This window comes from Equus asinus, chromosome 16, assembly GCF_041296235.1.
Source record: "Equus asinus isolate D_3611 breed Donkey chromosome 16, EquAss-T2T_v2, whole genome shotgun sequence".
Taxonomy (NCBI): domain Eukaryota; kingdom Metazoa; phylum Chordata; class Mammalia; order Perissodactyla; family Equidae; genus Equus; species Equus asinus.
Genome location: NC_091805.1, coordinates 30,158,849 through 30,303,027, shown reverse-complemented (window position 1 = coordinate 30,303,027; position 144,179 = coordinate 30,158,849). Strand labels below are relative to the sequence as shown.

The 144,179-nt window shown below is 43.3% G+C and overlaps 2 protein-coding genes across 14 annotated transcripts; one reads left to right on the top strand and one right to left on the bottom strand.

Annotated features, from left to right (window-relative positions):
* Positions 1-23,800: 23,800 nt before the first annotated feature.
* On the top strand, positions 23,801-50,288 carry CNN3 (calponin 3). The gene is made up of 7 exons (XM_014836354.3): positions 23,801-24,211; positions 43,930-44,051; positions 44,262-44,328; positions 45,125-45,262; positions 45,623-45,739; positions 47,492-47,638; positions 49,181-50,288. Exons 1-7 carry the CDS (start codon positions 24,155-24,157, stop codon positions 49,520-49,522), a joined length of 990 nt encoding a protein of 329 aa, XP_014691840.1. The 5' UTR covers positions 23,801-24,154; the 3' UTR covers positions 49,523-50,288.
* Positions 49,543-130,274, bottom strand: SLC44A3 (solute carrier family 44 member 3). 13 transcript variants are annotated; one of them, XM_070486872.1, is made up of 16 exons: positions 130,076-130,230; positions 129,497-129,604; positions 125,975-126,117; positions 124,230-124,366; positions 123,200-123,293; positions 105,136-105,296; positions 103,358-103,447; positions 102,014-102,138; positions 97,178-97,364; positions 88,009-88,174; positions 78,617-78,773; positions 76,045-76,131; positions 55,776-55,913; positions 53,165-53,401; positions 51,937-52,060; positions 49,543-51,183 (listed from the first exon to the last, which is right to left on the bottom strand). In XM_070486872.1, exons 1-15 carry the CDS (start codon positions 130,100-130,102, stop codon positions 51,944-51,946), a joined length of 1,974 nt encoding a protein of 657 aa, XP_070342973.1. In that variant the 5' UTR covers positions 130,103-130,230; the 3' UTR covers positions 49,543-51,183; positions 51,937-51,943. The 13 variants fall into 13 exon arrangements, with proteins under 13 accessions (XP_070342973.1, XP_070342974.1, XP_070342976.1 ...); XM_070486873.1 differs by having other exon boundaries at positions 49,543-51,157; XM_070486875.1 differs by having other exon boundaries at positions 76,045-76,128.
* Positions 130,275-144,179: the final 13,905 nt, after the last annotated feature.

The window sequence follows — 144,179 nt, the reverse complement described above, 5'->3', positions numbered from 1 at the left end:
CAGTCTAGCCTAATGGAGGATGAGAAGCCATGTGGAGAAGAACTGAGGCTCTCTAGCCGACAGCCAACACTCAGAGCCAACTGCCAGACTTATAAGGGAGGCCATCTTGGATCTCCCAGCCCAGCTAATTCTCTACCTGTACGCAGGCACATTAATGAGCCCGGGAGAAGCAATAGAGGAATTCCCAGCCAAAACATCGAATTACGAGAAATAATAAATCATTGTTTTAAACCACTAAGTTTTGTGACAGTTTGTTACAGAGCGATGAATAACTGAAACAGGGAAAATCAATAGGATTTGTTTGAAGGTGAGGAGATGACTACAATGACTCCCGTTAATTGAAGTTTAAGGAAATAGATAATGAGTTCAGATGAGGATGTAATGAGCGCTGGGAGTCTTTGGGATGTCCCAGTGGGGATGTCCAGTAGGTAGTGAATACATGGATCTGGGGCTGCCTGGACTGAATCATCAGTTTCAGTAGTTGGGAGTGGATTAAATCACTCAGGACCACCCAGTGAGCGAGGGGAGGCAGAAGCCAAAGGTCAGAAGAGAAAACCGTGGGGAACACTAACCTTTAAGGCTAGGCAGAGGAAGGAAAGCTGGAAGAGGAGCTGGAGTTTTGTAACAGTTAAAAATGGGTAGAATATGTTTACGTACTTTACTCTCATTCTTCACCTCTTTCTGGCTGGTCAAAAAGGAAAAAAAGAAAAACAACAGAAGCCAAGAAGCAACGTGGGATGGTAATGTAAGGATGTCCCAGGGACCCAATCAGTCATTCTCAGGATGCAAATCCCCCCTGGAAACAGAGCCGGTCAGTGGTGGGAGTTCCCCACTGCACTCCAGGACACAGGAACACGCTTAGCTCAATGGCAAACTGTGCGGAAAGGCAACCAACCAACCTGGCTGCCCACACTGCTCTTTTCCCCATACAGAGATCTGAGGTAAACCCAAACAAATTCAGAGAAATATAGACAAACTAGCTGCTCTAGTCAATGCCAGAAGAGGCAGAGATGTGTGCAGAGGCAATCACGGAAGGACACAAATCAGAATCCACAGAACACAGACAACACAATGAGGAGAGAGACAAAGATACGTGAATGCAGCAAAGAGGGGTGTGTCTTGTATGCTCCTATCTCATCCTCAATGTCCTATCTCTTTCAGATACAATACGGTTGCAGCTTTATGGATACTGTCCTGTGGGAAACTCGATTGTTACATTTATATTTCCGGATATGTCAGTATACTATTGCGTATTTATGCCAGAGTCAAAAATTCCCCATCCAAAAACCACCATAATTGTTTAAATTAACAGAGCTGCCGATACTCTTTACAATATTTGGGGTATGTGCGTGTGTCTAGTAATCACATCATACCCCCAAAACCAACTCAGCTATCTTGAATTTGGTCCCTTCATTTTACAATTTTTTTTGACATTTTCAACAATAAGACTGTAGCACTGTTTGCCACTCTCTGCCTCTCAACCAAAGGCTTAATTTAACAAACACATACTGGACACCCGTATCGTGTGAAGTTCTGCAGGACACACACAGTTGTAGGCAGTGGTGTCCCGGTAAACCAGCACTCCAGAAAGAAAAGACCTGCTTTATAGCATTTGCTAATTTTTTTAGTGTAAACACTGCCACTATGGCTGATTTCAAGCTATCAATGGTTTCACAGCTGGCTTGCAAAAATCCTGAATATTTAGCTGCCTTGGGACAAACATTTAAGAATGAGTTGCCACACGGGGGAAATCTGAAGTGCCCTAGACAACAGCAGCACCGACTGTCAGCTGTGTGTATGAAACCATGTTGGTCTTTCCAGCCCAGCTGGCCTGCTAGTACAAAGTGTGCCCCAGCGAGACCAGCACAAGAACCTCCCAGGCAAACCAAAGAATCATGAGAAATTATAAGTTGTTGTTTTAAGCCACTAAGTTTTGGGGTGTTTTGTTATACAGCAATAGCTAACTAATACACACAGAGTACAGATTCTGTGGGGGAGGGTCAGTCTATAGAGAAGCAAGAGCCCTTTTTAGCTTTGCCTCTCCTTTTTTGCATGCCCAGTCCTCTCCGCAAGCTCTCTGGGAAGTTTCAGTCTTTCTCTTTGCTACACCAAGATTTTCTGGACATGTGGTGCTGAACATAAGCCTTGGCAGCTCTGATGCTCTTGGTTCTTTGAATATGCCACCAGTCCAATTTTTAATCAGACTGGAGGCTGAACAAAGCAAAGATCTATATGTACAAGCAGTGGTTTTAGGAAAACCTGTTTTATTGAAAATCAGGACTGATGATTCCATGAAGTGAGGGGATTTGGAACTGCCATGAGCAAGACCACCGAAAGCAGAAAGAATGTTTGATAACAGCCTCCTCCTCTGTTTTATTGTCTCCTCTGGAAACTGATATTTCTTATCTGTCCCGCCATCAGTAACAGCCTTTGCCCAAGTGTAACTGATTTGTTAAATATTGACTTGATACAGTAGCAAGGACCCAGGATCCATTTATTCCAGGACATTCCATTCCTGAAGTTAGTATTTTATGTGGGGGTTAAGCTCTGTTTCTCCACGCATGTGCAGAGCAGGCCCCAGGTGGACTCCCCTAAGGGTCCTCCTGCTAAAGATTTCCAAAGACAAGATCTGTCCCTTTGGCCTCTGTACCACCATCATGAGTGAAACAGTATCAGTATCTAATGTGTCAGGAACGAGGGCTATGATAAGGCATCACCTCAAAAATTCAGCTTCCTAAAGAAAAGCAAGAAAACGGTGATCATGAAAGTCAAGATAGCATTTCCTCCCAGGAGGAAGGAGAGGGTTATTGATCAGGGAGGGACACAGATGACACAGAGAGAAGGCTTCAGGTAATGTTCTATTTCTCACTTGGGGAGCAGGGTCACATGGGATTTGCTTCATAACAATTTTTTTAAGTATTCATGTAATTTTTGTACTCTTTTGTGAATGTAGGTTTTATTTCACAATAAGAAAAATAATCAATTTAAAAGTAGTACATTCTGATTTCTTATTGTATCACCTAGGAGCTTGTTAGAAACAAAGAATCTGGACCCCACCTCAGACCTGCTGAGTCCACTAATTCCCAGGTGGTCCGTCTGCCCATTGAGACTGAGAAGCGTCGTCCAAGATTAAAAGACCATAAATCACTCATCCTGAGGTATTGGGAAAGTCACCTTATCCTTGCGCCTTCGTTTCTCATCTGCAAGATGGGCATAATGGTATAGATCTGGCCGCCCTTCCAGGCTGCTGGGAGGAGGGTGCGAGATGATGGACGTGAAAGCACTCTGAAAAAACAGTAAAGCGCCTTCTGAATGCTAGTTGTTACCCTGGGATAGAGCCCTGAAAGAATCGATTACAGGGAAGCAAACAATTCCCCTTCCCTTAAATTTCATACTTTCTGGAATCTTTTCGACTCCAATGTTCTGGCAGCCTCCTGCTTCTTGATTCTGCTTTGTCAAAACTTGCTTTCCTCCTTGCCCTGAGGGTAATACTAGCTTCTGACCAGACGCAGGGTCCTCCATGCCTTTTGCAACATCTCTAGGGCAGATGGCCCCTTTCTAAAGGCACTGGGGTTGCCAACGTGACTTTCTGACAAATCGAATCCTGCTGGATGACGGCAGGGTTCTGGCCTCACCTGGGCGGAAGCTGAGCTCCAGAGGGATCTGTGAACAGTACGTAGGTGGGCTTCAGACACACTTTTGATTGCTCATCGCTCTTGATTTTTTAAAAAACAGTAATCCTGTGCTCTGCACATTGTAAGGACTCAAAAAATGATGATGCACATGTGTATTATTTCATAAGATACTATGTCTTCTAAACTTCGAAAAATACTAAAACAGTTCACAAAAGTTCCAAATGGGCAGGTAATTAAAAGACTTATTGATGTGGCTGGCCCAGGTTTCTTGCATGAGGCTTCTGCTGAGTTTCATGAATTAACATGATGTTGACATTTAAGGAAATGGTACATAAACACTAGACATTCTGTTGTTATGCTTAATTATTCATTCATTTCAACACTTATTCGAAGGCCAGGCTGTACCAGGTTCTGTATGTGATTGCGCTTGTGTCCCCCGATACAACGTGGAGAGACAGACATGGGGTGTGTGTTTCGATGACCATATTAAAACAAAGATAAAAGAGAGAGAAAGGGGAGGTGTGTGGTGAAATTTTTCAGAACTCTCCCCAGCGCCCCTGTTCTGGAGTCAGCCCCTCCTGATCCAATCCTAGCATCACCAGTTAATAGCTGTGAGACTGGGCAAGTTACTGAACTCCACTGGATCTAAACGTTCTCGCCTGTACAGCTGGACAAAAACATGACCTGCTTTTTAGGTTTATTGTAAAAATGAAATGACTTATACCAAGTGCCTGGTATGTGATAAGGGCTCTATAAAAGTTAGTTACATAATGATTAAAGAAAGGGACTAGACATTAACTTGGGGGAAAAAACACATCAAACTTATTAATCTCTTTGTCATGATTTTTGCTATTCTGCTGATGGTGTTTGTGCAGAAAAGAGTCAGGATAATAAGCCTAACCCGCTATCCGTGAAGAGGCCTGCTTGCAAGCTTGGCCCTTGGCTGGTGTCTGGGAACTTAGATTTTGAGAAGGGTCCCACCCTCAACTGATAAGAATGTCTCACTGTCTAAACTGTTTATGCAAACAACCTGATTTATGCTGAACGCCTCTTTCCTTCTGAGAGTCTGGCATTTGGGTGCGTGCCAGGCAGAGGCTGCCTGCATGACCAGCACCCAGTCAGGACCGTGCGCCCTGAGTCTCTGATGAGCTTGTCTGGTTGGCAGCATCCCACACGTGCTCTCACATATAGAACTTGTTGCTGGGGGATCAAGCAGGTCCTTTGTGACTCCATGGGGGGAGGAGCCTAGGAAGCTCGCACCTGGTTTTCCCCAGACTTGGCCCACGTGCCTCTTCCCTTTGCCGACTGTGCTTGCCATGCTTTTGCTGCAACAAATCAGAGCCGTGCATATGATCAGTTACTGAGAGCTGCGAGTGCTCCTCGTGCATCACTGAACCTGGGGGTGGTCTGGGGGACCTCCTGACACAGAGCTAAACTAGTTGCCTCTAAAGGGAAAACATTTTGGGGGAAAATACTGGCACCACAGCATTATCTAATGTAATGTCAATAAATAAACATCATATTCATAAAAAGACTCAGAAACATAGGATATGAAAAAACGTTCTTAGAGTAAAGGATAAAAATGCTGCCAAGGGGCGTTCTGTCCTCGATGACCCTTTTCTAAAATTATGAAGATGCTGTGGATCTTCCAGCACTGTAAAAGCTGACTGTGATGGATAAAGCAGAGACTGGCAGCACGGTAACTGACGAGTTTTAGATCATCTCACTTTAACAGTCCTCCTGCTCCGCTCACACCCTTTCCGCCCCGATGGACTTGATTCCATTCCCAGTATAAAGGAGGTTAATTTTGATTTTCACTCACAAATCCTGTGTGTTTTTAGAGTTAAATGTAAATATGTCATTATAGATTTTTCTAGACTAATTGCTTCAGCATCAGTTTTGAAACATACTCATTCAACAAGAATTAATTGAATACCTTCTATATGCAGACGTACAATTCTTTGGTTTAACTTGAATCCTGCTGTTTTCATTATGATACTGCAGAATGCAGCTTATAGGCCCTTGTTAGGCAAACATCTCCAACCCCTTGCCTTATTTTCTCTTGAAGATAATCAACAAGAGCACGTATTTGGGTATGTTGTTCTGCTGGGCTTTGAATCAAATGAACCAGTCAAGAGTATTGCTCTCCATCCCTCTGAGGAAATTCAGAGTTCCCATTAAAAAAGCAAATCCTTCATTTAAAAAATGTTTAATAGGGTCCCGCCTGGTGGCGCAGTGGTTAAGTTTGCACGTTCTGCTTCGGCAGCCTGGGGTTCATCGGTTCCAATTCCCATTGCAGACCTACGCACCACTTGTCAGACCATGCTGTGGTAGGCATCCCACATATAAAAAGTAGAGGAAGATGGACACGGATGTTAGCTCAGGGCTAATCTTCCTCAAAACAAAGCAAAACAAAAAAACGTCTCACAGGGGCTGGCCTGGTGGCATAGTGGTTAAGTTCTCACACTCTTCTTTGGTGGCCCGGGGTTCATGTGTTTGGATGCTGGGCATGGACCCACATGCTGCTCATCAGACCATGCTGTGGTGGTGTCCCACATACAAAATAGAGGAAGACTGGCACAGATGTTAGCTCAGAGACAATCTTCCTGAAGCAAAAAGAGGAAGATTGGCAACAGATGTTCATTCCGGGCCAATCTTCCTCACCAAAAAAAAAAAAAAAATTAATAGAATGGCACTTCTTTCCAGCTGGTTAAATTGAGAACATTGAAAAAAATGGTTTCATGTAAGACTTCTCCACCTCTGAGCTAGAGTGTTTTCATCTGAAGGTGAGCTGGATATGTTGGTATTTAACTCACATATCCACAAGCATTTGTCCACACACATGATATAGTTCTCCTGGCTTGCGTAAGAGTGGGTGAAGACCACTGTGGCATTATTGCTGCTGCTGACAGCCCCTCCCTCCAATTGCTGACAGATTTCAGGGAAGGGCCAATGCCAAAACTGTTAGTATTCTCCTCTTCAAGTTTCAAATTGAGGCATCTCCTGACCCCCTTGCAGGCCCACCCTTTCTGTTCTTTGAAGTAATTTGGAAGCCTACAGTCTATAACTGGCAAAAATTATGGAGATAGATAGTAAATGCATCTAGCAAAGGAAGCAACACTTTAAGTCAAATCAATATTTATCTACTGAGCCTTGGCACTACTGAAACCCTGAGTCAGGAACAAAAAAGTAAAATGTAGCCCTTTGCCTTCAAGGAGCACGTAATCAGGTTGACTGTCTTAGATAAGGCTCTTTGCTGTCAAAGAATGGAAGGCCCCTTGGACAGGCTTATGCAAAGCCAAGGATTTGTTAAAGCCAAGAGAAAGAATGCTGCTGGGTCTCAGTAAGAGACTGACACCAAGAACTGGGTGCCAATATGAACCACTGTGGCTCTGCCAGTCTCTTGGAGGGCCCATCTCTCACTGCTGCTTTCTCTCAGAATCTCTATTTCTTGCTGACTCCTTGCTGACCAGCTGTGTGAGCTTGAGACCAGCTGAGACTGCTAGTTGTAACTATGATATCATTCCTCCCCTTATTCCGGGAGAAGAGAGTTTTAGCTGGACACAAGACCACTCTCTGAAGGCTACACTTCCAAGCCTCCCTTGCTGCTAAGCATAGCCATTTACTTGACTCTGGTCACTATGATATGGACAGAAGTGATATGTACAACTTCCAGGTTATGCTCTTAAAAAGAAACGTGTGAGCTCCTCTCTTCTTCCTTTTCCCTCCTTGCTGCCTAGATTCCAGATAAAGACGGCAGGAACTGAAGCTGTTGTCTTTGACCTAGAGATGGAAGCATTGGGTAGAGGATGCAGAGCCACAAGGTAGAAGGAGTCTGGGTCTCCAGCTCTGTGGAGCCATCATATTAGCCCTGGACTGCTTAGGTTCAGACTTTTATAGGAAAGGGAAATTTGCTTCCATCTTGTTTATGCTGGTGTTATATTGGGTCTCTATTTAAGAAGCTGGAAACTGTAACTTAACTGATATATCTGCTTTCTCTGCTTTTCTGCATACAAGATGGAAAACGACTGCTTATAGCTTCCAAATTTAGAAGACCTCAGTTGAAGTGACCATGAATCAAATATCCAGGCAAGAGACTCAGTTGCCCCGTCTTGGTCTTCTAGTCGGCTAAACTGAGAGGGGAGGGTCAAAGAATACAAGCCCAGCTGCTGGGCTCACCCTGTGGGTGGAGGAAACAGGGAGGGTCCTCAGAGGAGGGCCATTGGCTATATTGACCTGGGCTTCTATACTAAGACCAACCACTCCTGGAGGCATGTATGTATTCTTTTAGATGTAAATAATCTATAACATGTAAAAGTAAAGCATATGCAGTAAGTGGATTAGTGAGTGAGGACGAAATCTCCAAAAGTGGAAAGGAAACCAACATCTCTGTCCCAATTAATATGGTCTCCTGTGGATGTGAGGGTGGACTGGCTCACTAGGGGGTGACCTCATAGGCTTCCAAAGATGCTTGTTCTGCCGAGGAGGATGACAGTCCCAAGTAGAGAAGAAAGACACTTCAGTCAAGCGTATTCAAAGAGCCGTGTTCTCCTGCTAGACCCCCAAACCAGACATGAGGAATATCAGAGGTTTTTGGTGGGGAGGGGAGAGCTTTAGATGAAAGGAAGGAATGTCGGACTGAAGGTCACCTTGGGGATTTTGGGGGGTCATCCCCAGGAAACGAAGTCATAGGAAAGAGGACCGTGTTTCTTGATGAGGGCACGGGATTCTGTGTTCATCATCTTCTCTCTGCACCTGTTCTTCCTCGCAGCCAGCCACCAGCAGTAGAGTGCAATAGTTAAAAGAATGGACTTGGGAGCCCCTCTGAGCGACCTGGCAGGTCGCTGTCTCTGGGCCACAGTTTCTTCATTTTCATCTGTAGAAGGAATCTAATCATACCAGTCTCACAGGATCATGTGAGGATTAATAGAGGTGATGTGAGGAAAGTGCTCAACACAGCGCCTGGCACGGAGTAAGTGCTTTGTGTGTTAGCTATCATTATTAAGCCTCTAATAATCATTACTCTTCTTTCATTAAGCAAATGCTTATTAAGCCCCTGCTTAGCACCAGGAGTAAGAGACCCCGCTGAGTGAAGCCATTTGCCCAAAGTCTCACAATTAAGAATCATTGGTGCTGGGTTTGGACCAAGTGGGTCTGACTTCAAAACAATGGGCTCTGAGGGGAATTCTTATCAATTTCCCTACACAGCCCCCTTTCTTCTAACCTTTTTTTCTCCTTCTTTTAATAAGGTCATCATAGATGTAAAAGAATTAGTTTCTAAATTTAAGGAGCACAGAGTCTAGCAAAAAGAAAAGCTAAATAATTATATGTAGGACAATACCTTCTATGACAGGGGTTAAAAACTAAAAGTTATGAAACCCAGAGGGGTTACTTTACCAGACTGAGGGGAGCCGGGAAGGCTTCCTGGAGGAGGTGACTAACGAGCCTAGTGTGAGAGAGTCAGGTAAAGCTGAAGAGGACGCATGAAAGAAGGCTTTCCAGACACAGCTGTTTTATTAAATTACTAAAAGTGAGTCATTGCCTAGAACATAGAAAGTGCAAGTGGAATATACAGGCTTGGAGAGCTTCCCCTCCCCCCGCCCCACCCCCTACTAGTTATCAGTGAGACCTTCTACGTGAAGAGGGCTTTGTAAACTCCAAGATGTTTGGAGTTCGTCCTGGAAGCACAGGTGAATCGCACAGTCTTAGGACCAGACTGGCTGCGCGTCTATACTTGGGCACATGTGTTTTTGGTTAAATCAAGGCTATAAGAACAAACATCCTGACTTTTCCTGAATCAGTTCAGATAGTAAAACCCAAGCAGGAGAGCCGTGACTTTGAAGGCATGGACTTCGTCTTGCTCACCGCGGTCTCTCTGGAGTCTAGGACAGTAAAACTTGGCACACAGTAAACACTCAACAGATATTTGTTGAAAGAAAACATGACTTGGATGAAAAGATGTGTGTATTTTAAGAGCAACGTTTGCCAACCTTCATTTGTGGGTTGACGCTGACTAGAACGGTCTTTTTGGCTTCCATCTGAAGGAGCTGGCAAGTTATTAAGTCATATATTAACCAAGCTTTTGGATCGTTGTATAAATGACTCAGCAGTCCTCAGGAGGTAACACTGCAATTTTTTTAAATTGAAGTATAATTGACTACACTGCGATTTGAACTCATGAATAATAAGTAGGCACCTGCTTTGTACTGAGAACTCAGCTAGGAACCAGTAAGGAGCAGATATAAACATGACCCCATCCCATGGATTTAAAATGTAATAGAAAGATGGGGAAAACATGTGAAGAGGATCAGAATATGCCACCCCAGAATATATCACTTTGGCGTAACGATTATTTTGAGATGAAGGCAATTAAGAAACAGCAGACACAGGAAGAACTCTCTGCCTTCCCCTTTTCTGCCTCAAATCAGGGCACAAATTTCCCTTTGTGAAGGGGTTCCCCCTGCCCTAGAGGAGAATGACTGTTAATCACTCAAGACTCTTATAACTGGAGTTTGCATGAGAAACCTTACTAAAATAACCTTTATCTCCATTCATTTCCTCCGTACGTTTACCTTCCCACAACTTAACACCACTAGAAGCCAAAACCCCTTTACTTTTGCTTGTAACTTCTCCCCAATTTATCGCTCTATGTTAAAATAGTAGATAAGCTCTCAAGCCTAACCACTTCTTTGGATTTTCACGTCTTTTCTGTGAAGCTCCCATGCTCAGGCATGATAAATTTTCCTCCTGTTAATCTGTCTTTTGTCAGTGTAATTTGCAGTCATCCATTACAGAACCTAAGAGGGTAGAGTAAAATTTTTTTCTTCCCCTATACATGCGCAAAAGAAGGGTGGTTATTACCAAGGTTAATTGTGTGATAATGACTAATGGTGGTTTAACTCAGAAAAGATAAGAATGTGTGAATAAATGGAGTATAAAATAAATAATCGAGGGTTAGTTTTCAATGAAGTAAGTACCATTTCACCTTAGGAACATATGCTTAAAAATAATAATATATTATCATTTAAATTTCATGCAACCATATCAGGAAATATCCTTTTTGTTTGTTTTCCTGTATAACTTCTGGCAAGACAGAAGTAAAACCAAGCAATTCAAAGGCAATTTTAATGGCTGCAATGGATTTTTTTTTTTTTGCATTTAGAATAATGCCTGTAAATGATACTCATATTCTCTTCAAGCTGAAAGTAAAAAGCGCTTGCATCACTTTACAAAGTGTTTTCCTTGAAAATTTTTGAGAAAAGACTAGATGAGGCCGAAATATTTTTTAAATCTGTGATCATGATTCAAGCATTTTAAAATGCAAAATTTGGAGAAAGAAATGGAAACTAGTAGAGTGGCTAATTCTAAACACACAAAAAAGAGCGGAAAAATTTTTTCCTATTATGATGACCACATTCCTCCCCTAAGTAATAAGAATTTTACTTGAACAAGCATTGTAATATAATAGGTGCTTATTTATCTAGAATGGTTGGAAAATGGGCCGACACACTTAACTTCATTTTTTGGGTGAGTTATCGGAGGCACCACTCAAGAATTTCTATTTTTAAGTCACCTCAATACTTAAGTCATCTGGGCTTATTTCAATCTTTCCTTAATTCAGAAAACAAGCACAGAAGGATTTTTCAGGACCTCAGACCATCACTGTTCCTCCTTTAAGGCCAAACTCCTCACAGCCTTCAACACTTTGCTTGATCTGGCCTCTGCCTTCCTTTCCTACTTCAGCCTTCTTCCTCTTGCTCGATGCCTCCAGCCACTTCTTTTCCTTGACTCCTCCGAGCTTGTTCTCAATACATTTGCCCTGGCAACCTCCTTCGCCAGGAGCACCTTTCCCCCTTATCTTCTCAGTGTTCAGTTCTCCGCTTGAATATCACCCCCTCCTGGGACCGCCCTCTCTGAAGCAGCACACACACGCTCCAGCACAATATGGATTCACTGTCTTCACGGTGCTCACAACTCCAGGAAACTACCTTCCTTGTTTCTTTGCTTGACTGTGGTCTGTGCCCCACCCCGCACTAGACTGACCGCTCCTGAAGAAGGATATTAACTGTCTTCTTTACCATTATATTTCCAGGGCCTGGAAGCGCCCCCAGTACAGCGTTGCCACTCGAGAGACTGCTAATGAATGAAGGAAACATTGAGCAAATGACATGCCTTCGAAAATGCTTTCTGTAGAGTACCTTCTGTTAGCTTGTTATTTTTCATTTACTTATTAGATAAATATTTATCAAACGGCTACTGTGTATAAAGTGTGGGAGACACGATGTTGACCAGAACAGGTTCCTGCACTCCTGGAGTTTATAATCTAATGAGAAGTAAAAGAAAAGTTCAGTTAGCTTAGTTTTCTGTTTACTATATTAATTTTTTTAGTGCTATTGAATGAAATGCCTATTTTCCAAATGTCTTCATTGCCGAAAGGTAAACACGTTTCCTTCCTTCTAAGCAACTTTCAGCACAATCTGGAAATGCTCTCCTTGGTCAGAACAGTGCTATGTGCTGAAACTTAGACCTCTGAGGAAAGATTCCCGCTGTCTCAGAGAGTGAAAAGGAGTTGCATTTCAATAGGGAACACTGGCCTTTACATTTCAGAGTAAACAAGTTTACAAAGGCTTTAAACTGCATTAGTATTTTGATACCATTGTAAGTTATCTAAGGTTTTTGATAAGCAACAAAGAAGATTGGAATGTGACGCTAGAATGGGAATCATTTTGTACTTCGAAATGGTTGCTTAGCTGAGATTCTGATGCTAACCCGACTCCTTACAAACAGAAGCTTTGAACCATATCCTTATCAAAACCAAGAACACAAATTACTATAAAGAAGCTAAAATTAGGGCCGGCCCAGTGGTGTAGTGGTTAAGTTTGCACACTTTGCTTCAGCAGCCCAGGGCTCGAGGGTTCAGATCCCAGGCACAGACCTACACACCACTCATCAAACCATGCTGTGGTGGCATCCTTCATACAAAATAGAGGAAGATTGGCATGGATGTTGGCTCTGGGCCAATCTTCCTCAAGCAAAAAGAGGAAGATTGGCAACAGCTCTTAGCTCAGGGCCAGTCTTCTTCACCAAAAAATTAAAAAAAAAAACTAACAAAAAAGAAGCTAAAATTAAGCAAACTGTATTTGATAGAAATGAAAGGCAGAGACACTCAACCTTTTGGATCCTCTTTCTGTTTGAGAATCAATGAAAGCAGTAAGATCCTCTCCCAGAAAAATGTACATGAGCACATACACAGAAGATCATAGCATAAAAGTCTTGCGAAGGTTATAAACCCTGATAGGGCCTCTCCCCTCTTCCTAAAGCCTTCTCCACACTATCCATTTCTATAGAGCTGGTGAAGCATTGGTTTTATTTTGAACACCAAACCTCAACAGTCAGCAATTCCTTTGATCTTGAATGACAATAGATAAAACTACTGGGATATTACCAATTGCCTCAAGAAGGAAGAAGACAAGATTAAAAAAGCAAAGGAGAGAGAAGAGAAGAGAAGACAGAGAGAGAGAATGAATGAGGAATCAATGAATGAATATGGGAAAGAAGAGAGGAAGGAAAGAGATAGAGAAAGGGAAGTAGAAGCAGGAGGTGGGTGATGGGGAGGTGGCCAGCCCTCCCTTCCAAAAGTCCAGAAGAAGCACTTTCCCTCAGCTCCTGCTAACCCTTGGACTCCATGACCTTTCATCTCTCCAGTTATCCTGGCCCTTTCTATTAGTATTGCTATGAATCCTCTCGGCTTATCTCAGCTCAGCTGCCTACTTTTTAAGGACTGCCCCACTTCTCTGCTTCCGTCCACTATAGATGAGTTTTCTCCACCTGCAGCCTCCATTTCTTCACCAACTCTTCCCTTTCTTACTCGATATAGCAGTCTCCCCTCATCCACGGTTTTGCTTTCCACAGTTTCAGTTACCTGAGGTCAACCGCAGTCCGAAAATATGAAATGGAAAATTCCAGAAATAAACAATTCATAGGTTTTAAGTTGCGCCCTGTTCTGAGTAGCGTGATGAAATCTCGCACTTTCCCGCTCCGTCCTGCCCAGGACATGAATCATCCTTTTGTCCGGGTATCCACGCTGTGTACAGTACCGGGCCTGTTAGTCACTTAGTAGCTGTCTGGGTTATCAGATCAACTGTCATGGTAGCACAGTGCTTGTGTTCAAGGAACCCTTCTTTTACTTAATAATGGCCCCAAAGTGCAAGAGCAGTGATGCTGGCAATTCCGATGTGCAAAAGAGAAGCCATCAAGTGCTTCCTCTAAGTGAAAAGGCGAAAGTTCTCAACATAAGGAAAGAAAAAAAGATCGTATGCTGAGGTTGCTAAGATCTATGGTAACTTTTATTACAGTATATTGTTACAATTGTTCTATTTTATTATTAGTTAGTGTTGTTAATCTCTTACTGTGCTTATTTATAAATTAAACTTTATCATAGGTATGTATGTACAGGAAAAAACATAGTATATATAGGGTTCAGTACTATCTGTGATTTCAGGCATCCACTGGGGTCTTGGAACGTATCCCCCGCAGACAAGGGGGGACCACTGAAATTCGACTCCTTCTGGACCTGTGGTCTAGAGGCTTCTCATCGAGAAGAACCATAGTGAAAAACGAGCTTTCTCGTCTTCATTTATTTTATGTAGCCACTCACCTTTTCCCTTAAAACTCTCTTCTATCTTGTTTTCTGGGTTCATTTTAGTGGTCTTCTTTGCACTTTGTTGTTTCAGCTGCTCCATCTCTTTTTTTTCCTCTAAATCTGAGCGACCCCAGAGTTTAGCTCTCACTTCTCTGTTTTCTGTACACTCCCTCTCTGAGGAAACTATCCATTATAAAGATGTGGTGTAGTGTGGTAAGAAAAACATGGATTTCAGAAGCAGAAAAAAACCTAAATTCTGGTTCTTATATCACTGCTGTGTGATCTTGAACAAGTTACTAACCTCTCTGAGCCTCTGTTTCTTCCTTCTGAAAAAAACTGGGGACAATGATACGTCCCTAGAACTCGTTGTGAGGATTAAGTGGGAGAAGATCTGTAAGAAAGTAATTGTCAGCCTCACTGAGCAAACATCGTGACCATCGGCCGTCGGCCGACTCACTATAAGATGCTGAGGAATGAAACGATCAACAATGCACAGTTTTCTGCCCTAAATCTACTCACAATCTAGGAAGGAGACCGGTAAACAAATAAATGAAATAAACTATGTCAGGATCAACAAAAGAACCATTCACAAAATAGAAAGGATGCACAGAAAAGAGGATAAATAAATCTATTGAAGGTTTGTGAGACAAGGAAGGCTTCTGGGGCAAGGTGACATTTGAGTGGGATTTTGAAGGATAAATATTAACAAATAGAAGCAGAGGAAACAGCTCTGTAAAAGCGGCTAAGTGTGAAACAGCACAGACTATTCAGGCTGGAGAGGTAGGGAGAGGCCAGACAATACTATGGTGATAATAATGGTAATAACACCCAATTATTGAGCAATTACTCTGTACCAGGCCCCATAATTAATCACTTTGCATATGTGATTTCTTGAAATCCTCATTATAGCAACGCTGTGAGCGGAAGAGACTGGGCTTGGCCCAGTGGCCAAATGAAGAGCCAAGACTTTTAAGTAGTGTGGACACCATGATCATAGGTGTATTTGGAAAAGTTACTAAGGCATCAATTTTTCTTTTTTTTAATTGTGGTGAAATACATGTATCATACTCATTTTTAAGTGTACAGTGCAATGGCGTTAACTACATTCCCATTGTAGTGCTGTCATCACCACCATTCACCCACAGAACTCTTCATCTTGTAAAACTGAAGCTCTGTACCCAGTAAACAAGAACTTCTCATTTCCCCTCTCCCCAGCCCCAGGCAACCACCATGCTACTTCTGTCTCTGTGAATTCGATTACTCTAGCTACCTCATGCAAGCGGAATCATATAGTACTTATCCTTTAGTGACTGACTTATTTCACTTAGCATGACGTCATCCAGGTTCGTCTATGTCATAGCATTTGTCAGAATTTCCTTCTGTTTTAAGGCTGAATAATGTTCCGTTTTATGTATATACCATATTTTTTAAAATTGAGCTTCATAATAGTCTACATCATTGTGAAATTTCAGTTGTACATTTTTCTTGTCTGTCACCACACAAGTGCTCCCCTTCACCCCCTGTGCCCACCCCTCACCCTCTTTCCCCTGGTAACCACTGAACTGTTTTTTTTGTCCACGTGTTTCCTTATATTCCACACATGAGTGAAATCATATGGTGTTTGTCTTTCTTAGTCTGGCTTATTTCGCTTAGCATAATTCCCTCCAGCTCCATCCATGTTGTTGCAAATGGGATGATTTTGTTTTTTTATGGCTATGTAGTATTCCATTATATACATATATATGTATATATATATATGTATATATATATATATATATATATATATATACACACCCCACATCTTCTTTATCCAATCATCTGTCAATGAGTACTTGGATTGTTTCCATGTCTTGGCTACTGTGAATAGTTCTACAATGAACATAGGGCTGCATATGTTACTTTGGATTGTTGATTTCAAGTTGTTTGGGTAGATACCCAGTAGTGGGATAGCTGGATCGTATGGTAGCTCTATTTTTAGTTTTTTGAGGAATCTCCATAATATTTTCCATAGTGACTGCACCACTTTGCATTCCCACCAGCAGTGTATGAGGGTTCCCTTTTCTCCACATCCTCTCCAACATTTGTTGTTTTTTGTCTTGGTAATTATAGCCATTCTGACAGGTGTAAGGTGACACCTCATTGTAGTTTTGATTTGCATTTCCCTAATGATTAGTGATGTCGAGCATCTTTTCATGTGCCTGTTGGCCATCTGTATATCTTCCTTGGAAAAATGTCTGTTCATATCCTCTGCCCATTTCTTGATTGGGTTGTTTGTTTTTGTTTTTGTTGAGTTGTGAGTTCTTTATATACTTTAGAGATCAACCCCTTGTCTGATAAATGATTTGCAAATATTCTCTCCCAGTTGCTGGGTTGTCTTTCCATTTTGCTGATGGTTTCCTTTGCTTTGCAGAAGCTTTTTAGTATGTTGTAGTCCCACTTGTTAACTTTTCTTTTGTTTCCCTTACCCGAGTAGACGTGGTATTTGAAAAGATGTGGCTAAGACCAATGTCAAAGAGTGTACTGCCTATATTTTCTTCTAGGATTTTTATGGTTTCAGTTCTTACATTCAACTCATTAATCTATTTAGAGTTAATTTTTGTGTATAGTGCAAAATAATGGTCCACTTTCATTCTTTTGCATGTTGCTGTCCAGTCTGCCCAACACCATTTATTGAAGAGACTTTCCTTTCTCCATTGTGTGTTCTTGGCTCCTTTGTCAAAAATTAACTGTCCATAGATGTGTGCTTTTATTTCTGGGCTTTCAATTCTGATCCATTGATCTAGTTGTCTGTTTTTGTGCCAGTACCTTGCTGTTTTTATTACTATAGCTTTGTAGTATATTTAGAAGTCAGGGATTGTGATGCCTCAGCTTTGTTCATTTTTCTCAGAATTGCTTTGACTATCTGGGGTCTTTTGTTGTTCCATATACATTTTTGGATTCTTTGTTCTGTTTCTGTGAAGAATGTCCTTGGGATTTTGATTGGGATTGCATTGAATCTGTAGATTGCTTTAGGTAGTATGGACAGTTTGACTATGTTCATTCCTGCAACCCATGAACATGGAATATCTTTCCATTTCTTTACGTCTTCTTCAATTTCTTTCAATAATGTCTTATAGTTTTCAGTGCACAGGTCTTTCACCTCCTTGGTTATGTTTATTCCTAAGTATTTTATTCTTTTTGTTGCAACTGTAAATGGGGTTGTATTCTTGACTTCTCTTTCTGCTAGTTCATTGTTAGTGTATAGGAATGCAACTGATTTTTTTAAATTGATTTTGTACCCTGCAATTTTGCTTCAGTTGTGGATTATTTATAACAGTTTTATGATGGATTCTTCAGGTTTTTCTATATATAGAATCATATCATCTGCAAATAGCAAAAGTTTCCCTTCTTCCTTTCCTGTTTGGATGCCTTTTATTTCTTTTTCTTGCCTAATTGCTCTGGCCAAAACCTCCAGTACTATGTTGAATTGGAGTGGTGCGAGTGGGCTCCCTTGCCTTGTTTCTGTTCTCAGAGGAATGGCTTTCAGTTTTTCACCATTAAGTATGATGTTGGATGTGGGTTTGTGATATATGGCCTTTATTGTGTTGAGGTACTTTCCTTCAATACCCATTTTATTGAGAGTTTTTATCATAAATGAATGTTGGATCTTGTCAAATGTTTTCTCTGAATCTATTGAGATGATCATGTGAATTTTATTCCTCATTTTGTTAATGTGGTGTATCACATTGAGTGATTTGTGGATGTTGAACCATCCCTGCATCCCAGGAATGAATCTGACTTGATCCTGGTGTATGGTTCATTTAATGTATTGCTGTATTCAGTTTGCCAATATTTGTTGAGGATTTTTCATCTAAGTTCATCAGTGATCTTGGCCTATAGTTTTCCTTCTTCGTGTTGTCCTTGTCTGGTTTTGGTATCAGGGTAATGTTGGCCTTGTAGAATGAGTTAGGAAGCATTCCATTTTCTTCAAATTTTTGGAATAGTTTGAGAAGGATAGGTACTAAATCTTCTTTGAATGTTGGTAGAATTCTCCAGAGAAGCCATCTGGTCCTGGACTTTTGTTTTTTGGGAGGTTTTTGATTACTGTTTCAATCTCTGTACTTGTGATTGGTCTATTCAGATTCTCTGTTTCTTTTTGATTTAGTTTTGGGAGGTTGTACGAGTCTAGGAATTCATCCATTTCTTTTAGGTTATTGAATTTGTGGGCATATAGTTTTTCATAGTATTCTCTTATAATCCTTTGTATTTCTGCAGTATCTGTTGTAATTTATCCTCTTTCATTTCTTTCTTTTTATTTTTTTTGAGGAAGATTAGCCCTGAACTAACATCTGCTGCCAATCCTCCTCTTTTTGCTGAGGAAAACTGGCCCTAAGCTAACATCTGTACCCATCTTTCTCCTCTTTATATGTGGCATGCCTACCACAGCCTGGCTTACCAAGCAGTGCCATGTCCGCACCCAGGATCCAAACCAGCGAACCCTGGGCCGCCGAAGTGGAACGTGCACACTTAACTGCTGCACCACTGGGATGGCCCCTCCTCTTTCATTTCTAATTTTATTTGTTTGAGGCTTCTCTCTTTTTTCTTGGTGAATCTGGCTAGGGGTTTGTCAATTTTGTTTATCTTTTCAAAGAACCAGCTCTTAGTTTCATTAATCGTTTCTACGGTTTTTTTAGTCACTATTTCATTTATTTCTGCTCTCATTTTTATTATTTCCCTCCTTCTGCTGACTTTGGGCTTTGTTCTTCATTTGCTAGCTCTGTTAGGTGCATTTTAAGATTATTTATTTGAGATTTTGCTTAGATTACTTATTTGAGATTTTGCTTGCTTGTTGAGGTGGGCCTGTATTGCTATGAATTTCTCTCTTATGACCACTTTTGCTGCATCCTGTAAGAGTTGGTATGTTGTATTTTCATTTTCATTTGTCTCCAGGTAGTTTTTAATTTCTCCTTTGATTTCTACAATGATCCAATGTTTGTTTAATAACATGTTGTTTAGTCTCCACATATTTCTGACTTTCCCAGTTTTGTTCTTGTGGTTGATTTCCAGCTTCATAGCATTGTGGTCAGAAAACTTTTTTTTTTTTTTTTGGTGAGGAAAATTGGCCCTCAGCTAACATCTGTTGCCAATCTTCCTCTATTTTGTATGTGGGATGCTGTCACAGCATGGCTTGATGAATGGTGTGTGGGTTCATGCCTGGGATCACTACCTGCAAATCCTGGGCTGCCAAAGAGGAGTGATCGAACTTAACCACTACACCACAAGCCAGGCGTCTGTATATACCAAATTTTGTTTATCCATTCACTCATCGATGGCCCCTCGGGTTGTTTCCAGCTTTTGGCTACTGTGAATAATGCTGCTGTGAACATGGGTGTGCAAATATCTCTTCAAGATCCTGCTTTTGAGTGTTTTGGGTATAGACCCAGAAGTGGAATTTCTGGATTGTATGGTAATACTAGTTTTAATTTTTCTTTTGAGGGAATTCCATGCTGTAAGGCATCAGTTTTGAAGATGAATCTGAGAGAGGAAAGCTGGGGGCAGGATGCCATTCCCTGGCCAGAGACAATAAGAACCTCAATTTCAGGCTGTTGGGAATGTAGGTAAGCAACTGACAAGAACTTGGTGCTAACTGGCTGTAAGAGAATAGGGAGGTGGGCATTCCTGACGACTCCCTTATAGGGTATCTCCAGACTTTGGTGGGGGGGGGGGGGGGGGCGGGCCTGAAGCTTATATAAGTTTAGGAGCCTCCTTGAAAAAGAATTTTAAAAATGAATAAAAAATTAAGTGCAGGGCTCTGAAAGGGGTCCATGGAAGTGAAGGAGCCCTTCTACTATAGCTCTGAGGAGAAAGGAGGAGACGCAATGCAGCCAAAAAAAAAAAAAAAAAAAAAGGCGGGGGAGGGGCACAGACGTGCCTTTCAAGAGTGAGTTCGGATCTTGAGGGATCCAGGAACTTGGTTTTCAAGAAATCATCCTCAGGCAGGCCTGGTTTCAAATCCCAATTCTGCTCTCTATTAACCATCTGATTTTAACCAAGTTGTGTATCCTTTCTCACTGAATTTTAGATTCTGCTTGTAAAATGAGAATAGACAGTATTTACCATTACAGGGTTGTTGTGAGTGATGCCTGTAAGTAAGGGGACCACGTAATTTATCATCTAATAAATATTAGGGACACGTGTGAGAGTGGAAAGGAACACCATTATGGAGCCTTGTTGGGACTGCCTGAGACAAAAAGTATTAGTAGTACCAGCTTTCACTCTCAAAAGTATCCCTGTTGGGGTGATTAGTTATATGATCTTGCTCCCCATAATGTGCTTCTAATAGTGCTTAGCACATAGTAAGTGATTTAAGTCTCTTAGCCTCCTCCAGCCTTCTGGGGCCCCCTCTGCTGTTAATATAACTGACTGATTCCTTCATAGTTCTTTGTAATTCTCTAGCATTGTGGATTTACAAAGCGTATTCTCCAAATCATTTATTACTATTGTCCTGGTGGCAAGGTACAAGATAATATGATTCACAGATTTGTATCTGTGAAAGGATACTTTCTTACAACTCCTCGCCAACTGCTTTTAATTAATGGGAATTTGGAAAGGTAGCATTGACCTCTTTAAGAGCATTTATTTCAATTCAAAGTGTTTTGCCTATTAAAGGCGTTTCCAGTTAAAATACTCAAGATTATTGGGCCACACCCTGGTAATTATTTTGTAACGTGAAATTTTACTTAAACTTGAGCATTTGCTGACACATTCTATTGTTACAACTTAGTCAGGATTTTCTAAATCTATCCTGGTAGTGGTAAGTTAAAGATGTATACTGTAATAAGAAAACAAAAAATGGGCAAAAGATTGAAAAACACTTCATGAGAAAGATATACAGATGACAAATAAGCACACGAAAAGATGCCCAACATCATCACTTATTCAGGAAATTAAAATTAAAACCACAGTGAGTGGGGCTGGCCCTGTGGCCAAGTGGTTAGGTTTGCGTGCTCCAATCCGGCAGCCCAGGGTTTCACCGGTTCGGATCCTGGGCGCGGACGTGGCATTGCTCATCAAGCCATGCTGAGGCAGCGTCCAACATGCCACAACTAGAAGGACCCACAACTAAAACAAATATCCAACTATGTACCTGAGGGATTTGGGGAGAAAAAGGAAAAATAAAATCTTTAAAAAAAAAAAACCACCACCACAGTGAGATCCTACTTCACACCTATTGGAATGGCTAAATTTAAAGATTGACTATACCAACTATTAGTGAGGTTGTAGAGGAACTGGAAGTCTTACCCACTGATGGTGGAGTATAAAATGGTACAACCACTTTGGAAAATGTTGGCAATTTCTTAAAAAGTTAAACATAGACCTTTCATACCATCCAGCCATTCTACTCATAGGTATTTATCCAAGAGAAATGAAAGCATATGTCCGTAAAAAGGCTTGCACATGAATGTTCATATAGCTTCATTTGCAATAGTCCAAAACTGGAAACAACCCAGTTGTTCGTCACCAAAGGAATAGATATATACATTGTCATAGATCCCTACAATGGAATAATAGTTAGCAATAAAAAGGAATGAATTATTGATATATGCTACAACATTGATGAATCTCAAAATAAGTTTTCTGAGTGAAAGAAGCCAGTTAAAATGGAATACACAATGTATGCTAACATTTATATAAAATTCTACAAAGCACAAACTGATATGTAGAGACAGAAAGCATATCAGTGGTTGCCCGGTCAGTTAGGGTAGCAAGGAGGGGACAGAGGGAGGTGTTACAAAAGACTCATTTTTAAGCATACAGTGGCAATAAGTACATTTACATTGTTTTGTGACTGTCGCTACTCTCCATTGCTGGACCTTTTTCATCATTCCAAACTAAAACCCTGTACCCATAAACAATAACTCCCATTAAACAAAACTCGCATTTGTCTATAAGGTTTTCATGATGAAATTGAACACTCTACAAGGAACGACCCTTAAGTAGATGAAAATGATTTTGACTCTGTCCTTTCCATCTCCACTGCGGTGGAAATCCAGCTTAGGTGCCAGCAGGAAGTCTTTAGAGGCTGGGCATATGACAGAACTGTGACTTGTACCTCAGATCTGCCCTCCTTTTCCCACTGCTCGGTCCACAGTAAAGTGGGTGAAGTCTTGCCGACACATAGCCGCTGTCACACTACTGGAAAAACAGCCCAAACTGCTTGCCTCACTAATCTTGGGTCAATTGTGTCATCTTTGTGTGGGAAGAATGACCTCATTATCATTACCTCCTGGCTAAATTAGCAAATCACATATAAATCATTCACTTTCCTTCCTATTAGCCTCCTCCACCTTTGCACCTCCCGGTCATTCGAAAGTCCTTAAAACGTCGATAGCAGTTTCGTGCATGTCCTTTTCTGGTTGCTATTCACTTCTGTCCCAGGATGGCCCAACTGTGGGGAGGGTTTGCCTCCTCTTCTCAAGTAGGTTGCCACACCTGGTTCCATGTCTCTTCTAGCCCAGCAGCTGGTGTTTGGTAAACAAAACTCTCATCCTCGGATCGGGGATTGAAACACGTCCTAGGTGTGCCCCAGAAAGGGATGCGAAGGGGCGAAGCTGTGGGGGCGGGCAGACCTCAGCCAGGATACTTGGGTCTCTGAGTTGGAGCCCTCTCACCTTTACAACGGATAAGATGTCTGCCCATTAGTTGTTTGGGGGGAGTCAATGAGATGACGTTTGGAAGACGGCTAGTACAGGCGAGTGACGAAAGTTCTGTTCCCTTCCTCCTCTCTATCAAATTACTCGAGATCAGAGGAAAGAAAAGAGTGAGGAGGGAGCGGGACCTTGAAAGCCGGCGGCCGCTTCTGGCCTAAAGGACACTTATCTCTAGAGAAAGGTCTCCTGATTCAAAGAGGCCTCCAGATTCCAAAAAAAAGTAGCAGAGCAACAGCCACCTGAGTTTTTGGACTAGCTGAATTCCGGATAAAGATGCCTGTAAAAAGGAGCTGGCGCGAATCCAGAAAAGGACTTGAAACGCCCCAGGCTTTGCCGTGGCACATTCCTGTTTTTTCCGCACTGTATTTAGAGGTTTAGACACAGAGTGAGCTCGAATTTGGCCCAAAGCCTTGACTTCCCGTGGCGGCCGCGGGGCGGGGGTCAGACCCACAGGTGTGGGAGGCTGCGAGGTAAGGCAGGGAGGAGCAGGTGTCAGAGGAGCCCCCTTTCTCTGGCGCGGAGGCTCCAAGGCTGCTCCCGGGGTTGCAGCAGCTGGCGGAGGGGCCCTGCCCTCCAGCCGGGCGCGCGGGGCCTCCAGCCTGGGACGCGGCGGGTCAGCGGCGGGCCAGTCCTGCTGGCTTCGCCCCCCTCCGCCGGCTCCGGGCGCGGGGGCGGATGCCTGGAAGTGGACGTGAACTCCGGGCCGCTGGGAAGCCCCCAGGCGCCGGGCGCGGGGCTGGGCTTCATCCCGCCGCCCGCCCCGGCCCAGCCCCGGGTGGGAGTCGCCTCGCCGCGGGCCGGGGTGGCGCGAGGGCGGGGGCGGGGCCGGGCTCCGCTGGGAAGGAGCGTCCCCCCGGCTGGCCGCCCCGCCCCTCGCCGGCGAGGCGGGAGGAGGCGCCCCTCCATTGGCCGGGCCCGTCGCCCAATCCCCGAAAGCCCGGGGAGGAGGTGGGGGCAGTCGTGCGGGACTCCGCTGCGGACCGGGAGGCTCTGCGGGCCCCAGTCGGACCGAGTCGCCGAGGCACCGCCCGCGCCCCGCCGCTGCGCCCGGGCATCTCCTGCGCTGCCCAGGGGAGCGAGCTCCGAGCATCTCGAGTTGCGGCCTCTCCTCGGGGCGAGGAGCGGGGAAGGCGAGTGCGAGGAACCCCCCGACCCGAGCTCAGCCGCTTCCCGCCGCCCGAACCACCATGACCCACTTCAACAAGGGCCCTTCCTACGGCCTCTCGGCCGAGGTCAAGAACAAGGTACGCCGGGGCCCGGCTGGGGCGGCCCTCCCCGCTGGGCGGGGGGTGGGATGCAAGACGCCGCCCGGGGGGCCCTGGGACTGGGGCGACGCTGGGCTGCGCTTGGCCGCCGCGCCTTGGTTCTGTGGCTTCGCGAAGCTGAGACGTCGGGGCGGCCCGAGAGTTGCCGCGCGTCCGCATCCTGTTCCCGGGCACGAGGCGCCGGCTCCCGGGCGCTCCCCTGGCTTTGTTCCCGCGCCGCGGGCCGGTGCTAGCGGCGGGCGGTGCGTTCTCGGGCTCCTGGAGTCCCGCAGCGCCGGCCTTCGACTACAGGAGCCGGTCCGTTGCTGCAGGACGCGCCCCTCCGGGAAGGGGGCGCTCCTGTCTGGTCATTCGCCCTTAGGTGGGGCCCGTCCGCGCGGCTGGGGACCCAGCTAGCAGCCCCCGCCATCCGCCCCGACCAGGGCTGCTGGCCGACCCTGCACCTTTCCCACCCCATCCCCCCGGCCGAATTCAGCCGCTAGCAAAGTTGGGCGGTTACTTGGCCAAGCTGGGCCCCCCATTGTTCCTTGCCTCTTGCTGGGGAGGGAGCCTGCTGAGCGTCCCACCGCCTTCGGGGACCCTGGAGGCACGGGAGCCGTCCCGGACCCTTCGCAGTTTCCGAATCTCGGTGCCTTGTGGCAAATTGCTGCTGCGTCTGCGGGAAACAGACAAAGCCTGAGCGCGCTGCCCTGGGAGTGCTGTCTGCTGTAGACTTGAGATTTTTTTTTATAAAACTCTGAGAAGCCTGTACTACATTAGACTTTAACGATATCAAGGATATCTTCGTGGGTCGCTTTTGTTGAGGGTTTATTTGCTGAGGGTTGTAGTTTGGAGCGGTTGGGCTGTGGTTACGGCTGCGTTTTGCCACTTTGCTTAGCATAAGAATGCGTTGGTTTTATCTTTGGGACTTTTGGTCTGGGAAAGAGATGAGAGGCGTCCCCCTCCCCAAATCCTCTCCTTCCTTCCTCCCTCCCTGCATTCCAAGCCCATGACATCAGGGGTTTCTGGGGGGAGAGACCAGCCAATCGGCGCGGAACTGCGCACAGAACGCTCATTGTCTCCTTTCTGCTGTTCTGGCCAAAGCGCCACAAAGGAGGGCTGCTGTGGTTTAATTCCCATTAACCTCCCGGGAGGCGAAGCATGTCAGGATTGCCACCGCACCGTCCCACCGCTGGTGGAATACAGTGGCATTGTCCGAGCTGTAACATCCCGGCGTTGGGGGTGCCTGCGGCGTGGAGTGCATTGTATAGAGGCGATGAAGCGCACCGTTGTCAATCCTCAAGGAGAGTTATGGCTCTTCTCACCCCCTGTTAGAGTCTACGCATCATATTATAATTCAGTCGTTAATAAATTCTGAACAGTCTTTGAAGCAGGGAGTGGATTTTAGTCTACGTATCTAAAATTGGAATGTTTAGGTGCTTTACCTTGTCAAGTGTGTTTCCTTTATTAGAAGACAGTTTCCTGAGCTTTTTTTAAAGAACAGAAAAGTGAGTAGTTTGTGTATGATTGTTCCAGTACTTTGCAAGGCTTACAGTCGGATCTTCAGGAATCCTTTCAGAGGAATCGACGCTCCAAACTGTCGGATGTGATACCCCTGCCTGGCTTGTGCACATTAATTTTAATTCGCCCTTGTGAGTCTTAGCTGGCAGAGGTTGAGTCTCCACCTTTTGCATTGTAAATGAGGTTCTGATAACTTTGGCAATCCTTCAAGTGACTTAATTTTCTTGGATGTTAATATCCATGTTAATTTCTTTTTGCTGATTAGTGAAGCAGCTTCTGCCTCTTTCCTAATTATTATTGAGCAGACTGAAGGAAATGCATAGACTGAAGCTAGATCACTATAATTATTATAAATTTTTACAAACAGTAAAACCTCAGTTTTCAGAACCTTTGGAAAGTTAGTTTTAACTTGGGGTTTATGTAACTGTGGGTTTATCCCTTTAAGCACCAAACCCATCTTTTAATAACCCCTTTCATTTATATGAGCCTTTCATACAGTGTCCTTTCATAGGAAGTCTTTTGATCTTAACAGCAGAGCAGCCTGTGAGGTGGGGAGCATTGCTGGGATTATCCATCATCGTTTCCAGATCTGGATGGTGAAGCTCAGAAAGGGTGTGATTTGCCCAAGGTCACAGAAGCAAGTTGGAATATTCTAAGAATTTTAACTGAACTACTTAGGGATGTTCTACTACAAGTCACTATTGTCTGCCTCCCCCGACCCCCTATGTTTTGCCATCCACCTTTCATTTCTTGACATGATTATTCATGTAATGCTGTTTTAATCTGTTCTGCGCTTGGAAATCAAATACTCATGTCTGCTAGGCCTTCGTATGAGCTGTTGCATTTCGACTAAAAGCTCAGCATGCTGGATGAATGGGTCTGTGGCATATGAACTTTGACATTGCTTGGTTTGAACACCTTTTGATTCCTTCCTGCCTTTTTTAAAAAAAATGTATTGCATAACTGATGTGTAGTTTAAATGCAATTTTTTTTTAAACGTCATTTAACAAAGAGGAAAAAGTGTAAACATCCTGGGGAGGCAGTGTGGAATGGACCTTGGATGAAGCAGACGTGGGTTCTGGTCCCTCCTCTGCCACTTCCTGCCTTGCATGATGTTGGGCAAGTTATTTGAGATGTCTGTTCTGGTTTTCTAATCAGTAAAATGGGGGGGAATAATAGTTACCACCGCTAAACAGCGCATCTTTGAGATGTGTCTGGTTTGTAGCAAGTACTCGATGACTAATTTGTAGCTATTAGTTCTTAGTAATAGAAAATTAGTATCAATATTATATTGCTTATACTTGTATATCTCTGCCTCTTTAAGAATGACATTTGTGTTAAGTAAGACTTTGGTCTTTTTATATTCCGGCTGTAAAAGCAGCTCATCATGAATTGAGGAAGTCTTTGATCTTAGATATTTTCAATTAGTAAGATTTCAGGGAAAAGTTTGTAAACACAAGATACTGTTTGAAAAGATGAGAATACATGGCAGAACATACAAACTTAACTCTTTTTAATTGGCAAGAAGATATTTGAAAACAGCTTTAAAAAGTAGAATCCTTCAGCCTGGACTGTGAACTACGTCTCTTTAATCAACAGAAGGATCAATAACTTGCAATCTACAAAGATCATAAGAGAGTGGAAGAGTCCAGGAAAATACAGAAGCTGGTGTATGTAGTTCAGTGCCCGGGGAGAGGGGGTGGTGGAAGCACTCATAAGCAATAAGGTCCTACACGGATTATGCAAGTTGAGCCAGGCCCTTGACTGCATCTTGGGGACCAAAATGAAAAGGAAACACACCTCTATGGCTTACAAGCCATGAGAAAACATGACAGGTCCTCAGGGGAATCACATTGTTTCCTGACACTTGGCTCTGAACAAGATGTTGGAGTCAGGGTAGTTTCTTGTAAAGTGGAGGAGGCTGCAGTGGAGCGTGCCCTCGCCAATCCTAGAGCAAATGCTGCAGGAAGCTTTCTTACAGGTCTCAGGGAGAGGGGAGGAAATCAGTTGTCTGGGGAGAGGGTGGAGCTGAAATGATCTCACCTTGGTATGTTTTTTGGGGGAATCCTAACTGAAACATTAAGAAGAATGGGATTGGAATGCACACTGACAGTTTTCTGCTCCCATGGAATGTCTGATTGGAGCAGAGCAGTTTCTCACAGAATCTTCTTGATTACAAAATGGCAGCCCTCATCCGCTGAAAACCATTTTGGAAGACGTATTACTAAAATTATAAGTCATTGAAGAGTGAGTTAAACAATCATGTTGTAATAGTTAAATAGGACCAAAATGTCCCACAAACGCTGCTAGCCTGCCTGCCCAGTGCCATTTGGACAAGCACTTGCTTCAAAAGTGCCCCTGATCAGTAACCCCAGGGTGACTGTGGACTCCAGCTATAGAAATCCTACCCTAAGGGGCCTGCCTTGTTTTGCTGCTGGAGCACCAGAAGCATGGAAAACTGTAGATGGGTTTAGTTTTTTTTGTTTGTTTTTTTTGGTGAGAAAGATTGGCCCTGAGCTAACATCTGTGCCCATTTTCCTCTATTTTGTATGTGAGATGCCACCACAGCGTGGCTTGATGAGCGGTCTGTAAGTCTGCACCTGGGATCAGAACCTGTGAATCCTGGACCACCAAAGCTGAGCAAGCAAACTTAACCACTATGCCACTGGGCCAGCCCCGGAGATACGTTTTTAATTCAAAACTTTTTCTTTGTTTATTGTCTGTCTCTTTCCACCAACGATAAGGATGCCTGTCTTCTTCACTGATGGATTAAATCAGGATCTCTAGAATATAACTTGACACGTAGTAGATGCTCAGTAAATTTTTGTTGATTTAATCAACTTATCCATCAGGAACAGATTTTACTATCTCTAGAAATTGGAAATTAACCCTGTTAGAGTAGTCTTCGTGAGGGAATTCTCTAGTGTTTTTGTGGAATTGAGTGATGTTTTTGAAGAATGGTGATTTTTATAGCTAGTTTTTCTTCAGCAGTTTATTGGTTAACATTACATTGAAAACTTACCACTAAGATAATCCTTCTTTGTTGCTGAGGTTCTTTCTTAGACTCCCAAATTAGGGAGAGACAGTAGAGGACCCCTCTGCCAGGCTCTGCGGGATGCCTGCGGAGGACCACCTGCATGGTGGCTATTCAGCCAGCCTGCTCTCCTGGTAGGAACATGCTGTTGTGGGTTATCTGCTTTTTTTTTTTTTTTTTTTCCCTGTCTTGGCCAAAACAGATAAAGAGAATACATTTTGGTGAATTGAGAAGCAATACTGTTTTTCGTCTTTAAAATGATCAGATTTATTTACTGTGGAATTTTAATGAGGATCATTATCGCCTTCACTGCCCTGTGGTCCACAGCTCTTTACACTCTTTCCTTTGTGGAAATTGTACGTCTGCCTTTCTCTACTCTTAGACTGCAAAAAGAACCTCAACAGCGAAGACATAGCTACTACTGCCATCAACGAGAGGTATATCCCTTGTCCCCTTTGCCTTTTTCCCTTCCAGGTTGGGATCATGAGGGTTAGTGAGTGTTTTCTTTTCACTTAAAAGTGTATTGGGACCATGATTAATATTATCTGTGACATAAAAAAGCACGGTTGGAAGGTTTTGGTTTTTCCGCCAGTCGTTGCCATTATTTCCAGGGGAGTGTGGAAATGCATTACTTCCCTTCTCAGTACAACTGGTGGTGGGAGGGAGCTTGTGCTTAGAATTCTTTGGTAACTTTCATTTTATTCTAGGCATTAGCCTCCCACAGCATATACCACGGGCTGGTGGTTCCCCTTGCCTCTGAATCTTAGCCATGGGGGGCTCTTAACTGTTACTCATTCTACTTGTGCTCAGGTTTTTGTTCAGGATTTCTTGAGCCTGGGGTAGATTCAGGTTATTTGTGGGGCCTGAAGTTATACAATTTGGGGGGGAGGTCATCACTACAAAAAGTACAAAAATATCCTGCAAATTTTATAAAAACATGTGACCATGGGAATCCTTGTGACCTTGGAGATGTCTGGTAGGCTCCAGGTTCCTGCCAGTGAGAAAGTAGAACCTAGTGGCCAAGAATGCACACCGTGGAGACTGGGTTGGAATCTTGGTTCTGCCCCTTACTCTGTAACTTTGGGCAAGTAACTCGTCTATGTCTCATCGATAAAATAAGGACATGGTAGTACCCGCCTTTATAGGGGTGTCGGGAGAAATAAGTAAGATGGACAGTCCGCTGAAAGTGTTTAGAATAATGCCTGGAACCAAAAATACAGATCCTGTAAATGTTAGCCCTTGTTCCATTTTGCTGGTGTGTGCCCTGCTGGTTAGATGCAGTCCTGTGTTCTGAACTTCTGTCTTCTGGCTGTTGAGATTATTTCCAGGACTTAGACCTTCGTTCCCCCATCTGCTTGTATCTGACATGAGGCTTCTGGCAGATAAGGGACCATGATGACGAGCGGTGCTCTACTTCACTTCTGTGTCAGCGATAGGATCTGGCCCGGAGTCCTTAGCCAAGAATCCTCCCCTTGGCATCCTGCAACGCATTCCCTCCATGAAATCCTGGGGTCTCTGACCCTGTTCTCATCCCGTCCTCATTGCCCTCAGGGCCGTGGACTTCTGTACCGAGCTCGAGGCCTTGCTTTCTGGCGATGGTATGACTTGGCTTTACTTGGTTATATGTGGCTTTTTCTTCCTAAGAGATCGATTCCTACTAAACAGGATACATCTTTCCTTTCTTGGGTTCAGATAGGGCTCATATTCTCCACAGTGGACTGATAAACATATTTACCGTCTAGGGTTAAAATCTTGGTTGTCACTTCAGTTTTAAATTGTCTTCTGAAGCCTCAGCTGAGACCTGTGTGAAGTCCATGAGTAGAGAAGACTAATTCTTAGTTTTTCCCCATGAGGTAGGGAGGGAACTTCAGCATCTTCCTTCCACCCCCAGGACCAGGAAGCCTCAGGGTGTGTGGCTCCCTCTGCAGTGGGGAGGGCAGGCAATCCGGGATGTGAGTGGCGAGAAAAGAGGAGGCCCTTTGGGCTTGGATGGAGTCCTGCGGAAGATGTAACCTAAGCATTTATAGCTAGTTTCCTCTCTTCCCCCACACATTTTCCAGGGGATCCTAGCTGTGGAGTGGCTAGACAGGGCTGGCTATGATTTCATCGTTGGTTCTTCTCTCCCTCTTCCTGAATGTTTGGACATGATCTTTCTTCATTGTCCCAGGCCTCTCGGCCTGCTTACTGCTACCCGAGCCTCCACAAACAGAGAGAGAGCGTGTGCGCTTTATTATTGCAGTTTCCCTCCCTCCCTTTGTTTCACGTGGGGGGAAAAGGAGAGAAAATAATCAATACCATGTGTAGTAAGTCTCTCCTCATTCAAACATGTGATTCTACTTTGAATGCAAAAATAGCAGCAGCAATCCTAGTTCTAATCAAGTATAGAAATTGGTCTTATATTAAACATGAGATTGTGAGCTTGTCGGGGTCTGCGGCCCTTCCAGCCGAGCTGGAACTCCAGGGCTGCTCTTCAGAGGCCACACATGGCCAGTTTCCTTCCCCTGAATGGGCCCATTCTCTGAAGACTGGAGAGCATTCGTTTCTGTTTTCTCCTTACCTTTCTTCAGAGACCTGGGTGTTGTATGAAAAACCTCTCACCCCCACCTCACCTCAGCCACACACACGCAGGCGTGGGCTTTCGTTTCTAATTTTCTTCCTCTCTGGGCTGCTTTTTAAATTTTCTTCTTTTTCTCCTTTCAGTGACAGATCTGCTGTTGACACCCTTTCCTGCAGTCCGTGTGCATGCATGTGGTAGAAGGCTGCCTTTCACAGGGGCCGGTGGAAGAGTTAAACACTGAAGTGTTTTTAGTCTGAGACGTCTCTGCCAAATGTCTCATTATGAACTTTTGAACCGTGCTGGCAACGCCCTTTGAGACGACAGCCTCCCGTGGGCTGCTTGGAATCCGTGCTCTCCAGCTCCGCAGCATGTTCGCGGGGCCTCGGCCTGATACCGCGAGGGTGGGGGCTGCTTTGGGATGCACTCTCGCTTCTCCAGGAGTTGGAAGGACTTTCTGTGAAGCCAGAGGCTCTAAGCTGCCACCTTGCTCTCTGTTGTTAATCGTCTTCCAGCAGGCAGCGCGCACTCTGTGTGTAGTGTAGTGTAGAGAGTTCCCGTCTCTTGGTTGGTTAGGAGGGTGAGGGGAGAACATCCAGGGGAGGAAAAGACTTAGACTTTGGAGCCCGTCCTGGGTCCGAATCCCTGCTGAGCCCACGACCTTTGGACAAGTCCTCTCTGCCTGAAGACAGTGCATCTACCTTGGGTGCCATCTTCCTTGCCTGTGAGAACCTTGTCTCTTTTTTATCCTCAGAACGAAATTAAACATTTGTTGTGAAGAATGCAAATAGTACGAAAATATACAAGTAAAAAAGTGAAAGTATTTTGTATTTCTTATCCCCACCCAGCCACTTGTACAGCTTTGAATAGCGTATGACTGTTTTAGAAACTGAATTATAATCTACTGTATGGCTTTCCATTATTTATTCATGGCTTCCCTGCTGGTGGATATTTCCTTTAAAAGTACTTGTGTAGAAAAGTGCGTAACTTTTGACCTAACATTTAAACCTCTTACAGGTAGTACCAAATTGCTCTCTAAAAAATTCAGTTGATACTTCCGACCAGTGGTATGAAAGAGAAGGTGGATCTCCTCTTGGTGTTAGAGAAACAAAACTATTTCAAAGCAGCCTGGTCGAAATTCATGTCGCTTGCTGTAGTTCTTTATTGTCAAGTCATGAATCATTGACATTCATGATCCCTACTCCATCTGTCACCCCCACCGGACTCAGGTGAGAGCTGGCAGCAGGATGAGGCTTGGGAATGAGGTGAGGGCATCTCTCTTACAAATTATTTGATAATAGTTTTTCAAATAGAAAGCTTAGGCAGCATCCAAATTATTTTTTATCAAAATGGCTATCAAATAGTGTCATGTAATTGGTCTTAGGATATATTGAAAGGAGGAAATCTTTCTGGTGTCTGGACAGGAGTGGCTGGCAAAGCAGAAATAGAAGGATGAGGATTGACATTTATTGAGTTCTTAGGATTTTCATGAATTAAGTCATCGATTCTTCTTAACCACTGTCTCATGTAATTGCCATTAAGGATCGCTGATTTACAGGTGAGGAAACTGAGGTGTGTTGGAGATGGGAGTCTAACCCGAATGTTCAGACTCCAGAGCCCATGCTCCTAACCATTTTAACCTGAAGTCACAACTTGAGGAGAATTGGCATCTTTCAAGGCAAAGGGGAGAAGGCAGCCCAGAGAGGGAAGCTGTGGGATGGTGTCCGTTAACAAGAAGCTGGGGGAAGAGATTGGAGGGGCCTCCAGGAGTGCCGCAGAGGCCAGGAGGACTAGAAACAGGCCACAGGATTTGGCTACTGAGAGGTCACTGTGACCTTTTGAGAGATTCTCTTCAGTAGAGCAAATTTCCGGGGGGTTAGGAAGAAGTACTAAGTGAGGAAATGGAGAGGTTTGTCATGAAATAAGAGAGTAACAGGACAGTGTTTGAGGCTGGCAGTTGGTTCGGTCACAGATGCACTTGTCTCAGACAAGATAGTGAACAGTCTGTGCCCATTGATGGGCCAAACAAAGGGGAAGAGCTCAGTATACATGGTGGGTGAGAGCAAAGCAGCAGAGGGAGGAAGGTTCGCTGTGAAAGGCTGGGAATGATGAAGGAAGCGGACTGAGAAAACATAGAACCGAGGTGGATAAGAGTCTCCTTTTCCGTTTCGGTTGTTTTGTTGCTCTTTGCGTGGAGCTGCTGATGTCTGATGGCATCGGAGGCAGGAATAGGAGGAGATGGTCCAGGCTGGCTCCTGCATGTGGGATACACTGGATTCAGCTGCCTCTCCCTGAGTCCTACTGAGGCCCCTTTGCAGCCTGGGTTCTGCTCTCTCCTCATTCCCTTGGCCCTTGATCTGGAAGCGATGCGAAGTTGGGTTTATGTTGTTCTTTGTGCCTGGGTGTCTCAAGGCTTCACAGCGTAATCGCTGAGGGCCCTTTGTGTAGGGTGCAGCGCTCCCATGGGGATGCAGTGCTTCCAGGGGAACTTCCGTTCTTCCTCCTTTTCTGTGCTCTCAGACTGCATTACAGTCAGGAAGCGTGTGGAGGTAGCTTTACTGTCAAGATGTGGGCGCCCTGTGACGACCTCACAAAGGCACTGCCGAAGGGAACCATTTCAGACTGCCTTTTTTTTTTTTTTTGGAACTCTATCAGTCTTGTAACTGATTATTTCTTAGTTGTCTTGGTGGATAAGAAGCTTGGATACTAGTTTGCATCTGTCCTATCTTTGGTGGCATTTGTGTAGCACGTGATGACATGCAGGTGTTTGAATCTTACTTCTGATTTCATCTTTTTTCATATTCCCCGTTAAAGCAAACTGAACCAAAAACCTTTTTATTTAGGGTCTCAAAAAGTTGAGTGTCCAGCTATCAAAAAGGATGAAATCTTGCCATTTGCGACAATATGGATGGACCTTGAGGGTATTATGCTAAGTGAAATAAATCAGAGAGAGAAAATTAAATACCGGATGATCTCAACAACAACAAACACATGGAGACAGAGATTGGATTGGTGGTTACCAGAGGGGATGGGGGGAGGGAGGAGGGTCAAAGGAGTGATTAGGCACACGTGTGTGGCGATGGATTGTAATTAGTCTTTGGGTAGTGAACATGATATAATCTACACAGCAATCAAAATGTAATGATGTCCTCCTGAAATTTATATAATGTTATAAACCACTGTTACTGCAATAAAAAAAAAGTTGAGTGTCATATATCTTGTATGCTATTTCATGAGGTAAATTATAATTTTTTTAAAAAAGAGGAAATGGGAAATTCCATCCTGCTTTTTAATGGAAATTTCATATCCTCTAATGAGAGAAAAAGACTATGGTATCTTGCACACTTAATATATCTGTAAGACTCTGAAATCTCACTAGCCAGCGTCTACCTACCTTTCAAAGGAGGTCTTTCAACTCTGTTCTTCACTGGTTGTGCAAAGCCATCTCTCTTAACTGGACAGACTCCACTGTGGTAAGCAGAAATGGCATTCAGATCTGAGAGCTGGATCTGGATCCCTGAGGGGAGCTTCCAGGTATACTGAAGGCTGACTGAAAGGCTGGGATCTGTTTCTCCTTGGGCTCCTTTCTGCCCGTCCCATCAGTAGCTCAGAGCAAGGCGGTGGTGTGTGTTTGACTCAGTTTCGGGGTAGGCAGCTGGGAGCCCTTGGGTGAATGTGGTCAGTGATCTCAGAGTGGAGAGGGTTTCCCACACCGGCAGAGATAAGTTCTTTGTAGATACAGTTTACACTTGGGGCCGTGGAGGTGGATTTTGTGCCTCCTAAGGCCATAACGGACTTGGAGACTTCCTATGAAGCGAACTTGCTAAATAGTTGATGAGCAGTGAGTACACAGTCCAAAGCTACAGAAAAGTTACTGCCACAATGTTACTTGTAATTATGGAAAGAGAAAAGACAACTTTTTAGTGCTATCCACATGCCTGACTCAAAGGTTATTTAGGGGGCGTCTAGAGGCCTGCTGAGGAGAAAAGTGAAATCAGGTAAAATGTGGAGATGGCTGTCTGTCGAGGTGTGGAAGGTGCCCTGTGACCTCATGAGAGGGTCTTCTCGGGCTCCAGGACTGGAAAAGGGAACCACATTCAGACTGACTTTTGACTGTGATTGAAAATCTGGATAGCAGCAAAAAATCTGAATGCCTGCAAATACTGTGATGAGTGAGGTGGACCCTTAAATCTTGTAGAGGTGAGAAAGAAAACAAATCACGGAAGAGCATCTCTCTTTTCATCTATTTTCCTGTGGGGCTTCTGTTAAGGTCCCCTTTCAGCAAGCTCTCTACAGTGACATAAAATTCATGACAGGTTGTCTTCCTTCCAAAGTGAGAGGATGTTCTCAAGCAGGCTTTCTCGTGGGTCCCCTTCACCTGCGCGTCATTGGCACCCTGTGCTCTCTTTCCCTTCCTGCCTGTCTCCAGTCCATCTCTCTAGAATTTCTGCACATTTATGCTGGGTCTGACCTCTGTGTGGCATTCAGAATAAACCAACTCCCTCTTCTGTGACTTCATCTAAATATTTAGATGGTACTAGCCTGTATCTCCTGCCCGCAAGGTCCCTTCTAGGTCATATATAGCCACTCTTGGTGGTTAACCTGTCTCTCATAATAGGCTGTGTAGGATTTTTCTTGTCTCTTCCCCATCCAGTTTGCCTCTTCTAGAAACTGATGTCGGTTTCTCAGCGTCCCCTTTTAGAGCGCAGCACACTCAGAATTGGTCTCAGTAATACCACAGATATGGTTTAACCTACCAGGGTCCAGTGGGATTATTAACTTACTCCATTGTTTGACTACAAAGGACTAACTCATTCTATTTTGATCAGCGTAATCACCTGGTGAGGTAGACAGGCACCTCCCTGTCCAGGAGGATTCTAATTCTTGCTTTGGCAAGTTGATTTTCCCTCTGTCCAAAGTAGGGGCAGTGATACTGCCTAAGGTTTTATAGTTCATGTACTCTTCTCACACCTGTCGATTTAACTAGTCCTTTCCTTGGTTACCTCATGAGTCTGTTGTGATCAAACGAATAAGGCAAGCAGTAGTATTTTATAAAGAATTGTAGATCTGTGCAGACCAAGGTAGCATTAGCTATTTTAGGCTCACTAAGTAAGCATTACTAGTTAATTCTAGAACTTTGGGGCAGGATTTTACATATATCTTGAATAATTTGTTATTAAGCTAAGATCTTTCTGAATCTGAGTTTTGTTTCTTTTTAGCTAGTCTCAATTTAATTTTCTAAAGTTTACTAAGTGTTCTCAATAGTTTCCAAATTGTTGATTACCAAAACAGAAGCGAAGAGATGTAAATCTCAGCCTCGAGGTTCACGTCCCTGGGAGCTCCTCCTGCCTTGACATCGGTCAGCACAGCACAGCGGGCACGGTTGTTGCTTCTGACCAGGCCCGACTTCTAGGGTTACCAAACTGGACTTAAGGAGTGCCATAGACATAAGAGACTTTTATCAGAAAGTAAAACAAATATGTCCCTAGTGATGCATCTAAGATTACTAGATGTGTAGATCAAAGAGATGTGATGCCCCTAAAAACCAGCAGCATTCAAATGCAGATGCCTCTCTGTAACAAGATAGATCTTGAAATCTGCGGCCTTTCCCTAGCCCAGTAATACTACCAGTGGATGAAAAATCATTTATTGAGTACCCACTGTGCGCCAGACATGGGACCTAAGGGTACAAAGATGAATAAAGGTGTTCTTGGATATGCCTTGCATACCTATGCTGGCTCATGGTGATGACTGTCTGCTCCCCGCCTCCGCCCCACCAGTGCCCGCACACCCTCTCAGGAGTCCACTGTAGCATGACAGCCAGGCTCTTCAGCCTGTGGTGGAGGCCCTTGCCTTTTGGGTGGGGGTGGGGAAGGACTGGGCCCATCTCTGGGTTCCTGTTATTGCTGTTTGCCGAGCTTTCTCACACGCCGCGTGAGCTATTCAGTACGTGCGTCTTTGTTAATCGATACTTCTGAGCCTAGATCCTTCTGGGATCCAGACTCTGTGCTCGCTCCCTCCTTCTTTAGATTTGAACTTTCAAAATCTGCTTTTAACTATGTGTGTTCTAAACTTTGTAGTCTGAAGTCTGCATTTTCTAGATCGAGAAGACAAAATTGGCGTTCTGTCTGTTCTGCATTTTTCCTAGCATTTATTTGCTTTAGGCATTGGATCACCTCCTCTTAAGTTAACGTAAAAGCTTTACTTTCTTTCAGTTTCACAGTATTCGTACACTGAATCATAATGTGTTTGTATTTTTTTGCCCATACATATTTGGAGGGAAAAAATTGTGCTGGTGCCATATGCTGAAACCTGGATGTGAAGATCTGGCTGTACCTCACAGAGAAGGATCCAACTTTAAAATGCCCTTAGGCATCACTCCTGTTTACCCCAGGCAAATGTGACTTTCTATAGCTTTGGAATATGTAATCATTCCCCATCAAATCTTTAGCAAATTCACACCGTAGAATGAGTCTAGATTCTATAATGACCTGGAGGAAGGCATGCCACGTGCAATCTACCTTGACATCATTGCCCCAAATGTAAAGTGATTTTCTCTCAAATTCCCATCCCTGCCCCCATTAGATACAAACCTGCTTTTAAAAAAAGTTACTTCATCCTTTTCATCAGCAATAATCTGAAAAAGAATGAGAATTTGGGATGCAAGGCCATTCTAAGTAGAGAGGAGTGAAGAGAGAGGGGTAGGAAGGAGGATCTGGATGAGTGGTGATGGGAATGGACATCAATGGTGATGGGCAGTATCCGAGATAGGCTTGTCTGCAGTCGAACTTTCTTTTTGAATGGTAGATAGTAAAGTGAATAGGTTGCTGTGGGATTTGGTTAATAGAAAGCTTTGTACCTCTGTACTCAAGCTGATATCAAGGGAGAGTGTTAATTCTGCCATGTGTCAGGCATTGAGATGGCCTCCCCTTTACCAATGGAATAGGCTTCGTCTTCACAATGGCTCTGGAAGGAAGGAGACTATGAGTGAGAAATCGGGTCACCAGGATTAAGTTACTTGCTTAGGTCACACTGGAATTGGGAACACACTTTTTGGAAGTTTTTGGTGTTTGACTTGAAGACATGTGCTCTTTAGGCTGTTCTATTCCCAGTGTGAATACCTGAAACATTTGCAAAGGTGTTTACATGTTTGTAGGATCCATAGGGTGGGAGGTTAAGGTAGGTGAAAAAGTGTTAAAGCCTGTTCATTGTCTTGCGTGAGGTATCAAGAATGGCAGTGATGGAGAAGGGAAGAGGCACCCTGTTGCAGATGGAGATCTGTTTTGGTTCCTGTTTTGAGACTGTGGTGGACTCTGTATTTGTGTTCTGCCTTATTTTAAATACCCTACTTCATTTTTGTTTCGCAGGTGTCTTAACACACCTTATTTAGCAGGCATTTGTCTCTTTCCACTAGAATGTAAGCTTTTAGGGCAGAGACTTTGCCTTTGAAGCGGGCCTGGTACGCAGTAGCCATTGGAAGGAGGACAGAAGGAAGGAGTAACAGAGAAAGAAGTTGAAGGAAGAATCCACCACACACAAGGAACCCTGGAGAGAGAAGGAAGCTACACTGAATACGATTTTACTTGGAGAGTTTGAGGTGTTGCTGGATTGTCCTGGTGGCTCGAAACAGGGAGCCCAGTGAGAGTTCAGGCCTTATGGAAATTTGGGGGACACTGCTGTAACCACGAGAGACAGGAACCTGGAACTGTCTGCTTTGTGATAATACAAGCGCTGTGATAGTACATCGTGAGAAGGAATACTTGAGAAAGACACATCTTCATTCTCTAGTAGATTCTAGAATGTCCCTATGTGTAAGTGGGGGCTGTTACACAGTTCTTGGACATAAATATTATCACTCTGCCTCATACCGGGTGCACCACCATCTTTTTACTAAGTTAGACTTTGTCTAAATGTGTCCTGCTTACACTGAGAAGCACCATAAAATGACGCAGGACTCGCACTTTCGAGTTGGTTGTTGAGATGTTTTTGAAGCTCGGTTTCCCTTCTCAGTGTATCTCCTGTTAGGGATTCTGAGAGGGAGACTTCTCAGACCTCCAGGCAGGAAGGGCGTGGCCCCTTCTTAGCACCAGCAGGCTTTTTATCTGATTGAGAGTCTCCCTTCTCTGTTAGCAAGTTTAGGCCCTCAGGGCTGGTGTTTGTGAGGGCATCTCATTCTTCTGCCATTTTGTCCAGTGATTCTGTGTAATACGGTGGTGCCCGTGGTCTGGAAGAGGAATTGGCAGATAGGAGCTTACGTGTGGGGAGGGAGTAGGATTTGGGGGAGAGGGGTGAAGAGAGACACTTGCTTTTTCTGTCTCAGTGTTTCTCAACCTTGTTTTCATCATCTGTTTCCCAAAGACCCTTTTTAGATGTTTGTCCTAACTGCCTCCTCACTCCCACCAATTTTTTTTTTAATTTGGTGAGGAAGATTGTGCCTGAACTAATATCTGTGCCAGTCTTCCTCTATTTTATATGTGGGACACTGCCTCAGCATGGCTTGAGCAGTGCGTAGGTCCATGCCAGGGAACCTTGGAACCCCAGGCCAGTGAAGTGGTGTGCAGGAACTTAACCACTATGCCACCAGGCCAGACCCCCACCAAATTTTATGCAAAGGAATAGTTTGTTAGGGAGGTCAAAATTATTTTAGTAACTAAGGTTGTTTTCACCTCTTTGGGGGGCCGTCTCACCCCCACTGAGAATGAAGGCTGTACAAACTTCTGTACCATTTGGGTTTTTTTGTGACAATTGAGTAATTTTGTGTTATTGTAGAAATCAAAAGGATAGGTCACGCAGCTTGAAAGATCTGAGCTGCCTCTGAACCTGAGTGTGACCCCGGACGGGTGCTCTTAGCTGTGCTGAGCAGAGAGCAAGGGAAGAGCAGAGGGCTGCAGCCGCCCGGGGCCGGAGCCCGCGCACAGGCGCAGGAAGGAAAAGAGGCACACTGGCAGGTGCCCGCAGCCGGGGGCGCAGTGGCTGATCGCAGGATTAAATGCCCCAAAGGCTTTCTTTCAGTCTCTATTTTCGGTGCCTTTTGATTGTATTTGGCCAGGGAAGTGTTGTTGAGCGGCAGTGAGGACCTCGGCAGGTGTTCTTCCCAGAGAGTGCACACGAGTGGGTCGCACGTGTGCCTTGACCAAAGCAGGGCTGGGAGGCTGCTGGAGAGAATGCCGGGTGTTGGGGAAAGGGGACAGGGCGGGTGAAGAAGGGGCAGCTGTGGACTCGGGAGGACCAGGTGGAAAGAGTGGAAGTCTCTTGGGAAGGCCCGATAAATCTTGAAGATGATTTTCTAATAATGTTTATATGTGTTGATAAATGATGTTTATAAACAACTTGGAAGAGTGATTTTAAACAAATTACAGTGAAATTTCCATGAGGTATTAATGAGATAAGATTAAGTAATTTTTAAATTTTCTTGTTGCAAGGAAGAAATATGTCAGCATTTTCTGCCTGGTGTTTAGAAATTAAAGCATTTTTAAATGAAAATGCTGAATAAATTTTATTGGCTAAAGCTTACTTTTTATTTTTAATTGCTCTCAATTTTAAAATGTGTGTATATCAAACAGTTCAAAAATAACCTCTGTAGTTAAAGAATCTAATGATACTTGCTTGGGTTGTGTTCTCATATACTTTTAAGGGAAACACTTAAGATTTCTGTGTCCTGTGGAACAGTGCTGCAGGCCAGGAGCTAAAAGACAATTTGCAATAGGTTTTTTTCCTAGATGATTTCATAAGAATTTGGGTTTTTTCATTTCAAACTTAAAAAAAAAACCAAGTACACATTCCTACAGAAAGCTCACTTTAAAAAAAATATATTAACAGTACTTGGGTAGAAAAATCCTTGCTGCTCCTTCACTTAAAGGAAAACCGCGAGTGAAACCCAGCAGTCCCATGATGTGGATGCATACCTAGTTTTCATTTTTAGTTTACCATTTGGGGTCTTGAGCTTTGCATGTGTGTGCTTGCCAATTTTTTCTGTGTGTGTGTATTACATTAAGTCTCAGACAGAGTCAGCCATCCAGAGCTCCCCCTATCTCCATCTAGTCAGGGGGAGTCAGAGTTTGAACCCGGGTCCGTCTGACTCCAGTCCTTGATTTTTCTCTCTTGACTCGCTTGATGAGAACAGTCAACAGAGGAGATGGAAATTTCTTTCTGGCGTTCCTACTGGGATATTTCAAGTTAGATCTGTAATCCCTTTGTGGTTTGGGGCATGGCACTGAATCTGTCAGACACATTTTGAACAAAGGAAACATAAATATGCTTTTATGTTTTTTTGGTTGAAGAATAATTGGTCTCATTTGGTTAAGAATTACCATCACCCTACAAAAACCCAAAAGCTCTCCACCATAACTTCCATCTCTACATTTGAGAAAATGAAGAGAAAGAATTTCTTTCCAATTTTTGCTGATTGACCAAATGGTTTAGGCAACTTGGAATGGGAAGAGACCTGGTGCTCTCATTGAATTCATCCTTCCTGTTGTACAGACAGGAAATGGGTCCGAAGTTAGATGAATTGACTTATGGCCCATAGTAAGATGGGTGGAGCCAGAGCAGGACCCCTCCTACCCTAACGCATCAGGTTTGTTTTTAGATTTATTGAAATGTATCTCCCCGTTGAGAGTGCTTCGCTGTGGGCAAAAATTCAACTCCCTCTGAGGGGTTGCTTCCCGTAGCTAGTGCCTGAGGAGTCCTAGTTTCTCCTTTTCTTCTTTGCCTGTTCCTTTCCATCCATACCTCGACCCCCAAATTTATATACAGAGTTTCTTTTTCTAGCCAACTGGAACAAGACTCCTGTGTGAAAATATAGCCAAGTCTTAATTTTTTTGCACCAATTTATATTTGTCTTCTAAGAGTACCATACGTAAATAGACATGTTTGATGAGATAGATTATCCGAGAATATTTGTCTGAGGTGTAATGGCTCCTTCCTGCTGACCAGACGCTGGTGTGTCCCTGTGGTAAACCCTTCCAGCATCGCAACCTCCTCCTCCCCTGTTCCCACATCCAGGTGCCCATGTAACCCAGACCGGCAGGAAATCAGAATAGATATGTGGTTTTTAGGGGACAGGAGTTAACAGGGGGCAGGAAATTACCACACGTTAGGAAATAGCTTTACATTGTGCCTAAACCGTCTTTTATAAACTAACCTCCAAGCCAAAATTTGATCCAGGAAACATTGCACAGTGTTAGTTATCTTAATATGAAGATATCAACTCATTGAATTTTCATTTGTAATCCTGGTAAAGTAAATCTACAGCTTAAATAAATCATCCGTTATTCTGTCAAAGGTGTAGAGCCATTTCTCCAACTCCGGAGGAGAATGCAAATGATCGAGGACTGCCGTCTCCCTAAATGACACAGTAATTAGTGAAGTCATCTGCCTCCAGGGCTGAAGCAGAAGCCTCACCCTTTGGTGGTCGGGGAGGGGAGAGGGCTCCTCTGTGACTGCTGGAGACTAGAACTCAGAGGACCTTTCAAAGACTGAAATGTCATGCCATTTCATTTCTTTCAGTAATTAAACCTAATCATGTTTTACAGAAGCAAACCATTTCCATTTTCACCAATGCCGGAACTGACTCCCAAGCTCGTCGCGATCTCCATCCTCTGGGCACTGTCTACATGTTGCTGGCATTTTCACCTGTGCTAACGAGAAAAATGACACATAATCTTTCCTTCTTCCCAGCCATGTTCTTCTAATAACTCTGATTGACCAGCCTCTTTAAGGACCCAAGGACAAGGAATAGCTTTAAGAACTTGAGCATGTGATCTTTAACAGTATTTTGTTTACCTTTTATTATTTTTTTTAAAAATTGAGGTTTATCATCTTATCCTGAAGAGATCTTTCAAAACCTGTGTTTAGTAGGTAGTTTTAGCATATACAATAGTATAGCATCAGTGTTGGTAATGTTGCCTTTATCGTAGAATTCTGTAAGTAAAGAGATACATTATCTTTTAGTTTTATTAAATGTTTGGGTGTTAGGTACAGTGCTAGGTACTGAGGGTTGAAAAATGAATTAAATACTTTTCCTTCCTGTGAGGAGTCTCCTATGGTATAGACTACGTAAACAATTTCAGTATTGTACTGTAAGTGCAGTAATTAGTACTGAGGGAAGAGTGTGTGTGTAGGATGTAGTGTGTATTTGGCTGAATAGAAGGCATAGAAACATCATAACTTTCCAGACAACAAGACTATTAGACTGATATGTCCTGGCCAGTTGCCATACTGTGTAAAATAGTTGCATGTGTCAGAATCCTACCACTCTTTTTTAAGTTTAATATGGCTGGTGCCATATTGTTCTCCGCTGTTAACCCTTGTCACTTCCTATGTGTCATGAATGGGAGTCTGTCTTATCTTGATCCATATTTTCTCCTCAGTCCCAGCCTCTCTCCATGTGCTGTTCAAGATTTTGTATGCTGCACCTTCACCAGAAGTTTTTTATTAGTTACTGAAGCTGTAATAATTGGTTGTGTCAGCCAGTGAACTCCAGTGTATATAATTTACTGCACATTGCAGCTTTGGTCTCAATGGATAATTAAAGCAGAGCAAGTCATACGTCAGCAGTTTCGCTGCTTTAGTGAAACTTCTTCTAAAGTTAGATAACTTGTATTTCAGATTGCTTCCAAGTATGATCACCAGGCAGAAGAAGATCTTCGCAATTGGATAGAAGAGGTGACAGGCATGAGCATTGGCACCAACTTTCAGCTGGGCTTAAAAGATGGCATAATCCTCTGCGAGTGAGTTTTGGCCCTGATGTGGCCATTTTGTTCTTCCAGTCCTTTCCACAGGCCTCTGTCTTGCCCTCCTTCCTAGTCCAGGGTGTCAAACCTTGATATTCTGCAAATGTTTTTAATGCTTTCCTTTGCTGATGTTAAAGGAACCAACTTTACATTCCAGTCCTTGTTTTTGTGTGACCAATAAATAAGGTGTCACACTTTTCTTTTCAGACTCATTAACAAGCTACAGCCAGGCTCAGTGAAGAAGGTCAACGAGTCCTCCTTAAACTGGCCTCAGGTAACAGGCAAACCAGCAACCTCTGGTTCTAGTTGGTTACACTTTATGCAGCGAAAACTTGATTACAGGTTTAAAATAGACATTTTAGCAGAAATGTGTGCACATGACTATATTTTGTTTTTCACAATGTTATTTTTAATGTTTCCATAATTAGAATGAGTTCTGTGATTAGTAGATGGTTAGCTTAGAAGTTTTCTAATAGTCTGTCTACTCTCAGGGGATTTGACATAGCTTACACAGAGAAATACAAATTAGACCATAAGGATAAACCGGGGAAAAAGCAAGGAATTTAACATAATAACTAATGGTTGACTGTGGAACACTGTATTAAGCATAGTCTTATTCATGAATGCGTATGGTTAAGTAACATTGGATATTTACTCTTGACTATATGTTTTGAGATATAAGAGCATTTAGTAACCACAAATTTATTTTTAAAATTAAACCATAATAAATTATTTATTAATGTGAGTAATTGTGTACCTTAGACAAAGAAAATTCCAGCCCTGGATAGCTTTGACACAGATTTCTTGAAAACATGTAGGGAAGAACTTGCCTTTAAAGAATTGAAAAAACTTGACTGCTTAAAAATATTAAAAAGAACATTATGTGACCTACTATGAAACACTCTTTCTTTTTCCAAAGAGAACTGTGCTTCATATGTATCTGGTCAGGAATCCTTGCCAAGTCACTTTCTACCTGATGTCCTGTAACTAGTCAGGGAGACGTAGAATTCTCAGATAATATGAATGTCAATATTTAGCTCCAAAAGTTATGTGGCTGTTTTTCTTTATAGTTGGAGAATATTGGCAACTTTATTAAAGCTATTCAGGCTTATGGTATGAAGCCACATGACATATTTGAAGCAAATGATCTTTTTGAGAATGGAAACATGACCCAGGTTCAGACTACGCTGGTGGCTCTAGCAGGTCTGGTACGTAAATGTCTTTAATGTCTGGTTAAAAAATCTCCACTCTGTTGGTGCTGAGTTGTGTTTGTTTTCCTCTCGGAGTTCAGACTAGGCAGGGAGGAGCCGGTCTCTTCCATAATTATTAGGTTTGTGGAAAGGCTGCTGCCATCAACTGCCTTGTATTGGAAGCTTAAATAGAATATTCACACTTCCGAGGTACACTGTGACCTTAAGTATATTTTTCACCCCTCATTTGGGTCTTACCAAGTGAAACCCTTCATCTATTGACAGCATCATTTCTTTGTTATTCCTTCTGTAAAACTCTGTTGGCAAAAATCTCCATTTAAGTGTTCCTTTTCACTGAGTGTACATATTTCTGTCTAGGCTAAAACAAAAGGATTCCATACAACCATTGACGTTGGAGTTAAGTATGCAGAAAAACAAACAAGACGTTTTGATGAAGGAAAATTAAAGGCTGGCCAGAGTGTAATTGGTTTGCAGGTAACTAACGTGGTATTGCTTAATCAGTTACTTATTCACTGTCATTAATTCTCACCATACAAAGTGTCTCTCCTAAGTGAGGACTAGGCAGATAGACCATAATGTAGGTTTGGGGATGGAGATGTGGTTTATACAGTTGATGTCCATTTAAAGCCCATGAGACGATGTTGGTTTTAGAAGAAACCTCAGACATGCCATCTGACTTGACAGTTGTTTCTCCAGGAAATGCTTTTTTCCCCTAATTACATTGTCTTATTTTTTAAGAAAACACTATAAATTCCTAAATGTTAATGACCAAATGAAGCAATTTTACAAAACCTCAGTGTTAGAGTCATTTATTTACATTAGTAAATCATGATACAGCAGCCAGGCACTGTTAGAATCTGTCAGTCCAGGGGAATACTTAGTTCAGGTATTTTTTTCCCTTCATATCATTCCCCTGGAGAGTGTCACAGAAACACCACTGCTAAATGCCCAGTGTGCTGTGGGCTTCACTGTCCCACAGCTACGTGGTAACAGTGCCCCTGTCACAACCGGGTCTGCGTGAGTGGATTTATTTATTTCAGCTTTACTGAGGTATAATTGACATATACATGTATTTTTATACAGTACAAAATTGTGTCAATGGCAAGAAGCTGGAAACCTGAATTCCTGAACAGTAATCGGTCGTTTATATTATGGTAACTCCATAAAAGGAACTAATCATGTAAAATTGATAGACGAGTTCAAAGATTAAGGAAAACAAATCAGGTTATAGAATACTATGGTCAGCGTGATGCCAATTTTTATTTTAAAATTGCACATGCATGTTTTTGTATGTATATGTATATTTATATGCATGTGTCTCTATAGATATATACACAGACACGTAAGGTAAAAAAGCTAGAAGGATATACGCGTGTTTACAGTGAATGTCTGAAAGGATTATAATGATTTCCCCCCTTTTTGCTTATATCTGTTTTTTCTGTCTTCTCCATTGAACAGGTTTTACTTTTAGTAATAAAGTTTTCCTTTAATAAATCTTGTTTTTAAGGAAAAAAGACCAACAGTAGAAATGTGTCCCCAACCAGTAGAGCAGGGTGTACTGGTTGGTCCTGAAGCCATATTATTCTCAGTGGGGAAGAGAAGTTATTGTTTGTCTGAACTTGGTTGAGTTCAGATTCTTCATTCTGCCTCTCCGACTCTGTCCTGTGACATGAGAGTTGGAGGAATAAAACATGTTTCTTTTCCCATGAAAATGGTGATTTTGATGAAATTTGAAGAGGCCCTTGCTAAGCTGCCAGAGAAGACACCTGCACTTGCTCTCACATTTTATACAGAACATGTGTGGAGTAGAAAAGCATGTTGTCTAGCTAGAGATTGCTCTGTCCCTTTAAATGGCTGAAGCAGGTACCCCTTAATTTGCTTATCTGTGCTACAGAGAGTAGCAGAGGAAATTAATTATTCATAATTTTGCCACTGCAATAACTTTTTGTGTGTCTATTCATCTCTTCCTGTGTGCATGTTTCTATATGGTTGATTATGTTGTGAGGTTTTGGGAATTTTTTGGAAATTTTTCTTTTTAGAGTGAGCAGCTTGAAAGTCCTTTGTAGAAGCAGAGAGATTTTGTGCCTAGTTGACTGCAGCCTCAGCGCAGGAAGGGACTAGTCAGTTGTGCCCCTCCCATCTTTTTAGTAGAAGAGAAGTTTTGTTTGCTTCATGTATGTTGTTGACTTCTGATAATTAGCACTAATTTTATTTTTAACTTAAAAGATGGGAACCAACAAATGCGCCAGCCAAGCAGGTATGACAGCCTATGGGACTAGGAGGCATCTTTATGATCCCAAAATGCAAACTGACAAACCTTTTGACCAGACCACGATTAGTCTGCAGATGGGCACCAACAAAGGAGCCAGCCAGGTAAGCAATACCTTTTTCTACTTGTAGCAAAGAGTATGAAAAGGGCTATTTAAATTAGCACTTACCTTAGTCTTATTAATTCAAGTAGGTATTTTTTGTATGGTATGTTTAGAGTATATTCCTTCAGGAAAGTAGCTTTTGGTGAGAAAGCAAAAGAATCAAAGGACCTTTTCTGTAGCAATACAAGCATGATGTGGCTCATAGCTTTTGTTGGCAGTTAGAACAGCTGGCCTTTCTACCTAACCAGAAGAAAAAAGATACGTTTATTACAGTGTTCTTGCTCCAAATCCAAGTAAATTGCTCATTCTAATGCTTCTGACTTTTATTTTTAAAGGTGCCTGTAGTTAACTTGATGGTAAAATTATCTGGTGTTCCGCTAAGAACTGTTTAGCTAGCATTCCTGTTAAATGTGTGACTGAGTAGATGGAAATTGAGCACGGTGAGAACGCCGGCATTCTAATACCACACAGATGGAAGTATCTCCCGTTGAAAATAGATCACCAGCACCTCAGGAGCTTCCTAGAACCATTTGAGAGTAGACAGGTCTCACATCCAACAAGAATGGGGATAAGGTTTGAAAAAGCTTTTTCTTCATGACCCAAGATGAGATTTGCTGTCGTTTGCCCTTTATGGAACACATCTTGCCACAGGGGGCATTGTCTTTCTCATTGCTGCCGCTCAAGTTTGCTTTTTTTTTTTTTACTGATTAAATCTGGGAGTGTGTGCTCGGCACAAATGGAGAAATGAGGCTTGAGTCACTGTACTCTGAACAGGAGGGGCGCGGTTGCTCTGAAATGGCTGGCTCTTCAGTGTCTTAGAGCCTTTTGAAAGACTCGAGCCCTTAAGGACTGCTCAGCAGAATTTTTTTAAAGATTTTACTTTTCCTTTTTCTCCCCAAAGCCCCCGGTACATAGTTGTGTATTTTTAGTTGTGGGTCCTTCTCGTTGCGGCATGTGGGATGCCGCCTCAGCATGGCCTGGTGAGCGGTGCCATATCTGCGCCCAGGATCCGAACCAGCAAAACCCTGGGCCACCGAAGTGGAGCGCTTGAACTTAACCACTGGGCCACGGGGCCGGCCCCGCAGCAGAATTTTTGTTGAATGTATTCTAAGCTTTTGAAATTGGTAACCTGGATAGTGTACATAGTCATAGTAGGCATTGAAATGGAACTTTCAGGTGTGCCAGCATTCTGCTTTGTTTGTTCATTCTTTATGTCTAATCCTCTCCTAAATCCAAAGCAGGTGGCATTGTCTCCATTTTGCATATGAGAAACCTAAAACTGAAAGCAAGTTAACTTGTTTGAGGCCATATAGCAGTTTCATAGCAGAGCTATAAGGAGGGGCTGACCTAGCTTGAAAGCCAATGAATATTGCTTCATAAGAGAGATTCGGCATTGCGGTATTTTGGTAGGCTAGCTTTACCTAACCCAATTAAAGTTATTATATTAGTGTTCACATTCAATGTGAACTTCATAATTCATCGAATAGGCAGAAGAATGGATTTTAGTTGCTGTTTTAACGTTTCTACTCTGTTTTCATACTAGGCGGGGATGTTAGCACCGGGTACCAGGAGAGACATCTACGATCAGAAGCTAACATTACAGCCAGTGGACAACTCGACAATTTCTCTACAGATGGGTACCAACAAAGTCGCTTCCCAGAAAGGAATGAGTGTGTATGGGCTGGGGCGGCAAGTATATGATCCCAAATACTGTGCTGCTCCAACAGAACCTGTCATTCACAATGGAAGCCAAGGAACAGGAACAAATGGGTCGGAAATCAGTGATAGTGATTATCAGGCAGAATACCCAGATGAATATCATGGCGAGTACCAAGATGACTACCCCAGAGATTACCAATATGGCGACCAAGGCATTGATTATTAGATTCACACAGAGCAGCTCAGTATTTAGCCATTGTTTTTATTCAGTGAGAACCAAGCTAGCCTTGAGTAATTTTTATCTTGTCTTCCTAAAACACTATTATGCTTATTGTACCTAAAAGAAATATTGCCTTACATACATTCCTTTTTCCTTTTCTGCCTCTTCCCTAAATAGTTGCCTTTTAGTGCTGTAACAGTTAAATCCTACAGCATAACCGATAACTTTCATATGAAGTAAAAAGGAATACTGTGAAAGGGGAGTACTCTTGTACAGTCAATTCTTTTATGAAAGATCTATGCATTTTTACAATCTTCTACTTAAACTGGTATTTTCAAACAATAGGAACCTATTTTTTTTTGTTACAGTTTAGTATCTCGTTTCTACATGGAAGACTAAACTCATGCTTATAGCTAAATGTGGTCTTTGCCAATTAAATTTAAGATGCAGCATTTTAGAAATTTACATATCAATGTTTCTACAGTATTGTTTGCTAATTTTTAAATAAAGTCATGATCAGTGTGCATTTGTGATTATATGTGTACTCATTCTCTTACCCAAGCTGACAGATCTTTTCTGAGTGGTGTTTCTGAAGGAGCATGTACAGTCGGCCTGCAGACATTTAGGTCTGGGGGTGCCTCTGCTCTTCCTGTTTGTGCCAATGTATCAATGTAGAGTTGCTCTGTTTTCTTCAACTGTATTTATTGCTGCATTTCTCAGCATAAACTTATCCCATTGTATTTTTTATAAATAAATATTTTTTTTGAACATTTATATGAGCCACAGGCTGATTATTTTCTGGCTAACTTCCAGCTAGGTAGAGTCAGATTTTTTTTTAAGTACTCTTTCCCAGGTACTGCTCTAAGGTATTTTAACATTACTGAACTCACGTAACTGCACTCTGTGCTTGAGACTGAGGCTTAGGAAAACGAAGGGACCTGCCCGTTGCACGTCGTAAATGACAGCAGGGTTCAAATCAGTATTTTATCCTTGCTTATTCCATTGTGACTGAGCTGCCCCAGAGTCATCCTAAACCTGACGTGGAATAATCCTAAAGTCTTCAGGAACCTTGGTGGGACAGGTTGGAGTGATTTTCTATTCATCTTCTAGGGTGAATAAATACTACTGAGAAACATACTGGATCAGGAGGAGACTATGCTGTTTGACAGTAAACTAGGATTTATAGTATGAAGTGTTAGCAAAACCTAACCTTCAGTCATAACATAGAGAAGGTCAAACGACAAAAAATTCCAATCACTGAAAGAAAATTGGTGACACACTTTCTGACATTTTCTCAGCCAAGTGATTTCCGCTGATAGTATTGGCTCTGTGAGGCTTTGGTGGAATGTGGCTGCTTGGTTTTTGCTAAGGCTGATAATGAGGACAGACGTGGGGTTTGATGCACCCACAAGAGCGCAGGCTACTTGCTCCTCATGCCACAATGACTACATTTAATGCTCCCCAGAAACTGCTCTGTAAATCCCTTTCCTCAAGGAGACTGTCAGGAGCTCCACTGATTCAATGGTGCTGTTTAAGGAAAAGGTCGCAATTTGCATTTGCTGAAGTCCATCTGAGCAGACATGCTGTTTCTTGCCATCTGTGGAGAGGGGCTCAGGGAAGCCTTCTCTTTCACTGCTTGTCCTGCCAAATAAGCCAGATTGGCACTCCTGTTAGGAGAGGGGGTAATTCTGTTTACTCGCTCATCCAATTGAAATGAGCCTGCCAATCAATGCTACATGTTCCCCTTTGTTTAAAGCTTTAAAAACAAAAAGTGCCCAGCACAGCCCCTACCCACCATCGAATCTGAATCTCTGGGGATGGGGTCCAGGCATAACTATTGTCAATCTTCCTCCAGGATTCTCAGGTGGGGCTGTGGTTGAAAACCACTTCTCCAGAATGTTTGCTGATTTGTGAGAGGTAGCCTTGTACTTTTACCAAACTTAAGTCGTATGTGGTTAAACTTCTGCCTCTTATACCATGCCTATCAGGTGGTAGTTCCAGCTAAACTTTTGGTTTTATTGTCACTAGATCTAAGAACTGTACTTGAAAAGTTATAATAGCATATTGAGCACATTTCCAGGAGTGGATATGTAGGGAAAAGTTCTGCTCTGCAAGCTGGGCAATATTCTAGAGATTTCTGCTAAGGTCTACTTAGTGGTTGTGAGTGAGGAGTGTCCTTTTCACTGGTGCCCTGAAAGGAGTTTGTACCTGGTGTGCTCTTTAATTGATGCATATAAACACTGTCTTAAAAGGTTTTCTCTCCCAGCTAGTACAAAAAAGGTTGTAAACTTTTATGGTTCTCGTATTGTAACATGGTTGAACAATAGGTCAAAAACAATGAAGACTAGGGCCCATCGGGCCTTCTCATTTATTTTGTGAGTGGCTCTTAGAAGAAAGAGACTTTTTCCAGGTACCAATACCTAATGTTTATCTCACAGTGGGCCGGACAATGGGCCGGAGTTCGGTTCCCTCCTCCTTCCTTAAGGAGTTCTTGTCTTTCTGTGCCCTTGGGTCGTTTAATTTGTTGATCCTTGTTACAAAACTCTGGAAAACAGAAGAATGAGTTAGACCGGTGTTATGTGTCTGCACTACTGGCAGTCATTTAACTTGGCCGTATCATTTCGGGGAATTTAATCCTTAAAAAAGTTTTCCCTGTTGAATTAAAATATTTTGGGGGGTAGATTTCAGAGTGGATTTTTAATAGAAAAAGTGTAAATCAGGGAAAGGAGACCTGCTTGGCTTCCTACCACCATCAGAAATACTGTCTTTAGAGGACATACGGATGCGTTACAGTGCTGTTGTATGTTTCATATGGAGAAGGATGAGGATACCTTTATGATAAAACTACAGAAGTGCTTGTGAAACTGCAGTGCCTGGCTGAACTGAGCAGTGCTTTGAATGCTCTGTTTAAAAGCAAAAGGACTTTAACACCTAAGTTTTATGGCAACAGAATGAAAGAAAATTGTTAAAATGTCACTTGACCCAGACAACGGAAAAAGATGAGACTTCATTCAGCTGTTAAAATATCCCTGTCTACACAGGATAAGGCAAACAGGCAACAAATGTGTTGCAAAAGCTGTTGGAAACAGCTGCCTGCTATTTCCAGATAGAAGCAGGATGGGGCTGCACTGAGGGTGTGGCTTTCCTCACGTTGGTGTGCCTCGGTTAATAAAGGGCCTGAGAACTGCACATCCGAGAGTACTGGCACAGAAGGTGACCAGTCTACACTGGAGTGTGTGCTCCCTAAAATACAACTGGTAGAACATGGCACTTGGGGATGCAAAAGTGCTTTAGAGAAACATCAACTGTTAAACCTGCAGACCGTCCAAAAGGCCAGACCAAGCCATTAGCACAAAAGGGACTTGATGGCCGCTGTGTCCAGAACACCCTCTACCCAGGATCATTTGGTTAGTGTTAACTGAGCTTCATTCCTCTCCAGGGAGAAGGTTTCAATAAGGGAGGTGAGTCCAGCCTTGGAAAACAGAGTCCAAATCTTACCCTCAGAACCTTCAGGCCATGTGTGGAAGCTCACGGAGCACCCCCAGGAAGAGAAAATGAGGCTGAGGATGAGCCTCCTTTATGTGTGTCTTCCACACCTTTGAGATTGTGAGGATGGAGATTGCAACAGGAAATGAAATGTTTGCTTACCAAAAACTCCTGGTCCATAAAGTAGGGCTTTTCTGATGATCCATCATTTGTTTCCAGATCAACAGTAAAACACAGGAAAAGTGCATCCAGCACAGTTTCAAATACAGATAAAAAACTATGGGCTACTAAGTAGGCCAAAAAAGCAACCAATAGCAGAGGGATTGCCCACACCTGGAGTGCACGGTTGTAGTTAAACGCCATCAGTCCTCCAAAAACAGTGAAACACACCACTAACACCTGTCAAAACAAGAGTTTGTTGAAAATCTTTATAAAGTGGTCGGTTGGAATATTTTGGGGAAGATTTTTGTCAGTTACAAGTAATAGCTTCAAATACATGCATGTGTGTGTGTGTTCATACTCTATGATAAATGCTTGTCAGAAAATTTGGTACAATGAAATAGGAAGAAACACAAATGAGAAGCTATGATACCAAAAGAAAACCCAGTTAATATGGAGAGTGGGAAGAGGATATGTACTTCCATTTTATCTGTGTCTAGTTTTCGTATTTATGTAGATGTGATGATACCTCACAAAATTTTTGTTTTCTTCACTTAACACCACAAATAAGCATCTTCATTCAAAAACTTTTTTTATAAACACCGTTTGTTTTTGCCTGAGGAAGTTTAGCCCTGTGCTAACATCTGTTGCCAATCTTCCTCTTTTTTTTTCTCTTGAGGAAGATTAGCCCTGAGCTGACATCTGTGCCAATCTTCCTCCACTTTTATACGTGGGTTGCCACCACAGCGTGGCTGCCAGTGGTGTAGGTCTGTGCCCAGGATCCAAACCCACAAACCTGGGCTACTGAAGTGGAGTGTGCCAAACTTATCCATTATGCCACATAATCGCCAATTTTAATAACAGTACTACAATCCATTGAGTGGATATATTGTAGTTTAATATGTGATTATTGTTACCCTGGGGATTAAAGCAGAAGGGCTTTCCAAGGCTAGTGTGGGGAGATGATAACATTACTTCAGGCTTTGGCTATATATAATTACTATATTTCCAGGAACATGATTACAGGCCATGATGTACCTAATTCTTTAACAGACAAAAGGGAGCCTATCTGGAGTCCCCATTGCCCTTGGATATCCACAAAGATGGATATGAATGTCCGAATGCTACTTCATTCAAAAAACCAAAGAATCACTGATTATCTCATGCTCATTAGAAGCTCGTTAGCAATTATATATTCCTTATGAGAAATACAGGAAAATGGATTATTGTATAAAATGAAATAAAAGATAAATCTGTTATAAGGATGAAAGCTCGTTCCAGAAATTTTTGGAAGTAGTTATTGGAAAATACATCATCTACAATTCTACCAAGCTAACGTAGACAATATTATCCATTTAAATACAACTACAACTTAGATTATTTAGGCTGTTTTGAAAGGCATAATCAGTTTGTGTTTCTAAAGCAACTGTCACATGAAAAGTCTCCAGGGCCTGGCTGAGCCTTAAAATATATCTGCAATTAACACACACCTGTGACATCCAAGCATGTTATAACTTGTTACTGAGAGTTAACTATGATAGTAATGCACCGGAGACATACCAAGTGCCAGAGAAGCAGAAAATGCTAAATGAGGAGCCAAGGGTCTCCCTGTTTGGAATTGGTCATGTCACAGCTGGAAACTGAGATCTTGTTCCCTTTGGGGCACCCCTGAAGGCCCCGGCATTCATGGGTATGTGGAGGAATAGTTGGAAGAAGTGAGGATGTCTAGCTTGGAATAGTGAAGATGTGGCGGGAAGGTCAGGATGTCTGTGGTCAGCAATGTGAAGGCAGTCAAGTGGACGTGGGATCAGACAAACTGAGGTGTGCAGAATTAGGCCGAGTGGGTGACAATCACATGGAAAGAAAGACACTGTGGCAAAGTATAAAGAACTTTCAACTGGAAGCATGGTCAAGTAGGGGCTGGAACACCACTTTCATCAGTATCAGCCTGGAAAGGGCATGTGTCGCCTTTAGTTTATAGGTGTGAAGACTGACGTTTGGAGTTGTTAAAGATCTCAAATTCAGGAGTTGTCATTTATACCATGAGATGTTGGAGCTCCAAGATGCTCTCTCGTTCCACACGATTATACACGATTCCTTGAAAAAAATGATTCTGAGCAGAAATGTAACTTTGGTTCCATTTGGGACATTAACAATTCTGTCTTTATATCTATGGACTTAATGTCCTTAAAGAATGTAGACATTTTATCAGATTTCAATACTATTTCCATGTATTTTATGACAACCACCCCCAAACAGAGCCATTTTCTGAAGCTAGTAGCATTTTCATTTTAGATATGAAAAAGTGGGACTCGGAATGGTAGAGAAAATTGATCATAGCTAAGAGAGGAGGACTAGGATTCAAATCCTGGTTCCACCTATTGTGGGATCCTGGACAAGTTATGGAACCTCATCTGGTTCCTCATCTTCTGGTTTCCTCACCTGCAAAAAACAGACACCTCACCGGATTGAGGATCAAGTGAGATAATGAAGCGCAGCATCTACCATAGAGGAAGCACTCAGGAAACATTAGCTCCCTTTCAAAGCCTTGTTGTATGGCTTAATTTTTGGATCTGACGTTCCTTTACTTATTATTTTAATGAAGACATCTCACCTTTCCTAGAAAGATTATGAAGTCTCCAAAGCGGTTAACAGATGTAAAATGACTTGAATTCTTGGACAAGAGTTTGAGTGCATCTTTTGCTGATGCGCAAAAATCTGTGGCATTAATGGCAGTTGTAGTGTATGCATTCTGAAACAAAAGACAATAGTTAAAAAGATGATGATTCTTATAGTTATTGTTTTAAAGACAATATGCCAAGACAGAATATTTACAAAATAAAAATAGTTACTATACACTCCTAACAAATCATTTCAAAGTCCCTTCCGTCTCTGATTATATGCACATATATTTTCATATAGTTGCAGTAAATGGAAAAGATAAATAAGTACTTCCGTCAATACGGTGGATTACACTTGCCACCACAAACATATGGCAATGAGGAGTAGAACATAAATTATTTTTTAATGCACAGCGGAGTTTGAGGGCAGGAAAAGACATGTAGTGCTAGAAAAAAAGCAGGCCCTAGAGGTTGGTGAGAGCTGAACCCAAAGTCTCAGTGAGCATGGAATCAGAAAGGCTTCAGGGGTTGGTGGCTGGTGACTTAACCCCTCATGCGTAAGAGACAATGCTCAGGCCCTCGCTAGGGAATCGAGCTCCCTGCACACATTCGGGATTTATGCTCAGTTCAAACTCAACCAACCATCCCAGGCAAGTGGTAAAGAAATGCACCATCTGCCTGGGACTCTTATGGTCTGAGGAGGCATATCCAAACCACATACCCCCAGGTCAGGGAAAGGGGGAGCCCCACAGACAACAAGCCTTGAAGAAGAAGAAACGTTCACAGGGAAAATCTACACATGACCCAAGGAAATGAACAGCACAACAAGCAAGAGAATCTACCCTGAGAACCACTTGAAATAAAGTATTCAAGGGACTATGCTTAAGATGCTAAGAAGATAATGGAAGGAACAGTGACCATAAGGAACGAACAGCTTGGTGTGAAAAATGAAGAGGCAGAGTAGAAAACAAACCAAGTAGAAATTCTAGAAATGAGAAAATATGTAATTTAAATGGGACAGTGTCATTATTGTACATCTCATATTTTTCCTTTAATATATATTTCTTTTTCTTCTTCTCCCCAAAGAACCCCAGCACATAGCTGCACATTCCAGCTGCAGGTCCCTCAGCTGTGCTACGCAGGATGCCGCCCCAGCACGGCCAGATGAGTGGCGCTAGGTGGCTCCCAGGATCCGAACTCGTGAAACCCAGGGCTGCTGAAGCAGAGCATGCGAACCCAAGCACTCAGCCATGGGGCCGGCCCCTAATAACATTTTCATGTTGCTCCATGGCTTTTATAAATTTTAATTTTTAATAAATACATATTCTGAGGCCAGCCCTGTAACCAAGTGATTAAGTTTGTGTGCTCCACTTTGGCAGCCTGGGGTTTGCCAGTTCCGATCCTGGGTGTGGACCTACACATTGCTCATCAAGCCATGTTGTGGCAGCATCCCACATAGAAGAACTAGAATGACTTACAGCTAGGAGATACAACTATGTATTGGGGTTTGGGGAGGGGGGAAAAAAGGAGGAAGATTGGCAACAGATGTTAGCTCAGGGCCAATCTTCTTCACCAAAAAAATAAATTAAAAAAAAATACATATTCTATCAGATGTGTAACTCTGTGTGTGTATCTAGGGCATATTAGACTATCAAATATTTTGCTATTATAAATAACTGCAACAAATATCTTAATTTCCTGATTTTGGACAATTTCTTAAGGATAAATTTCCAAAAATGAGATTACTAAGTAAATGAGCACAAGTGTGTGTGTGTGTTTATGTTCAAATGAGAAGACAATAATGGGTCATTATTCCAAAATCCCTTCCCCTTATGATTATATGATAATTTCAAACCATCTATTTCTCATATTTCCTTTGAAATCTTTAAAAATACTACTTGCACTGCAGTTTACAACAAAGAATTTATAATGTTCTTGGGAAATAGACTGAATTCTACCTGCTTGGGTTTTTGTCATTCATTTTGGCTTGGATAAAGAATGAAAGCTTTTTATCTCATGATATACAAATTAATCCTCTCAGACACCCATTCAAAAACATTGTAAGGAAACCAATTTGGAGTTTACTGTAGTAATCTAGCCCCCAGCAATGCGGGTCTTAATCAGAGTAAGTGACACAGGAGTAACAAGTCCAGGAGTAAGGAGGTAGAATGAACTGACTCACTCACCAAAGTGCCTCCTCACCCAGCCAACTGGAGAGGAACGTTTGGTTCTTAAAAAAAAAAAAAAGGTTGGGGTGCTTGCTTCTCTGCACAGAGCACCCTGCTTGCCCCAGAGGGGATATTCTCAGTCAGATGAAGTCCCTCAGAAATGCCTTCGTGGTATTCCACAAAGAACTCTTGGTTTCTGACTTAGATAGAATGCATGCTAAGTTTGCTTTAAAATCCAAAACCACCTATTGGTGGAAAGCTGTCCCCAGTTTGGATGTGGACGCTCATTTGTTCATTATTTAAATAAGCATCTTCAATCATCTAAGGTTCTCAAGAGCCCTGAAGACCAACTCATTAATCCTGAAAATACATTCGTAGGGTGGGTTGGTGAAGAATGGCATAATCATTCTTTTATAGACCGAAAACCAAAATCAAGGGCATTTCCCCAGTCCCCTAGTGAATCAGAGAGTTTTTTTTTCACTCTAACCTTCTGAACATTACACTATCAATTTTCATTAAACAAAATGCTATTTAAAAGCGTGGTGGTTAAGGCTCTGTAGGCAGACAGTCTCTGGGTTCAGATCCCAATTCTACCACAGACTGGCTGGCGGTCTTCGGCAAACGATTTAACCTCTCTCAGACCCCAATTTCCTCATCTATAAAGTGAGCTGTAGCACCTACTGCAAAGGGATGTTGGGAGGATTAAAGAATATACTCCCTATAAAGTGTTTAGCATAGCGCCGGCACATAGGAAACACGTAATAAAGGGTGGTTATTATCATCAGACCTCACCAAAGACAATCTCATTTACGGCTGGGAAACACAGAGGCAAGCCTGTAAGCACCGAGGAGGTGCGGAAAGGACCCAGGGTTTCTTTATCCATAGACCTTAATCCCTCACACTCACAGGGATCCAGGAAGGGCAGGTCTTGCTTTCCAGCCCACATGCCAGGCCCCGGCGTGGTCTTGCTCTGCAGCAGCAGCTCCACCACAGGCCACATGGCCTCTCCCTTTGCATTCAGGCTTCATCGCCAGCCCACCACCCCACGACTGTCCCCCCTCTAAACTGAGGTTCTTGTGTACTTCCTGACTCAAACTGGGGACTACAGTTTTTGTGGGGACTTCCTTTTCCTACAGACCATAGCCTTGTAAGCAATTTAGCACCCCTGCTCCTAAGTAATAAAAATAGATTTTGCTCCTTGGCTAAAATGATTAAAGGTTAAAACAGTACTTTCTCATGCATGTGTTGACTCCACAGATTTTTTTGGCCCACAACCATTTATCTTTTCTTTAGTGTATCATGCCCACTGAACGAGGACTTTAAAACCACTCTGACAGGGAAATTATATATGCCTTCCCGCAGTTAGTATACTGCCAGCATTTTACCACAAGGTTCAAGCCTGAGTGCGACAGAGAGACCTAGAATTAATGTCTGAAGGAATAGCAGGAGGAGGGAAGAATCACTCAAGACACAGGATACGCACTGAAAATTTCTGCAGTTTCAGCATTAGCTAATTTATATGCATTCTGAGTAGAAGCTGCTTCCTTGTCAGGCGGCCGGGAGATTAGTTTTCAGACACTCATGGACTGTCCACCAGGGTCTGTCACAAACTGCGGGAGGGTTGGGGGAAGGTCCTGTGTGCCTGGAAGGACTCGTGAATAATGAACTATAACTCAGGCACAAATGTGGGAGCAACCGGGAGGAGAAGCACAAGCCAGGGTGAAGGGGAGGAAGGGGCGTCGGGGAGGGCAGTGGTTAAGAAGATTTGACAAAAGTAGCGTTGAGCCTGAAGTTGGCTGTCCCCTGCAAGGAATGGGGGTGGGTGGGGGCTGAGGCAGTGAAGTGAGACTCAGGGACCAAGAAGAGAAGTGTGGTGGGAAATGGGTTGGAGGAGTCATGAGCCAGCCCTGGTGGGGCTGAAATGCCATGGTGTGGAGCAAGGGGAGTAACAGGAAGTTTTCAGGACTCGTGATTTTCAGCCTGGGCTTCGGGAAGCTCTCCCAGGCTGCCCTGTGAAGGTTCAGGGCAGATGTCCCCACATCACCACCTGCTGAGCCACAAAGCCCTGCATCTCCCCAGGCTCATTCTCACCCAAGCCTTTGGGGAGCCCCTAAGCACCTCCGTAATGCCTACTGGGCTCTGCTTGAGTTAAGCATAAGTGCCGCCTGACCATCCAGCCACTGAGCACACTGGCGCCATTCACAGTCATAAGCCAAGGGTCAGGCCCAAAGAAAATGAGCCCTTCTCTGGGAAGAAAATGAGTATTAGGAATTGTAACTCTTCCCAGGTACTCTGCTCCTTTCCACTCCACATCAAGAGACGCCTTGGCGGGGCTGGTCTGTGGCGCAGTGGTAAAGTTCACAGTGCTCCACTTCAGTGACCCAGGGTTTCGCCAGTTCAGGTCCTGGGTGCGGACGTGGCACCGCTCATCAAGCCATGCTGAGGTGGTGTACCACATAGCAGAACTAGAAGGATCTACAACTAGAATATACAACTATGTACTGGGGGGGTGGGGGGGGAGGGGAGGGGGAGGAGGAGGAGGAGAAGAAAAGAGATTCCTTGGTGATATGTCCCAAATGGCTTGAAATGGACCTGACAGTAGCTTCCTAATTTGTTTCTGTGGCTTTTTTTTCTTTTTTTTTTTGCTATTAGTAGACAGGTGTGCAGCTTCTGTGTACAAATAAATAACAATAATAAATAATAATGGCAAGCATTCATGAAGTGCATACTGGGTGCCAGGCCCTATGCTATATTCCCCAGAATGCATGAACTGATTTAATCCTCTTGACAACCCCAGTGATGAGGTCATTGAGGAAACTGAAGCACAGAGAGGTTGGTAGCATGCCTCCAGGCATGCACATGCATGATGTTGCATCACTCTTACAAGAAGTAAACCTCTGACTCATTCGGGCCCATCTGCGGGAAAACATTTACTTTGAGCTGTACTTTGTGCTTTTCCTCCCAAAACGTTCAAAATAAGAAAGTAGTGCTCTCCTGAGATGTATCATTAAAAAGAGCCAAGGATGTGGCAGAATGGTTTAGTGGAAAGAGGCTAGGTTCCTATCACACTGCCTCCAAAGACGGGCTGAGTGGCCTCCACTAAGTAATGTCACTTCTCCAGGGCCCCGTTCATTCTGTTCCTTGTAAAAGGCGTCTGCCAGCTCTGAAGTTCAAAGCTAAAGATGCTTTGTGTTGTGCAGTATTTGGTAGTGGACAGGCACCTCCTGTTATCATCTTATTTGATCATATCTGTTTCTCACTGCAATTCAGTGAAATAATGACCATGGGTATTATTATTTCTGTTTTACAGAAAATTCTAATTATTGAAGAAAAATGAAAGAGATTTAAGTGTACTTTTGGATAATGGAAAAGCTGGATTACCTTTTTACTTTGAGAGTTATCCAAGAATGTTAATCACAGCTTTTGCACAGAAAGAACATTTTTGCTCCTTTAGTCAAAACTGAAGGCTGCACGGTTCCGGCCTGTGTCCCTCTTCTCTAAGGGCAGCTGTCTGTCCTCCCGCTAAACTGAAGCAGTTCCTTCTTTTGGTGGCGGAACTGTGAACCTGAGGTTCTGTTGACTCTTCAAAAAGGTAAACAGAGTTTTTCCGTATAGGAGGGATGGATTTTTCAAAAGCCATGCCGTGAATAGCCAGCTTTATATCTGGAATGCCTTCCTAACAAGATTCCAATATTTCTTAACTCAAAATAAAACAAGAACTACTAAAACAAACTTGAGAAACTGGGCGATGAATAAATAACACTGGTATTCATACTTTCCTCAGAATTGAAAGAAATACAGTGAAATCTGAGCCTAGATCCATCCTCATATACACAAGCGTCCTTCCTTAGACCTACAGTAAAACTTGCAGGAACCATCCCAAGCCAGTTTCATCTGGAGCTCTGTTTTTATCACAAACACATGCCCAGTGAGCAGTGCATAAATAGCCACTGGGCCTTCCAGGGCCTGGCATCACCCTTCAGAGCCATTCAGGAGTCCACTGGTCAGCAGCTGCGTAAGTCCAGTGAAGTGGTGAGCAGGGGAAACCGGCCAGTCCCCTCTGGGATTGGGACCAGGTGGGGGCAGGGGGAAGGCGGATGGTGCCTCTGCCGAGATCTGCCACTGCCTGTGAGCCAGACGCAGAGCAGTGCTGTCTTGTTAGCTCTTTTTAAATTTATTTACTTTTTGCTTATTTTTTAGAATAATCGCTTTATTATTTTCATGCTCATCATAAAAAAAATAATTCAAGCAAGATAGGAAGAGACAAGGAAGAAAGCAAGAAAATCATTGTGATCCCACTCCTCAGAAATAACCATCACTAAGATCAGGGGACCTCAGCCCAACAGTTCTCTGAAAATACACAGACGGAAGAAGGAAGGGTGAGTGGACAAGCGTAAGTTATAAAAATGGATCCATCCTCTACATGGTATTTTAAATAAAAGTACTAATGTTAATTTGACTCCAACAAAAGAAAATGAAACTAAACTGAAACTGAAGGAATATTTTACTATAGCTGAATGTATCTTCACACACAAGACTTAGGTTTATAAGAAATCTTTCTAAAATCATTATAAAAATGTTCAAGGTTAGACCACTTTTTTTTTTTTTTGAGTAAGATTAGCCCTGAGCTAACTACTGCCAATCCTCCTCTTTTTGCTGAGGAAGACTGGCCCTGAGCTAACATCCATGCCCATCTTCCTCCACTTTACATGTGGAACGCCTACCACAGCATGGCTTTTGTCACGCGGTGCCATGTCCGCACCCGGGATCCGAACCAGCGAACCCTGGGCCGCCAAGAAGCAGAACGTGCGAACTTAACCGCTGCACCACCGGGCCGGCCCTCACTTATTTTTTTTTTAAACACTGTGTCTTAAGTTTAGGCAGCATGGATGGTGAAAGATGAGTCCTCTCACACTTTCTCCCTCCTCCTGATTTTAGTGAGTTTCATTATTATTCTGACTTTGCCAGGATTTTGGACATTTATAGCCTCTTTGAGGATGACAGTTTTAGCTCCTTAATGAGGTGTACCCAGCACAGCCATCATGCCTTCCACCTCCACACCCGCTCTGTGCCAGCTGCACTTCAAACCGTTCCGCAGGGCCCCTTGTGGTCCCTCTGCTGCTGATGCTGTTCCCTCTGCTGAGATGCCCTTCTGGACCCCTGCCCTCTCTGCCAGGCTAATGTTTGTTGAATGGATAAAGGAAGATGCTTTTGGCAAACTAAGAATGTCTTCCAAATAATATTTCTTCATAGAAAATGCAAATTTAATTGATTGGTACATTTGGTACATTGGTCCCTTCAGTCAAATGTTAGATTAAAAGTCACCCCTGATGTCACTCAGGAAAATCCTTTCATTTTACCGACGAGGAAACAGAAACCTCAACAGGCTGACCAGGCAGAGGTAATGAGGATGGGACATGAATCAGGCATTCACGGCCAGCGCCGCCTCCTCCCACAAATCCAGAAAAAGCTAGACTAGGCAACTGCATCTTGTTGAACTTCACCCGTCACTGATGTGCGAGCAAAGCTCTGTAGTCTGCAATGGAAACCCACCAGAACAGTAATATGATTTATAATGACAAGGCAGGTCCAGGAGACAGGGCTGTGCAGAAAGCGCTGCCTTCATCCAGTAAGCCCTTTACCATTACAGAGGGCTCTCACATCCCTTAATCTCATTTGACCTGTGCATAATCAGTGGAGGAAATGAGCAAGGCGGAAGGGAGCCTGGTCCTCCTTGAGGCAAAACTGAACTTGTGGACCCGTGAAATGGGAAGCACAGGGGATGGGAAGTGCTCATTCTGTGTTTTGGCTCCAGCTTTTATTAGAAAGAAGACTCAATAGATGGGCTGTCCCTAGTTAGAGAAGAACATTGGATTCCTCTCGTCTTTACTCTTCTCCTGGACAAGGAACTCCAGGCAGCACAATGAAGCCATAGATTCTGGAGTCATGCGGATCACCACCTGGCAGTGCCACCATCCCAGATGAGCTCTTCAGCCTCTGGGCCTCAGCTTCCTCATCTGTACAATGGGGGTAATACTCGCCTAATACGCAGCATCCTTGAGAGGATAAACTTAGATGTGTAAGTAAATACTTACCATGGTGCCTGGTAAACTGAAAGCTCAGTAAATGGCTATGTTATTTAAAGACTTCAGAAGATTGGCTCTTTAGTTAAAGAGGATGTCAAACATCTCTGATTTGAAGCTTAGGGCCAAGGAAATATCAAGAGGAAGATGGAAAGCAGACATGGGAATGTTTACATGTTTTCATATATTGCATGTTTGGGGAAAAGAACTTTAAGTCAGGTGTCTGTCCTCCATGAACACGCTGCTGGTGGGCGTGGCACTGGTGAAGCCAAAGCTGCTGGCCTGCGAAAGGCCTGCTGACAGAGACCCTGGCAGTCAAGGGGAAGTCGCTAGTGACTGGGAGTAACAATTGCTCTGGCCCACAGTGTGGCCCAGCTTGCAGTGAAAAACTCTCTTATAAGAAAAATGCATCTACTTAAAGACACTGACGATGATAACAGATCTCCTTTCCAAAGCTTCAAAAGGCTATGGGACCCCCCAGTTAGCCTCCTCTGTCCACGACACTTCTGCTCAGAGGGCAGTTTCCCTTGCAGTCAGCCCTGGGTGTTGTTAGGGCAGCTCCAGCAAGAAAGGGTAGCTCTTTCGAGCATGTATTTCCTTTTTCTTTATTGTCTCTCTGCTACTCTTAGCAGATGCTGAAAGCTGTGTGAAGGCAGCATGCACCCAGGGCTGTGGCTGAGAAAGTCGGAGCTCTCGTATTCAATCATCCTTCCATCCACAGACAAGCTCCAGGCTGGGGACAGGGCACTGAGCTACGTCAGTAGCCTTGTGTTCTTGGGACCTCACCCAATTTCTTTGTTGTGGCTTGGTGGAGGCAAGACATGGGCATGACAAACAGGCCCAGAGAGCCCTTCTCCACCAGCACTGAGGTGCATCCTGGTGAAGTCATTTGGCCTCAGCTGTCTCACTCCTTGGATGAATGCAAGTCTAGCAAATGTTCCTCTCTGCCCCACCCCTGTGCCCATGGAGGCATTCTATAAAAGGCAAAAGATGGGGGAAGACAAAACCGCTTCAAGAACTGTTGAAGCCTGGATCCACCTGCCAAACTTTTAGGAAATTTCTAGCCCCACCTAGATAAGAAAGGTATCTGAAGCAAAATTCTCTGAATTACTTCCTTTCCTACTTTTCACAGAACTTGTTCCTCACATGTTCCTCATTTAGAAATGAGACTCTAAATGGAAGGACTGTCCAGCTGGCCCAAATACATGCGTGATGCTCTCCTTTTCTCTCTTGACTTCTGTTTCTTTTCCCTCGTGGATCTTCTCATTTCCCTTCTCTCTGTATTCCCTATTCAAGTGGGACTCAGGCTCTGTGCTCATTCCCCCCAGGCGAGGCTAGGGAGTGGGGGTGGGGGTCAGCGCAAGAAGACATCCAGTCTGCAACTCTTACTGGCTCTTGCTTTCCAAAATGTTAAGCTCCTTAAGCCCTTACCTACCAGTGGAGAAGGTGAAGGAAGGGGATTCCCAGTATGAACTGAATATCTTGGAGCACGTAGGTCTTTCTCTACCCTGAGATTACAAAATGAGACTCCTCTGGGCTGCGAGAAGGAGAGAAAAGAGATCTGTGGGTCCTGACCAAGGGTCTGGGTCTGCTTTTTTTAGCAGAGCACAGAGAAGTGGCCACTCTGAGGGTTCTGATTTGCCAAGAGTGAGGGAGTTTCAGAAACATGTGGCTTTCAGTACTAAAACCAGATCAGTCTGAGACAAACTGGACAGTTTGTCACTCTACCACTAGCACATCCAGGTAGACAGGACCATAGGTGGCCTTGCAAAAGACTCCACCTTCCTAAGCAGGGCCTGAAGGAGCCAGGAAGATGGGAAGATGGATTTCTCAAGGGCAACCTTAGGACACCTGAAATCTCCTATGACCCCATGGGGGATAGGCCAAGAATAACACGTGAAATTTCCTGCCAGTCTAGTGGAATGGGAGCTCAAAGTCAGAAAGTAGGTTGAGAGACATGATACAGTATTTCCTGCACATGTGAGTTTGTGGCTGAGATTCACACCCATGTGGAAGTCAGTCAAAGTCGAGTCACAGGCGCTGGTAGCCCGGAGCATGGTCAGATTCCAGCTCATAGCAGGACGTGAATTAGCGACTGTTGCACCGAAGTAGCTTTTCTTCCCTCAACCACTATGACTCACATGTTTCGTTTTTTCTTTTTGTGAATGCATTCTCTAGTCACTGGCCCAAACCCACGTCCTTCTCCCAACAAGTCTCAACATCTAGGACAAAGTCAATTGGGGAATGACGGCAGAGGAACGTACTCACAGTCAGCGCCTTCCTTAGTAGGGTAGGAAGGGAGATGGGGGTAGGTGGGTTTCAGGGGTGAGCAGTCTGAGCCCTCTGACAACAACTCTGTTCCAGAAGCAGACCCAGATAAAGAGAAAGGACAAGAAGAAACCTGCTCTCTATCACGAGGAAGATTAGATTTGGAGTAGGAGCTACTTAATGGTTTAATTTCATTTCCCACGCTAAATGAATTTGGGAAATGTCAAAACTAATCTATAATCTTTACATTTCTTAAGCACTTAGGATAATGTTGAGAACTCGGACTGTGAAAGTTCCATCTTCCATTCTGAACCGCCTCTCCCAGCTGGGCCACACTCTGGCTGTGATCACAGATCACAGGGCCTGAGCGGCTGGGAGTGTGGGGCCCTGACAGACACTAGCCTGCGGATGGGAAGAGCATAGGAGGAGTCAACCTGCAGCTGCCACAGCCCCACAGTGAACACTGTTCATCAGAGCACAGTGTTTTTATATGTCATCTGCTTCCTTATTTATGAGGAAATTGGATTTTGCTGACTCCAAGGGTAGTTTTCATAGATCAAAGCTGAAAACACAGGCAATCTCCCTCAGCATATTTCCAGTGTACTTGGAGCACATCATGATGGGAAGGGACAAAGGTCATTAAGGGGCTGCTTCCTGTCGTCCTACACGTGGCTCAGACTCAGGGAAGGAGTCTTACAGTTAAGCAAATGGCGAGCCCTTGGATCAGACGACCTTTGAACCAGTGTTGTTGGAAGTGGTCCCAGTCGCCCTCACTAGGCAGTGACACAACTGCCCTTGACTGCTGAAAAACGGGAGTGAAGAGAAAGAAAATGAGGGCTAGATGCAGAAACGAGGGGGCCAGACGGATGTGCTATGCAGGGCAGGTTTCCTTAGCCTCAGCCACAGTCATTTGCTGTCTCCTGGGCACCAGTTTGGATTTGAGTCTCGGCTTTCCCTCACCATCACCCTTCTTGAGGGGAAACTTGGGCATTATTCTGGACTGGAAGTTGAATTATAGCAATTCAACTGCCCTGAACCAGTCATTAGTGCAGTGGTTCTGGCAGGGGTTGGAGGACGGGGTGGGGAAGAGAAAGGTGTATTTTGAGAAGTTCCCCATGGATGCTGATATACTCCCAACTGAGCAGGTTTCATGAATAACCCCTGGAACTCAGCACCATTCTTAGTGCACAGGATAGAATCAGAGCTCATACACTTAGCGGGTTGATAATGATGATAATGACTTCCATTTATTCAGTACGTACCTCTAAACACCAGGCACAAAACTAAGAGCTTTGCAAACATTATCTCTGTAATTATTTATAATAATCCCAGAAGATAAGCACTGTTATACCCAATTTGTCTGGCACATGGTAGACTTCCAATATTTGGTGAATCGATGAATAAACTAATTAAACCTTCTTCCTCTCACAAAGGAAACTAACATTTATGGAGCATGTACTAAGAGCCTGACACCATACTGTAATGTTTATATGTATTAGCTTAGTTAACCCTCTCAACTGCCTGTGAGGTAGGTGTTAAGACTTCTGCTTTACCTATGGGGAAACCAAGGCTCAGAGAGGCGAGGTAACCTATCTAATGTCACACAATAAGTGGTGGAGCTGATTCAAACTCAGACCTGTCTGCCTCAAAGTCTGCCTTCTTCCTACTCTATCATACTGCTGGGAAATGGATATATGGTCCAGGTCCAAGGAGGGGAAAAGGCGAGGCAGAAGGAGCTGTCATAAGATGTGGACAAATATCTTCCAGAAGAAGAGGAAGCCTAAGGTGTAAGGAGAGAGAGGAGGCTTGGAGAAAGAAGCTGGGGGCTTGGGACCATTAAGAAATGAGACCTTGTCCATCCCGGGATCCAAATGTTCCCTACCCTTCTGCCCTATATGAGCACGGGCCTGACTTCCATGTTGCCCAAGGGATGTTGAGATACATAGAGATATGCTTGAAAGGGAAGCCAGGGCAGCTCACACTGACATACTGTGTAATGTGACATACACGTCTGTCCTCAATGTCTCAGTGAAGCTCAGAAGGGCAGGGGGAGAGAAGATACAAGGTAGAGAAGAGGAGAATCAGAAAGAGCTCTGCCCACTGTGTGACCCTGGTTAAGGCACTCAAGTCCTCTGGACCCCAGACTCTGCTGTGATGAGGGGAGGGTGCTCCATGCTCTAAAGTTCTGGGGTCTGAGTTCCTACCCTACAGAAGGAGTGCCCTAGTGGACTGGTGAAGACCTGGGTTTGAATCCTGATGTGGGGCAACCTTGTATTTGCATTACTGTGGCTGGGGACCTCCTTTAGGGTAATACCTCTCATTTATTCCCAGAGGATGAGGCTGACTTAAGGGACTGGGTGAGTTTGGAGGGAGATGCAGAGCACAGACTGGCTCAGCCCTTCGCCATTCTCTTTGGGATCTAGCTGTCACTGAGAATCCACCCTCTCAGCTCCTCAGCTATAAGTTTACAGGGAGACCCCGGGGCAGGTCTACGTTGCTGGTTGGGCCTGGGAGAGGGAGAGTTGGTCTGTTTCAGGGCTGAAACATTAACAAGCTGCTCCTGCAACGCATTTTCCAACCTGCTGATTAGGTATTCAAGGTGATATTTTTAATCTTCATCCACTTGATTCCTGTGTCTCTCAACTGTCCAGAACATGGACAAGGAAGGGGGAATGACATTAGCTCCCCAAAACCGCAACATGCAGCTCTGCTATTTTCCTCCTGTCTGACCCAGAGCACACTGCTCCTTGACTTCTCTGAACCTAAGTATCATCATCTATGAAAAAAGGAAAAAGGATGATAATTGTACCTTCCTCACAGGATTATTTGTGAGGATGAAGGTAGTTAATACACGTGAAGTAGTTAGCACAGTGCTTGGCACATGTCAGTGCCCGATAAGTGGTAGGTATTCTCGTCTTCAGGAGCTGCACGCCTTGGAGGGAGTCAAAGTAAGTGATGCCTAACATTCAGTTGCCTCCCAGGATGGTTTTCTGATTAGCTGAGGACCCCTTGCATAACTTACTGTCCCTCCCCTAGAGTGAGACAATCATTCACTCAACAAACATGAATTGCCTCTCTGAGAAGGTAGAAGAATTTCAAGTCAGGAAGGACTTCAAAGTCCATTCTAAGATGGCAGTTGCTCCCTGGACCTTACCCCAAAAGGAGGAGAGGCTGCTAAGGCCCACTTGGGGAAAAGGGCTTTAGGGCCTCACCCTTGCAACACGCCCACAGCAGGTGGGAACTAGGCTCCAGAGAGGCTGCTCCCAAGGGAGCCACATAAAGCCAGGGCCCTAAGAACAGCAGGTTCTGAGCCACACACCAGGAAACATGAGGATACAGTTAGGTCTCTCCCAGACAGTCTGGGGCCTCTGACAAATAGGTATCTTAATTCCTTTCTATCTAAAGCCAGGGTAGAAGCATTTGCCATGAAACAGCTGGGCTGTGAGGATTACCACTGTCCATAAATGGGCCTAATGCAAACTATCATATTGACACACATGTGAGTTTCTTTCTAAAACATGTGCACAGGGAGGCCTCTCTCCAGGGCTCTCATCATCAGCTGCCTGCCCAGAATAGCTCTAACCCAGTCGGCGGGGGTGGCAGCATTCAGAACACTGTCACTGCAAGAACGGCTGTTTCGATGCTCTGTGATGAGGTTACCTATCACGGCAATGTCAGTGACCAAAACTGTGTCCTCTTAAGAACCTTTACATCATTTTCATTATCTAGTTAGAGAAATTGCACAATATTCATTACTTTTTTTTTTTTTTCTGAGATACACATGCTGTTCCGGGGAGAGAAGAGAAGAGGAATCACTGGAGATCTGCCAGTTGGCTTGGGATGAACCAAAACCTGATATGGAAAAGTCACCTAGTGTCTTTGCTATTGATGGACTGCAAGAAAGAGAGTCATTGAAGCTAACTGCAAGGAAAATTGTTGGGGAGAGAAAGCTTTGAGATATTACAAAGTCGAGTCTGCTGCAAAGGCTTAGGAGACAGAGACCAACATTATGTGCGCTGAAAAAAAGTACTGGCAGGCAGTATGGGTTGGGGAGTGGGCTATGAAGTAGGGAGCGGAGATGTGTGTATTTTCCAACTAGCAGCAAGTTTTTCTCTGCACTGGACTCAAGATTATCTGGGGTCTTTCTGAGCAGTATATTTGTCAGTCAGGAAGACAGGAAGCTGCAGGATTTCTGATCAAATGCCAAGAGGCAATAATCTGTGCATTTCTTAGCGTCTCGTATCTAGATGGATGCCAAAGTAAAGCAGGCTGCCAACTCTATGGACTGCATTACGGAAGATCCGAGTCATCTTGTCCTCTCCTCACATCGGAGACGCAGCAGAGATTCATCGGGTACCCATCAGCTATCCTGAAATGGGATGTGAAAGCTGTTGGACATTACAGTACTCTCCCCTACCGAGAATGACCGAGGTGACTGGCATTTTACCAGAATCTCATCACCAGTTATTTTATTTATTTGCGGTTACCGTTACGTAGCATCAGCATCAGGAGAATCACTGTAAGGGGATGCCGATAGGTGCCTCCTCCTTGTCCACTCACATTCTCAGTCCACTCGATAAGATTCTGGAGGCTCAAGATGGCGGCAACATAAAACATCACCGATCTTTGTGATCCCTCGCCATGGATAAGAAGTACAACACGAAAAACACGATCCTGTCATTTGGAACATGACGGGAAAACGTGTAGTTGACATTTTTTTCTGTTCTGCCCCACATCCCACACAAAGCATGTCATGGCTGTGACGCAGTAGTATGCCCCCGCATGCCCCAGCTCTCGGTTGGGCACTACAAGGGTCAGAAAGCGGCACAAGGACCTTGGGGTCATTGAAACTGACGGGCTCATTCTGCAGAAGCTCAGTAAGGTGGAGGGATTCACCCGAGTTCCACAAAGAGGGCAGAAGCCCACTGCTGCCACGCCTGACGGGGAGTAGCCTTTACCTGGGAGTTCCTCCCAGCCAAGCGGAAGGGAAAAAGTCATTCTCAGACTCGTTCCACCTCAGCCCGTAGCTCACTTCCTACACTCATTCCCACTTCCGCTGGAAGAACAAAGGATTGAAGATGAATGCAACGTTCAACATGATAAAAATATGACAATTAAATGCGCCAAATAATCAACAGAAGTAAAATGTTAATTAAGATAAGAATAACAGCAGTTGAATAACACAGCCAATTCAACTCTGGTGGGACACCCAAAGCAAAGTGTTCTTTGCCCAGTTTGCAAAATCCTGACTGTCTGCATGGGTGCAGTCACAAGCTTTGTAGGGTTGCCAGGCATCGCCTTGGCAGCCAGACATCTTAACAGAATAATGAATTTGAGTCCTCAGGAAACTAGGTAAAACATCAATTTTGGTTCATTAATAACACATTTTAGTAAGCTCTACTGACATACTATGTACTTTACTGATTGGTAAATAGCCCTTAATTGTATGTGAAAATGAAAATCCATGATATTCTGCCATTTGCCTATAAGAATTGAAGAAAAGACATCCTGGAGTGTTCAGATTAGTCTGGAACCATCAGGCAGAGTCCTGTGGCCCACCAGTGGCTTTCAGACGTAGAGGCACACTGATCTAAAACCAGCATCAGAGCTGGGACAGATGTGTGTCCGCAGTGGACATGAGATGTGCACTTAGGGAGACATTTCCAAGAGGAACATGTGGACACATAAGAAACAATAAGAGGTGTGCCACTCCTGCCGATGGTCAGCTCACAGAGGCCCGCAGGGGAACTTCTCAGCCAGGTTTCTGGAAAGTGCTGGGAGGGAGAGGGAGGCTCCAGGATCTCCTTGCCTGAAAATCTCTGAGAACAGCCAGGCTGGCCTCCCAGAAGCTTTAACAGTGACTTGGCCTGAGGGGAGGAGGCGGGCCCCACCCCCCCACAAGCCTTTTCTGGATCTGTAATTGCATGATTCATGCTTCATCCCCTTCGATGTCCCTACGCCTTTCCTGTTCTCCACAAAAACCTGCCTGTAACAGGCCTTGCCGAGCTGCTGGCAAACAGACGTGTCTGGGCCCCGGCTGGGACAGGCGCTGAAGGGATCCACCTGACAGTGGTTGTGACGTCCTCTCTGGCTGTTTAAAAATCAGAGTGGTTAAACTCTCGGTCCTGGAGGCAAAACAGATACGGATTCAAATTCTAGTCCTGCCACTAACTCTGTGCCCTCTCTAAGCCTCAGTTTCCTCATCTGTAAATTGGAGATACCACCTCAAAGGGCTGAGGCAAGAACTCACACTGATATAAGGCAGGAACTTAGCCTACAACTGGCAAGACAGGGAGTGCCAAGAGCCCATAGTGATTGTCATTGTCCTTAGCTGGTGACCTCCTGTGGGTGCTCAGTGCTCAGGTCTGACAAACCCAACCTCTTCCACGACACCTCTCCAATGACCAGGTCAAAGTACCTCTCCAATGACCAAAATTCTCCTTTTCTGAACTGCAGTGCTCATGCCAGCACTTAAACACGCACCTCTCTGTTCTGTTATATAAATGCCTCACACTGTTCCCCATTCCTCACACTAGCTTGTCAGCTCCTGGAAAGCCTGGCTTTGCTTTATATTGACTCTGTTTCACCACAGTGCCTTCCCCCACTATGTCCAGGTTCAAATGGTTCGAATACACCATAAATAAACAAATAGTTGTTGGATATATAAATGAGTGAGATGTACACATCTAATTTTTTCAGGTATACATACATTTGGAATTAATGATGTGGAGAGACAAGTAATGAGAAATGATGAGATGTGGGGTCTCACCCTGTTCTCTGCCTGTGAATCACTGTGCAGCCTTAGGCTGGGGGTCTATAAAAAACAGCAACTACCACCTGCTGCCTGCCCAGGACTAGTGAAGACAGATGAGGCTTTTCTGCAGCAATGGTGAGACCCCACCAGCTCCTTGATGTTAAGTATGGAAGAGCATCTGGGTTCTGATGGTAACAAATGGATCTCATTCTCTTTGAGCATTTCCCAGCTCCTATTGCACAAAACAAGGAAATAAAACAGGCCTCAGCTCTTTTAAATCCGATTTCCAGAGAAATCTTTCCTTAGTAACTCATTCATGGTGCCAGGAAATTTTTCAAAAGGCTAATCTAAATTCCTTCTCTCCCTTTAAGCTCCCTTTCCTTCGTCCACCACCAAATGAGATGGACCACGGACCACAGCTCTGCCCACCATGATACAATAATGATCTTTACTCTGAAAAATCTTTATTTTTCTCTGCTTCCCAGTAGTTGATTTAGACTAGAGGTGACCTTCCCCTCTCCATCAATAGTCACATCAGTTCTTTTTCTTTCTTTTCCATTCTTCCTCCTCTTCTTTCTCAGTCTCCTAAACCTTTGGCCTCCCAGCAGTGCCCACGTCTGGGAGGCAGTGCCTAGACCTGTAGAAGCCACCTCAAGTTAAAGATGCTTTGACAGCTGGTTTAGGCCAAGGCCTAGTGCACCAGCACCATGATCAGAATCGGAAGGACCTATCCCTGTTTGCAACACTGATTCACTATGAGCTTGATCAAGGTTAGGTGAGCTTTTTTGAGATGCAGGGACAATCACTCCCATGGCACATCTGTGATAAGGGTTCCTCACCTTTCTAATGGTAATTAAAGTGTGGTTAATACTAACACTACTTATGACCTTGGAAAAATGTTGAGCTCCCAAGGGAAAAGGTACCAAGTTAGTATAAGGTGGTGAAATTTCAGAATGCAGAAACTATGTCCCTCAGGAAAACAGAGCAGAGAAAACAAACACGAACATGGTCCAAGACAATGGTTTTCAAATGTGTTAGAAGCAGAGACCTGTCTTCAAACAAAACATCCAGTGGACTCCTACTCCCAAATCTGATGAAAGTGGAGCTGCTCTGGTTCGAAGGCAGGTAGGGTGGTGGTGGTATGGAGCCAGAGCCCACCCTTCCTCCTCTTCACCCATTTCTTTCCCCTCCTGAAGTGGGGGTCCCTGTAGCATCCACAAGAAGCCCCTAGGCTTCCATGGGGCAGTCTGAAAACTACCAGTGAAAGAGGGACACAGAAAGAACCTGAATTTACATAATACAGTGAGGGGATGGCAACTCAACTTCAGGGCCTTGTAGGACCATGTGGCCGACATACTTGGATATCCACGGTCCCATTGCTTCTGCCTTTCTAGTCTATCTACATGTTTCTTAGCCTTGATTTTCATGTACATACACTTTACCATAATTAGTAAATTTTTATAATGCATCTCAAAATCTTTCTGGAAGAAGTTGGTGTCTGGATATGTACACACAGTTCTAGGAAGACAGAGGCTAGCACGTTGTACCATGACAAGACATTCATAGGGTTTGGCTTGACTTGCTATATGACCCCCCATTCTGAAAGGTGCTTTGGTATTTTACTGTGTTTTATACACGCTGGCTTGAAGCAATCCAAATGAAAACTCGATACACTCTAAAATGTACTCCAAGATTCTTAAGAAGAGCCTTAGAAATAGAGCTTTACTCTAAGAAGAGTACACTCTCCTTTGAACAATGAAAGGTATTCTTAATACACTTATAAGACATCATTAAACACGGATGGTCTAATTAGTCCCTTTACTTCTCCTAGTACATTTATTAGGAAGAGTGGCAATGATAAGAAGTACTTTTCTAAGTGAGATTTTTGTGGACATGTAAATTATAAAACAGCCTGCTGACTTACAAAAATATTGCTTTGTATAAATTTGACTAAGGGCTATTAAAATTTCCTAAATTACCTACAGAAAAATAAAACATATATTTAAATTTCCATCAATGTGAAAGACTCATGAGAGAAAAAAATTTTAAATTCAAACAATTGTAGTACATAATTTTTTTGATTTTTAGAGGAATATTTATAGCTTGAAAGGGAAAGGATGGTGAAATATATAAAAATTAGGGAGGCAATTCTTTTCCTATTTCAGGAAAATTATAGTTCTTAGAGAACACATTGAAAATAACCTCACAGTTGAAATATATTCATTATGCTAGAGGTTCTAAAGCCTCCTTCCCTTTTTATTTCTGAAAAGAGAAACCCATTTCTTTCAGAATTTGAAGAATGGCTTTAATGCTGTAAGGCTCTAAGGTGAGGGTCTGCAAGCTACAGCCCACGAGCCAGCTCCATCAGAAAGCCTGCTTTCCTCTGGCCGAAGCCAAGAATAATTTCCACATTTTCTTTTTTTTTTTTGGAAGATTAGCCCTGAGCTAACATCTACTGCCAATCCTTCTCTTTTTCCTGAGGAAGAATGGCCCTGAGCTAACATCCGTGCCCATCTTCCTCTACTTTATATGTGGGACGCCTACCGCAGCATGGCTTGCCAAGTGGTGCCACATCTGCACCCGGGATCTGAACCGGCGAACCCTGGGCTGCCGAAGCACAACGTGTGAACTTAACCGCTGCGCCACTGGGCCAGCCCCAATTTCCACATTTTTAAAACGGTTGAAAAAAAGTGAAAAGAAGAATATTTATTGCAGTGTGAAATTATAGGAAATTCAAATTTCAGTGCCTGTAAATAAAGTTCTATGGGAACACAATGACGCCCCTTCATTTACATTTTGTCTATGGCTGCTTTCCCACTACTGTGAGTGAGCAGAGGTGAGCCGTTGCGACAGAGACTGAATGGCCCAAAGGCTAACATATTTACACTATCTGGCCTTTCACAGGCAAATCTGCCAATCCCTGACCTAAGGGATGGAGCCCACGCACTGGCCCCTTTGTGTGTCCCTGCTGCACGTGGAGGACACCTACCTGGTTGAGATGGCGCAGGCACCTGTCAAGACACCAGAAACAGCAGAAGCAGCATTTGAACACGTATCTCGACCACACACTACGCTGCTGGGATCAGGTTCAGAACAAAGGAAGAGAGTCAGAAACAACACAGGAAAGAAGTCAGCAGGCAGTTTCCGTGGACACACGGCTGCGTTTCTCCTTGGAGACTTACACAGCTGGGGACGCACTGTAGCTATCTGCCTTCAGTATGGGAGAAGTTCCTCTATTTTGCACAAGTTATTATTATGAATTATTGTTATTATTACCAGTGAGCAAAGTCTCTCTCTTGTTGGCTCACCAGTTTTGATTACTGTTGACCTCAGCAGAGAGGGAAATGGGTTAATGCATATTTACCAGCAAAGGCAAACTAGGCCTCTGGTTCTAGAAAAACAAATCTCTCTTCCCTCCTCACCATCCCCTAAGCAGCTTCAATGATAAACTTTGCTTTTGCAAACCAGCTTATATTCATGAAAAATTCACACCACAAAGACAAAATAAATAACGTAGTGGAGAGACTAGTTATGTGCCCACGTAAAAAAAGAATCCAGTTTAACTTTTTTGGAAATCCTACAGTGAGACTTACAGGGCTAACTTTCAAGGGATAAACAAGTCCTTTGAAATTTTAACTTGGATCTTGTGTATGACTCAAGAGTAAATAGTTTAATGAAACTCGTGGAGGAGGGGTGATCGAATTTGTCCTACCCACTGCCCAGAGTGAAAAAAAGAAAACAAAAAGCAATCCTGAAATAGTCCTCTATGAGGACCCCAGGAATAACTCAGCCTTATATGGACATTTTCTTGTCCCAGTGTTAATTCAATTGGATGAAACTTGATCTGGATACTTTTCAGCCTGGCTGTGGTTGTGAATGAGCCATTTAACGAAGGAAAGATCACGCAGTGGCTGTGTGAAACGTTGAAATTGTAGACACAGGACAGGCTGTAAGGCTGCTGAGGAAGACGATTTCCTTTTAACCTAAGAAAGGACATGTTTCTCCAACAGTAACATCACTAAAAGGGAGTTTGGCCCCTTGGTCCTTTTGGGATCTGGGGAGTGATAAATAAGCTTTTAGACCTCTGTTGGAGAGACCGACCCACCGATGTCTCTTTTAGATTTATGGAAGGCTGTCTCCCCACAGTTTAAGCTGCCTAGCTCTAGGAGCAACAGCAAGGTCCCCTACTGTTCATTAATTTATGATTATCTATTACTAATGCATATATATATATGAATATATTTAAAATAAAAAGCTGTTCTGTTTGTCAAGAAATCCTTCTCCAAGTCTCCTAAAATTGAAGGATCAATTTCAAAATGCAGGAGCTAGAGTAGCCACATTTGGCCTGGATGTGGAAATGCCTCTTGACGTCACTAAAATGTATATATTTTTTAATCCCTTGAAATTTAGGCCTGAAAGTCTCACTATAGAATTAATTTCCAAAAAAGTCAAACTTGGTTTTTTTTTTTATGTAGGCACATAACTGGTATCTACAATGCAATATTTCAGTAGCAATACAATAAAGTACTCTATGATCAGGGGCAAGTGCTTACCATGCATTTCAAGATAAGGAAGCTAGAAAATTTTATGTGAAATTCAATCTATTGTTCCTAACTGATACACTTATGGGCTTAAAAATAAACAACTCGGATTTCTGCTTAAAAGAAAAAAGAAAAGTAATTCTAAAATACAATAATGAATCCATGTGTAAAATTTCCCATTTACTAAGGACACATACCTATACCCATAAGGTGGGAATCAGGTAGGTGTGTGAAACTGACCAACCCACCAGTGCAGAGGTGGGAATGGGGGAGAGAGGAACATCGTATGAGAACAGGAAAGTTGGGACAAGTCCAACCTTCCCTTGTTGGGCAGGCCAGAAATACCATGAGAACAGCTGTTTTCCTGGTGTTCTGGTTTCCACTGGCATTCATAACCAAATGTGCATGGAAATAAAAACCAGGGAGAAGCAAAACCCCCAGGCACAAAAGCCCTTCAGTTTTCTGTCTTTGAGCTGAGATTTAGGTCAGCTTGCCATTTCTCACTGTTAAGTGTACGCCCACCTCCCCCCCCACCCCCCCCACCCCCCCCCCCCACCCCCCCCCGGCCCTTCACACCAGTAACTTCCAGTAACCCTCTAGGAAACACAAAAGGCAGGGAATATTTTAGCATTAAAACAGAAAAAAATATTACATTTATCTTGTAGTATATTTTCTTACTTTTTAAAAAAGCATAATAAATGTCCAGAAAAACTTGTTTAACTTTCATCTGAAGAACTCCTCCCGTTTGTTCAGCATTTAAAGAAGAAGGACCAGTCCCTGCCCACCCCACCTCCAGCACCGCATTGGTGAAAAACTCAACAAACTAAACTATAAACAAAACCGACTGGGGACAACAAGTTTGCTGGGGGTCGGGGAGGATGGGACCTGAAGAACACGGGAGCCTTCTGAATGGCCACTGTCACAGGTCACATTCCTGTCCCCGGGGCTGCTGTAGTTTTCCAGTGATGAACTTTTCTGCAACCCAGACAGACTGCGCTGTGTGTTAAGGTGCTGCCTTACCTTCTCTTTCAGAGCGTTACACATGTACACGAGAACGGTTCTTGGAATCCTCACCACAGTGATTACAAATGACCCTTTTACAACTGTTCCTAGATGGTAGCAGAAAAGTACGGAGAGAGATGAAAGGATTGGTCGATCAGGAGGGTCATTTTTATTTCTGGGAATAGGAAAAAAAGACAGCATTTAAAAAACACTATTTAAAAAGAAACAAAAAACTTCTCTCTGGTTCAAATCATCAACGGTACTACTGAGTTATAAAGCAGTGATGCAACAAGCATTTGGCAAAATTTTTATACTCCTTGGTAGCTAAGGTTAAATTATTTCTTGGACTGAGTTTAATTCCTTTTGGTGGCACTCAATGCTACACAGAAAAGAAAATTAAAAAAAAAAACAACTAATGAGTTAATAAACAAGTTTCCCTCTTTATAACACCTACCCTCGCCACCAATCCTTTAAGTTGCCTATTTTCATTTTCAGAAGTTTAATTATATAAGAATCTCCAAGGTTTAAATTACGCAGGAGCATATGTAAATATCGCCAGGTTAAAATCATCACCAAATCACCTGACCAGGACGGGCTGCCAGAGAGGTAACTGTGACCTCCAGCTTAATGGGAAGGAACAGAAAGTTTTGGCTTCTGCACAGCTCTAGGCTCCTGAAATCCAGCTGATTTCTGCTCTGCTCTTTAAAGGTCACTTCAGTGTGAATCATTTACGGGACTTGTCATGACACAGCTCCCAAGAATGCAAGTCAGTTTCACAGGCATGGATAAAAAGCGAAAAAGAACAGAATGGGCACAGCCTTCGCACTGCCTCAAACCTGAAAGATAAAGGAGGGAGGGCTGGTGCAACCCCTCCCCTGATCCTCTGAATTCCCGCTGAGGCCAGTTCTAGAAAAGTAGGCCATTTCCGAGAAGGCAATTCACTGATTCCAAGTGAAGGTTGGTTTCTTCGTAATGGATTATTCTACAACTTGCTCTGGTTGCTAATAAGTCACGATGAATTAAGGTTTTGACAAGAGCCTTGGTTTTGAGGGAGGAAAAGGAATGCAGCCAGAAATGTTTCAAGAGTTGGCAATGGCTGTATTTCGCTGTTACTTAAATCATCCAGGAAGGAAAAGAGAACATGAAAGTCGTTCCGGGAGCGGAATAACTGCAATCCAGTTGTCCCACAAAAGGGCCACGTGTGTTTCAACTCAATATTATTGAAAATAGGAAATACTGGCGAAGCCATTGCTGATACGAATTCATCGTTATCTGATCAACTAGAAGAGTAGGATGGGCCAGGAAAATCTGACACATTTTTTCCCTTTCCTCAGTTGTGTTTTTTTTTTTTTTTAAAGGCAGAATGCTTACTTTGCCATTTAGGAGATTTATGTGCCTTAGAACTTATTATGGTGCTCAAGAGGGGCCGCAGGGAGAAGAGGACGACACCTGCTTTCCATCTGGTAGGGAAACAAATGATTCATAGGCCCCCCTGCAGACGGGCCTGGGGGTCTGCTCCTCCAGGTACTGAAGTTTGGGGTTAGGCATCAGCTTTCTGAGAAGGTTTCGCCGTGATGGGATTAACCACTTCAGACAGAGGAATGTCTGCACTGGCTCCATGGCCCTCATCCATGACACATCCTGGCTATGACTCTAAGGTCTCCAGGGCTTGGTCAGAAGAAGACGCAGAGGTTCCAGAAGCTGAGTTACCACATGATGAGAGAGACAACGTGAAAAGAAGGGCCTTTAAACCCAGGCCAGCTCACGGAACCAGGAGTCACTCAATATCTGCCCTGAAAGCTAGACACCACTCTGCAGAAAAAGGTTAGATAAGTGGAGTGTGTTTGAGGCCTCCCCCTTTGCCACCCTGTCATCCCTCCTCTGCCATGTATGCAGCTGCGGCCTTCATCTCTGTTTCCTTCATAACCAGCAAAACCTGCCTTCAGCAAGAGAATCTGATTGTACCCGGTGAGACTTAAAGTAATAGTTATCTCTAAACTTCACCGTATTTTGAGAATTGGCCTAAGGATCGGGCATACTGGGGGACTCAGCGATGAGCTTATCAGGAGGCTAGGGCCTCCAGTCAGGCTTACTCATCTGTCCCTAGGGAGTACTGTGTGTTGAGCACATTCCACCCTGATTCTGTGGATGGTGGCAATAAGGAAAACTGAGGCAGTGTGAGAGAGTAGCGACTCGAGGATGCGCCCCACAAGCCCAGCTTTCCCTCTTCTTCTAAACTTGCGGCTGCCCTGAGTGCCTCAAGGTGCCTGGCCCCATGCCACAGAGCCAGGGCCTCAGAACACTGCATCAACTCAAGTTGCTGGGCAGAGGTTTTAATGGTCCCATCTATACAAGTCTTATAGCACCATTGGGTCATGGTGCATAAGTGCTGTTTTGCAATGACTAGTGCCTAGGACAACAGAGCATAAGGCCAAGCAAGCAACTTCAGAGTCCCAGAGGCAAGTTGGAGCTCTAGTTAGATCCAGCCCAGTGCTCACTAAGAACTCTTCAAACAGTATGGAAAACTCATTTTGTGCTGAGGCTCCTGGACAAGGACTGGGCTGCACGGAATGGATGGCCTCCAATGTAAATCTGGTCCCGAGCAAAGGAGCGCTCTGTGGTTCCTGCAGAGACCGCGTCCTTTCCTGATATTTCTTTCAGCAAATTCACTGCAAAATGGGGTTGGGAGGGCTGTTAAGAAGCTGTAAAGCTCATCTTTCCAATCCTACAGAAAATGGAAATTGTGTTTGTTATGAAGAACAGGATTCTTTAGCTGTCCTCGGCAACTCTTGCCAGGGTTAGGAAATTCATCTGTCTCCTACCTAAATTCCTTAGGCTCTGGTGTGAATCTGTTTCCTCACTTCTTCCTCTGTGAATCCAGAGCAGCTGGAAACCATCTTTTATATATTTGAAAATGATGATGAAGTCGTGCCTCAAGTGTCCCTTTGCCAAGCTGAACAGTTCTAGTTCCTTCCTGTCACACCTCAGTGGACCCCTCTTTAAGCAAATGGTTTTAAAAGGGAGATTTTATCCTGGTACTTGAGTCTTTGCATGAACTCTTCAATCCTCTCAGTGCTTAAGGAATGACAAAGATGAATGTACTCTGGCTATATTTAATCCTCACCCTGCATGCAGGCTAGAACACGAGATTAAAGAATTGTGAACTCTGAGATAAGGAAAAACTTTGAGGTTTCAAAATTAGGCACAAACTCAAAAAGAAGGCAGAACTTTTTAATAAATGAAATAGCTGTGCTAAAAATAAATCGTGTTTCATTTTAAAATAATTTAGTTTGATCAAAGTAATACGTCAAATATCTTAAAAAGTCAGATAGTACTGTGAGGCTTAACAGGAAAAACAGCAGTTTTCTTCCTCCACTCTTAATTTTCTCTCCCTAAAGATAATATTTCAGCTGTTTCTTCTGGAACTCACCTCCACACTTCTAAATTATATGTTCTCACTGCTATTTCTTGATTCTTCGGCCTCAGCTACTGTCCACTGACATCCCACTACACAAGATGCAGGTTTAGTGCTCTTACTAAGGCCAAACTCCCCAATACACTCATTCTTCCATGCCCCATTCTTCATCTAATTGTACTGAAATGTTTAACGTTTTCTTTCCCCAGCTTTATTGAGATATGATTGACATATTACATTCTGTAGGTTTAAGGTGTACAATGTGTTGATTCGATACACTTACATATTGCAAAATGATCACCACCATGGCCTTAGCTAAACCTCCATCATGTCACGTAATTACTGTTTATTTTTTGTGATGAGAATATTTAAAATCTATTCTCTTCACAACTTTTAAGTATATAATACAGTCTTATTAATTGTAATCACCACGCTGTACATTAGATCCCCAGAACATACTCATCCTATAACTAGAAGTTTGTACCCTTCAACCAACATCTCCCCATTTCTCTTACCCCCCAGCCCCTGGTAACCACCACTCTACCCTGCTCCTATGAGTTCAGCTTTTTCAGACCCATAGATAACTGAGATCACACAGTATTTGTCTTTCTCTGTGTGTCTTATTTCACTTAGCATAATGCCCTAAAGGTCAATCCATGTTGTCACAATGGCAGGATTTCCTTCTTTCTTATGGCGAATAATATTCCATTGTGTGTGTGTGTGTGTGTGTGTGTGTGTGTGTGTGTGTATTCTTTTTTATTCATTCATCTGTTGACAGGCACTTAGATTGTTTCCATATCTTGGCTATTGTGAATAATGCTGCAGTAAACATGGGAGTGCAGATACCTGAGATCCTGTTCTCATTTCCTTTGTGTATATACATCCAGAAGTAAGATTGCTGGATCATACGGGAGTTCTATTTTTAATTTTTTCATGAACATCTACACTCTTTCCCATACCGGCTGTACCAATTTACATTCCCACTGATAGTACACAAGGGTTCCCTTTTTTCTACATCCTCTACAACACTTTTTTATCTCTTGTCTTTTTGATGATAGACGCCCTAACAGGAGTGAGGTGATATCTCATCGTGGTTTTGATTTGTATATCCCTGATGATTAGCGATGTCAAGCACATTTTCATGCACCAGTTGGCCATTTGGATGTCTTCTTTGGAAAAACAGCTATTCAGTTCCTCTGCCCATTTTTCTTTTCTTTTTTTTTTTTAGGAAGATCAGCTCTGAGCTAAAAATCTGCCACCAATCCTCCTCTTTTTCTAGGAAGACTGGCCCTCAGTTAACACCTGTGCCCATCTTCCTCTATTTTATATGTGGGATGCCTGCCAAGGCATGGCATCAAGCATGGTTTGATAAGCGGTGCATAGGTCCGCACCTGGGATCTGAACCGGCAAACCCCAGGCCGCCAAAGCAGAGTGCGTGGACTTAACTGCTGTGCCACCAGGTCAGCCCCTCTGCCCATTTTTTAATTGGATTTTCATTTTTTTGCTATTGAGTTGTATGAGTTCTTTATATATTTTGGATATTAACCCCTTATCAGATACCTGATTTACAAATGTTTTCTCCCATTCCGTAGGTTGCCTTTTCATTTTTGGATGGTTTCTTTTGCCGTGCAGAACCTTTTTAGTTTGATGTAGTCTCAGTTGTTAATGCTGCTTTTGGTTTTTTTGCTTGTGGTTTTGGTGTCATATTAAAAAAATTGTTGGCAAGACCAATGTCAAGGAGGTTTTCCCCTTTGTTTCTTCTAGGAGTTTTACAGTTTCAGTTCTTATGATTTAAGTCTTTGTAAGTTAATTTTTATGACCAGTATAAGATAGAGGTCTAATTTCATTCTTCTGCATGTAGTTATCCAGTTTGCCCAGCACCATTTACTGAAGAGACTAACCTTTCCCCTTGGAGTATTCTTGGCTCCCTTGTCAAATATTAGTTGATCGTATATGCAAGGGCTTATTTCTGGGCTCTCAACAGTGTTTCATTTATCTGTGTCTATTTTGATGTGAGGACCATACTGTTTTGATTACTATAGCTTTGGAGTATAGTTTGAAATCAGGAAGTGTGATGCTTCCAGCTTTGTTCTTTCTCAGGATTGCTTTGGCTATTTGGGGCCTTTTGTGATTCTATACAAATTTTAGGATTATTTTTTCTATTTTTGTGAAAAATGGCATTGGAGTTTTGAGAGGGATTGCACTGAATCTTTAGATGGCTTTGGATAGTATGGATATTTTAACATTATTAATTCTTCTGATCCATGAACCTGGGATATCTTTCCATTCGTTTGTGTCTTCTTCAATTTCATCAAAATCTTAGAAGTTTTGATCTTTCATCTCTTCGGTTAAATTTATTTCGAAGTATTTTACTGTTTCTAACACTATTGTGAATGGGACTGTTTTCTTGATTTCTTTTTCAGATACTTTGTTGTTAGTGTATAGAAATGCAACTGTTTTCTGCATGTTGATTTTATATCCTGAAACTTTACCAAATTCATTGGTTAGTTCTAAGAGATTTTTGGTGGCGTCTTTAGGGTTTTCTCTATCTAAGAATATATCATCTGCAAACAAAGACAATTTTGCTCCTTCCTCCCCAATTTGGATGGCTTTTATTTCTTTTTTCTTGCCTGATTGCTCTGCTGGAACTTCCAGAACTATGTGGAATAGGAGTGGTGAGAGTGGGCACTCTTGTCTTGTTCCTGATCTTAGAGGAAAAGCTTTCAACATCTCACCATTATGTTTTAGTTAATGTTTAATGTTCATATTATCAGTACATAAATAACATTCACAACTGATCCAAGTAGTGTACTCTGATTATATTTCCTCTCTTATACAACTTTTGGTTTTCCTGAAGTTAATAATCGTTTCACATTTGTTATTTGCTTGGTTTTCATGGGTTTCACTGAATGCTTTGCCAAAGTGTAAATCTTTTCTCTACATGTTCAAACACACCTGGTTTTCTTTTTTTTCTTGGAGACAACCCTCCTTTTGCCCACTGTCCTCCTGTTCCATCTTGGACTGTCTATTTTCTATACCTGCTGCATAACTACCACGCTTCCCTTCTTTTCTGTGGAGCCCATTTCCTGAATCTCATGTTTTCCTCCCTGGCTTACTCATTCACTTCAGTGGAGAACATCCTTCCTAAGGAAGAGTGGGGAGGGAATCTTTTAGAACACTGCAAGCCTGAATACAACTTTATTCTCCTTTACCCTTGACTGATGGTCAATAGGTAAAGAATTCTAGATAGGAAATAATCTTTCCTTAGAATTTTGACAGTCTTTTTCCACCTCTTCCACTGTGTTCAGAGTTGTTGTTGAAAGTCAGGTTTCACTCTAGTTCTTGATCCTTTGCCTGTGATCTGTTTTTCCTTCTAGAAGCTTCTGGAATCTTCTCTTTACTCATGTCCTCCAGCTCTTCTTTTTTCTCTATTCTCTGTTTCTAGAACTCATATTAGTCAGATGTTGAGTCTTCTAAATTTATCCTCTTTTTATCCTTTCTTATTTTCCATCTCTTTGTCTCTTTGCTCCACCTTCTGGAAGAGTTTTTTTTTTTTTTAGAGATTGGCACTTGTTGTCAATCTTTTTTTATTTTTCTTTTCTTCTTCTTCCCAAAGCCCCCCAGTACATAGTTGTATATTCTAGTTGTAGGTCCTTCTGCCTCTGCTATGTGGGATGCTGTCTCAGCATGGCTTGACGAGTGGTGCTAGGTCCATGCCCAGGATCCGAACCAGTAAACCGTGGGCCGCCGAAGCAGAGTGCATGAACTTAACCACTCGGCCATGGGGCTGGCTCCCTGGAAGAGTTCTCCAACTTTATATTTTAATTCTTCAATAGAAAATTTTCACTTTTACAGTAATATTTTTAATTACTAAGAGGTCTTTCTTGTTCTCTCACTATTCTCCTCCTCCACTTTTTTTGGTTCTTATTTTATGGATTCAGTATTTCTTTGTTCTCTCTGAGGATATTATAGTTCTTTTTTTTTTGTAGTTTTCTTCTGTTGCCTGCATTGTCTCTTTTTCTCTAAATTCCTTTTGTTTGTTTTGTTCATTTTGATTTCTTTCTTTCACTAGAGGCTTTCTTCAAATATTTAACCATCACTGGCTACCAGTTCACATTTAAGAGTGAGAGACTAAAGAGGAACTGGAAGCTCTATATTTGAGGGGCACTGTTTATTGACTGATGAATTTCACCGTCTGGTTCAGAATCAGGGAGTCAGGCCATTTCATTGGGGGACTCCCGTATGGCACTATGTATAGGTCTTTGGGTTATAAAATTTCTCCAAAGAAGAATCCTCTGACTTCCTGCCTAAGGGATATTAACCTGGCTGTTAACATTCTGGGAGCTGAGCCATGAAATGTGGATCAGTGGTGGGTCCTCACTATGCAGTATTTAGACTGTCATTTACTCCCTTTTCTTTCAGTCAGAGCCTCCCCTCCAGCCTCAGCTGTGCCAGACACCCCAAGTCCAGACCTTCTCTGGTTTACCTCTCCAGAGAGCAAGGCTCCCATCTTTTGCTGGTGTGGAGGAGGAGACCTGGGGCCTAACTGCTCCTTAGAAAAACTTTTAACTAATCCTTGGAAGTACATTTTACCTGTGAATTCCTGAGCCTCTCTAGGTTTTTGTGGCTCAAATCAGCCTGCATCTTATCATCACCTCCTCTCCCACTGCCCCCCCCACCAACCCCCACACAGGCCTTTTTAGCTCTCTCTAGTCTGCTCAAAGTCACCACTCACCCATCCTTTCTGTTGACATATCTTATCTGCTGTCATTGCCTCTGTTTGTCACTGGCCTTGTGTGTTTATGCCTTTTTCATTCTTTCATGATTTTGGGGTGGGAACTGGAGTGGGAGGAGGTGTTAGGAGATCCATTCACATGCTTCACTGGAAGTCCACACCCTCTCATTGAAAATGCTTTGGCTTTGTTATTCTAAGACAATAGAAAATCACTATTGTCAGACATCTGTTACTTGCTGGTCAATTTGGTTAGGATAATCTTTGCTCTCCTACTCAGGAGCAAGCAGCACATACCACCCACCTGGGGCCGCTCAGAGGTTCTCCACGCCATGGGCTACAGCCCTTCTGCAGCCCTCAGTCCTATGTCCTACAGAGTCTTTAATGATGGAGGCTCCCAAACAGCACCATTGTGTTAAAACCCACGGGCTCCTTATCCTCAGGAGGTAAGTGCTCATCAGCATGAGTCATCCCTGGTTGACTTTCTTTCCCCACAAACACTCATGTATATCTGCTCATTTGGTCTGAGAGGTTAGAGGAGGATGGGAAGGATCAGCCCTATCAGGAGTAAACTTCCTGTTCTGAGTCCAACCCTGTCATTGTCTTGGCTGAGCTCTTCTTGCCTGTGGTTTTATCAATGCTCCTTGGAATGTCTTACACACAAAAGGGGTAAAGAGTTGAGGGGTGAGTGTCCTCAATTATTTTGACGTTGTAATGGGGTGTAAACACTTAAATGATAATCATGGTGAACACAGAAGGTAGTAATTAATTCTCTAGTACTTGACTATATGAACACAAATTATATTTTATAGTTATATACAATTCCCTTAGGATTTAAAATTATTTTCCAAGAAGATGTTCTCCTCATTTCACATAGGATGAAATGAGGCTCACAGAACTTACTGAAGTGTGTTCCAAATAGACTAGTAATTTTTTTAAGTCTGAAATCAGTAAGAATGGATGTTTACAGAAGTCAACTCTTCCTTTAGGCTGTCTTTCAATGCTAAACAGTACGATTACTTCCCTGTTTGATTTCCTTCTGAATTTTTTTTTTAGTTTAAAGCAAAACAGCTTGGAAATGCAGCAAATTTAAGGTATAACATTTCTTTTCACTACCAAATGACCATTCCACCCAATTTTTAGCTTAGTCTTTCATTCTAGGCCACTGCTTTTAAGGGGTCATGGCAAAGCTCCAAAATATCTTTTGAGATGCACAACATGAAGCACACAGACAAACCAGCAGGAGTAACATGCTAGACCTACCTGTTGAAATAACAAGTAGCCACTGCCCCAGCTGTAGTCATCTGCTGGCACGCCAGGATGAATTCGCTGGTCCAGATGAGGCCAATCAAATGGTACCACCACATATACCGAATGCCAGAAAGAGGCTTGTACTCCACTTGGCCGCCTTCGATAACCTGGGCAGCTCCTAAAGTTTAAAACACAGACATGCTCTACACCAATGCTTCCCCAAGGGTGGAAGATGGTTCCACAGGCCATGCCTCTCGTGCCTGGCCTTTGGCATTACATGAAATACAGACACCAAAGCAGTTTGAAGCACCCACCATAATTTAAGATCTCCACAGCAAAAACTAAAAATTGAAACACACCTTTAATTTATGAGTAACATCAACAACAATAATTACAATGACTGATTGGTAAGCAATTGGCAAGGTATTTGCCCCATACTCTAATACCGATCCCACTTTGTAGATGTGAAAACTGAGGTTTGGAAGAGACAAGTAACTTTCGTAAAGTTTTGCTGCTCATGATTAGCGGAAGGAGAATACAAACCCAGACACACTGGACTCTAAAATGCCTGGATTTTCTACTAGACCACTTTGGGATGTGAACAAAAGTTGCTATGTTGATGAAACCACACAAAGCCATTAAGACTATGTTATAGAACCTTACTTTACCCCAACTTTAGCCATTCTAAAAGACAAAGATCTTCATTTCTTTCAAAGGGATTCATTGCAGATTTCAAGAACAAACTCTTCTAACACATTTAAAATGCCTGCTGGGCCTCAGGGTTAATCTTGGAGATTCAGATCTCAGCTTTACCTCTTCCTGGGTAGCCTGGGGCAAGCTACTTGGCCTCTTGGAGTTTCAGCATCCTTATCTCTAATACCCATTTCCTGGTGGTAATCTGAGTGACATTACCTGGTAAGTGCTTAACAGAGGGCCTGGAATAGCCCTCCATAAGTGACAACGATTATTATTATTAAATTTCAGGAGCACAATACTGTATTATACCAAGGCCAGCAAGGTAACCCCAGCAGTGCTCAGCCGTTCCCAAGGCTGTACCTTGCTTTACGCGCCCTCATCTAAAGAAGCCCTTGAATTAGCTCTGCAATTTAATTCAACTCCATTTGGATTTGGCAAATCCCAGCTGTGGGACTGTGCTTGATTTCTAGAAGGACTCTGCTAAATATTTTAAATAAGCTACTGTAAGTAAGAAGATAGGCACTTTGGTCTTCGGCGAAACCTACAACTTGAACAACATTTAAAGATAGTTTCAGATTCCTTTCATAGCTATAAATTGCTTTTAGGTTCATAATTCATATGTCTTTAGACATTCACAATAGAGTCTGTGCAAAGGAAGTAGGAGAAGATAATCATGCTTCCACAGATCAGGGCTGGGCTCAATTCCTTATGCTCTGTGTTCTGCTGAACAAGAGTCACATTGTGACAAACAGTGGAGCAGCTTGATGTACAGAGAGAAGTTAATATTTTAGTGAACACTGGGCGCATTCTGGCTTGGCGGCAATCTCTGTTTCAGGTAAGGCACTGATAAATGCTTATGTTTCTCCAAAATGGGTGTGTTTCAGAAAAGCATTCCCAACTCCAAAGGAGGTGACCCCTCACAACGAACAGGTGTGTTTGGGTAGATCAGGTCAGTGGAGACTTGGAGAACCACTCCCTGGAGGAGTAGAAGTGACAGGGGCTAGCCAACAAGCACTCTGCTGCTCCTGCAAGGTCTCCAAGTCCTGGGGACAGATTGCCGTTCTGCAAGATTAGATCTACATCTTCACAAATGCTTTGGGGCTGGAGAATGTTTTCACAGAGCAGGAGGGATGGTTTCCTCGACTGACAAAAGGCAAGTACAAAGGTCCTGCATTCTGAGGGGGACAGTCTCTCCTCGCTCTGCACGTTCACATGTATCCCTGCTCGGCACACTGATGGCAACAGCCGGCGAGTGGAGAGCGGCTGGATAAGTCAAGACCTGTGCAGGCCTTCAAACCGTTGGCATCCCCCAAAGCAGCAGAACCTGTGCGTTAGTTTTGACTGCTCACTTGCTTTTGGACATCTTTAGCAAAGCTGTCTTCTATTTGTTCTTCTGGTTCAGTTATACCAGGCTGTTTATAGACTTCCCTTTAGGACATGGTTTCTCAACCTCTCAACACACCAATTGGCATTGTGGACCAGATCATTCTTTGTCGGGGGTAGGGGGACTGTTCTGTGCACTGTAGGATGTTTAGCACCTTCCCCGGCCTCTACCTACTAGATGTGAGGGGCATCCCCCCTTCTCGCTTCCAGTTATGACAACCTAAAATGTCTCCATACATTGCCAAATGTCTCCTGGGGGACAAAACGGCTGCTTGAGAAACACTCCTTTAAGTAAACACTCTGAAGAACCAGGCGCTGGCGCTGGCTTCAGGAGGAAAGCCCAGGACTAGTCTATGGGTGGGGCAGGCGGGTTTATGCACACATGACTGCCCTCTTCTGGATGGCCGGGTTGGTGCAGGCAAGTGCCTCTCATTGAACGACCAGTCGCTTTGTCACTAAGGACTCTTACAATACAGCTACTACCATGTGTAGCTAACAGGTGTTAGCAGGAACTGGACTTCTACAGATAGATCCCAAGATATGATGGATCTCAGGGATGGTGGTGGAGAGGGCACTCAGCTGGGAGTGGACTTAGTTCCTGCCTCGGCTTTGACACAAGCGATCAGCACCTTGGGCCTCAGTTCTCTCATCGTAAAGACGAAGAGGGTAGACAGGATGAACCCTGGGGCAGTGGTTACAGGCTTGGGCTCAAGAGTCATACAGGCTGAGATTCACACCTCTGCATTGTCATCTAATGGTGACCCAACCTCGGGCAGGTTATGGGACACTGTAAAATCTGTTTCATTGTCTGTAATCTGAAGGTACCTACTTCTCACTCCCGGGGGGGATCCCATCCAGTCTCATGGCTCTAAATGTCATACATGTAGCTGTTATGAGGATCAAGTGGGTATGGCACTTTGAATAGTAAGTACAATGTAGGGTTAGCTATAATTGAGATATAGGTAGATATGATTCCAGTTCTGAAATTAACAAATATCTATTAAGCATCTACTGCATGCTAGATTATACTGGATGTTAGCTATTAGGGGAAGAAAATGAGAGAAGCAAACGAAAAATCAGAAGAAAGATACCATCTGAGCGACTATCAGGAACTCACACGTTGCTATGTTAGTCTATTCATCTCCCCTTCTGGACTGTTTATAATTTCTCCTCCGACCTCTGAGAGCTGCTTCCCCATCCTCACTCTCAGTCGATGACCTTACTTCCGGTTTCTCTGAGAAAATTGAAGCAATCAGAAAACCTCTGCTAGAGCTTACCCACTACATCTACTCGCCATCGGCAGGTTTCCATAGCCCACCCCCTGCCTCCCCCTCCCTCCTGATAGGATAAACTGTCCATGATCTTAAGGCCAATCTCTCCACTAGATCCTACTTCTCACCTACTTGAAGATACCTCCTCAATTCTCTCCCTCTTTCTTGCTTCATCAAAACAGTCCCTCTACTGAAACATTTTTAATCATCTCACATCTTTAAAAAAATCTACTCTTGACTCTTTCCTCCTCCAGCTGCCTTTCCATTTCTCTGTTCCTCTTTATGATCCAATTCTCAAGATTTTCTCTACTTACTCTTTCCAATTCTTTTTCTCCCATTTTTCTCTTAAACCCACTCCAATCCGGATCCACTCCCCATCACCTCTCTGAAACTGTTTTGTGTCACCTCCATGTTGCAAACTTCAGTGGTCAATCTTTAGCCCTTATCTTTCTTAGCAGCACTGGACCATTCACATCTCCTCGAAACCTTTACCCAGATTCCAGGACAGCACGCTTTCTCCCCTCCTGCCCACTGGTGGCTCCCTTTCAGTTTCCTTCCTTATTCTTCCTCATCTCCAGGACTTCTTAACACTGAAGTGCCCCAGAGCACAGGCCTTAGATTTCTTCTCTCTCTGCACTCATTCTAACCTCATGGTTTTAAATACTACTTACATGCTCCCAGATTCCCAAATGTAGATCTCTACCTGGGATTTCTCCAGAAACTTCAGACTCCAACAGCTAACTCTTTACTTCATATTTCCATCTGGCTTCCTTAAAGACATGCCAAATACACAACCAAAAGCGGATTTCTGATCTCCCCCTAAAATGCTCCACTCAAAGTCTTGCTCCATTTCCATGGGTGGCAACCCTATCTTCCAGTTGCTCAAGCCAAAAACCTCAGTACCATCCCTGACTCCTCTTTCTTTCAGACCCCTCATTGACTATATCAGGAAATCCTTCAGACTAGATGCAGAATCCAATATGTCACACCATGTCCACCATTACGACCTCTCCTAAGCCACCGTCATCTCCTCCCTGGATCACTGCTATTCATATGTAGGTCAGATCACGTCACTATTCTGCTTAAAACACTGTGATGACTTCCCATCTTAGATTAGAATCAAAATTCCTATAAAGGCCTACAGGGCCCCAGAATCAGGCCCTCTGCTCTCTGACCCCCTCCTGAACCATGCCCTCCTTCAACCATGCCACTCTGGCTGAACGGGCCTCCTCACTGTGCCCCCAGACCTCTGCCTATGGCTGTTCCCTTTGCTGAGAGCATTTTCCCTTCCCTTATACAGCCTCATGGCTCTGCCCTAACCTCCTTCAAATCTTTGCTCATGTACCACCTTCTCAATGAGGCCATCCCCGGTCACCAAATTTAAAATTGCACCCCTCCCTTAAGCCTTTCCGGTTCCTGTTCTCTGCTTTATCTTTCTCCATACCACTTGCCAACTTTTAATGTTCTATGAAATTCGCTTACGTATTTTATTTAATGCCTATCTCCCTCTAGCTTCCAAACCAGAAGGATTTATCTCCAGCCTCTATAACAGGGTCTGAGACAGTAAATGTTCAATAAGCAATTGTTGAATGAATGACTAAATGAATGAACAGCCAACCTTCCTCAAGTAATATATCCTATCATAGAGATTTGAGACAATTTTCTGGAGATCTTCCTAGAGTTATCAGTATAACCTGGAGGAAATTCATCCTGCAGCTAACTGTAAATCTAGATATTATAAGCAAGCTTTAAAGTACTTCAAAAGACTGAAGTGATACTAATCATCAATATAAATGGCAGTTTCTCAAAGAAGGCAGTCCAGCTGGTTGGGATAATTTCCCAAAGAAAGTAGGCCCAACTTGGAAGGGCTCAAATTTCTAGCACATTCTGTGTACTTGCTCTCTTCCAGCAAATTGGCTTAAATGTCCTGCTGGACCCCCAGCCCACTAATAGCAATCCTGCTTGTACCTCCCACTGGCTCAGCTTCTGCTCTGACAGCATGAGGATCAGAGAAAAGGAGAAGAAAAATCTCACTGACATAGAGCCTGCAATTTACCAAATTCTTTTAATGTATTCATCTCATTTCATACTCACAACACTGATGTGAATTCACACGGATTCAGCACACACTTTCTGATCCCATTCAGGGCCTGTGCACTGAGCTAAGAGACACAGAGAGAAAAAGACATGGTCGCTGCCCTCAAGATGTTTGTACTCTAGTGGGACGACAACACACAAGTCATTGTCTTGCATTATTGTTCTTCACAGGACTTACCACCATGACATATAATATATTTACTTATTTATTCCCTCATTCCCCACTTACGAGTGCCTTTGTCCTGCTCATTGCTGTATCTCCCATACCCAGGGCACATAGTAGACTTGCAACGAACATTTGTTGAAAGAATGAAGAGCATAAAAAATGCAAGGAAAATGAAGAAGAAACATCTGTGTGCCTGGGGAATTTATAGGAGATTTTCTAAGAAATATAATACTCAAATCTTGAAGAATGACTAGATTTCCAAGTAGTTTGGGGTAGGGAGTTGGGGTATCATTGGGGAAGAGGAGAAGGCTCTAGACGAAGATCACAGCAGGTGAAGGGCACAGAGATGTCCGTGGAGACCGTTTTCCTTTGTACCTTCCCAAAGGGACCGTGACCTTCTGAAAAGCAGGAGCTGTTTCAAATCGCTCCTGTGCAATCTCCCTTCACTCGGTTCCTAGGACCGGGCTGGGCCACTAGCAGGCTTTTGTACAATAACTTTGAATATCTTCTAGATCTCTGATAATTTAAAAAAAAGACTATTTTCTTTTGAACTGTGTTCTCAAATGTGCCAGGCAGAGCAAAGAATAAACCACTAAGCTGAAGCTAGTTCTTGATTTTCCCTAGTCGAAATTAATTCCTAAAATTAGGAACATATATGGTCCTTTACTTGCAAAGCAAAGCTCTGATTCCATCTCAGCCTCCTAACGTCCCTGTGAGGCAGCCTGGGGAAAGCAGCATTTTTCCATTGCAAACATGGGAAAAGGGAAGAGCAGAGGATTAACATACAAGGAAGGCCAGAGCCAGCCTGGATCCCGGGTCCCTTGATGGGAAATCCTCTGTCCGATCCTGCTGCCTCCTTTCCAAGCACGGCCCTTTGCCTGTCCCAAGCATGCTGAGGCATCCCTGTGTTACCTCTTCTAAGCGCGGCAGAGACTGTGAGGGAAAACTCCCCCTCAATGGGCCTCTTCCTTTATTCAGACTCTGGGGCCTCCAGACCATGTTAATGACAACTGGGGGAATCAGCTCATGTGGGCTCTTTCCAACCTGCCAACTGCACCTGCTGGATCCCCAAGGTTATTACAGTTTTCATTTTTCTCCACTGGATTTTAGTAGTCACTGTCACGTTGCTGGTAGCAGACAAGTCCCAACCGACCAATAAATGTCATTGCTGGGGGCATTGATATGCTCTGCTGAAATAATCCCCAAACAGGCCAGAATTTGGTAAGTAGTTAAAAGACTGATCAACTGTCACTAGAGAAATATAGCTCATCCAGGCAAAAATGATCAATCTAAGTTCACTTTTCCTGTATTTTCTTTTCTTTTTTATAGATCAAAAGAATCATTCATTCAACTGTCTGACAAAATTGAAAACTCACAAGTGTTTACCTACTGAAGACACTCCACAACATTGGGCATGGACTGAAGAGGGAGTCTGAGGGGGGGTGAACAAGACAATCAGGCATGTGTGCCGTCTCTCACCACCCAGCTCACCTGGCATCTTTGCTCGAGCTGTGAGAGCAGCTCAGAGTCTCTCACAAGTGTAGCTGGGGCATCTTCTGAAGATCAAAGGGATGCAGCTGCTGACCTGCCCAGGCCCAGAGCTGTTGCTTTGGCACTGGGTGAAAAGGCCTTTGAAAACAAAGGGAGCTCTGTGCACCTGGATCAGCCCACAGGTGAGTGGAAAGGAGAGGCAGGTGGCCTGAGGGGACGCCAGACTGGTCTTATGATGCCCTACCCCAGGGAGGAGCGACGGCAGTCACTCTGTGTAATACCTTCCCTCCCAGAAAGTCTAATATCAACCCTAACGTCATCCATACCACAATAGGTCCTGGCACCCAGCTTGCTTTCCCGCCCATTGACTCCTCTCACTCTTGCTTGTTTGCTCCTTGCACTGATAGAGAACTGCCACACTTTAATACATGACCCTCTGAAGCAGCTATAGACCGAGTGCCACCTTTGGCCCTAGAGAAGAGCCTGCTTGTCTCCCTGCCCCTCTTGCTCTCAATCCTGGGGCTGGGGCTCTTGAATTCCCCCTGGGCCCTGGGCCTATGGTGGGGACTGACGGGGCACCATGCTAGCAGCTCACCCCCAGTCAGCCGTGGGGCTTCTTCCTCTCTGACTGCAGCCCCAGCTCTCAACCTGGCTCTCTTCCTGTCCCCTGTGACTGAGTCCTCTCCTGTGTTTGGTCGTGACACCATTAAATGCCCTTTTGTCTCTTTCTGTATTTTCTGATCTTCTGGCAACTTCTAGCCCATCTTCTGAGAAGCCTTCCCTGACTCACAAAGTGGGTTGGAACCTCGTTCTGGTGCTCTCAAGGCTCCCCAAATTTCTCCAAGGTGACGTTCGTCAACTCTGCTGTGAGCACGTGCTTAATTCTCAGTCCATCCTGTTTGGCTCTAAGTGCTATGGGGAGAGACCACCCCTCACCCCTGGTGCCTTCCCAAGGCCTCAGCCCCACAGAACTCACCTAACATCCGTGAATCAAAGAACGAATGGAAGAATGTGCCCTGCTCTAAAGCATTGAGGGTTTAACCACAGAACCAGTTTCCTTCAGCCAGACTCATAGGCCCCAGAAGCTGGAGGAGGAAGCTCCTTCTCTGGTCCTGAGCCATATTTCCCAAGACCTCAACCTTCCTCTGGTGATTCTTCGGGGCAAGGGCTCAAGTACCACAGCCCAGCACCCCATGCGCTCTACCCTGCCACTTCCTGCCACTTGTCACTCCCAGCCTGCTCTGGCTTCAACCTCTGGCCCTGCTATGTCTCCCTGTAGCCACAGGCCCCAAGTGCCACATTAGGGGCACAGCCTGTATCTGCCAGCCAGCGGCTGTGGCCGTAATACTGCTTCGATTTGAACAGACGGATCTGAGGAAGCCTAATTTTGATTTCCTAGCTTTGAATCTCAGACACAAGGAAAAGGTGAGATAGAGGAAAGAGGACAGGTTCTATTCTAAAGCTCTGGAGCCAGAGAGAGCCACCGCACTTCCCAGCTGTTTGACCTTGGGCAAATTACTTACTCAGAACCTCTATTTTCTTGCCTGTAAGTTGAGCATAACAATGCATGCATCATGACAGAAGGATGGGGGACACAGTATTGTCTTCTCAGGATCAAAGCAGTGTGAACTTCTGTGTGCACCTGCTTTGCACTTAAGCTGGCTCCGCTGAGCACAACAAGATTTTAATAGGGTCTTTCCTGGGTTCTTCTTTATCACCTACTGATTTGTGAGGAGTTGGCAAATTACCTTGGAAAAAATTTAAACCCAGAGACATTTGATAACATTCTTCCTATAGACTTTTGTTCATACTGTAGTTTTTCCTGAAGCTCTTTCAGTTCTCACTGAATTTGTTCTTTCATGAAACACAAACCCAGCTTCTTTAATGACTATATAAAAGAAGAAAAAGAACATCCTGCTTCCCTCCATGACAGAGGCCCTAGCACCATCTCTGTTGTCATCAGATGCCTGTAGTCAATGGGAGGGTCAGTGCCTACAAAAACAGACCAATGGTTCCAAAACGGTGGCATCTTCTGTGCATGACTCCGAGGTGATGGGACCCACCCCGCTGCCCGTACCTGCAGTTCCCAGGCTCAGGAGCACAGCCACCCAAAGGACCCAGAAGAAAATGAGGATGGCAAATGTCCACAGTGGCTGGAACAGCAGGAAAGGAGAGCTGCCGATGGCTTTATTTATGACTCGGAAAAGTTCAACTGTCAATTTTATTCTCTTTCTGAGGACAAAAATCAAGACGAGCAGAACTGCCTGGGGAGAAATGGGATAGAGTAAATTAGTCAAAATAATGAAGAACTGAGAAGCGCTTAAAACAAACCCTAATATTTCACTGCCATCTCAGCAAACAGCTCTCTTAGGGTAGTTACTCACTACTTTTATTAGAATCGGGCAGATAAATTCTCAAACATGAATTGGGCGACTGCAGTATGCTGGTCCCTCTGCTAGATCCTGCAGCTACAACAGTGAACAAGACACAGCCCCTGCCCTGCAGGAGCCTGCAGTCTGGTCAGAGAGCAAGAGAAAATGAGAAGGTGGCCCTCTGGGGTGAGGGAACTGTCTTCTATGTCTTTTTCCCCCCGTAGCACCCAAAACACTCAGAGAACGCTGAAGGACTGCAAAAGGGCAAAGGAACACAAGTATGAGGGCAAAGGAACACAAGCATGAGGGCAAAGGACAGTGATTGTGTTTCGAAACAACCATCTGTGCCCTCTTCTCCACTGGTTTTGGCCTCAACATAAATATCACATTAAAGAAACAAACCACCCTTCACCCCACATCCCAGTCCAGCCACTACCATCCCTCTCATTCCTTTCACAGGCAAGCTTCTTCAAGGACTCATCTACACTCGCCATCTACACTTCTATAGCCCAACTCATTCTTCAACCACCTGTAAACCTCCAGACCCCAACACTCTTCTAAATCTGCTCTCCCTAAGGTCACCTCTTTTGACCTCCTTCATGTCAAACCCCATGGAAACATTCCAGGTCTTGCTTGGCCTCAGCATGGTACAGGAATCTCTGGTCCACTCCTCTTTTTCTTAAACTTGACTTCTGTGATCGCTCTTTCTTCTGGTTCCCCTCCTCCTACTTCTTCAGTTGTTGTTTCTTGGGATCTTTTGGGGGTATCTCCTACTCCTTTCAGATTTTAGCATTCTTCCTAGATGCTGATAACTTTTTAATAAACTCAAAGGCAACTTGTCCTGAACCAAATTCATTAGCTTCATACAAAAATCTCCTCTTTCCCGTATGTTCCTGACTCTGGTGGCCCTAATTTTTCTGGCTCTTCGAGAATGAGTTAGACTCCTCTCTTGTGTGCTTCCATTTTATTCTATATTTGCCCTATGGTAGCACTCAACATATTCTACTGTAAATGTTTACTGTCTGGATTTACTATTAGACTAAACTCCTCAAAGGAGGGCCATCTGTTATTGTCAGGGACTGGCAAAGGGCCCAGTGTCCAGCACAATCCCAATGACCTGTGATTCAGGTTCCTGACCGATCTCTCAATCTATCCTTTCCTTTCTATTCCCACTGTTGATGCCACAGCTCAAATCTCATCCTGTCTCATCTAGAGCCTAATAACCTCCCATTAGCTTTCTGCTTTTAATCCCTCTGACCCCCTACTCCCACTCCAATCGCTCCTCCAACCCACAGCTAAAGGGATCTTTGTAAAGGGTAGTGTCAAGGATGTCATCTCCCTGCTCAAAATCCATCAACCGTCCCCCAATGCCTCTGATAAAGACCAAAGTCATTATCCTCACAGATCAGGACCTTGCCCCCACGGCCTCTCCCCACACCTGCCTCTCAGGCTTCCACCAAGGGAACTTCCTGCAAGTCCGTCTCTTGTTCATGTGACCCTACACATGCCATCACCTTGGCCTAACACGCCCTTTCTCTGCCAGCTGGGCTTGGGCATTCCTACCTCAAGGATCTCACAGTCAAGTGGAGGGAAGTCAGAGGACGGTGGGACAAACTGTGCAAAACTGCTCTGGGGCTGCGAGCAGAGCCTCCGGACCTAGCTGTGGGGAGTGTTAGCAGAAGCTGGGGGAGATGCTCAGAGGAGACCCAAGAGTTGTAAAGGCTAAGTGGGAATTTCCATCTCTGTGTCCTCAATGCCTAGCACCATCAACAAGGAAGAGGGATTTTTTTGTTTTTGTTTTTTATTTAAAATTTTAACAAAGCAAAATGATACAATCTTTAGGCAAGTAAACTTGGCTTCTAGCTCCTGAATGGAATGCTAACATGTGTATTTAAATGTGTGTGTGTTTCACAACTTATATTACATATATGCATGAAATACTCCCCTCCTACTCAAGGTACACTTATGTGGATGTTCTTTAGAAGTGCTGTGTTAACTCGAACCCATTACTGCCCCCTATCCTTCTCAGTGGGGTAATGGGACCTTGCTAGGGCTGTGGGCTGGGCTGGGGCAGGCAGCACAGCTGACTCACCATGGGCGCCAAGCCTGGACTTCACTTTTCTGGGCTCTAAGCTACAGGCAGCTGCATTTCAGCCTGTGCTCCTAGGCTGACACCCTGAGGTCAGCATTTAACGCCATTCACTCCATTATCTTCATTGCTGCTTGTGATTATATTGAAACTATTTAAATAATAGTCACAGGGAGCCCCATCTTTCCTGTTGTAAACAACATTTTCAAGTTTATTTGTGAGGCAGGTGCTGGGAACCCAGGAAACACATCCCGACCCAAGTGGTCCTGGCAGCAGACAGGAGCTCGCCGGGATTCAGGCCACCAGGTGAGACTCTCAGGGTTCCAATACATGGCAAGGGCATATGGGAAGACGAATGAGATGGAGGCTCGAGGTGAGCAAAGAGGATGAGAGTTGAGGGAGGTGACCCTCCTTCTGCTTCTATTCTTCTCCTGCTAATGTTGGTTTTCCCCTTTCTTTCTCTTCTCTGGGAAAGTCGGGGTAAGAAGGAGGCAATGAGGGAGAGGAAGGGCAGCTGACAACTCCTCTTGCCCCTTGGAGACCTGCACTGGGCATGGGGAGTGGTGCTTGACCAGCGGACATAACTTGATTTTCTCTCCCTGTCCTTCTTCCCTCACCTTGCGCAGGGTCTGTAGGAGCTGAGACTGGGGTAGTGGGAGAATAAGCATGGTGGGCAGTGGTTTTCCCAGGCATGGCCCTGGCCCTCCTCTTGCTCCGTAACCAGCCCAGCTGCCCCAGACTCAGGGCTCCAGCCAGGGAGCGTTAGGGGTGGCTCTCTGGTGGGAATGCCAAGCTTCCATGGTGGACGCCCCTAGGGGAGGGGAAGTCCATACCCCGGGGCAACCTTGCAGTGGTATTCCCATTGGACAGATGAGGAGACCCAGGCCTCAGAGGCCAGGTATTTCTCCAAGGTCACACAGTGGGTGGGTGGGTGGGGCGTGGATTTGAATGTAGGCCTGAGACTGCAAAGGCCAGACCCTTTTCCCATGCACCATGTCATGGTGTTTGCCTGTAATTCACCTTACCACAGGGCATGTGCTATGTGTGATGTGTCCTGCTAGCTCCACTTAGTGCAGAGCCCTGTGCAGAATGGGGCTCAGTAAACAGCAACGATGACAAAGAATCTGGGGCTTTTATGAGGATAAGCTCATCCAGGAACTGGTACTTGGTAGAAACTCAGTAGGTGCCCAATGAATGGTGTGTGAGCTGTGGTTTAGTTCTACCCTCTGTACCAGCCTTCGCACTCCTCACCGACACAGGTGAAAACAGCCTCTCTCTGCTCTCACAGCCTCTCCTTTCCTAACCTTACACTCAGTGAGGAGGAAAATTCACCCCTGACCCTGGCATCTGGGTGGCCATCAATGGTTCAGTGTGTGAGGACAAAGGAAGCCCTGTGGAGGGCTCAGGGAGGAAGCGGCTCTCTCGGGAACTCTAGCCCTGCTCCCTCCATCCCCAGGCCCAACAGCCCCGGCCTGGGGGTGCAGGGGGTCCTTTCTTCTCCAGCCTCCTTCACAGGCCCCGGCTCAGCTACGCGCTTGGTCCCTGGCTGAGGCAGGACAAATGAGGAGCTTTGCTTTCTCGTAGCCTTGCTCCTTGAAATGCAGTTTATGTGAAGAACACAAACCCTGAAACATCACTAGAAAGGAGAAAATGTGAAGACCGTACCAAATATGGGAACCAAAGGATTTCCTTAGGAGAGAGAACTGAGTTGCCAAGACAGTCTCTATTCGCTGAAAGATTAATGGGCTTGTGGAAACCCCTGGTTGTTGCTCTTCCATAAACAGTAAGCAACACACTAGCAAGGATGACCATGGGTCACCTGGAATCAATTCCAGACCCTTACCAGGGCCTTGTGGTTCTAGCACTTCTAACACCACCTGGGGTGTGACCCGAATGACTTTCGTTTGCCAACCACCCTCCCCCAACAACCAGTATCTGCTGCTTCAACGTTCTGTGTTTGCCTGTTTTCAACTACGGAGTTCACTGAGGAGGCGGCAGGTTCTCTGAAAACCAAAATAACCCAGTGGCCAGGAGGTTTGGAAACAAAGGGCTCTCTGTGTTCAAAGGCAGTGGGAGCTGTCACAGCCTGGAGGGAGCAGAGCATCCGTTGGCTGGAAGGGGGCCTCTCCTCACAGACAGGAAATAGGCACTGTCGTGAGTCTGACCCCTCCACCTTAGAGCACCACTCACCGTATTCAAGGGTAACGAATCAACCTCAGAGAGATGGCAGAAATGACTCGGAGAGAAGTAAGATCTTTTCCTTATTTTTGAAGGTTTTGATTTATTCCTACGTAGGTATCTCAAATAAAAACAAGGCACTAAATATGTATATACATTCACTACACTCATATTTATGCACATTTGGAGGTGAGAGACAAATAAATTCTAGTGGTTTTTGGTTAAAATCCAATTATTTGGATTTCGGAGTTGTGGCTGGCTACTTGTTTCTTACCGTGACGACTGTGGATACAATGGCAAACCCCAGCAAACACTCCATATTTTCCCTTTCTGTGTCCAATTCTATGCTGAGGTCATAGGTATAGTCGTAATACAGCCACCATAAGACACCGCAGACAACTGGAAAACAAAACACCAGTGGGGCTCAGCACACACGGCATGAGGGAACCACCCCACAGAGGTGGCCCTGCTCAGGCAGTGGGGCTCAAATCCCCGGGGCTTTACAGGCAAAGACTGCCCCTCTGAAGGAGTTGGGCAGGGCCAGGGTGGCCCCCTGAGGACCCACCAGACCTTCAGTGGTTGGCTGTCTTTGGGAGATGCAGGAAGCTGACCCCAGAACACAGGTGTGTCCCGTCAGTCTAGCCCACAGGTTGGGTCTGGGTGTGAGGCAGGAGGAAATTGCACCAGGATGGTGAGAAGAACAATATTAGAGTCCAAAGTCTGAAATTTCCAAATGAGCTCTGTGGTGACAACTCCTGTGAGAGCCTGAATGTCGGCCTGGCAGCCACAACACCAGACGAATACTTTGACACTGCAAATGCTCTCCATTTAGGTACTAAATGCCACCTACGCCACATCCACAGTGACTACAGGAAGGTCAGAGTGGTCTTTATGTGGTAGATGAGGAAAGCGTCCCTCACAAGCCATGGTGCCTGTCCTTCAGCACAGGCATGCTGTGTACCTGGGCGCTGTAGGGCTCCAAGTTCTGAGGAGAACTGATTATTCAGGGGAATGAAACACTACGGTCACACCAATTATTAAAAATTAAAACACCTCACAGCAGTTGGTAAATAGCTGCCGCCTTGAGTTTCCTGCCTGTCCCTGCCTCTCAGACCCCTTTCCCAACAACCCCTGGATGGACTCACAATCCAGTAACACAAAGGGAACAGTGGGCACAAGAGAGCCTCCCCAGGACCCTGCCCCAGGTCAGGACCTGCGGCTTTTCAGACGGGGTGGAGTCTTTGAATGACAGTCGCGGGCACCAGGTGCCAACGGGTGATGTGAAAGTTCAGAAGAAATCCTTTAAAATGCTTCCAACAGGCGTTGGAATTCTCTTTTAATGGTACGGATACCAGGACCACTTAACTGGCAGGCTCATCTCAGAGGGGGCATAACGTAGACGGGACAATAAGTTGGGCATCAACTCTGCAATTATCTATGAGGCCTAAGAAATCCTCTTTGTCCTCTCTGGGCCTGAGTCTTCTCATTTGTAAAATGACGGGGTTGGAGGAGAGACTCTCTGAGACCCCATTTAGCTCAAAAATGCCAACTTTTAAGTTCTACACTTAGTGGGAAGGCTTTTCATTTAATCAAAAAGAGATCAAGTAGAAATACTTACACAGCAATCCTAAAACAACCAGGGCTATGAAAATGTGAACGAGAAGGGTGGTAACGAATCGGAAGGTGAACATCACGGCCAGAGACAAGGCTGAAAAATTAAGCAAAACATGTAAACCCAACAGCAACCAAGATGGGAGGGCAGTGACGGACTATACTGACTAACCCCTCCAGAAGAGGCAGGGCTGAGGACTTCCCTTAGTCTCTAAATATCTTGGGACGTTTACCAAACACCGGACAGAAACAGTAAGACACATCCAGGGTACTCTCTGAAGCAACACCAGTTCAGTCGGCTGCAGTAAGCCGGTCTCTGAAAGTGCTAGCATTCTACTTGAACTAAAAAAAATTTTTTTAAGCAGGTATTATTCTCAAATATCCAAATCTTTTAAGTCCAAATGAACCTTTTTTTTTTTTTTTTTACCATACTTAACTCTTTTGACTTCACACTGGGCTTACGTAAAGTTCTAACTTTAAATGTTCTCAGACACTAATATTGAAAAGGAAAGCTTAATGCCTTTAAAAATGAAAAATTTAAGATTCTAATCCTATGGTAAGCTATATGCGTAAAAAATCTGCCTATTATTTTCCAATATTTGGGTTTTTAAACTTATGGATTTATTCTAAGTATTTTAGTGAATCTATATATGCTATTTTATTTTCTTCTAAACAAGAAATCAGGATTACAGATAGATATTTTGGTGTAGTGGTTAAGAACTTGGTTTGGGAATCAGACAGATCTGGGCTGGGTCTCAGCTCTGCTGCTCACTCTGCTGGATGTGTGACCTTGGCCAAGGCTCTTAACCTCGCGAAGCCTCAGTTTCCTCTCCTACAAACGGTGATGGGATTCTGAGGGGGTTTCAATGAGTTAAGAGTAAGCACATTGCCTGGCACATTTGGGTCATAAGCAGTCTGGAAGTTGCATAATGGTGACTAGTTAAGCATGCCCAAGCATTCAGGAATTAGAAACTTTTTGGTAACAAAATTATGGAAAACTCAATTTGTAAAGTGGCAAAATTATGTTAACAGCTGACCAAAGAGGTTCTTTCAACCAAGAGGTAGGGAGGCAGCCACTGGGGAAGCTGGTAGATAACAGGCCGTTACAAGTGCCTAAAGCAGCAGAGTGTATTAACTTGTTCAAAGAGAAAGTGACTCTTAAAGGGGCTCATCAAGCTGAAACATAGAAAATGGGAAGTCAAGGGTCAAGAGTGGGTCTCTGCTTCTAGAAATGCCCAGAAGAGGCACATCCCAGCTCAAGCCTTGGACCTTCCTACAACCCAAAGCAGGCACATTCCTCGGAGGAGCTGGACACATCAGGCCGTTGCCATCTGATGCTATTTAACATGGATGCACACGTCTCCTTCCCTTGCTCACTGAGCAGCCTTCTGATCCAGCTTGCCTATAGGAAGAGGGTACACTGGCCAGAAGACGTGCGTTTCTGGTCCCCCTGACAGTTGTGCTTTTCATGGCCAGTTCACAAATTGGTGATCTGCTTTGCACATCCACCCTTACGTAGAGCTGAGTACCAGGCACTGGAACATGGTCACAATATTAAGGTGACCCCCCACCCAATGAGGTCTCCTGGCAGAGAGCCAGCTGGTCTTTCCCCATCTTATTGCCCCTTCCCCACTCAAACCTGAAATACTGAAAATATCCATAAAGAAAACATATGAAATGAAGTTTTATATTTAAGTCAAGAGGCTAATTTTCAGTGTGCAACATACATAAATGCTAGAAGCTTTGGCATAAAGAGACACCGAAATAAAATTAACTGAACATTACCTAATGCGAGGATACACAGGCCAAGGATTGTGTCTCTTCCTGACATTATTCCACTTAGGATTCGATGAAGGGCATCCACATCATTTATCAAAACAGAGGCAAACACGGAGTAGCACTCAGGCGTTTGAGGGATACACCGGTTAAACAAAGGAAAAGGCTTGCTAAAAATAAGAGGACAAAGGGCAAAGAGATTCATTTAATTACTTCAATTACTTAAAATTATTAATTTATAATTTAAATATATTTAAATAAATATGTTTTATAATAAATTATTATTTAAAATTCTCAACATCCAAGAAAGCATAAGATCTGCAGTAATAAAAAGGGGTAGAGTATCCTGTTTGCAAAGTACTGTACATCTTAGAAAACTGCTGCTCTGCATGGCATACTGATTATGGGGTCCTGTAGAAACAAGACGCCTAAATTTGAGAGTGACAGTTTTGACTCTCACGTCTTGGGCCTTCCTTACACAAACTACCAATTCCAACACAAGAATCATATTTCTTTAAGGAACTGTTAGAAATATGCACTGGATCAATCAGAAGCTGTATTAATGAAACTGCCAACTTTATTCTGTCCTTTTATTAAAAATTTTATTGGAGTCATATTGGTTTACAATGTTGTGTAAATTTCAGGTGTACATTACTGTATTTCAGTTTCTGTATAGACTGCATCATGTTCACCACTAATAGTCTAGTTTTTATCTGTCGCTATACATATATGCCCCTTTACCCTTTTCGCCTTTCCCCTAACCCCTCCTCCTCTGGTAACCATTAATCTGTTCTCTTTATCTATGTGTTTATCTTCCATATATGAGGGAAATCATATGGCATTTGTCTTTGCCCGTCTGACTTATTTTGCTCAGCATAATACCCTCAAGGTCCATAGATGTCGCAACTGGCACAATTTGGTCTTTTTTTATGGCTGAGTAGTCCATTGTGTGTGTGTGTGTGTGTGTGTGTGTGTGTGTGTGTGTATAACATCTTCTTTATCCATTCATCTGTAGAAGGACACTTAGGTTGCTTCTACATCTTGGCCATTGTGAATAATGCTGTGATGAACATAGGGATGCACAAATCTCTTTGAATTGTTGATTTCATGTTCTTTGGCTAAATACCCAGTAGCGGATTAGCTGGATCATATGGTATTTCTACTTTTAATTTTTTGAGACGTCTCCTTACTGTTTTCCATAGTGGCTGCACCAGTCTACATTCCCACCAGCAGTGTATGAGGGTTCTCTTTTCTCCACATCCTCTCCAACACTAGTCATTTCTTGTCTTGATAATTACAGCCATTCTGACAAGTCTGAGGTGATAGCTCATTGTAGTTTTGATTTGCATTTCCCTAATAATTAGTGACGATGAACATCTTTTCATGTGCCTATTGGCCATCTGTATATCTTCTTTGGAAAAATGTCTGTTTACATCCACTTCCCATTTTTTGATTGGGTTGTTCATTTTTTTCTTGTTGAGTTGTATGAGTTCTTTATACACTTTGGAAATTGACCCCTTGGTGGATATATGATTTGCATCAGATTAAAAAACTTCTACATGGCAAAGGAAACCATCAACAAAATGAAAAGACTACCCACCAACTGGGAGAAAATATTTGCAAATCATATACTCTGTCCTTTTTAAGAAGATGTATAAGGTTTGCGAGGCTTGCTACAAACAGAGTGAATGCTTAATAAACAGGTGATAAATGTATGAATGAAGTGTGGTTGATAACTGCCCTGGGTAGATGAGAAAACTGACCCTTTTTGGGCTCCTTCCTGAAATGCAAGAATGCCCAGGAATGTTCACCCTAATGACTCTTAATGAGGCCACAAAGAATTTCACAGATCCTACTCTTCTTTCTTTCCATGGGCTCCAAACAGTGGAAATAATCTCAACCCAAGAAGTGCCAAATTATCTGACAAGTTGCTAAAACATTAGGCAGTCACCAAGCATTTTGTGGAATGTGTGAAGATAAAACAAGGGAGAACCTAAATGCAAACAATATTACATTTCCGTGAAGAAAAAATGACTTCCAAAACTCCACTGAAGCACAACATAGAACATATGGAAGAATCTTTCTCAGGAAGACACAGCATTACAGAAATAGTTCCTGAGTCATCGAACAGTGATTCAAAAGAAGGGTAATACAACTAAGCAGTTGGGTTTTTGTAATTAAAAATTTTGTAAGTGTGATACATTCACACGGCTCAAATTCCAAAAGGTACAATAGAATAAACTGTGAGAAATTGTCCTTTAGTCTCCTCGAGCCACCAAAGTACATTTCCTCACAGGCCACCATTGTTTGGTTTCTTGTATATCATTCTAGAGACATTTTTTAGCACATGTGAACGTAACTGAGAATTTAAATGGAAGTTTGCAGCTGAGGCAAAAATATAATAAAAATTATACTCCAAAACAAGATGCTAGAACCCACCACACAGGGCTTATCAAAAGAGAGGTGCAGAGAACTGGTTAGATTATTCTTAAACCCCTCACCCACACTGAGAGTATAAAAGGGTTGGGAATTGGAGATCAGAACATTTTAAAAAATACACTTTTTTTTTAAAGATTGGCACCTGAACTAACATCTGTTTCTAATCTTATTTTTTTCTTCTTCTCCCCAAAGCCCCCCAGTACATAGCTGTATATTTTAGATGTGGGTCCTTCTGGTTGTGTCATGTGGGATGCTGCCTCAGCATGGTCTAAGGAGTGGTGCCATGTCCACACCCAGGATCTGAACTGGCAAAACCCTGGGCCGCCAAAGCGGAGCACCTGAACCTAACCGCTCAGCCCCGGGGCTGGCCTGCAAAAATAAACTTTTAATTTTGGAATAATTTTTGAGTTGCAGAAAAATTCCAAAGGTGTTACAGAGAGTTCTTGTATACCCATCACTCACCTTCCTCTAAGGTTCCCATCTTACGTAACTACAGAACATTGGTGAAAATTAAGAAATTAACATTGGTACTGCACCATTAACTAACCCACAGCCTTTATTTGGATTTCACCATTTCCCACTGACGTCCTTTTCTGTTCCCACATTGCATTTAGTTGCCATATCTCCTTTGGTCTGTGACAGTTTTAGTTTTTCCTTATGTCCCATCTTTAGCTTACAGTATCCAATCACATAGCTGTTTTCCAGGGTTACTTAGGTCAGCTCTTGTTCTCGCTGTTCCCTTCAGTGAGGTTACGTTATACATCTGTAAGAGTTAGATTCATTTGTCATAGTCTACATTCTATCCTGGGATCTCAACACTGGTTGATTTTATTTTTAATTTGGATATAGTAAAGTTCACTCTGTATAGGAGGTGACAAAAACACAGAATCACATAGAAGAGCAATTCTGAAGTTTCCCTTTTTTTGAAAGAGAGAGAATTGTTACGTGATTCCATCCCTGTCCCCAAGGGGAAGAGGGTGAGGGATGCTACTCCTGAGTCGGATGAGAAGGGTCTCATGGGAAAAACTAGACTCACTGAATAAATTCAAAGAGACAGAGAGACAAAAATAAAGTTGCCTTCTGACTATATGCTAAAGGCCATGTTTGTTTGATGTATATTTACATACACGTGTACGACATAAACGTATATATATATTTGCTTGTACAACCATTATATACACTTACATATACATATATTCACTTATATGCATATAATCCCATAAGCCACACTGATATTTCCTGTTTATGCAAAAGATAGCACACTACATACTGCTTTATAGTTTGTTTTTTTAACATAATACATCTTGCAGCCCTGTTCATTTCAGAATGTAAGGGATTCCTATTATTTTTACTGAGGTAAAATGTACATACAGTGAAACATGTATGTAAACGTGTTAAACATACAATTAATGACTTTTGACAAATATATATGTCCATGTAACCACAACCCCTTTCAAGGTAAAGAATATTTCTATACCCCAGAAAGTTCCCTCATGCCCCCTTGCAATCAATCTCCATCCCTTTATAGGCAATAGTGATCTGATTTCTATACTATAAATTAGTTTCACTCTTGCACAATTCCATTTAAATGGAATTACATAGTACGTACTCTTGTGTCCAGCTTCTTTCACTGAGCTGTTTGATGTACCAGCAGATCATTTATTTTAATTGCTGAGTGCTATTCCACTGCATGAATATACCTCCATTTGGTTATCTATTGTCCTGTCTATTGCCATTGGAGTCGTTTCCAGTTTTGGGCTATTAAAAATAAGCTGCTATTGGAGTGATAGCAGCAGCACGGCAGAGAGAGCTTTCCTGGTAATCTCTCCTTTCCACCATACAATGAAAAAGACATTCATACTCCAACAGAGGACATCCAAACACAACACAAAAGACATCTGAGAGACCACGCAGCCATATGATGTTGGGCAGAGAGGCTGGAGTCCTGCTTGGAGGAGGTAGAACTGGGTAAGAGAAAACTTCACTCCCTCCCCAAAAGACTGGGATCCAGGACTGCAGGCCACTTCTGAGAGGAAAGGAACAGGGGAGGGGATGTTCATTTGCTAGAATGTCAAAGATTCCCCAAGGGCCCTGACAGCCTAGAGGGAAGCCCCCTCTCAGGGTGAAAGCTGTCATAGGGGGTGACCTCATCAAGCCAACACCCCAGGAGAGCAGATAGAGCAGAGCGAGAAAACCCCAAGAGCACACAGGAGAAAGGACCCCTCTCCCCACCCACCCAGCCCTGGATCTAGTCCCTGGGATCTTGGCAGAATGCAGAGGGCTCAGAATCCATGGCTCTTGACCCCTACTCAGTGGTGACAGACAGTAACTGAGACCAAATAATACCATGATGTGCAAAAACAGAGCCACACCCTCCAGCAGTATCAAAAATTATATTAAATCTCCAGACCAGAGAAAAAAGGACAAGTACCCAGAAATCAGTCCTTTGGACACCAAAATATGTAATCTAAATGACAGAGAATTCAAAATAGCTATCATCAAAAAACTCAAGTTAAAAGAGAATGTAGAGAAACAATTCAACGAGTTCAGGAGCTACTTCACAAAAGAGATTGAAACTATAAAGAAGAATCAATCAGAAATATTGAGGGTGAAAGACACAATGGATAAGATAAAACAAAATATGGATTTCCTGAATGATTGAGCAGACATCATAGAGGAGCGAATCAGCATAATTGAGGATAGACATGTTGAAATGCTCCAGATAGAGGAGGAGAAAGAACTAAGAATAAAATGAAATGAAGAAAGTCTCTGAGAAATATCCAACTTAATTAGGAAATGCAACATAAGAATTATAGGTATTCAAGAGGAAGAAGAGAAGGAGAATGGAGCAGAAACCTTGTTCAAATAATAGCAGAGAACTTTCCAAATCTAGGGAAGGAATGGAAATCCATGTGGAAGAGCCTAGTACATCTCCTAAATATGTCAATGTAAAAAGACCAACTGCAAGGCATAAGTGAATGACAAAGAAAAGATACTAAGGGCAGCAAGGCAGAAGAAAATAACCTACAAAGGAACCCTTATCAGGCTTTCCGAGGATTTCTCTGCAGAAACCTTACAGAGGAGGGGACTGGAATGACATATTCAAATCTTTGAAGGACAAAAACTTTCAGCCAAGAATACTCTATCCAGTGAAAATTTCCTTCAGATATGATGAGAAAGAAAAACTTTCCCAGATAAACAAAAGCTAAGGGAGATTGTAGCTACAAGAACCCCCCTACAAGAAATCCTCAAGGCCCTTGTACTGGGGGAAAAGAAAAAGGGAGAAAAGGGTTACAAAGCAGGGAGTAAGGAGATAAACAGGTAGACAAAATCAGAAAATTGCAGCTATACATCAGAACAGGTTAGCAAATACTGAAGAATAGCATTACAGACAAAGGGCAGGAAAATACCAAAAACAGGAGTAATCTTGTCATTTTAATCACAAACTCCTAACACAAGATGGAGCAAGATGTGAGAAAAACAACTCAGGAGGGGAATGTGAAAGGGACTGTATCTCTTTACTCTAAGGAAATGAGGCCATCAGAAAATGGACTATCTTATATATGAGATTTTGAATACAAACCTCATGGTAAACACTAAACAAAAAAGCAGAACAGAGACACAAATAACAAATAAGGAGAAACAAAGAAACACAACATAAAAAAGTACATAACTCAATTGGTAGACCAAAATACACAGGGCAAGAAACAAAGGAAATTCAGGAGAACTGGAAAATGAGTGATAAAATGGCAGCATTAGCCCTCATATATCGATAATCATCCTAAACATAAATGGTTTGAATTTTCCAATAAAAAGACACAGAGTGGCAAGGTGGGTTAAAGAACAAGACCCAACAATATGCTGCCTCCAGGAAACACATCTCAGCTCCAACGACAAACACAGGCTCAGAGTGAAGGGATGAAAGACGATACTTCAAGCTAATGGCAAACAAAAGACAGCAGGTGTTGCAATAATTATATCAGACAAAGTACACTTCAAGATAAGACAAGTAACGAGAGACAAAGGGGGCAGTATATAATGATTAAAGGGACACTCCACCAAGAAGACATAACACTTATATATATCTATGCACCCAACACAGGAGCACCAAAGTACATAAAGCAACTATTAACAAACCTAAAAGAAGATATTAATAATAACACAATAATAGTAGGGGACCTCAACACTCTACCTCACATTAATGGATAGAAATCATCCAGACAGAAAATCAGCAAGGAAACAGTGGAATTAAATGAAAAGCTAGACCAGTTGGACTTAATAGACATATATAGAACACTCCATCCAAAAACAGCAGAATACACATTCTTCTCAAGTGTGCATCGAACATTCTCAAGGATAGACCATATGTCAGGAAACAAGGAAAGCCTCAATAAATTTAAGAAGATTGAAATAATAACAAGCATCTTTTCTGATCACAATGCTGTGAAGCTAGAAGTTAATTACAAGAAAAAAGCTGAGAAAGGGACAAAGATGTGGAGACTAAACAACATGCTATTGAACAACCAATGGATCATTGAAGAAATTAAAGGGGAAATAAAAAAATAACTGGAGACAAATGTAAATGAAAACATACCACACCAACTCATATGGGATGCAGCAAAAGCCGTATTAAGAGGGAAACTCACTGCAATACAGGCACACCTTAACAAACAAGAAAAATCCCAAATAAGCAATCTCAAACTACACCTAACTGAATTAGAAAAAGAAAAACAAAGCCCAAAGTCAGCAGAGGGAGGGAAATAATAAAAATCAGAGCAAACATAAATGCTATTGAAACAAAAAAGGCAGTAGAACGGTCCTTTGAGAAGATAAACAAAATTGACAAAGCCCTTGCCAGACTTACAAAGAAAAAATGAGAGGAAGCTCAGATAAATAAAATTAGAAATTAAAGAGGAGAAATAACAACGGACGGCACAGAAATACAATGGATTATAAGAGAATACTACAAAAAGCTATATGGCAACAAAACTGACAATCTAGAGGAAATGGATAAATTCTTATACTCTTACAACTTCCCAAAGCTGAGTCAAGAAGAAATAGAGAATCTGAATAGACCAATCACAAGGAAAGAGATTGAAACAGTAATCAAAAGCATCCCAAAGAATAAAAGCCCAGGACCAGATGGCTTCCCTGGAGAATTCTACCAAACTTTCAGAGAGGATTAAATACCTATCCTTCTTGAGCTATTCCGAAAAATTAGGGAAGATGGAGTGCTTCCTAACATATTCCATGGGGCCAACATCACTCTGATACCAAAGGCTGACAAGGACAACACAAAAAAGGAAAACTACAGGCCAATATTGCTGATGAACATAGATGCAAAAATCCTCAACAAAATATTGGCAGCCTGAATACAGCAATACATCAAAAAGATCATATACCACGACCAAGTGGGATTTATACCAGGGACACAGAGGTGGCTCAACATCTGCAAATCAATCAACGTGATACACCACATTAACAAAATGAGGGATAAAAACCACATGATCATCTTAATAGACACAGAGAAAACATTTAAGATCCAACAGCTGTTTATGATAAAACCTCTTAACAAAATGGGGATAGAAGGAAATTACCTCAACATAATAAAGGGCATGTATGACAAACACAGCCAATGTCAACTTAAGGGGTAAAAACTGAATGCCATCCCTCTGAGAACAGGAACAAGGCAAGGGTGCCCACTCCCACCACTCTTATTCAATATAGTACTGGAGGTTTTGGCCAGAGCAATCAGGCAAGAAAAAGGAATAAAAGGAATCCAAATAGGGAATGAAGAAGTGAAACTCTCACTATTTGCAGACGATATGATCTTATATATAGAAAACCCTAAAGAATCCATAGGAAAACTATTAGAAATAATTAACAACTACAGTAAAGTTGCAGAGTACAAAGTCAAATTACAGAAATCAGTTGCGTTTCTATACTCTAATAACGAACTCACAGAAAGAGAACTCAAGAATAAAATTCCATTTACAATAGCAACAAAAAGAATAAAGTATCTAGGAAGAAATTTAGCCAAGAAAGTGAAGGATTTATACAATGAAAACTATAAGACATTATTGAAAGAAATAGATGATGACATAAAGAGATGGAGACAGATTCCATGCACATGGATTAGAAGAATAAGCATAATTAAAATGTCCATACTACCCAAAGCAATCTACAGATTCAATGCAATCTCAATCAGAATCCTAATGACATTCTTCACGAAAATAGAACAAAGAATATTGAAATTCATATGGGGCAAAGACCCCGAAGTGCTAAAGCAATACTGAAAAAAAAGAACAAAGCTGGAGGCATCACAATCCCTGACTTCAAAATGTACCACAAAGCCATAATGATCAAAACACCATGGTACTGGTACAAAAACAGGCACATAGATCAATGGAACAGAACGGAAAGCCCAGAAATAAAACAGCACATCTACGGACAGCTAATCTTTGACAAAGGTCCCAAGAACATACAATGGAGAAAACATAGTCTCTTCAATAAATGGTGCTGGGAAAATTGGACAGCCACATGCAAAAGAATGAAAACAGACCGTTATCTCACATCATACACAAAAATTAACTTAAAATGGATTGAAGGCTTGAAGATAAGGCCTGAAACCATAAAACTCCTGAAAGATAATATAGGTAGTACACTCTTTGACATGGAACTTCAAAGGATCTTTTGGAATACCATGTCGTCTCAGACAAGGGAAACAAAAGAAAAAATAAACAAGTGGAACTTCATCAGACTAAAGAGCTTCTGCAAAGCAAAAGAAACCAGGAACAAAACAAGAAGACAACCCACCGATTGGGAGAAAATATTTGCAAATCATATATCCAACAAGGGGTTAATCTCCGTAACTCGGAACTCCGGAACTCCGGAACTCCGTACACGGAACTCACACAACTGAACAAAAAAACAAACAGCCGGATCAAAAAATGGGCAGAGGATATGAACAGACATTTTTCCAAAGAAGATATACAGATGGCCAAAAAACAGATGAAAAGATGTTCAATGTCACTAACCATCAGGGAAATGTAGATCAAAACTACACTAAGATACCACCTTACACCTGTTAAAATGGCTATAATCATTAAGACTAAAAATAGCAAATGTTGGAGAGGGTGTGGAGAGAAGGGAACTCTCATACACTGCTGGTGGGAATGCAAACTGATGCAGCCACTATGGAAAACAGTATGGAGATTCCTCAAAAAACTAAAAATAAAACTACCATATGACCCAGCTGTCCTGCTACTGGGTATCTACCCAAACAAGTTGAAATCAACAATCCAAAGTAACATATGTGCCCCTATGTTCACTGCAGCACTAGTCACAATAACCAAGACATGGAAACAATCCAAGTGCCCATCAACTGATGACTGGATAAAGAAGATGTGGATATATATACAACAGAATACTACTCAGCCATGAAAGAAGACAAAATCATCCCATTTGCAACAACATGGGTGGAGCTGGAGGGAATTATGCTAAGCAAAATAAGCCAGACAGAGAAAGACAAACACCGTATGATTTCACTTATATGTGGAATATAAACAAACACATGGACAAAGAAAACAGTTCAGTGGTTACCAGGGGAAGTGGGGTGGAGGGGTGGACACAGGGGATGAAGGCAAGCGCTTATGTGATGACAGACAAGAAATAATGAACTGAAATTTCATAAAGATGTAAACTATTATGAACTCAAAACAAAAAAACACAAAGCACCATCCCCTGGGACTACAGCCTGAAAGAAATTACACTAAATAGTATTTTTAATAAAAGTTATTAAAAAAAAATAAGCTGCTATTGGGGCCAGCCCGGTAGCACAGTGGTTAAGTTTGCATGCTCTGCTTCGGCAGCCCAGGGTTCACCGGTTTGGATCCTGGGCGTGGACATAGACACCACTTATCAAGCCATTATGTGGCAGGTGTCCCACATATAAAATAGAGGAAGATGGGCACACATGTTAGCTCAGGGCCAATCTTCCTCAGCAAAAAGAGGAGGATTGGCAGTGGACGTTAGCTCAGGGCTAATCTTCCTCAAATAAAAAGCTGCTATTAACATTTGTACACAAATATTTTTATGGATGTACATTTTCATTTCTTTGAGTAAATACCTAGGAGTGGAATTGTTGCGTCATATAGTAAGTGCATGCTTAGCTTTATAAGAAACACCAAACTTTTCCCAAAGTGGCTGCACTATTTACACTCCCACTAGCAATGTATGAGGGTTCTTGTTCTATATCCTCACCAGCACTTGGTATTGTTAATTTTTAAAATGGTAGCCCTTCTCGTTGGGGTGTGGTTGATATCTCATTGTGCTTTTATTTGCATTTTCCTGATGGCAAGCATCTTTTCATGCACCTATTGGTTGTTTGTATATCTTCTTTTGAAGAAGTGTCTGTTCAAGTTTTTGCCCAGTTTTATGGAGCTATTTGTCTTTTTGTTATTGATTAAAGTAGGGGTCAGCCGCATTCAGCCCACCACCTGTTTTTGTACATGAAGCTTTATTGGAACAGAGCACAGCCCACGTATTTATGTATTTTCTATGGCTGCTTTTGCACTACAGTGGCAGAATTAAACAGTTGCCCGTGAGATTCTACAGTCCACAAAGTCTAAATATTTACTATCTGGCCCTTTACAAGAAAAGATTATAGACCCTTAAAGAAATTCTTTACATATTCTGGGTTTAAGCATTTGTCATAGATATGTATTGTGACATTCTCTCTCAGTCTTGCTTTTTTTCTTTTCATTTTCTCAATGGTGTCTTTAGATGAATGGAACTTTCTAGTTTTGATGCAGTCCACAGTATCATTTTTGTTTCTTTTATGTATAGTGCTTTCTGTGTCCTCTCAAAGAAATCTTTGCCTACTTCAAGGTGTCAAAGATATTCTTCTGGAAGCTTTATTGTTTTAGCTCTTATGTTAGGTCCAAGATATATCTCAAATTACTTTTTGTGTGTGGTATGGGATAAGAGTCCTCATACAAAATGACCCAGAGTCATTTTTCCCCCAATGTCTTTCCGCTTACGTCAGCCCCATTTGTTGAAAAGACTTCTTTTCCTCATGAAACTGACTTGGTACTTTCATCCAAAATCATTGACCACGGATATGTAGTTCTATTTCTGGACTCTCCATTCTGATCCACTTGTCTATTTGTCTATCCTCATTCCAATACCACACTGTCTTAATCGCTGTAACTTTATAATAACTCCTGAATCTTTTCTTCTTCAAGAATTTTTTGTGACCCTAAGTAGAATAAGTCGAATAAACTTGTCAGTTTCTACAAAAATTATATATGGAGGATTGTGTTGACTCTAAAGAACAATTTAGGGAGAAGTGAAATCCTAACAATATTAAAGTTTAGGGAGAAGTGAATATTAAATTTAGGGAGAAGTGAAATCCTAACAATATTAAAAACTTCCAATTCATGAATAAGGTATTTTTCTCTACTCATTTAGGTATTTAATTTCTCTCAGCAATGGCTTGAAGTTTTCAGTTGACATCTTCCATGTCTTCTATGAAATTTATTCCTAAGTATTCTATATTTTTTGATGCTGCTGAAGACGTACTTAAAAAATTATTTCCTGGGGCCGGCCCAGTGGCTGCACTCCACTTTGACGGCCTGGGGTTTGCCAGTTTGGATCCTGGGCACAGACCTATGCACTGCTCATCAAGCCATGCTGTGGCAGGAGTCCCACATATAAAGTAGAGGAAGATGGGCACAGATGTTAGCTCAGGGACAACCTTCCTCAGCAAAAAGAGGAAGATTGGTGGCAGATGTCAGCTCAGGGTTAATATCCCTCAAAAAAAAAAATTATTTCCTAAATGCTGCTGGTATATACAAATACAATTTGGTCTCGTATCTTACAACTTTGCTAAATTTACTTAGTATTTTGTAGATTCCTTTGGATTTTCTATGTAAAAAGTTAGTTCATCTGTAAATAAAGATGGTTTCATTTCTTCCTTTCTATTTCTTTTTCTTACTTTATTGCAGTTCCCAGGACCTCCATTACAACGTTGTGTGGAAGTGGTGAGAGCAGACATCCTTGCTTTGTTTCTAATCTTAGGTGGAAAGCATTCAATAGCTCACCATTGAGTATAACATTAACTGTAGATTTCTCATAGGTGCCTTTTATCAGACCGAGAAAGTTCTCAGCTATTCCTAGCTTGCTAGTCTCTTATGAAAAAAAAGGCTAAATGGTGTTACATTAAATGATATACCATCATTTAAGCAGCTTCTATTGACAATCATTTAGATTGTTTTCCATCTTTCACTATTACAAACACTGCAGTGAATAACCTTGCACAAATGTCATTTCACCCTGGTAAAAGTAGGCCTGTAGATTAAATTTCTAGAAGCAGAAATGCTTGATTAAAAGGTATGCACATTCATCACTGATGAATATCAATGAATTGCCCTCCTGGGGACGCTGCCTCCACAATGGATGAAAGTCCTTACTTCCCCATACCCTTGCCAATACAGCATATTATCAAACCTTTAGATGTTGCCAGTCTACGAGGTAAAAACATTAGAGTCTTAATGGAATCTCCTCTATCATGAGGGAGGTCCAGTCTCTTTTAGTATAGTTTAGAAACATTACGCTTTTTCTTTAATGCATCTACTCATATCATTATTTCATTTTCATATTGAGATATTGGTCTATTAAAAGTTGATTAGTAAAACCTTTTATAAGTTAGACAAATCAAACTTTTTTATATGAACTGTAACTTATTTACCTGTTAATTTCGCTTCTAGTGTTTTTGTCATGCAGAAATTTTGTTGTTTTTTTTTAAAGATTGGCACCTGAGCAACTGTTGCCAATCTTCTTTTTTTTTTTCTCCCCAAATCTCCCCAGTATATAGTTGTATATATATTTTAGTTGTGGTCCTTCTAGTTGTGGCATGTGGGACGCCGCCTCAACGTGGCCTGATGAGCAGTGCCATGTCTGTGCCCAGGATCTGAACTGGTGAAACCCTGGGCCGCCGGATTGGAGCATGCAAACTTAACCACTTGGCCATGGGGCCAGCCCAGAAATGTTTGATTTTAATGCAGCCAAATTTATCAATTTTTAAATTTATGTCTTCTGAGTTTTAAGCCATAGTTAGAAGCCTTCGTTACTCACAGGTCATAAAATAATTCTCCCATGGCTTCTAGTACTTTCTGATTTCACTTTACACATTAAAATCTTTCATCCATTTGGAATTTATTCATAAAAGGCACAGGGTATGGATCCAGCTTTCCCCCAATGCCTGCCCAGTTGTCCCAACACCACTTGTTGATAGTCCATCTTTTTGTCACTTATATGAGATGCCACTTTTAGCACGTACTAAATTCCCGTAAGCATTTGGGTCTATTCCTGGATTATCTAATGTCTTCCACTGATCTTTCTACACATGAACTAGTACTACAGTATTCTAATTATTAAACTTTATCATATGTTTTAAAAACTGGAAGGGCTAGTCCTCTTAGTTTTTCTTTTTCAGGTTTTTCTTGGTCATTCTTGTTTTTTTTCCTTTAAATTTTCTTTACAAACTTTCAAATCAGCTTATCTAGTTACTGAAAAATCCCATTTTTATTGTAATCATGATAAATGTATAGCTCTACTTTTGGAGAAATGACATCTTTATAACATTGAGTCATACTATCAAGAACACAGTCTATCTTTCCATCTGTTCAAGTTTTGCTTGTACCTCAGGAACTTATTAAATTTTTTTTTTTTTTTTTTGAGGAAGATTAGCCCCAAGCTAACATCTGCCCCCAAGCCTCCTCTTTTTGCTGAGGAAGACTGGCCCTGACCTAACATCCATGCCCATCTTCCTGCACTTTATATATGGGATGCATACCACAGCATGGCTTGCCAAGCAGTGCCAGGTCTGCACCCAGGATCCAAACCGGCAAACCCCAGGCCGCTGAAGTGGAACGTGCACACTTAACCACTGCACCACCGGGCCAGCCCCTAAAGTTTTCTTTGTTGTACACTTCTTCTTAAATTTATTTCTAGGCACTTTTGTGCTTTTGTATATATTTTTCTTGTTGCAGTAAAAGGAGTCTTTTAAAAAATATATGAGTCCTACAGATTTCTGTACATTAATCTCGTTCCCTGCCATCTAAATAAGTTTTCTTACCATTTTTAGTTTTTCAATTAATTTTCTTAACAACTGCAGAGTAGTAATTTTACCTCCTGCTTTCCAATTTTTAAACCTCGAATTTCTTTTTCTTTTTTATTACTAAACAATCTTAACACCAATGAATCTGAATTGTTTTGAAAGCAAATGTTTTCTGACCTTTCATTTAGTGTTTCTGAAAAATATGGTCAGATATAGATTGAATGTTATTTTATTTGTTTTTCTTCAAGCACAGTTCTCCGTAAGACCTTAATTTTGTCAACTAGGGTGATTTTTAGGCATTTAATAATGCTGTGCTGGTAAAGAATGGCCTATCTTAGCCCTGAGGGTGACACAGAGAGGCACAAACTGTGGGTCACCCCTGCTGGGTGGTTGACCAGCTGCCCACTGAGTGCTTCATTAGCTGGGGCAAGGGATGTATCTTTCGGCCACAAACTGTGGTTTCTTCCCCACTTCTGCTTTTCCTCTCCCCACCAGCAAAGCCACTCAAATGTGCAGGAAGTAATTTGGAGAGCTGACTGTATATTCAGATGACCCTGTATGTGGAATTCATCCAAGGAAACAATTCGGTGACATCCATGGGCACCTGTGTGGGAGGCTGGAACTAGAATATACTAGAGGGAAAACCCCAAGTCTTTTAGATTTTAAATACACAGGAGACTCAAAATACAATATTTCATTGAACACCAAAGGGAAAAAGATACGCTTGTTATCTTCTGCAGTATTTTTTTACTGCTCTTAAAAGCTCATTCATAGGTACACAAACCTTCTTGATATTCAGCCGCTGCTCTAAAAGGGTGTGTTACACCTCACGTGATCGACGGAGGAAGAAGAAACAACTGGTTTAGTCAAAAAGAGGTATTTAGAAAATGTTCCTGGGCCATATAGCCACACTTCTCATGTTTTCAAGCTTTTCACTCTTGGCACTATTCTTCCATGATAAATACGATAATTTCCATCTTAAAACAAACAAACGTTTGTGCAGGAAAAGGAAACGGAGCCCTCAAGCCTATTTCTATCTCCCTAACTCCATCCAAGAAAGGCCAGTCAATCAGCAGTTTTGTCTTCACTGGAAAAGTTAGTATTGGAAAAGTCTGCATTTAAGGAGTGAAAGGACTAGGAGTGGTCGATTGGTAGAAAAGATGGTGACCCTAGGGCACATGGTGTGGGACTTTTCCGCCAGCTTGGTGTGAGCCTAAGGAGGACATTTGCCAGGCAAAATAAAACCAATGAAGCGTCGACTGTTTGTTTTGAATCACATAAACAAATACGGACGCTGTTTGGTTTTGAATTCCAGCTCTTCCACTTGCTGGTTGTACGACCTTAACCTGTCTCTGCATCAGTTTTCTCAGCTGTAAAATAGGGATGAAAACAACGCCTACAACACAGAGGTTAGGTGAGGTCCAAATAAGTGAATACACGTCAAGAGCTTACAAAAGTACCCGGCAAATATCAAAAACTCAATAAAAGTTCTCTAGTATCATCAGTAACATCAAGATATAAGCTTCCCATGGAATTACAGTCGCCGTCCCTTTACAGTAAGAGGGGAGTTTATCCGGCTCTGGTTAGATAAACAACCTTAAAAATTCCATTCTCTCTCAATTCCTTCTGCAGGCACAGTTACAAATAGTGTTCTTTAAAAAGTCTTTCTCAAAAGGCAAATACGCAGGATCTTACTTATATATGGACTCTAAATAGTCAATCTAGAAGCTCTTCTCTAACAGAATGGTGGTGGCCAAGAGTGGAGGAGGCAATGGGGACACGTTGGTCAAAGCGTATAAAGTTTAAAAAAAAAATTCTTCTCTTTAACTGTTAAATAATTTTCTTTCAACCTGCTAAAATATTGTAGTTTTTTTCCCCTGGGTTCAGTTGTGTTTCATTGAGACGTACTTATGATATATGACAAAACCAGAATTGAAAAAATATTAACGAGGCTGGGCCCGTGGCTGAGTGGTTAAGTTCGTGCGTTCCACTTTGGCAGCCCAGGGTTTTGCCGGTTCGGATCCTGGGTGCAGACATGGCACCGCTCATCAAGACTGAGGTGTCGTCCCACATAGCACAACCAGAGGGACCCACAGCTAGAATATACAACTACGTACTGAGGGGCTTTGGGGAGAAGAAGAAAGAAAGAAAGAAAAATATTGGCAGCAGATGTTAGCTCAGGTGCCAATCTTAAAAAAAAAAAATTACAGAAAAATGGAACTGGTACTCTCCTTGGCAAATAATTCTTTCCTCTTTCAATTACTTATAACACAAAGTATTTATTTTAGAAAAGAATACCACAAGAATGGTTAACTATATTCTTCCTCCTATTCAGTTAAAACCTATCCCCTTTTTTTTCTTTTTTTAGCACCTGCTATTCAGCATTTTTCAAGCTGTACTCGCAACCTGTTAGAAATTACTGAAATCCTGAACTAAATTTCTTTTTTAAAAAAGTTAAAGAGAACAGGAACTGTTAGGGTGAATCATGTGCAGTTAAGGGCAATCTGGTTTTGTGAGACTTCTCTTTCTGCTTCGTATACGTAAGTATGTACGATGGAGGTGCGTGTATACTGGGGTTGTGACACAATAAATTTCTTACTGTGGGTCCCAACCAAGAGTGTGATAAACACTGAATTAGACAGTTGGCAAAAGGCCTTGTTCTGCTTAAATCATCAGTATTTCTCAGGGATTTTGCAAAGAGGTCTCATTCATGGTAAACATACTTAGAATTTTCAAAAGAAGGTCAATGCAAAATAATCGAAGTTTTCCTTCATCACACCTCAGCATCCTGATGGTGGCAATGATTATTAACTGTATTTTTCCCCTTAGCCTTCTCAGTGGCTCAAATACAAACCATCTACCATGGCAATGCAACCACTGCTTCCTCATTACAGCCTTATTCTACAGATGTTTATAAGGTGCCTCCTATGTGCCAGTACTACCCTAGTTGATAGGGATAAATAAGACTCTGACAGGAGCTCACTGAGTGCTATTCTTGAGAAGGACCTGTTTTCTGTTCTCAATGAGAAGAAAGGTATCATGGACACTTGGCCTTGCTTACCCAGGTCTGTTTCTTATGGACAAATCTAGAACTATACAAACTAACAATGTCTGGTTGCAATAAAAAAGCAAAAGTAAACAATTTCTACTTCGTAATAAAATAGTTGGAGTGGAAAAAATACACACCGACAACTTTGTAAAACCACTCATTTGGTAATAATTCATATATTACTTTTGCTAGCTCTAGTGTTGTCACTGCAGACTATGTGTATCTTTCTTGTTTGTTCTCTCCTTATTTATCCTGGTTCCTAATCCATTGTCCATTATGTATATTGCAAACAGTCCCTCCTTGTTTACCCCTGGCCTCCTCCAGACTGTAAGCTCCCTGCAGGCAGGGGCTCTACCCGATATACCTCCTTTGTGCTTCACACAATACCTAGAAGAGTAACAGACACGCACCAGGCACCCAATAACTTTTGTTGATGGATAAGGAAAAAGTACGGAAGCTTTTACCTTGGAGGGACTGGCAGACTGGGGCACAAGGAGCCTGCATTTGGATTCTGGGTGTAGTTGAAGGAATTCAAGCTATAAACACACAGGAAGGACCCTGGAAGCAGAAGACACACAGACTGTACCATCTTCCCATATTGTGCCCATCTTTCTAGTGGAGCCGGTAAGGAAATCATAGTCATTTTACAAACCCGGGAGAGAGACAGAATAAGTCACTCAGATTTAGAAAACAGGCCTATGGGTGACCTAAATACAAAAGAATTAGCATACCATCTGAGGTCAAGTTAGGTCCTCTCTTCCTCTTTCTCCAAAACCCCAAATCCAAAACTAAAAGCTATATGATTGGTACTAAAATGATTTGAAGTTTATTTGAAGATATTAATTGGATAGGCTTGATATTTTTAACTCAGCCTTGCAATTAATCTTTAAAAAATCTGGCGTACTATTTCACAGGCAGATAAAATTTGCAGTAAGTTGCCTCAAATTCCCTTTACTTTCTTTTGGTTGTTTAGTCCTTGTAACATAAACCTGAAAAGTGGGCTCAGAACAAGGTACTTCAGTTACTCAAACGTTTGCTACCACTTATGACTATCCCACTGGTCGGTGAAAGTACCCAACATTTTAATGAAAGAACATACTTGTTGGCAATTCACTCCGAAGCCTGTGGGCGCCTCTCTAGGACTGGATGGGCCCCGGGCACACAGCTCTCTGACCTCCGTCTGACCCTGCCTGCAGGCCATAAATGTCTGTCATCTACTCTGTGTTCTCTACGGAAGACTATTCCCTGGCAGTGAGCAGAGAACAGCTAGGGTTTCAGATAAATTCCAGATAAACCAGAGTGAAATTGAACAAGCTCAAGAGAAAATGTTTACAGCCTTTTCCACACATGAAGAGGCACCCACAAGGAAGGGCGATTTCCAGCTTTGCAGAGAAAGGAGGGTCAGGGTAAGTTATCTGGTCTAGGTCTGCACGGGTTACCCCACCGTGGTTCCCAGCCTCAGGGGAAAGAGGGAGCCCGTCCCTCGGTACCTACCACTGTTGTTTGCAAAGAGCTGAACCTCTTCCAGGGTATCAAGCTGCTCTTCAGGACAGCTGGACACACAGAGGACAGTGGAACTGAGCCTCACATCTTTCACCTCCAGGTTGCAGGAATTCATAAAGAACACGTGTCTAGGAGATAGATCAAACAGATAATGTTTTAGAGCATTTCCACTCCTTGGGTTTCACTGCGGGCTTTAAAAAATATCCGCGTGCTATCAAATATGGGAATAATTAACGCAAACTTTTATAATCAAATGCTTCAGCATAATTTAACATGTAGCATGCCTCCTGGGGGTCATCTAGGGAGTTGCGCAGCTTGGGAAGCATACTCAAATGTTAACACAACTTTCCTTTTCCAGATTCAGCATTTTCTGGGGGAGAACACTAGGGAGTTAACTTAGGAAGTCACTGAGGAAGGGAGGGGATTGATTCAACTGCCCGTGGATTGCCACATCAGGCCAGTGCAGAAACTGCTCAGTGAAGTCCACAGAAGGCATTTTTGCACCCAAGAGCGTTCAACTATACCTCAGAGACTAGCTGAACCCAGGGAAGAGAGAAGTGGAAAGGAGGGGCCAGAGGCTCTGAATTAAAGGTTTGCTCCTCCCTCTGCCTCCCAGTTTGAGAGCCAGAAAACTCAGGAGACCCTTGCTGCTGCACTGTGCAGCCACTGGGGAGGTGGGCAATGACCCCAGGCAATCCACGTCCAGCAACGCAAAGCCACCGTCCTCAGGAGTGACATTCAAGGACAGAAAACGCTTGGTCTGAGATTCATATTCGGTGACTCCAAACTTACATTCAGGACCTATTTAGACCCTTAAGATTTCTCTCCTGGGAGCTGCTTTTGATTATCAAGCCTCAAAAGTTACTAGGAGGCAGTCTCCATCGTAGAAAGTCACAGCCAGGGATTTCTCTCCCCTCTGGATTTCTGTCTCTTCTCTCCCCTTCCTGTTTCTGTGTTGGAGTCAGAGGAGGAAAAACGTGACATCACAGCACCAGAGTTGAGAGTGTAGACTGAGGAGGAAGTGAGACACAGCCCCCAGCATTCCCAGTGCAAGCCAGGTATTCTGCTTAGAGACAATACTGTGGATGGAGTACAATTGGCAACAGGATTTAACTCACTATGAATCACTGTAACAACTAACCTTTACTAAACCTTAGCTCATGCAGTGGCTGAGCCGATCCTCAAAACAACCTTGCGAGGTGGGTGCAATAACCAGTTTAAAAAGTTGAAAACCTGGCTCATAGAGGTTAAGTACTCTGTCCAAGGTGACACTGCTGAAAAGCAGCAGAGGCTGAATTTGAACTTAGGACTGGCTGATTCTAAAACCCATGTCCTTCTTACCACATATATGCCTCCCTCTTTAAGAGATGGGCTGAAAGAGTTTTGAATGGGAAAACAGCTTCCAGGCTCAACATGACTAATTTATACAAGATTTTGAAATATAGCCCTTGTATAGGTTGGGGACTTACTTGAATACTTTTTTATTTTGGTGAGGAAGATTGGCCCTGAGCTAACATCGGTTGCCAATCTTCCTCTTTTTACTTGAGGAAGATTGTCGCTGAGCTAACATCTGTGCCAGACTTCCTCTGTTTCGCACGTGCGACACTGCCACAGCATGGCTTGATTAGCGGTGTGTAGGTCTGCCCCCAGGATCTGAACCCATGAACCCTGGGCCACTGAAGCAGAGAGCGTGAACTTAACCACCACGCCATCGGGCCAGCCCCTTGAATACTTACTTTTTTAGGGTCATGTCCTGCCCTGAAAGAGGGGCTCCTTCTACTGGGGAGTTCTTCTTGCCACACACGTTGCCAAAGCTGTCATAGCCGAAGAGGAGTCTTCCCGTGGCTCCCGCCGCCACCGAGTAGCCCATGATGAACACCTGGCAAAACCCATCCAGGTGGCATGTGAAAGCCTGGCCAACGTGCTGAAAACATGGTCCCCCACATCCCTGCAGATGCTGATATAAAATGGAACCAGGTGAAAATGAATCCCCCAGCGTCACTGCACTGCTCTCCTTCAGCAACAACGTCAATGACTCAAATGAGTTAGGAAGCTGCTCATGTGCTACTTGTGTGAACAGGGTGGGTAGGGAGAACGTTCTAAAACGCCGACACAGAGTTCTCTCCATTTTCTCCCCTCTTTGCACTTCTCGCCGTCTTCTCCTAGCGTCTGTCATTTTTCCCTCTTGGCCTCACTTCACCAGGACAACTCAGTGCTTTTCCCCTCGAGGTTCTTGGTTTACCAAGTGCACCAGGGCTGTACTACTTCTTTCTCTGACTTTCCTCCCCTTCCTCCCTCTCCCTCGCTCTCCCTTTTTCTTTCTGTCTTATATTTAGGGCACTCCGACCCTCAGGGGCAGAGGCAACGCAGCTGACATGTACAAAAATACTGTTCATAACGAGCGTGAAAATGGAATAAGTGCTTAAAACACACAAAATAAAGAATCTTCGTATTCTGCTGGACAAGAACATCTTGCAATCTATAGTCACTTTTCTTTAATTTCATAACGAATGTGGGATATTTGAAATTTCAGCTCAAATGATGGTTCCATTAATACGCATCGGCAGGCCTTCTACCAGGGCTGAGTATGTATCTTCTATAACACAGAGCTGTAAGTTTCCCAACATGCAATGCAGACAACACCATTTAATAGGTGGTAACGACAGCCTCATTCCAGGAGAGGGGATACCGTACACCATTCAATAAAATATGGTGTTGATACCATATGTTCCAAAGGTATATCACCCCAAAGTGAAATAGGTTTCAGACATTCTGCATTCCCTACTAATTAAGAAATCAAGATAGCAGTCTTCAAGTGCCCACTGTGTGCCAGCGGCTCTGTTGCTGGAGGACAGAAAGGTGAACAACCTCAAGTCCCCATCCTCAAGGAACTGAGCCTAGAAGACAGGCGCGGCTCAGGGCTCAGGAATCACTGGCCTCCTGGGAAGGAGGCTCTCTGCCCCTCGAACGCCCCCAGCACTTGCCGTGGTCAGACTCCAGGACGAGTGCGTCACCTGTGCTGGCAGACAGGTCATTCCCCCTTTACTTACAGGCTGCGGGTGTGGGTTTGACGGTGTGCCCACGTGGCCGGCACAGCAGGCTGACCCAGCCCCGCATTGCTCCTCCCCTGCCCTTCCAGCTAAGATCCTGATTGGGTTTGGGTTTAGAGGGAGGAAAGGGGTCGTCTGTTTCTGCCCAGTTCTCCAGAGAGCTAATAAGGAAGTGACCGTTCCCATTTACTAGCATTCTTTATGTTAATCTCTCCCTTGGAAGGTTGTGGGGAGAAGTGGGAGGTTTTTTCTTAGGGGGGAAGGAGGGATTTGGGTACCCCTGAGTCCCTGCCTTACAATTACTACTTTAAACCATCGAAAATTTGTTCTAATTTCAAACACACAATAGCAAGTCCATAAGATAGGTGATACGGTAGGTGTGTATACCAGGTAGGGTGGGTCTACCAAGGTCACTGTCAACTGTGCCGGGGAGATCTAGAAAATGGAGTCTTAAAAGACAAGAAGGAGAGGGCAAGGAGGGAGAGGACTCTGGAGAGGTAAGTAGAGACAGAGATGGTCCAGGTTTTGAGACGCTCTCTTCTATGTGTCTTATGCAAATATAAACAAAGACTGGTAGTCTTTCTATTTGCAACAGACTGTCCCTGCTTCCAATTCTGGCCCCTCACCCCTAACCTCCTTTGTCCAACCCTAACTCAGGGCAGCACCACCAATAATCCAGTCCAGCATGTGCCCCGTCACCGGTCAGTTCACAAGACCAGGAAGCTGAAGAGCAGAGACAGGAAAAACACTCTTTGCCCTGTTTTAAATATCTGTGGTTTAAAAATGTCGCAAAAGATACTAAAAGCCAGTCAGCTAAGGAAGGACTCTCATTATTCAAATTTAATACAGTAAAGAGAATGTGGGCATATTGAAGCCTTCAGACTGATTTTGCAAATGACATGTAATTTTAAAGCAGTTTCCAGCTCTGTGCCACCTCTCAGATGGTTCATAATTCTTCAGGCTGTGATGGGCCATCTACGAACCCTCTCCCCAGACAGCTGTCGGGCTGAGAGTCTGGTAGCCATGAGGGCTAGGGAAGATCACCAAGTAACATTAACAGCCGGAGGTCCAAGCAGCCAGGTGCAGGCAGGATAGCTGGTCCCTGCATTTATGCAATAGCAGACCCGGCTAGAAACACGGGCATCTGTGGGAAGTTAAGGAGGAGGTGTAGTTTCTCTCAGCTCCTAGCGGAGAGCTCCAACGGCCATGATTTAGACACCCAGAACATTCAGTTACACCTTCAAAGCCCAACCTTCCCCTGTGTCTGTAACCAGTTGGTAAAGCCAACAACTGCACAAATACCTTTCTTACTTGGAAAGAGGAACAAACACTATATTCGAGTCATTCAAACAGAATTCTTTTCAACAAAGGTAATTAGTATCTGGTAGCTATTATCGAGCTTTATAAATTAATCATTTACCATGCAGCAAACAGCATGCCTCAATCTGGAATGCATGGTTTCACGAACATGCTCTTGGAAGTAGTTGAGCGAGCCTTTTTCTGCTGTTACCTACGACTCTAAAATATGCACTGAAGCACCAACATTCAGCTTCCAAGAGACTCTCCCAGGACTGAAATGGCACAGCCGGATGAGGTCGACCAGCAATCCTACACACCTGGAAGCTGGAGTGGGGGGAAATTATTCTCTAACTAGAGGGTTTAAATCAAAGGCCTGTTTCCCTGTTAGCTGCTAAACCCCACATACCAGGAGGGTGGGTGTTATGCTCAGCTAAAGTATGAGTAACATATTTCTAGGCTCACCCTGGATTTTCCTATGTTAGAGGAACCGCAAACACTTGAGGAATATTTTATTTTGGGGGCTGAGACAGTAAAAGAATTTCCAAGCAGCGAGCTCGGATAATGAGACCACACACTGGTCTATTAAATAACAAGCCGGATGCAAACGGTGATTCTCATCTGCTAATGGAGTATTCCCTTAGAACGTGGCCTGCGGCAGGAAGACAGCCTCTCCCATTCAGTAAGTCGACGAGGTTAGGAGATACCTGACAAGAATTCTCCAGGACTGATGTTTATTCTGCAGTATTGGTAGATGTCTCTCATTGCACCACAGACTTTAACCTGGTAGCTCCCGGGAGCCCTGGGCTTCCCCAGGGAAAGTACTAGGGGAGCAATTTACATTTGGGACACAGTTATTTCGGGACACGCGCACACGCTCTGGGCTTTTCCCTGCCAAGCACCCACACTTACCAAACCAGTCCAAAAGAGAAAGAACAGGGATAACCATATCGTATCTGTGCATTTCCTATAAATCTGAGGTCGCCACTCTCTTTCCCTGGGGGTTCTCTCTGCAGAAACCTTCCAGAAAAAGAAGGGAGAGAGTTTAGAAAAAGAGGATAAATAATGGTATGGATCCCAGCCTGGAAACTGAACCCAAACTTACTCGAAGACTGCTCGATTGTTTTTTTTTTTTCCAACGTGGCGGCCTAAGCTTTCCTGGGAGCCTGTGAAACACCTGCTCTTGCGGAGCGTTTGTGAATTCCCAGTCGCCAAGTCCTTCCCCGGAGGTGCACCTGGAGGCGGCCCCAAGTTCGCGCTCCGAGGCCAGCCTCTCCCGCGCCTCTGCCCCAGCACTTCAGTGGGGTCCGAGGTCCTCCTCGCCAGGTGTCCCCAGCACTCAGCGGCGCCGGGGCGGGGGGTTATCCCTGAGGATTGGGGGAGGCGGAAGCGTCCCGGCAGGGCAGGTGCATGCAGGAGGGGACCTGAGCTTTCCCCCGCGGTGCCTTCCCCCGCGGTCCCTTCCCCGGGGGGCCAGATGCGGACACTGACCTGGTACTCGGCGCCGAAGCAGTGCATCCTGCGCTCCGCGCCCGGGGCCGCCGACTGGGAGCCGGCAGAGCGCCCGCGGCGGGCGGGCCTGGGGGCCAGGCGGCCGAGCGGCGGGAAGGGGCGCAGCGCCGCCCCGCGGCCGCCTCCGGGAACCACGAACTGCGCGCTCGGCGCCGCCTGGAGGAGAGCCGGGCCCCGCGAGCACCGGCCCGCCCAGGGCCTCGGCCGTCGGCGCAGTCCTTCCCGTCGGGATCCGGGACCCGGGGCGCTTCCCCGCCCGCCTCACCCCGGCGCGGCGGCCGCTCCCGGGCTGCCAGTTTCGCGGCCTGCAGCGTGGAGGTCCCGGGCCGGCCCCGCCACCACCCCGGCGTGCCCTGCCGGGGGCTTGGTTAGCTGGCCAGCCACTGCAGGGAGCAGGAAGCAGAGGTTCAGCAAATCCTTCCCGAGGGGTGGGGGACCGTTCCGCGCTGCGTTATTCAGAGCTCACAGGTAAGAAGCACTTGCCCCGTGCCGGATTCTGTTCGACCTGCTTTACAAGCTTTATTAAATAATCAACAAGGCAGGGACTGTTGTTATCCCTAAGCTACAGATGAGGGAAACTGAGGCACAGGACAGCAGCTATGTAACATGCTCGAGGAGACACAGCTAGCACACTGTAGGCCCAGGAGTTGAACCCAGACCCTCACGGAGTCGCTCTCAAGGCGGTTCTCTGCAAACGCTACCATGTCTCTGGTTCAGCTGCCGTTTCTACCGAGACGGTGGACCCGGCGGCTGCTGGCTCTCTGCCACAAAGTCTTTCCTGGAGGCACTACCGGAGCCGGAGGAACCACGGGTTCTAGGAAGCAAAAGAACAAGAATAAAAACCCTGGGAGCCTGAAGACTGCCTTAGTCTGAGTGTGCCGCAGGTGGGTGGCGGGAGGAGACGCTTAGACGTTGGCGGGGCTGAAAGAAACTTAGGGTCTGCTCTCACCTCTCTCCCGCGCTGCCTTGGGACAATCATTGTCCTACTCTTCGCACTTGAAATGGTAGCAACCGCAGAAGCCGCTGGTGGGGGAGTCCTCCAGGTAATAGCAGACCAGCACAGAAGTGCTGTTGGGGTGAGAATTATCACTGCAGACTGGTCCCCCTTACCCCTTTCACTCTACTCCTCCCCCTCCACACCTCCAGGGCTGCCAGGTTACTGTTTTCCTTCAATACTGTGTCTCCTTGAAGGTAGAAACCTGGTTGGAGGAATGATCTGGTGTAGTATCAGAAAGTGTTGTTCTCTGGGGCCTGAGACGTCAGTCCTGGGCTCATCACCACCTTCCCACCCCACACCCACTGGGCCCTCCTGGACGCATGTTTATCAGGGTAGCTGAACTCCAGGGAACAGGAATTCACAAGACAAATAACCAGACAGCTGAGGAGTACAACTACTATAAAAAGACCACAACTGAGCAACATGTAGCCTCTGAAACCTAATTGTGAGAGTAGATGGACCAAGATTTTTAAATAAACATGATAAATATGTTTAAGAAGATGAGAGATGACGATAGCAGTATGAATCAGGAAAAAATATCATGAAACTAAAACAAACAGAAATATTACGCATGAAAAATATAATTGGAATGAATATTGATGCTGTTTATTAATAACATTAGATAAATCATAGAAAAGATGCCACTGGATGCAGCTAATTAAGATGAATTATTGATTGGAAGAGCAGTTTCAGCAGCTCTGCAGAGGCAGCAAGAAAAGGTTAAAAAAATAACATAAGGCTGTTTGTTTTAAAAATTCCTAATTAACATCAAGGATAGAACTAGAAGAGAAAAGGAGTGATATAAAAATGGAGAGGAGGAAATATTTGAAGACATAATGGAGATAAATTCCAAGGTTAAAAGAAAGAAAGAAACCTCAGATTGAAAGGGCAAGTCTCAATCCAAATATGAATATTTAAAATATATTATTTGTTTGTTTTAGGGATTTCCTAAAAATTCATTCATTGGGACAATAGCTCAACCACCCAACCAGCTCTCAACAGAATAACAGCCCCTCCTCAGAGCCACAGACCAGTCAGCTGGGCTCACTTCAGACCCTTCCCTTGCTGTGTCCACTAGTCACAACTATTATCTGACAAACTTACCCAATCTAATCAGCCTCCCTGCATTGAAAGACCCATCTTATACCAGACCCTAAGAAACCTGTAAATATCCCATCCTTGAAATACATCAAATATGTTTATATTCAGAAATTCACAATAATGCTAAGTAAAAATAAAAACATTGATTGCCTGTAGAGGAGTCTAAACTCATTATTCCAAAAACTGGTAAATAAGGGAAAGAATCAAGCGCATATCCTGCTTCTTTGACAGGAGCCATACTTCAGGGTAATCACATCACTGATGAAGGAAATTTTCCTTTAGAGAAGTCTGGCTTATAAGTGCAGAAGGAATGATAGAATTTAGGACATCACAGTTTTCTGAACATCAGAAAAGAGGGACAATCAGACATCAGCCTCCTCCCAGTGAAGAACACACTGCCACCAGTGAAGCTGTCATGCCAGAAAAGTCCACCTGAATCTGACTACCGATTTATAAGAAGTGTAGGGAATAGAGGAACAAGAGAAATGACACCACAGGGATGCCACCAGCAAAACTGAGAATGGGAAAGTCTTCAGACACGTGGCCTAGTTTGAACATCAACAATAGGAGCATCAGCAAAAAAAGTTAGGAAAAAAAAGCAGGGAGGGGAATGTAAATTAAAAGAATGTAAATGAGAAGAATGTAAATTAAAAGAGACGTAGGAGATATTTTAACTAATTATAATGTATGGACGTTGTTTAGAACCAGCTTAAACCAACCGGAAAAATAAAAAGAAAGAAGGCCATTCAGTGAACAATCTAGGGAATGTGAATACTGATTGGATATTTGATGGTTTTAAGTAATTCATATTAAGAAATTTGGGGATCTGATGATGTCATTGGGGTTAAGTTTAAAAAGGAGAGTCATCTTTTAGAATTTACGTACTCACACTTTTACAAAATGATATGCTGTCTGCGATTTGCTTTAAAAAATTCAGGGGAAAGGGCAATGGGTGGAGGTGTAGGAGGAACGAGGTTGACCATCAGTTGGTAACTGCTGAAGTTGGGGGACGTAACATGGGGTTCATTGAATTGTTTTCTCTGCTTTGGTATGTTTGCAACTTTACTCACACACTCAGAGAAAACAACAGTGCATCCCTCTCCCAAGCCTCCACTTAGGCAGCCTCTAACACTTACTGTACACATGTACCTGTTACTGAACACACTTGCCTTTTCTCCTTTTTTACTCCCTACCCCACAGCCTGAGCCCTCAGCCTGACCCCATCTATCGTCAGGAGGCAACACCCCCTGCTGAGCCTTAGGATGGTTGTGTCTCCAGACCTATTGGCCTTGTCAAGGTGCCCCGCTCCTACAGTTTCCCTCAAACTCCTCTCCAACCCATCTGCAAGCCCCTGGTGCTTCTGCAGCACTTGGGCCGTAATGTTTTCTCCTCTTCTACGTGTCTCTTCATCCCTCACTCACACTGCCTCTTCTGCCCATCCATCCCTAAATTTCTCATGATCTGCATGCTTTTCCTTCCTGATACTCTAATCCGCATCTCTTCCAAAGGCTTTGGCACCTTCCTTAACTTCTAGCTGCTCTCCCCAGATGCTGGACTCTTACTCCTGTCCTGATCCAGCCAGACAGAGATGCAATTAGAACCACTCAAGTTGCCTGCTTTCCTTTCAAGCATCTGACCACTACCATTCGGGTCAGGCCTCTCACGTGCAGACTGACGCTTGAGCTGGGCTTCAGCCTGCACATCTTATTGACACTGTACTTTGGGGCCAACACCTGGGGAAGGTCGCATTTCCCACCCTCTATTCCACTTTGCTCAGGCTTTCTTCCTCTCCTCACCAGCTCCTCTGGCTGAGTTCCCAGCATGCTTTGAACCCTAGCCTGACACCCTATGGTTAAAATACTGTGATGCTGGACTGTGATATGGCAATTTGTCTTCCAAGAATAAGGGTTCACCTAAGAAAGTCAGTTATTAGAGGCTCCAGAGAGGGCAGGATCATCAGCTCAGGCCTGAGGATCCAGATCTTTCATCATCTTTCCTTTCCTGTCAGCCATGAAGATTCATCCCTCAGAATGGAAGCGAGAAATTAGATGAAGGATACAGGGATCTTGGGTTTGAACTTTGGTATTTGTTGTTGGTCCAGGAATGGCCCAAGATGCACTGGACAGATAAGGGGGCTGCAAGGGGCCATTGGCTACAAGACAGGAAAGGGGGTGAGAGGAAGAGAGCCAAGCAAGGTGTGTGTGTAAAGGAGTCCCAGTGCTTTGGAGCTGGATTGGGAGAATTTCAGGATGAGGAAGTTGGAGGCTCAGAAAAGTCTTTCTTTTCTCTTTGAAATCTTTGGATCAGAAATCTGGTCTCTGGAACCTTGACTATTTCAGCTGTTCTCCATCCAACAAGGATTGACTGAACATTTGCTTTGTACCAGGACTTGGGCCAACTCAAGGGGCACAAACACCAAGCAGGAGCATTTGCCCCTTCGTGAAGGTCACACTTGCTTGGGGGTTGGTGATGAGACACATGGTGAGGGTTCTTTGCCCAGAGCAATGGTTCCCAGAAAACCTCCTGGGAAAGGGTGCCTGAGTTGAGGGGTCAAGTGTGAGTAAGAGATGACGAGGCAGACAGAGGGGGAGAGGGCATTCCCAGCAGAAGAAACAGCAGGGACAAAGGCCTGGATGTGTGGAACTGCACGGAGAACCCCGAGCCGTGCAGTACTGCTGGAAAATGAACAGGAGCAAGGGAAGGAGGGTGGGGTGAGTCTGAAGGCGGAAACCTCCCAGCCGTTTAGGGCCCAGCCTGCCACACTGAGGACCTGCTTGTCTTTTTGTGGTTTTATCTTTCCCATTCGCCCTCACTAGAACAGCGTTTGGAAAATGCTGTCCTGCCCTGGTTGTGCTTAGAGGACTGGAAGAAGAGGGGCTTGTTCCTCCTCGTGCCTCAGAAGAGCTGGAAGCGAAAGCGACAGTTTTGGGGCTGTAGGTAGTGGGAGCAGCAAGAATCAAGTGAGACACTCTTATGGGGCAGTGAGACACGGGGACAGTACAGCCACCAGGCTCCCTTCCTATATGGGCTCCTTGAAATGCAGCTCTCCTCAAGCTCTGAGGGATTTTGTTTGGTTAAAAATTTTTTTTATTACGAAAAGTTATATATAATTACATTACATTATTTGTATTACTAATCCTTTTGTATATATCAAATATTACATAATAATACCGTATGTTATACATATATGTCATATATGTAACATATTTCAGTTATAAGGCATAATAACACGAACACCCCTGAACCCACCGCCCAACTTAAGAACTGGAACATCACCATCATGTTCCTCCTTGATCACAACCCTTGTCGAACCTTCAGTCTCAGAGGTAACCACTGTTCTGAATTTTGTTTATCAATCCCTGCGTAAACAGGTTTATCTCACGTTATCTTAATCTTTAAATAATATAATTTAGTTTGCTTTTTAAGGGAATGTTATAAAAAATAGTGGTATATGGCATAGAGTTGGCTGGAACTTTCTTCACTCAGCATTATTTTTTTCACGTTTGATTTTAAAATTGAAGCGGGTCGTTTAAAGACTTAACCAAACAATTTAACCACAGACTTTCTGCCTGTAGTTTGGAAGAGCAGAACAATCAGATTTCTGAGTCCTCAAATGCCGTTGAAGATAAAATGCTTGCACTGCTAGGGGCTGACTGCTTGGTCCAATTTTTGGCTTTCCTTTGTCCCACCATTTCCATTTAGTCAGATTTTAATGTTATCTGTACACTGATCAGATCTCTTACCTCCTAGGTTTCTACATCCGTGCGGGGCAGAGCCCTCCTGTGAATGACCTCAAGACGCTTCCTACTTTCCTTCACCCAGTGTTTGTACCTGTCTCTAGGACACCTCCTGTTCCGGCCTTTTGTGTCCACAGCAGTCTTCAGAAACCATATTCTTCCTTCTTTGTCTTTTAATCAATAATGAGAGTTCTAACAGCAAAGCTGTAGGACAGCCTTTACCATGATGCTTTGATGAGGCTAGAGACTGAACAGAAGGAAGTCAATGGCCTGGTCCCTCTTGTATGTTCTGAGGAACATTAGTCCTTGTCTAGTTTTCCATGGCTGCTGCAACAAATTACGACAAATTGCATGGCTTAACAATAGAAATTTATTTTCTCACAGTTCTGGAGGCTAGGAGTCTGAAAGCAGAGTGTCAGCAGGGCCATGCTCTGAAGGCTCTGGGAAGTGAAAATCCTTCTTTCCAGCTTCTAGTAGCTCATAGTGTCCCTTGGCTTGTGGCTATGAAGCTGGGGACGTGAGGGTTACTGTAAATATTCATTAAGATTACCTTTCACTTTTGTTCCTAACACATAGATGAAAAGAAGTCAATCTTGTCAATTTGCTGTAAGTGTAACCTGGGAGGGTCACAAGGATTTATGAGCTTGTTTTACAGAAGAGAGAGAATGCCTTCAAGGAAGTTACAATCACCAGATAACCAGCCCCAGCTGCCATTGCTGCCCAGAAGTCAGATTGCCCAAGCACTTATCTGGAGTGAAAGAAACACGGATTTCCCCTTTATTTCTCTGAGACTCCTGCCAAGCCCCTTAGCTCTATGAAACCTCCTGTTGTTCTTCTCTTGTGAAGGTGAATTTGAGAGAACCTATCCTCCTGCTTTCTCATTTTGGCCAATTCGAATAAACCTTTCTCCATCTCCAAGCTCCTGTCTCACTGATTGGCTTACTGCACGTTGGGTACCTGAACTTGAGATTGAGAGATCGGTATCAGCTACATCACTCCAACTTCTGTGTCTGTCTTCACATGGCTTGTTTTCTGGGTCACTGTTTGCCTTCTTTTCTGTCTCTTAGGAGGACACCATGATTGGATTTAGGATCCACCCTAATCAATCCAAGATGATCTATCTCAAGATCCTTACTTTAATTACCTTTATTCCAAATAAAGTTACATTCTGAGGTTCCAGGTAGATGTATCTTTTTTTTTTTTTGCAGGGGAGGGGGAGCATTATTTAACCCACTACAGACCTGCAGACGCTACTTGAAGAACATGCCCTGTGGTTACATATGTTTTAGAAATGTTATCTATCCCACACTGTTCATCAGTATGTTAGAGACTGGACCACAGTGTGTGTGTTTGTGTGTATGGGTGTGGTAACAACTGTTAGCACTGCTTTGGGAAGTGTTGTTAGAGACTATATATTTTTAGAGGACATGTTCCACTCAACATGTGGAAATACATGGGATCTTAGAGTGGGTGGAAGGATTTCCAAGGCTCCTGGAAAACCCTCCTCCTCCATGCCTTGCTGACTTGATCAATGCTGCCTCAGGTTTCTTAGAGAAGAAAGCCTTTTTGCCCCCCTTGAGGGAATACTTTCAATACAGATGGCACAGGGAGAGGGTGCTTGGGTAATATCTCCGTACCAAGATATGAATGACTAATAACAAATTCTTTTCTTATCAAAGGTCTTCATAGGGAATGGAAGAGACCCAGACCTCAAGGCCACTGGGCTTCTGAAGACTGAGGGTGGCATGAAAGGGCAGGACAGGAGCCTGGAATTCAAACGAGCTTCTCTGTAACCTTGTCAGGGCCAGTGCTTTTTACTGCACAGTTGAATACATTGTATGACTGAAAGTGCTCACCTGTTTGACCTGAAATATAAGACTACCTTCGCATTTTCATACCAATCACTGATACATGAAGATACCATCCATTTTTGCTTCTTGCCAAATATCTGCTATAACTATCAGAATTTTTAATGGATACAAGTATAAACTTCTAGAAGGCAGATTGAATTTTTTTAATCTAAAATTATGTTGTATTTGATTACCTGTGACTTTTTCTCTCTTCTCATTCAACAGGAAGCCTGTCCACTTGGAATAAATGTGTGATGTTATAAAAACAGGAAAATCACTAACCACCAACACAAATGTACTCTGATTTTTAAATTCTTACATGCAAATCTCTTGCAGGGGATGTTTGCCTATTTCTCCTGAATTTTATCAATCCAACAACCTTATCTTTTTCTGTTCTGGGTGTGGGGAAGAAGAAAAGGAAGGGAGAGAGAGTAAAGAAGGGAGGAGGACACGTGGTGGAGTGAATGGAGAAGGAGTGATGAATCAAGAATGTGGAACCTCGTCGCCGGCTGTAGGCAATGAGGTGCATCTCCCTGCTCTCTGGGTCTGTGAGATGAGGCGGGAGAGCCAGGTTCTTCTCTGTCTTCTTCCAGCTCTGAGTTCTGTGATTTAAAATTACATGGTGTAGATATGGAAACTAAAACCCAATGGAAGTAGAAGGAAGCAAATAACAGAGATGAACAGAAATAAGTGAAATAGAAATGAAAATATAATAGAGATGATCAATGAAAACGAAAGCTTATTCTTTGAAAAGACTGAAAAAAGCAAAAAAGCAAGCCTCTGTGACAGATCAGTAAAACAGATTGGAGATAAAATATGCAAAATACCCAGCAGGTGATAAGAGAGAGAGACTAATGTACACAGTGGTCAGTGATGTGACACCCCCTCCCTGTGTGGCTTTTCTTTTTCTCTCCCATCCTCCTTAGTTTTCCTCCTCTTATATTGTATTTTCTTCTTACTTTTGCCTTTATTCCATGTCTACACATTATATCTGATGTTGGCACTCACTCTGTTAGACTCCTGGGGGTAATAAAGAGGTGATAGACCTTAGACCGGTGTCCTGGTGACACCCTGGCATTGAGGGCTAATGTAGTTGCCACTTTGTTACAGCAGGTGGCACTGTAAGCCAGGAGCTGAGGAGTCAAACCAGCCAGAAATTGTAGTATCAGGTTTTTCCATTGATTCTAAGTTCTCTTCCTCCGTTTTATTTATTTATTTGCAGTTTCACATTTCCAAAATTGTAAAGCATCTTACACTCAATATGTAGATTTACCGTAGAGTTTTATACGCCCTGAAAGCTGTTATTAAATTGATGCTGCTTCTTATTAAATCTTAACGTTGTCTTAGAATGGAGGACATCAGCGTGTTGTGAACCTTAGCACTATCTGGAATGAATTCATTACCTATAGAGAATATTCAAGCTCACGGGACATAAGTTCTTACTGAAGAATTAAAAATGATGCATTAGTTAGTTGTCTGGGAATCACTGAAGCTTTGAGGTTGGACAGACTCAGGGGTTTGAAACCAGGCTGTGTGATCTTGGGCATATTTCTTATCCTCTGTGAGCCTCAGTTTCCTCATCTTTCAAATGGTGATAACAATGGCTAATTTGGAAGATTGTTGTTGTATGCCTACTATATAACTTGGCTCAAAACAGTTTCAATAACGTCCAGCTAGTGTCACATAATTTTAAAAAGCTTAGGTTAACAATGAAATGTGCAACAGACCCCTGTTAATTTACAACAATTAGGGAGACCGCACCTGTGCTATTCAATGAATTAGCTAGTTGACTTGGGGTCCATGGATGTTTGGCACTCAACCCAGATGGCACGACTTTATCATCTTCAATAGTGTGGTTCCGGGAACAGGATCTCCTGGGTGCTTATTAAACAGGTAGATTTCTGGGCCCACCCAGACCTACTAAATTAAAATCCCTGGAGATGCAGCATAGAATGCATTTTTTAAACAAGTTCTCCATGTTGTTTGTAGGGACACAAAAATACGGTAACTCTGACCCAGCGTGTGTCCTGCTGACTAGTGTTGGGATCATATTAACTTAGCTTATTTCTGTAGTACTTGAATGATACGGTGATTTTAATTTGCTTATTGAGTGATGGAAAAACAAAACTAATGGACAACTCTGGTTTCCTCTGATCTTTCTCCTTCCCATGTGTCGCTCATCTTTCACGAATCAGTTCCATTTGCAGTGGTTTCTACCACCATTGTGAATGGGTCTTGCTGCTAGGAGATGAATAAATTCTAAAGATCTAATGCACAGCACAGTGATTATAGGCAACAATACTGTATTATATACTTCAAAGTTGCTAAGAGTCTAGATCTTAAATGTTCTCACCTTAAAGAAATAATTGTGTGCCGAGATAGAGGTGTTAGCTACCACTTCGGTGGTAATCATATTGCAATATATAAATGTATCAGATCAATGCTTTGCACGCCTTAAACTTACACAATGTTATATGTCAATTATATCTCAATAAAAACAAAACAACCTATGTTAAAAAAAATGAATGGGTCTGGCGTGATGGCAATGCCAGTTATAAAGTCTCGTCTCCATTGTGTGAAATAGTTAGAAAATGAGAATTCTAGATTGGTGAGTGAGTTCCAGATAACTGAGGTTTAACTTTTTAAATGTCTACACTATTTGAACATTTTTGATGAAAATTATTTATTCAACAAATATTTGTGTATGGCTTCCTAGGTCCCAGACTCAGGCTCTCTCTCTCAGTACAGAGAACACAAGGACTAGAGCATGTGTATTTGGAGCTGAGAGAGCCCCTGGACCAACTCTCCACACACAGCAAGGTGTCCGTGGAGAGGGTCTCCCTGTGCTGTCCCGTCCCTTCAGTCATGACTTGTGTCTGGACACGCATTCTTCCAGCTGCCGCTCATGCAATTGTTGGTCAATTGCAATTTCTTCCTCCTTAAACATTTTCTTGAAGGCAACTTTAAGTGCCAAAAACTTGAATCCATATGTATATCTATAAATGTATACATACACACTTGCACAAACACATATATATGTATATGCATATTTGGTGCAGGTCTGGCACTATCACTTCTGTGCGCTTGATCTCCTCTAGGTCAAATTGTTTTCTGGGACACACGTTAAATGACAGGAGACAAGGCCGTGGTGGATTAAGCCACACACAGTGCTGGATGTGAGCACAGGACAGGGCAGTGAAGGGCTCGTGGCTGAGAGCCTTTGCAGATGTGAGTTAATACTCACTGCCCGAGAGCACAGCTGTCATTGTCACCGAGCTTACAACAGCACTCAGCACATGGGAAAATATAGAATATGTCTCCTGTATGGGTCAGCATATCTATTTACTTTTATAGCATACTATTTCAGAGATAAATGTCATTATAATGACACAGAGTAGAATGGCTACTTCAAATGGGGGGGGGATGTGTACCTTAACTTTCTTAATGACAGAGTGATTATTAGGAACATAAATTATTGTACTGTGTGATCATTTTGAGAATTATTGTGAGCAATCTGTGTGGGATGGTGGTGGGCAGGCCCATTTGTCCCACACTAAGTGACTCAGCCCTCTCTGCCTGACACCTGTGTCCTTGTTGCCTTGCCCCCTGTCTCAGGGTCTTCTTGTTACTGTCTCCGGTCACCTTTCTGCTCTCTGATATCCTCTTCCATTTTATTTGCTTTACAACCTTTCTTTTCTCTTCTCTTTCCTTTCATCTCAGTCTGAATTTTATCTTACATTCTTTGTTTTTAGAGCCATTTCTAATCAAAGAGAATTTTAACTAAAACAGCTAAATAAATTTCTCCTTGCCCAAACTTCTCCTTCATCTTTTGAGGATTGAAGAGTATTTATTTCAAAAGGCATAGATCCAAAGGTGAAAAATACACGTAAAGATATTGAAACACCTGCTAAATATAAACAGCACAAAACCAAAACTATTTTGCTATATGTGTTTTGAACAGCATACAGACTATAGAATCAAGCCTCACATACATCCAGCCCCAATATGTAGGTTTTATAATATATTTAATTGTAGCTGCTTTCATCTTCTTGTCTCCAGCTTATCTTAGATTTTTTTTTTAAAGATTGGCACCTGAGCTAACAACGGTTGCCACTCTTTTTCTTTTTTTTTTGGCTTTTTCTCCCCAAATTCTTCCAGTACCTAGTTGTATATTTTAGTTGTGGGTCCTTCTAGTTGTGGAATGTGGGACGCCGTATCAACATGGCCTGACGAGTGGTGCCATGTCCACGCCCAGGATCCGAACCGGTGAAACCCTGGGCCGCTGAAGTGGAGCATGTGAACTTAACCACTCGGCCACGGGCTGGCCCCCTCATCTTAGATTTTTCAACTGGTCTTGTGCCTGAGGCTTTTCTGGGTACTTCTGGCTGTCGTTGTACTGGACAGTTGAGTGGCAGAGGTCAGAGTGCAGGTCATGACGCCATTGACCAAGAAAACTGTTCAGACAAAGTGTTTCTCAAATTGAAATCCATTGGCTTTAGGAGGTCTGTAAGAGTGCTCGGGTGGGAGTCAGGCTCTCAAACTGTTCTAGCCCGTAGATCTCTTGTGCTGCCAAAATGTAAAAGGCCAAGAGCCCCTCCCAGATGGAGACAGGTGAACTCCCACCCTTGTCGGCCTCAAAGTAGAGCTCTAGGGGCAGCCTCGTCTCCAAACTGCTGCCCGGCTTTACCTGGCATGGGCAGGCAGTCCTCTGGGGCAGGGCTGGGACAGGGTGAGGAGAGGGAGGCCCCCAGGCTGTGATCACCTCCTGAAATTATGCACCCAAGGCAACTCCCCTGCTTGCCCTTGTCCTGGCCCTGCTCGGGCAACTCCAATTGTCCTTCCTCTAAATACTCAGAATTCAACCCTGCAGAGGGAGCCAAGTAACTTTAAAAAGAACACATGACTCTCACATTCTAAGTGGTTATTAACCAGATGAAACAAACAGCTAGAGAACTCTACCCTTCTAGTTACAGCACGACCTCTTAGGCAATGCCTTTGTTAGCGAATTGTTTAATTAGATGAGACCTGATCCCGGATTTCTGATCCGCAGCAATAGAAGGCCTATTGTATCACGCCTGGATGTGCATTCTCTAAGGAAACAGGAGGATGCAAAGCAAAACTGAAGTGGGACAGGAGAAGGGGGAGCCAAATGTGACAGACAGAAATAAAAGCACAAATTTTTCTGAGCAATGCAAAGGAAAGCTGGAAGAAAGAGAAGGCCCACTGTTTAAAGACGATGAAACATTGTGAAGACGTAACTGCTCTCAAAATTCACAGGCTTGATGCAATTTCAAACTAAGTCCAATGGGATTATTTTGTGGGGAAGAGGTCTTGGCAAAATAGTCTTAAAATTTATCTAAGTGTATTTTCAGGCAAGAACACATCAAATTCTAGAGAAGAGGAGAAAGAGACTGCACCATTAAGAAAGTACTGGGGTTATTAGCTGGTAGCACACAAATAGTAAAAAAATAGTGACGTGATGAAAGGATCAGTTCCCTGGAGCAGAATCAATGGCCCAACGATAGTGTATATTACACGTTCATGAATTCAGTGCATATAATAAAGAATAAATACACAATAATAAATAAGTAAAATTAATGCTTGTTCGACCAAGGCCTCACATAAACAAATATATAAAATAAACTAAGAAATAAATAATAGTAATAAATAAAAAGAAAAAATCCATATAGGTGCCCTTCTCACACCATGGCCCCAATACATTCCTGATGAATCAGAGTTAAACAGATATTATATCATAGAAAAACTTCACGGATATGAGTTTCAATATTTGTCAAATTTCTAGAAGATGAAAGACTAAATTTCCAAATGACAGAAAATCATAATGGAAAATACTTGATTACAGAACATAAATTAATGTAAAATTATCTGAAATCAAAATTAAATGAAATTGTCATATTTGCTGCAAAGAGTTTCTAAAATCTTTATTCTAAGGTATAATCACAAAGATTGTAGAGGAAAACAAGAGAAAAATGGGCAAAGGAAAGAACTGGTCGATTCCTAAAGGAAGACACAAACACAGGAAAAAATATGCATATGGAAAAATGCTGACTCCTGATATTAAAATGAGAATTGCCGTGATATAGCATTCACTGCCATAAACATTTTAAATGTACACATTTAAAAATAAAATAGTTGCTGGAGAGAGTGTGATGTAACAGATATGCTCATGCTTAGAAGAAATTGGTTTGTGTTTATCTTTTGAACACTGTGAATGTTCTAATATCTCCTGCCTCCCTGGCAAGCACTGCACCGCTGGAAAGCCCACTCTTATTTTGGCTCACCCATAACAAAGGTACCTTCGTGTAGCCCCAAATGAAGTACAGCATAGCGATTAAGAGCTCAAATTCTGGAGTTTGAGCTCTTAATTATTCTGCTCT

Excerpts from the sequence above, each read along its gene's own strand:
- CNN3 (XM_014836354.3), top strand. The coding sequence starts at position 24,155 with ATGACCCACTTCAACAAGGGCCCTTCCTACGGCCTCTCGGCCGAGGTC. Across the intron at positions 24,212-43,929 it reads CGGCCGAGGTCAAGAACAAG|ATTGCTTCCAAGTATGATCA; the intron begins GTACGCCGGGGC and ends CTTGTATTTCAG. Across the intron at positions 44,052-44,261 it reads GATGGCATAATCCTCTGCGA|ACTCATTAACAAGCTACAGC; the intron begins GTGAGTTTTGGC and ends TTTTCTTTTCAG.
- SLC44A3 (XM_070486872.1), bottom strand. The coding sequence starts at position 130,102 with ATGCACTGCTTCGGCGCCGAGTACCAG. Across the intron at positions 129,605-130,075 it reads GCTTCGGCGCCGAGTACCAG|GTTTCTGCAGAGAGAACCCC; the intron begins GTCAGTGTCCGC and ends TTTTTCTGGAAG. Across the intron at positions 53,402-55,775 it reads TCATAATCTTTCTAGGAAAG|GTGTTAGTGGTGTGTTTCAC; the intron begins GTGAGATGTCTT and ends TTGTTTTGACAG.